This window comes from Myodes glareolus, chromosome 9, assembly GCF_982192425.1.
Source record: "Myodes glareolus chromosome 9, mMyoGla1.1, whole genome shotgun sequence".
Lineage (NCBI taxonomy): Eukaryota > Metazoa > Chordata > Mammalia > Rodentia > Cricetidae > Myodes > Myodes glareolus.
Genome location: NC_142034.1, coordinates 28,694,973 through 28,839,151, shown reverse-complemented (window position 1 = coordinate 28,839,151; position 144,179 = coordinate 28,694,973). Strand labels below are relative to the sequence as shown.

The window sequence follows — 144,179 nt, the reverse complement described above, 5'->3', positions numbered from 1 at the left end:
CAATCCCTCCTTGACGTGCAAATAACTGAATGGCTCCATCAATCCACAAACAGACAGCACAGGAAACCTGCCTACAGCGAATTCACCCCACACTGCTCTGGGCACTGTACATGCATTACCCGGTGGGATTACCAACTTTTGAGCTGGGCCCTTTCCCACCACTAGATCCAGTTTATGGTTGGCAAAGAGAAGATCTGAGAGTCTAAAGGACTTGGAGAAGACTCCACAGCTGGAACATGGCGGAGGAGGGATCTGACCCTGGTCAGTCTGGCTGGAAATCATGTGATTTCTGTACCATACTACTTTCTAAAGGAGAGACAGGAGAAAAAAAGAAGCAAATACTAATGGCTCCACACTGGATGCCCAGGGTCTGTCCTGGCTGTCTCACACGTTCAGTTCTTACAGCAATCCTTCCAGGTAGGTCTTACTATACCGCTTCACAAATGGGACCATGAGGGCTCCAAGAAGTGGAGTATATTACTAGAGTCAGCTGTGATCGAAACCCAAGCATGCCTGACTCCAGATCCCCGGGGGCCTTCCACCACACCATCTATGCATGGTGACACGGCTTCTCCCTTCACATCATCTGCCCAACCGTGCTCTGGAAACAAAGACAGGGATGTGATAGCAGGAATGGGAGCACACAGAGTGGGTGTTGGTCTCAGCCTGCAGTGGCTGATAAGTGGGTGTGGACAGATGGCCGCAAAGAAAGGCAAAGTGTGGAGCACATGTGTGCCCTGGATGGAAGATGACGCTGGGCTGGGACAGGTGTGTTATCTCTCCCTCCATATGGTGCTTACTGCACTTCCCTGGCCTCATCCATAAAGTGGGGTCTACTCTATTGCCCCTGAAGAAACCACACCCTACAGATCCACAAGTAGAGGAGAAGTTTCCAGAAAAAGCCACCAGAAGCTGGTACCATTGATTCAAAACCAGTGAAGTTCCCAGTGACCCAGAGAGGCTCTCATTCCACAGCACAGACCCATCCAGCCTGCTCGCTGTTCTCAGGGTGGCCACCCTCCTCTTTTTCTGAAAGCTCTGTAGATGTTGTAACAATCAGTTTGTTCGTTTTTGCCTGGAGTCTTAGTTGGGGTTTCTATTGCAGTGAAGAGAAACCATGACCCCAGCAACTCTTAGAAAGGAAAAGCATTTAATTAGAGTGACTTACATTTTCAGAGGTTTAGTTCTTTATCAACATGGTGTGACATAGTAGCGTGCAGGCAGAAAGTAACTGAGTGTCCAACATCTTATCTTGCAGGCAACAGGAAGAGGTCTGTCCCATTGGGCGTGGCTTGAGCATATATGAGTCCTCAAAGTCTGCCTCCACAGTGACACACTTCCTCCAACAAGAACACCCCTCCTAACAGTGCCACTCCCTTTAGGAGCCATTTTCTTTCAAACTGTCACACCTGGAGAGGAGTCAGTTTGCTTTATTGTTGTTCTTGTTTGTTTTTGTGTGGTGGGTGGAGGAGGTATCATCTCACTATGTAACCATTGCTGGCCTAGATGTCACAGAGATCCACTTGTGTTGTATGAGTCTGCTTGTGTGTTCCCAGCCACCCAGACTCCCAAAATAACCACACAGAAACTATATTAATTAAATACCTGTTTGGCCAATTACTTAAGCATATTGCTAGCTAGCTCTTACATCTAGAATTAATCCATCTCCATTATTTTATATTTTACCACAAGGCTTATGGCCTATCAGCAAGGTTACAGCATGTCTGTCTCTGGTGGCAGTCCCATGACTTCTCCCTGACTTTGCCTCCTTTTCCCAGCATTCAGTTTAGTTTTCTCCTTCCCCCTCCCCTGCCTAGCTCTACTGTACCCTATCCCAGGCCAAGACAGATGCTTTATTAACCAACGATATTCACAGCATACAGAGGGGAACCCCACATCACACTTGCCTTCCCCTAAGTGTTGTCTGGCCCCGTAGGGGGAGGTGTGGGTGTGGGGGGTGTAGGGTGTGTTCTGTGAATATCAGCTTTTGTTCACTACACATCCTTGAGGAAACATTTTAGAATAACAGAGCATAGGTAAGTGAGGAGTAGTGTGCACACATGTTAGTGTAAGAGTTCTTCAGAAGAAGCACCCTTCTTTGTTTTTTTCTGGGTGCCAGCTACTTGCTGTCAAAATGGGCAAGTTCACAAAACCTGGGAGAGTGGAGATGGTCCTAGCTGGATGCATCTCCAGATGCAAAGTCATCATTGTGAAGAACATTGATGATGGCACCTCAGACCACCCTTACAGCCATGCTCTGGTGGCTGGAATGACCGCTATCCCTGAAAAGTGACAGCTGCCATGGGCATGAGGAAAATCACCAAGAGATCAAAGATCAAGTTCTTTGTCAAAATTTTATAGCTACAATCACCTCATGCCCACATGATACTCTGTGACTATCCTCTTGAACAAAACTGCTGTCAACAAGAACATCTTTAGAGACCCAGTTATGAACTGCAAGGCCAGGCAGCAGGCCACAGTCAAGTTTAAGGGATGATATAAAACAGGGAAGGACAAGTGGTTTTCCATAAGCTTCACTTTTAGGTATATTTCTGTTTCTATCATTAAATTTTTTAAAAGAGTTCTCACACCTCTGCACACATGTGGAGGCCAAAGAAGAGTTCTCACACCTGTGCACACATGTGGAGACCAGAGAAGGGTTCTCACACCTGTGCACACATGTGGAGACCAGAGAAGGGTTCTCACACCTGTGCACACATGTGGAGGCCAGAGAAGAGTTCTCATACCTGTGCACACATGTGGAGACCAGAGAAGAGTTTTCATACCTGTGCACACATGTGGAGGCCAGAGAAGAGTTCTCACACCTGTGCACACATGTGTAGGCCAGAGAAGAGTTCTCACACTTGTGCACACATGTGGAGGCCAGAGAAGGGTTCTCACACCTGTGCACACATGTGGAGGCCAGAGAAGAATGCCAGGTATCTTCTTCCCGTACTCTCCACTCTATTCCCTTGAGACAGGGTTTCTAGATGCACCACAATCTCACCATTTCGGCTAAGGTGGACGCCATAGCTTTTGGGATCCACCTGTGTCTCTCCCTTCTGACCCAGGCTGGGGTTACAGGTACATGCAGCCATTTCCAGCCTTTTATATATGTGTACTAGAAACTCAAACCCAGGTCCTCATGCTTACAGAGCAAGTGCTCTTAGCCATGGCTGCAATAAAACACCATGACCAGAAGCAGCCTGGGGAGAAAGGGTTTATTTCACACCCTGATCACAGTTCATCTTGAAGGAAGTCAACAGGAACTCGAGGCAGGAACCTGAAAGCAGGAACTAAAGTAGAAGCCTTGGAGGAAGATGCTTACTGTCTTGCTCCTCATGTTTTGCTCATCCTTTCTTATAGTGCCCAGGACCATCAGCCCAGAGATGGCATTACCCACAATGGGCTGGGCCCTGCCACATCAATCATAAATCAAGTAAATGTCCCCAAAGACTTGCTCACAGGCCAACCTGATGAGGCATTTTCTCAACTGAAGTTCCCTCTTTGCAGATGACTCTAGTCTGTGTCAAGTTGACAAAAACTAGCCAGCACACCCCCGGGCCATCTCCCCAGCCACTAGAAGCTAATTCTCAATTAAATGATTCAAAACTGAATCTCCATGTTCTTGCGGGAGGCAAGAGACCTCAATGAGGCATTCTATCTTAATCTGCGTTTCCTTCAACACATACCCAACAGTAACTTATTATTCCTTGCCATTTATTCATTAAGTCCTCCATTCACTAAAGTGGATTTATTTATTTACTCACTTACCAGCTACCAAGTTATAGGTTGTCTTAGTTGCTTATGGAACATGGTTATGGATGAGCAAAAAATAGACACCGTCCTTTTCCTCATGGAATTTAGAACCTGATGAGCAGAAGGAAATTAACCTATTAGTCACATGCAAGAATTGCATCATTTAAACCATGATAATTGCTTGGAAGGAATAGTACATGATACTTTGAGAGCAAATAACAGAAGAGTGTGACCTGATTAGAAAAAATACATATAGTGAGAGTAAGATCTAAAGAATGGGGCAGAAGTTGGGGCTTGGAGACATACTGAATCTGCATTCTGAAAAGGTCTACGGATACAATATGGAGAGTAGGCTAGGCATGGTGGCAGTGGGAGAAAGTGTGCACTCTAGGTAATTTTGGGAGAGCAGACAGGAGGCTGTTACAGGATACCAGGGAAAGGGAGATGTGTTGGTTCAGTGTAGCGGCTGTAAAGAATGGACTAAACCCAGAGCTATTCCAGTTGACGGCATCATTGACAGCTTCAGTGACCTGAGGAAAGCAGAAGCAGGTGCCAACACCGACTCTAGGTTTGAGGTCTGGAGATGGCTGGTGATGTCATTCATTGAACTTGGTACTTGCTGTGTGCCCAGCATGGCACTTCATCCTGTAACAGCCCACAAAGGAACTCCATCCTGGTGTCCATATCCAACAAAAGTCTTCTGCAATCTCTCCTACAAACCCCATTCAATCCTTTAGGTCATGCAGATGTCATAGGTGCTCCCCTGGCTGTGCTCCAAACACTGGCTATAGTGAATGCAACACCAAGAAAACGCCACATGCCCATTCCGGATTCCGTTGTATAGAAGCAAGCTTTCTCTCTTACACAAAGGTCCAACTTGACCCACAGGTCCTCTTCCGGCCACCATCTCAGAATTCTCTTGGTATTTATTCTCTCCCTCTTTCCAGAATTTTCTCATGTCCTACACGTGGCCCCACTTCAGACACCTTGTACCTGGACCTAAGGAACCACTCTAGCCTTTCCAACCTTGCATACTCTAAGGTCAGAAATATCTATTTCCCCCATCCTGCATGGTAGATTTCTATGGTTTACATACTTAAAGAATAACTATCGAAAGTCCTGTGGGGGCCAAGGATGAAATATGAAATTCCATGTCCCTCAAATACATGCAAGGCCCTGAGTTCAACTCCCTGTACCACGAAGACTTTAAAATAAGTAAATAGGGCTGGAAAGTGAGATGACTCAGCAGGTGAAAACAATTACTGCCCAAAGGTGCAAGCCTGCTGAGTTGAGTTCAATCCCCAGAACTGACATAAAGGTAGAAGGCAAGGGCCATCTCCACAGAGCTATTGATTTCCGCATGCATATCATACATCCATACATCCACTAGCCTCCATCTAGCTTCCTAGCTACCTACCTATCTCTCCTCACACACAAGAATAATGAATAATAATAATAATTAACAGAAGCCCAACAGAAGAAAGCATGAGTATACTGGTTTCTGGGTTCCCTGAGTAAAAACAGAAAGTATGTGAGACTGTGGCAATTTCCTAGGTAGTCTGAAATTACCAAAATGCAGGAATGGAAAGTCTGTGAATTTTCTGTAAGTAGTCACCATAAAAAGCATCCTGAAAGAATGCTTGCAAGGTGAAAGAAAAAAGGCCAAATCTGAGCCCGCTGATTCAAGTGAATCAAAAAGGTTAGACAGTCTGAGTTTCGCTCCCCCTGTAGAACAGAGTACAGGTTAGACTGTCTGAGTTTCGTTTTCCTGTAGAACAGAGGTGCAGGTTAGACCATCTGAATTTTGTTCCCCCTGTAGAACAGAGCACAGGTTAGACTGTCTGAGTTTCGTTCCCCTTGTAGAACAGAGTACAGGTTAGACTGTCTGAGTTTCGTTTTCCTGTAGAACAGAGGTGCAGGTTAGACCATCTGAATTTTGTTCCCCCTGTAGAACAGAGCACAGGTTAGACTGTCTGAGTTTCGTTCCCCTTGTAGAACAGAGCACAGGTTAGACTGTCTGAGTTTCGTTCTCCTGTAGAACAGAGGTGCAGGTTAGACTTTTGTTCCCCCTGTAGAACAGAGTGCATTTTCCTCACAGGCAGTCCTTGTCACAACCAGCAGAGATGTGTCTCATTTTATCATTTGTTTGTTTGCTTTTGAGAAGAGGTCTCATATAGCTCGGGCTGGCCCTTTTTTTTTTTTTTTTTGACAGTTTCGCACATGTATGCAGTACGTAGCGAATTTTAGTCATTTTTACCCTCAGTGCCTTCTCTCTCCTCCCTCCCTCTTCCGCTGTTAACCCTTCTTCCCAAGATGTCCTCCTCCTATGTTTATGTCCATGCACGAGGCACACTGACGTTTCTTAGCTGCTTGTATGAGCCCAGATGGCCGTCATTTCCTGGAGCAAGGGCTATACCAAGGAAGGAACTGGCACTGTCTCCCCAGAAGCTTTTAACTGCTGGTAGTTCCATAGGGAGGGTTAGAGCCTCATGAACCCATCCTCTCTCCCTGATGAGTTACTGGCAGGCCTAGTCTAGTGCGAGTCTTGAACAGGTAAACACAGATGCACTGAGATCTCGAGAGCAACGGTCATGTCACATCCTGAGGATGCCTTCTTACCCTCCAGCTCTTACAGTCTGTCTGCCCCCTTTCCATGTTGCTCCCTGAGCTTAAGCGCAATGACCATCTCATGTCCAGACGATGTCCTTCTTCGTCGCGTCTCCTTAGCCTCCAGCTCGTACATCCCGTCTGCCCCCCGAGTTTTGGAAAGGCTGGTATAGAAGTCCTATCTAGCACTCAACCATCACTTATTGTTGGCACATGAACAGTTTATGAGGATCGACATTAATCACTACCACAACTGTGAGCAGCTTCTCTGACATATCCGTTTAACAGAGTACTAATAGACTCCCCTCCGAGGTCTACATGGCCGTCCCACCCATCAGATTTGGGTCAGGTTTACACCAGACATAGGTTTTTTCCTATGAAGGGGAACTCAAATTCAATCAGAAAATTACCCTCATCATAATCGGGCCACAGTTGCACAAGTGGGCACATCTTGGCAGGCTGGCTTTAAACTTAACCATCCTCATGTTTCAGTCTTCCAAATGCCATGTGTGTAGGCATTAGTCACCCTGCTCTGACTCCTTTTAAAGCTTCAACCCTTGCAGGTGGGGGTGTAACTCAGCTGTTAGAGGGCCCATCTACCATGCATGAGGCCCTGGATTTGATTTCAGCCTCATATGAGCTGTGAAAGGTAAATGACACATTCTTGTAATCCCAACATTTGGAAGGTGAAGCAGAAGGATCAGGAGATCAAGATCATCCTTGACCACATTGCAAGTATGAGACCATCCTATGCTGCAGAAGACCTAACCTCAAGAAATATAAAAGTAGGGCTGGAGAGATGGCTCAACATTTAAAAGAACCTAGGTTCAATTACCCACGTGGCAGCTCACAAACATGGGTAACCCCAGTTCCAGGAGATCAAACACCTTCTTCTGGCCTCTGCCAGCAATGAACACATGTGGTGCATAGACATACATACATGCCCAAAAAAGCAAAAATATTTAACATACATAAATATAATGATATTTCACTTGTATTTTTAATAAATAAAGCTTGCCTGAAGAGCAGAGAGCAAAACAGGCCCACTGGTCAGTCTTACAGACCAGGCAATAGTGACACACACCTTTAATCCCAGGAACCACACTAGTTTGCCACAGAAACTGGGCAGTGCATGCTTTTAATTTCAGCCCTATAGAGGAATATAAAACAGAAGGAGACAGCTCTCAGACACAGTCTCATTCTGAGATTCCAGGAGGCAGGATCACCATTTTGAACTGAGGTAGAGGTAAGAACCAGTGGCTGGTTGTTTTATTTTTCTGACATTCAGATTGAACCCCGATTTCTGTCTCTGGGTTTTTATTAATCATGCTACCCATAATCTCTCCAGCCCTCACAATCTCTCCAGCCCTCACATTAACTTCTCCTGACATGTTTCTCTGCCTATAGAGATTTGGTGTTCCTACTTCCCCAAGGGCCACCAAGATACTGCTTCTCTTCTAACTCATCCGTAAGAGAAAGGCGAGAGATGCACTCAGCTCACAGGGAGGACTGTTTTCTTTGACAGGGCCCCATAGCCTTATCCATCCATCCATTCAATAACTATTTAGAAAGAATCAGTTTGGGGATAGGCACAGTTCTGAATACAGAGGATATAGAAATGAAAAGGCAAGACAGAGCCTCTTGTGGTTGAACCTCATAAACCTAGCAGACAAGAGGGTCTGGGTTTTATCTTCAGTGTCATATAAACCATGAGTGGGAACGTCATGCGCCTGTAATACCAGCACTTGAAAAGGGAGGCAGGAGGATGCTGGGAATATAGACATTAAAAGCGAGGACAGCACTCACAGACAGAAATGGCTATGTAGACAGACGGGCGTCCTGGGTGGAGACACAACCTGAAGATTGGCTGACTGGGTAGGCACTTGAATTTGATGGGAAGACTATGAGGAGAAAGACTCGGCCATGAGTTCAAGAAGTTCACAGAACAAAACCTGATGGGAACATGGGACAAATCCACTGACCCTGTAACATCCCAGGGATTATAAACAAAAGACGCTGTTGAGGACAGGGAGCCTTTTCACCGATCAAAAAGAGAATACTGAAAAATAGAATCTTCCCCTTCTGCCGCTCTCTGAGTAGTTTCCGGTCAGGTCAGAGAATTTTCATCACAGAAAATCAAATATTCCTGAATTGGAAATTGATACAGCTTGTTTGTGTGTGTTCCATCAAAAGAACGTTTCAATAAAACCAGTGGCCTAGCCACTATCCACACAGGCTGCCTTCTTCCTTGCTTTGCTTCTGTTTATCTGAAAAGAACAAACACAATCTATTCCACAATCAAGAAGTCAAACGTCCACAGATTCTAAGCTGAGCAACCCTGGGGACAGTCAGCATCTTTTTTCTCCTTTTTACAGTAATTATGCACATGATAATCAAGGGACAAAGAAATTAGCAAGCTATTCAAGAATATCCAAAACCCTATCCTTAATGTTTACTTGAAAATATTAAGTACCTGGGAGGCAAATCATTGATGTGGCTGAACAATCTCTCCTGCAGTGCTGAGCAATGGTTATAAATGCCAGCACCCTGAGGGACCATTCCTGACTGGTGGTGGAACAGAATTTGATGTTTCTAAAATTATGCATATTAATTATATCTAACAAAGTTGTTTATCAATAAAATGTGCATCCACGTCTGAACTCAGTCCTCTTCTCCTGTCATTCAGGATAACCAGGTATTAGCTTGAATAGGCTCTTCCTCTAAAAGCCTGCAAATAAATATTTAGGTTTTCTTCCCATAGTGTCTCTGCTGCAACCATTCAGCTCCATCACAATGCAGCAAAACATAGCCCTAGATAACCTGTACATGAATGGGCATGTCTGTGTCTCTCAGTCAAACTCTACTGCTAGACAACACAAAGCTTGAGTTTCATATCGTCACACATAATGAAATCTAATTGTTACTTTAATTCTCTAAACCACTAAATCGGTGAAGAAAACAAACCCATTAAGAGGGAGTGGGCGGATTTAGCCTAGCAGCCATAATTCACTGAGCCCCGATTTTGAGTGATGTGGTTGGTAGGTGTTAGAACTGTAAGAGAACATGAAATTTACCTTCTCACAACCCTTAATCTTGGCAGCCAGGCAAGTTCCTTAACCTTAAAGGGTCTCTCTCTCTCTCTTCTTTCCCCTCAAAAATAAAGATAATCACAGAACCCACACTTAGGCTAAAATGAGGAATAAGGATACAAAACAAGGGTGATGAGTAGAACACACAGAAGTTCTGACAGAATCCAGATGGACTAAATTCAGGAAAGATCCAAGTACTCCATCAACACCATCTTTCCCTCACTTCCTTTACAGTTGTGCTGTAGGAGGTCGCTTGTTCATTTCCCAACCGTCCAGGCTCCTGAAATAATCACACAGAAACTATATTATTTGCAATATTGTTTGGCCAATAGCTTAAGCATATTGCTAGCTAGCTCTTACATCTAGAATTAACCCATTTCCATTATTTTATATTTTACCATGAGACTCGTGGCCTACCATCAAGGTTTCAGCTGCCAGCTCTGTGTCTTTCCCCTCCGGTGGCTACACAGTGTCTCCCTGACTCTGCCTCCTTTCTCTCAGCATTCAGTTTAGTTTTCCCCACCTAGCTCTATTCTACCCTATAACAGGCCCAAATCAGCTTCTTTATTCATTAACCAATAAAAGCAACACATATACAGAAGGGCTTTCCTACATCACAGTTGCCTTACCACTTCTGGGTCTTGCTTGTTTCTCTTTTTGTTTTCTCTTTCCATGTTGGAACTGATAATGGAGCATGAGAAGGGACCTGCTCCAGACAGAAGGAAAAAGTCATTCCGTCTCTCCTAATCCCCTTGTGGTGTGAACCCTCCCAGCCTGACCCTTCCCCTCCCAGTGCAGCTGATTTAAGCTGGCTTCTGGAGGGCTTGGGAGTCAGGAATTATTAATATCATGGAGAGATTAATGAAGCCACGATTGATTCTCCAAGCTGGATGCCATCTCCCTGTGAAGGTGTCCAACAAGAGACAAAGATCTCTTAATAGAGATCTTTATAGAGATCTTAATAGAGCAATAATAAATGGCAATTATATTCATCTCATCTCTCTTAGTAGAACTGCCAGCTAGTCTCCTCCTCCCGCAAGCACCCCAAGGTTTATTACACAAACTTCGGAGATCACAGCGCCTTCGCCAAGCTCAACAGGCCCCCAGGCTGATGGTGAGCAGTCAGCACACCTCTCCATCACGGGAAGAAAAGTGAGCGATGGGAACTAGGAAGAAATGAGGAGACCTGAGCTTCCTGGGAACTAAGGAATGGGCTTTGAGGGGGTCTACAGAACAACCCAGAAGAATCCTCTCCAACTTTGAAAATTCCCAGACGTTGCTGAAAAGAAGGATCTTTTTCCAACCTTCAATGATGATACATACTGTAATTTAGTGTAATATGAAGAACAGGACCTAAACTTCTCATAGTAAGTACTTGGTGTCATAGCTTTAAACAATCCAAAGAAGTTTATTCCCATTGGCTGGTATGCCAAAGCTGGCAGGTGCCATCAGAAGGAGCTGACGCACTGCACAGAGACTAAGGAGATTGGTATATAGGAACCAATGCCCAAATCTATACTTTCTGCCTTGAAACTTTTCCTCTCCCAGCCACACTATCCAAGTCTCTAAAGGTGGGGAGGACCTGTTGGGGGATCCAGTGAGATGTGTTAGGAAACAGCACCTGTGCAGCTGCTGTGCTTCTCGCAAGCCAAGAGTTTTGGCTTTTGCAGTGCTGAGGGCTGAACCTAGGGTCCTGCATGTGCTAGACAGACCCTCTACCACTGAGCTGCAAACCCAGCCCAATTCCAACCATCTGTGGTTCTCAGTAAGCATTTCTAGCACTCCTACATATATGTTTAGAACCTACTTAAGGAAAAAGACAATAGCCAGTGTGTGTGGTTTGCCAGGGCTGTTTCTGAAAATACCGGACTGGGAGGGTCAAACAACAGCATTTCCTTTTCTCATAGTTCTGGATAGTGGCTGTCAGTCAAGGTGACGGCAGGATTGATGTTTTCTGAGGTCTTCCTTCGTGACTGTGTCTCATAAGATCATCTCTGCCTGTGTGTCTGTGTCCAAATCTTTTCTTATATAGCAACAATCATTAGCACTCACCCACACAATCTCATTTAATTATCTTTTTAAAGAATTGATATCCAAACACATTCATGTTCCAAGGTTCCAGGAATTAAGGCCTTGTCCGTCTTTTTTTATTGGTCCAGTGCTAGACTCACTGCTCTTGGTGAGAACAGAAGAGGTAGAGAGCTCAGAATAAACAGGGAATAAGGGAAATCCTACAAGTCAGGTCCGACCACACACATATACGAGTCTTCATTTCTGATATCAAATCACTCTCTCTGAGTCATGGTGGACCAACTGTGTCCCACCCCCAAATTCACATGTTGAAGTCCTAACTCCCAAGGTGGTACACTAAGAGAGGGGGTCCCTGCAAGTACTGTGGATGGAGCTATCACAAATGAGATGGGTCCTTAAAGGACACTTTAAGGGGATTCTGGGGCTGTAGCTCAGTGGTAGGATGCTTGTCAAATACACATGAGACTCTGGGATTATCTCTAGCACAACAGATTTTTCTTTTTATTGAAAATCGATTCTTTTCTCATATCCTGATTACAGTTTTCCCCACACACACCCCTCCTGCTTCCTCCCTACCTCTTCCCCCTAAGGACCCACTCCCTTTTCTGTCTCTCATTAGAAAAGAACAGGCTTCTAAGAGTTAACAACCAAACATGACAAAATAAAATGTAATAAGATGAAACAAAAATTTTCATATTGAAGTTGGACACGCAACTCAACAGGAGGAAGAGCCCCAAGAACAGGTGAAAGAGTCAGAGACTCACTCATTGTCATAGTCAGAAGTCTCTTAAAAATACTAAACTAACAGCAGAGGACCTGATGTAGACCCAGGTAGGCCCTGTTGCTTTGCTTAGTTGATGCAGAGAGCCGTATTCTCCTAGAATCCTCCATCCCCTCTTGTTGTTTCTTCATTCTTCGTACCTCCTCTTGGAATTCTCTGAGCTCTGAGAGGAGGCATTTGATGGAGATCTCCAATGTAGATGCTCCATGCATAATGTCTGGCTGTGGGTCTCTGCCTCTGTTCCCATCTGCTGCCAGAGGAAGCCTCTCTTGTTGGCGGAAACTGCTCATTCATTTCCTGCTGCCCAGACCCAAATAACCATACAAAAAGTATATTAGTTATAACATTGTTTGGCCCATGACTCAGGTGTATTTTTAGCTAGCTCTTATATCTTAAATTTGTTACTTCTTGCTACTTGGGCAGCTCCGTGGCATCTGCCTCCTTTGGCAGCTACATGACATCTCTGTGACTCTGCCTTCTTTTCCTCTTTATCTGCTTAGAATTTTCACCTTATTCTATTTCGCCCTGCTGTAGACCAAAGCAGCTTTATTCATTAACCAATAAAAGCAGCACATATACATAAGGACTTCCCACACTGCTCTCTGATGATGACTGGATAAGACACTCATCTATGAGTACATCAGAACATCATTAGGAATCATTTATTGATTTTTTTAGACCAGTTGTGTTTGGTTTTACCCTAGGTCTCTAGGCTGTCTGGTCTCTTGCTCTTGGTCACCCAAGCAGTGTTGGGCATGGGCTCCTTCTCATGGAGTGGGCTTAAGTCAAATCAGACATTGGCTGGCTATTCCCATAAGTTCTATGCTGTCATTGCCCTCGGATATTTTGCAGGCAGAACAAATTGTAGGTCAGAGGTTTTGTGGCTGAGTTGGTGTCCACATTTCTCTTTCAGCAGCCTACAGAGTACCTTCCTGCACCACAGAGAACAGAACAAAGGGGTGAGGGCTACATGTAGGCACCAACTCTACTGCTCCATGTTTATTGAATTGTGTGGATATTGTTCTCAGCAATCCTCATACACACACACACACACACCTCTGTCAGTTTGCAGAGAGCAACCCTCTGTCCTAGCATCAGCCTGGGTTGTTTGGGGATCTCCACAGCCAACAACTACTCAATTGCATGTAACCCAGTCCCTCTATTGGAAGACTTGCCTATCTACAAGAGATAGTCAGTTGATACTCTATGTCTCCCATTACTAGGAGTCCTCACTGGAATCACCTTCACAGATTCCAGGAAGTTTCCACAGCACTCCCCCAAAGCTCCTTTCAGCCGTCTCTCCCAGCACTCACTCCAACCCATTCCCCCACACACACCTGATCCTTCCTGTTCCTGTCCCCACCCACCTGAAGTCCACCTTAAAATCCATTCTATTTCCTCTTCCCAGGGAGATCCATACATTCCGACTAAACCCCCTCCTCTTTACTAACCTCTCTGGCTCTACGAATTGTAGCTTGGTTATCACTTACTTAATGGCTAATATCCACTTATAAGTGAATACATATTATATTTGTCTTTCTGGGTCTGAGTTACCTCACTCAGGGTTTTTTAAAGGGAAATGTTTAATCCCAATGCTTGGGAGGCTGAAACAAAAGGATTGCCTCAAACACAAGGCCAGCCTGAGCTACACAGTAACTCTCTCTGTGTGTCTGTCTGTCTGTCTCTTTGTCTCTGTGTTATGTGTGTGTTAGCACCCACCAGTCTGTATTCACCTAACTCATGTGTTTGTCATCTTTATGCTGGATGTAGGCCTCACTTTGTATTCAGAATTCATCTCAAATCTGGCATGTTAAATGAAGAAGGAATGAAGGCAGAGATGAGCAAACAAATGAGATAACAAGATTCCTGAAGTGCAGGACTTTCTTTGTCTTAGATTTTTCTCCTTCCTCTGGCTCTCACACTCCAATAAAGGACAATTCTGAAGGGCCTTCCCAGTTCCAGCTTTACCAGGGCTGAGATTTTCATTAAGCTCCATGAGCTAGTTCCATCCCCAAGTGCAGATCCCCAGCACACTCACAGACCGGCACACTAATCTCCATCCCAGAGCCTGCTTTCAGGAACCCGCAGGATACATATATTTTGGACATTCTCAACACCCCTAATATGGATCCTTCTACTTACTCCTACCGTGACCTTGACAAAAAACCGCTCAACTTCTAGGCAGCCTCATCTGCAGTAACACTTAACTGGTTGTGCTGTGGGACATAGATGAAATGCCATCTGAAACACAGCACAGCACCTGGTATATTCATTAGTTAAGTGCTCAATAAAAGGTTATTTGCATGATCATCAACTGCATGTGACTCAAAGATTAGGGAAAGACCCTGAGGTACAATGAGGCCTTCAAATAAACTACCTGACTCCAAGAGAGGTGAGTAGATGTCTATGATGGTATGCAGGCGTGCACCACAAACAAATGCGGATAGGCCTACGAATGTGGAGTGGGGATACGCAAGCTGTGCCCACAGCTGTGACTATGAGGTAGGTCTTTGTCATCGGTGAAATTTCAAAAGGAAATCTAGGAAGTAAGTACTTCTCCAGCCCTCAAGGAAGCTCCAGGCACCAAAGAGGAAGTAGAATTTCATCAGCAACTAAAGAAAATGCACATTTTCCCAATGGCACAAATGATGCTGTCCTAGAGGGATGAGACCCTGAGCTGTCTGAGCTTGAGAAGGAGGTGCTGCTGTTCTGTCTGGGATACTGGGAACCCAAGCACGTACACAGAGAGAGGTATACTTTGAGGACATTTAACTTGGTTCAGTCTCATCTCTTAGTCTTAGAAGCTGTAACCAAAGGATTCCTTTTGTCTTTAAACTCTCAAGCATCACAGAACGGACTGTCCCTTGTTAAAGGTGTTGGCCTTTGCCAGCATTGGGCTCATCTGTGGGTCTATAGAAAGGGCTGAGGGTTGCCTCCTAGGATCTGGCCCCAGAGTGGGAAAAGACAATATATCAGAAAATTGCATTCCTAAAACAAAATACCTGTTTCAAACCAAGCTGATACATGTTCTTATAACCACAAAATCCAAAAGAATATAAATCAAAATTAGAAAAACTCAGAAGAGAGGTGACAGAACCTGGAAAAAAAATGAAACAAAGAAAATATTTCAGATATAAAAACTAAGCTAGGAAAATGTTCAAATACCTTCCTTAGGAGAAATTAAGGTTTAAAAAAACGGTGAGACACAAACAAAAATAAATGCATCAAGAGATCCAAAGATTCAGCAGACACTGACAAAGAGTGACACCAAAAAAGGCGTTGTACACATTAATGGAATCCCCAGAGAAAACCAGGCTGCGGTGTGGCTCAGAGGGAGCGTGCGGCTAGCCCAGGCAAGGACCTGTCCAAGTTTTAGCACAACAAAGAGAAACCAAAACAAGGGAAGAGAATTGTAACTCAAGAAAATCTCCCTGCTGTAAGACCCGTGCAAAATGAAAGAAGGCATGGGGGTACTATGGGGACTTAGGGGAGGAAGGAAGTTGACCAAGTAGGAGGGGCATCAGAGAGCAGAAGAGGTGAGCAATCACAGCACATTCTATACATGTGTGAAATTGTCAAAGAAAACTTCCCTGAAATTTAAAAAAAGATTTGAAACTTTGTATTGAAAGAAGAGACCTATATCTGAGACTATTGATCAACAACCAAGAGATAAATCAATGGTTCCCAACCTGTAGGTTATGACTCTTCAAGATCCCTTATCAGATATTTACAACTCATAGCAGTAGAAGAATTATAGTTATGAAGTAGCAATGAAATAATTTTTTGACTGGAGGTCATCACAACATGAGAAACTGTATTAAAGAGTTGTAGCATTAGGAAGTATAGGAGGAGGGGTCGCTTGTTTGTCCTGGCTGCCCGGCTAGCTTAGCCCCAAAATAATCACACAGAAACTGTACTAATTAAATCACTGCTTGACCCATTAGCTCTAGCTTCTTATTGGCTAAGTCTTACAGCTTAATTTAACCATTTTTATTAATCTGCATATTGCCACGTGGCAGTGGCTTACCGGCAAGATTCTAACCTCTAACCGGCAAGATTCTAACTGGCGGCTGTCTAATGGAGGAGGATCCATGGCTTCTCTGACTCCACCCTTCTTCCTCCCAGCACTCAGTTCTCTTTTCCCTGTCTACCTAAGTTCTGCCCTATCAACAGTTTCTTTATTCATTTATGGCAATCACAGTACACAGAGGGAACTCCCACATTAAGGAAGGTTGAGAACCACTGAAATAAATGGTGACATATTCCTGTAAACCCAGTACTTGAGAGGTAGAAACAAGAGAATCAGAAGTTCAAAGTCACCAATAGTGTTATAGTGAGTTTGAGGCTATCCTACACTACATGAGACCCAATTTCAAAAAAAAAAAATCCACTTCTTTTTCAAATGGGAATATTACAAAATAGTATCCTGGGATATTCATTTGGATTTTCTTAAAACTGGTTTTTGTTTGGTTGACTAGTTGGATGGGTGGGTGAGTAGCTTTTGTCTTGTTCTATTTTGTTGATTTTTTAGAAGATCTCACACTGTAGTCCAAGTTGCCCTTGAGCTTACAGCAATTCTCCTGCCTCAACCTCCCAAGTGCTGGGATTATAAGCATAAGCCACCACACCTGGCTTCCAGAAACTCTGAAAAGTAAAAAAGAGCATACAGGAAGTCAGAAGTGTAATCACTTATAGGGAAAGGAAAGGGATTGTATGTGCTCAATGCCCAATATATACTTGTATGAAAACGTCCTTATGCAACATGGTGCTGTGTACAATAAGTACATCCAATAAAATTCTTTTTTAATAGTCACTGGACTGGGACAGGGTTTGTGGCCAGTTTCAAGAGTGAGTAACAAAGTCATTTCCTCAGTTTGGGTTCAGGACAATCCAGTAACCTATACAAATGCCATATGTTGTTATACAAATGACACATTTGGTTTAATATGAGTTTTTTTTCCAATTTAAAATGGTAAGGTGTGCTTAAAAAATGCTATGAACCATTGGAGTGCTTTGCACAGAGCTGATAAGAATAGAAACTGGTAAGAGTTTATGTCAACCAAGTTAGCCATATCTATCTACATTTCAAATTATATCTGGTCCATATGTCACACAGGTTAAAGAATAGATGAAATAAGAAATATTACTATGGATGGGTAGGTATGAAGGACTCTAGGAACATGATAATTAAAAATGTTTTCTCAAGGGCTATCTAGAAACTCTTGCCAGCATATGCAAGGCAAAAGGTTCAATCCCCAGCACCTCAAAATAAATAAAGTCAGGCTTTCAAAGCATTTACCAAAGGTCAGGGGACCATATTATGCAAGGCCCTTCACATCTCAGTGAGTTCCTTACACATATGAGATAATTATCATCATATCAGATGTAGTGGCTGAGACTCAAAAGTATACCCATAACCACCCAGCCAATCAGACAAAAGAGCCCTTCACTTCAGAAACTAATATTCCAGAGAAAAGAGGATAAGAAACTAGCAACTGTTGGCCATCCACTAGACAGCAAAGAGAATGAAACTCTGTGTTTTTGTTGAACAAAATGGGCTATTCTTGGTAACATATGAAAGCAAGAAACTCGGGGGCCATGCATGAGAAGTTATCTTTTGTATTGGGCTCAATAGTGCAAAACCTTATTAATATATTTTCAAGAGTATTGTATACATTATAAAACCTTTTATAAAATTAATCATCCTTCAGTTTTCGAATGCATAAATATGACTGATTTTAGTGCAAACTGAAGGGATTTAAAGTTAATTCCACTCAATAGACAACTAAGATTACTTCCATTTGAAGGTTCGACACAACATGAACAGAATCCACCAGGTTTGCAATGACTGAGTGGCGTTCCTGAGCCTTGCTAGCAGGCCTGTTCATGTCCTGGCCTCACAGCAACAGGCAGAAGTTTCTGAAGACTAAGATGATGCAGAATTCTGACAAAAGGAGCAACAGCTAGAAGGAGAAAGAATTCACAAACATGAAAGGCAGGCAGGCAGGTCCCCAAGGGGAACAGCATTCATTTCAGAGGCAGCAGAGAGGGGGGGAAAAGATCACTGGACTCAGAGGCCACCTGGGGTCCTGACTGCCATTTGCTGGCTTGGTGACCTCAAATCAAGTCATTTAACATTTCTGGAATTTGTGCCTCCCAGGAGTATAAAAGGGTTAGTAGCATCTACCCCCGCCCACTCCCAAGGCTGCAATAATAACTGGAGGAGCAACTAATAATAGCTGACAGACATCAGATGCTTGCTATGTGACAATCAGTGGGCTGCATGATTTACAAGGTGTCTCTTAACCCTCTCCCACCTGCTGAAGTAGCCTCTATTGTTCTCCCACTCTCCAGGGGGAGAAACTCGGCTTGCAGAGATTAAATTATTTCCCCAAATTAAGGCTGATGTGAAATCCAAGTCAAATGTCTCCAGATTCTGTGTCGTTAGCTCTGGTATTCCTCCTGGAGCTCATCTCTAGAATAACCCTATTATTCTATTATTATAACCCTATTATTATTAGAATAACCCTACTAAAAATTACATATGCAGTGGGTACCAACTGATACCTGGAGAGCACAATTCTCCCATAGGCAAAGCAAATAGGATGCTACAAGAACACCTCCAAGGACTGAGAGATGTAGAAAGACCCATGGATATAGGTCTGTATTAGTCAGGGTTCTTTACAGTATCAGAATCGACAGATTGTGTGTGTGTGAGAGAGAGAGAAACAGAGAGGAGAGAGAGAGAGAGAGAGAGAGAGAGAGAGAGAGAATATATATTCTTGGTAGTCTAACAATGGCAGTTGCTCAGTTATCAAGGCTGAGTATCTCAACACTCATTCCCATTCTGGTGCTGAAGGCCTAGAGGATTCCTGGAGGGTGCTGGTCTGCAGTCTATGTTGGAAACCTGAAGAAGCTGCTTCTAATATCAGAGAAAGAATATCACAAGAACCAGATACATGAACTTGTTGGCAAGAGTTAATGCAAGCAGGCAAAGGGCAAAGTTTCTTCCTTTCTCCCTGTTTATGAGATGACATCATCATAGGCTACAGTTGAGACGCAGTGTCATACTTGGTTGGGTTTTATTGGTGGTGACGGTGGATTTTATTTGTTTGGTTTTTCACAGATAATGGTAAGAATTGTTATAATTAAACACCTAGAAAGTGCTTTTGAAAATAAATGTTTTTGAGGGCCAAGATTAGCCATCTTTCTTGAAGAGTCATTCAGAAGCCCTTAGGCCCATCAAGCTCCCTTGCTCCGTGTTCTCAAAGAGTTCTGCCCTTCACAATTCCCCAGACTCATCCAATTTATACTCTGACAGGCTCCTCCTCCCACAAGTGCTTGGGACCATGGAAAACACAGTGCCTGGCATAAAAGGTGTTCAATAGATGCTCACTGGATAGACGGGTGGGGGATGGATGAATGGATGGATGGGTGGATGGATGGACGGATGGATGGATGGAGAGATGGATGAATGGATGGGTGGATGGATGGATGGATGGATGGGTGGGTGGATGGATGGATGGATGGATGGATGGATGAATGAATGGATGGGGGTGGGTGGGTGGATGGATAGATGGGTGGGTGAATGAATGGATGGATGAGTGGATGGATGGATTGATGGATGAGTGGATGGGTGGATGGATGGATGGGTGGGTGGGTAGGTGGATGGGTGGATGGATGGATGAATGGATGGGGGTGGGTGGGTGGATGGATAGATGGGTGGGTGAATGGATGGATGGATGAGTGGATGGATGGATGGGTGGGTAGATGGATGGTCTGAAAATTCAGATGAGAGCACAAGACAGAAGGTACTGCATTAAAAAAAACACACAAGCATGTATAAAAATAACAGCAAACAACCTCAATGGAATTACTGGGAATTGGGTTTTACTATGCCAAATCCATTTAAGCTTTCTAAAAAAGAGGCAGGTCCAACAATGAGGGAACTTTATTGCTGCCTGAATGTCAATAAGAAAATTTACCAGCTGCTGGCTGACTCAGAGTTTCATAGTTTTATTTTGAACTCATCTATTTTTAAAACTGACTCGAGTTTTGCCTCTGGCTAGCTACAGCCCATCTCTTCTTAAGCCTCAACATTCCTTCTTAAGCTCCTCTCTACAGCCTAACCCCTAAACTAGTCCCAGTCCCCATCACTCCAGCCTGCTGTCTTATAAACCATCAAAACACCTCAGAGGCTGCACTGCTTCCACACTCAAGTCACATGGCCAAGAGATAGCTCTCCCATCTGCAAGTTAAACAAAACTCCTGTGTCAGCCAAGATTCTCGATTCTCAATTCAGAAAATGTGACCTTATACCTGTGTTTTGCTCTCTATATAAAAAAAATCAATTTTTGAGCTCGTAAAATTACATACTTAACATATGGAGCAAGTATATAGAGCTAGGTGCTTGAGAAACAAAGTTGAATAAAATTTTAACAAAACAGAAATATATTGAAGGGGTAAGGGATTGTGCTTGCCTAGCAAATGTAAGACCCTGGGTTCAGTCCTCAGCTCTTGCGGTAGGGGAGTAAATGCAGAGATAGATACGTTAAAACCACAACCTCAACATGAGGAGACAGGTTCCTGCTTTCCCTGGGGAACCAGTATAAACTTCTTTTATTTTAATTATGCAGTGGGAGGTTGAGATGCCTTGGAGGCCAGAGGTGTTAGATCCACAGAGCTGGTGTCATGAGAGGCCAGCCACAGGTGGTTGGAACTGAATTTGAGTCCTTTGTAAGAGCAGTAGGTACTCTTCGTCACTGAGTCATCTCTTCAATCCTGGGTATAAACTTCTTATAGACAGCATGAATCATATCTTTTGTCCTTTTTTCAATAGGAAGAATCAAAATCACAGCTAAGACAGGCAAGAACACTACATACTACTTTTTACTCTTTGAATTATGAACAATAATATCTAGTGGTAACCAATAAGTACAATAAAAGGTAGGGTACTATACAGCAAATATCCATCTGTTTATCGTTTGAACAAGATGGTGTGGGTGAGGCGCCCCTACTGAGTCTTTCTGGATGGATATTTGAGAAGTAGATGAAGAAAGTGTCAGAAGACTTGAACAACAACAAAGGCACAAGGGGAAGCTCAGCTAGGCTTCTTCCGGGGATTAAAAAGTACCCCAAGACTTGTGAAGCAGAAAGAAAGCCAGGTAGAAAGCAGAGAGAAAGACCTAAGTCGCAGGGTCTTCTCCCAAGCTAAGGAGCTGGCCTTCGCCTTGCAGTTGACTATGCCACTATAGGAGTGGTGGCTAACATTCACTGAGTGGCCCAAGCATTGGGCTAATGCTTGCACAGCACAGAATCACTGCAGGGCTTGTGAACTGTGTTTCTTTATCCTCTTTCTTGGGGGAAACTAAAGGCTATGGAAGAGATGAGCTGCTGAAGCATTCTGAGCAAGAGTACTGTGTATATATGTATAAATAATATTTTTAAAACACATCTCTGCACATACTAATTATTTAGAGATGGAATAATTTTCCCTTGGTTTCAGAATAGCCAGTCCAATTGATAAGATCTATTAATTACTGAAGCTGAGTGATGCATACATGTCCCTTATCTTTTTTTGCATGTTTCAAGTTTCCCACCGTAAACATATTTTCTTAAATCTCTGGCTGCAATGTGGAGACCTGATGGAAGAATGTGAAATAGGAAAAGATGTCACAGCAAACTGTTCAACTTGAGAGCATGAGAACTGGGAAAGTGGCAATACACAGGAGAGGATATTTTAAGAAGGAAAAAGGCTTGGTAACTAGATGTGATAGAGAGAGAAAAATCTCAAGTTCAAAGTCAGTCTTATTGCTGGGTGGTGGTGGCACATGTCTTTAATCCCAGCACTAGGGAGGCAGAGGCTGATGGATCTCTGAGGTTGAGGCTGGCCTGGCCTTCAGAGCAAGTTTTAGGAGAGTCGGGACTGTTACACAGAGAAATCCTGTCTTGGCGGGGGTGGGGGGAGTCAGTCTTACAACCTAGCTCAAGAGCCTGCAGCAATACAGCTGTTAAGGATAAAGATACTGAGAATTTGAGAGAGGAGGGCAGGGCACAGAATTGTGTTTGGAGTGGCTATACACTGTCAGCAGTTGGTTTTTAAGTAAGGCATATTAAATGCAACCCCAGTGCTAACATATGTATACAAATTATCTAGACAATTTACAGTACAAATACATTATGACACAAAATACTTTAGCAGAGCACATAAGCTCTAGTGTTTCAATAGCTCACACTGTAGCTATGCATTCCCTGCTCACTGGTCTGTGTTCACAATGGCTATGGCACTGGGTGTGCAACTGCTGGAAGCCTTCATCTACTGTCCTAAAATCAGAGCGCCACTTTCCTTACAGTACTGCGAATCGCAAGAAATCCAGTATATATATGGATGTCAGTTGGCATAGTTCCGGAGTTCTCACCACACACTCTACCTCTTCCCTACACAAGCTCAGCATCACTTCCTCCCGTTTAGAGTAGCAAGGTTTTGTTCATGTGATGAAGACATGGAGATCAGTTGAGTTGGTGACAAGTAGCCTCAGAGTTCTCTGCAGGTATGTGCAAGCATTCACACTTGCCTCTATCCCAAGCTGAAGCCACAAAGGGACAGAAATGCATGTCACAGCCCCTGCAGCTCATCCAGTCATTCTATGAAGCTTCGATGGGGTCACCTATCCTCATCAAATCACATTAAACAACCATACACTTTCTTTCACACACACAACTTTCACTTATAATTTAAGAACAGGACATTTCTTTAAAAGACCAGTCATTCTACACAACAAATCACTACTTTACAGCTAATGATGGTTGCCTCCAAAGCAAGGACTAAGTTGCCGTTATGCTAGCAATAGCAACTGCAAATCCAGACCAGTGTGAAGGAATTCTTACGTGTATCTCCAGTCTCCTTGAACAATTAACTTGGTTCTGGTGGTAAAGAAAAGCAAAGAGAGCCTGACTCAATGCCCAATGTCCACTGAAGGAAAGAAAATGTTAAAGGGAAGAAACAGGTTCAATAGTACACCTGTAGAACAAACAGTACCCTGCCTTGGAGGTTAAAACAGAGATTTTTTTTTTCACTCTCTTAGTAGAGTACAAAATCGATCCAGAGGTTTTAATGAAGTACAGTTAAAATTTAAACTCTACTTCCATCGTTACTCTATAAAAATAAATTCCTGTACATCTTGAAACTCCCGGTACCTGAAAACCACACACACAAAATAAGCACATACACAGGTACGTGCTAATTTCTAAAACAAGTCATAATTTCACAGAACAAAGTGACAGCGAAAGGCTACAAAAATGCCTTGCCTTTCAAGACGCATACAATCCACTGCTGCGCCCTGGCGGCTAAAGGAAAAATAACACAAGCCATAGGTTTCAAGAATTCGAAGTTTTAGCTTACTGTGAAGTTCTTTGCTAAACGGAGAGTGGGGAGAAGGCTCATCACAACCAGATAACAACTCATCTTCCCAGAACATGTAGTTTGAGAAAGATGCTGGAAGCCAGAGAAGATTCTAGAAAGAAAAACTGAAACTGCAGCTCAGTGGAACCATGCTTACTTAGCCTGCTTAAGGCCCCTAGTACTAGTTTCTAGATAGATAGGAACATTTAAAGTGGATTCCACGAAGCCCCCTGAGCTTACTCCCTCTTTGTCAGTAGAAACCCTAAAACACATGTCAACCAGATGTCAATCCCACAAGAAATCGTGTAACTGCTGACTCCATCAGTTGCAAAATATTCAGCAAGAGTAAAAACTTTCTGAATACATAGTGACCAAAAATAACAGTAATTGGAGGTGCTCATATCTACTGCATTACATTACTTCCCTGAAGTTTTATCTTAAACACTTATACACGTGTGCACTTCATCAAGTGTGCTACCATGCCGTCCCATGTATTGGCTCAGTCAACTGTTGTTTTTTTTACTGTATATACAAATTTTTCTGTTCTTATAGAAATGCAATGACTTAATTAGGAAAAACAGAGACCCAATACTTTCCTGTTATTTTTCAGTAAGGATTAAATTGCTTTATCTTTGGACTGTATTGCTTCCAATGAGTGTTTTTAAAATTGAATTGCTGACTCATTTCATAAAGAAACCATTAGACAATGCATTTTCCTTATGGCCAAGGATGTTGAACATTTTAAAAATATTTTCAATCATTTGGATGCTGTCTTTTGAAAACTCACCTAGTTCCATATCCTATTTTTAATAAGGTTTTTGTGACCTTTCTTTGTAGTCTAGATACTAACCGTCAAATGTATAACTAGAGCCTTTTCCCGTTCTGTAAGCTGCCCCTTGTTGCACTCAAGCTTTAGTCATTGGTCATAATGTTTGCATTGTTGGGGTCCCATTAAAAAGTCCTTTCCTTTGCCAATGAGTCCAAATGTATTCCCTAGAGTGTCAAATCTTAAGCCCTTTAGCTTTGTGCGCTTGTTGGCCTTAATGTCTATGCTGTCGAGAGTCCTGTTCAGAAAAATCCTTTCCTGTGCCAATGAATTCTAATGTATTCTCTAGGGCATTGGGTCTTACATTGAAGTTCTTGATACATCTGGAGTTGCATTTTGTGCAGGGTGAGAGACAAGATCATTTGTTTTTCTATGTGTAACTATCCGGTTTGACCTTCATTCATCAAGAGGCTCTTTTCTCCAACGTGTATTATAGTCTAAATGCATTGCATGCTAAATGAACTTTGTATTAAACTGACTCCTAATGCTACACCATCACACCCACAGATTAATGCCTCAACTCACATCAGACAAGCTTCTATTTGTGGTAGACGGTAATTAACAGAGAACACAAGTAGTCAAGGTACAGAGAACAAGAGAATGCAAAATGCTCTCTCAACATATATATATATATTTACTATACCACTTCACTGTCAACTTTTGTCGACCGAAGATCTGTCTGTGAGACCTGGGATTTGAGGACCTGAAAGGATGGGGTAGGCTAGTCTAATGCTGTAGACAACTTTACTTCAGTCTCAATGCACTTTTATACATTAGTGAATAAAATTACTCTTTCCCAGAACTTTCTCAGGACAAATTTAAACACAATTGCCAGGCTTGTACTACAGATTATATCTGACGTAGTATAAAAGGGAAACCATACCCAGATTCAGGGTACACTGACCAGATTGGGTTCTATAGCTATGTTCTGACATCCAAGAATAAACATCTTATAAAATGAATGCAAGTATTTGCCACAAAGGGCATGAAATCGCATCCAGAACAATCCAGGAGACAAAATGTACTTGAGGTTAAAAGGCTCTCTTTTTTCCTGGATCCTCTCTGGGTGTGGAAGGTCGTTTTGTCTATGTGTTGCTCTTATTGATTAATGAATAAAGAACTGGCTTGGCCTGTAACATGAGAAGTAGAAGGGCGGAGTCAGAGAGATGCCATGGAGCTCCCCCTCCCCCCGAGATAGATGCTAAAAACTTTATCCGGTAAGTCACAGCCACGTGGAGATATACAGATTAATAAAAATGGGTTAAATTAATATAACAGTTAGCCAATAAGAAGCTAGAGCTAATGGGCCACGCGGTGATTTAATTAAGTTTCTGTATGATTACTTTGGGTCTAAGCTAGCAAGGCGGAAAACCAACAACCAGTCCTCCCCCAACACTCTCACAGCTCCCCAAGACACTGTTTGCATCATTCCTTTGACCACATTCCAACACCTTCCTTCCAAGGCTTGAGGACTATTTTTGAAATGGGGGCAGAAAGTGTAGAGGCAGTGAAAACTACAAAGAAACCATGTTTTCTGGAAGCAGCAGGGCAGTATGAGTTACAAACTCACAGCAGTTATGACAGCATGCAAGCAGAACAAATCCCAACATGGAGAGGAGGAGGGCAATAACCCCACTCCTAGAGGTACTATTTGCTACTGGAAGAGGAAGAGTCCATGTTATTAAAAGTGTAGCCCCTGGTAAATCGCATACACTACAGTGAAAAGAGACACATCCAAGACTACACAGGCAGCACAACTGGATTTGATGGATTTTGTTTTTGAAAAGAGACACAAAGTTAGGTAAGAGGGCTAAATCTGGGTGAGTTGGAGAGAGGTAAACTTAATCAAAATGTGTGCAAATTTCTAATAAAAAATTTCTTTTAGTAATAGATGGTTTGGCTTGGGTTTAGGACAGAATTTCTAATAACTCCCAAATGAGTACTAAATATACTTCTAACATTTTCTATAATGTATTTATATAGAACAATAGTCTCAGCAGTAATTACAAAATCAAAATTGTCAACCCTGAAAAACACTGAAATGCATTGTGTACTGCAATATCAAATACTCAGCAAAGAGTAATTACTTGGGGGAGGGGGTTGAGACTGAGTTTCTTTGTTTAACAGTCTGGCTATTCTGGAACTTTGTAGACTAGGCTGGCCTCGAACACAGAGATCTGAGTGTCTCTGCACCCCCAATCACCCACCACCCATCCCTGAGTCCTAGGATTAAAGGTATGTGTCCAGTTCAAGAAATAATTCATCTCTTTAGTATACAACAAACTTTCTTTTACCTTTAGTAAGTGGTAAAACTATGTATACCAAATGATTATTTTAAGATAAATTTATGATTTACTATCAGCAAAAACCTGTATAGTGATTTTATATACCTATATACACAGGGTTGCATAAAATTTGAGTAAAGAATTGGTGCTGGAGCCAGGGGTGGGGTAATATACCTTTAATCTCAGTTTTCAGGTGGCCAAGAGAGGATATTTGTGAGTTCAAGGCCAGCCTGGCCCACATAGAAAGTTACAGGACAGTCAGCATGACACAGAGACCTTGTCTCAAAACAAACAAAAAAATAGGTGAAGAGGTAGTTTTAAAAGCCGTTTTGAAATCAGAACAGATCTGTGCACTGGAGAGAGGGGGGATATAAATGTATCTGCCTATATCATCTTTTATTACAGACAGATGTTCCCAATTTCTCACATTCAGTTAGTTGCTGCAGGAACTCCTTCAGCCAGCAGCCCTTAAAATACCAGTCCACTTGGGCGTGGCCACTTATACTATAAAGCACGCACTTGTTCTCTTTCCCAGCTGCTGGATTCAGTTTCTGTTTCCCATTCGTGCAGAGGACTGTGATCTGTGAGTCTACCCCTAAATAAATAATCCTCTATTATACTCAAGTCTGAGCTAGCGTGGGATCATTTTTTAACATCCATCTTCATTCAGTTTTAAAGGAAATGCATCTAAGTTGTATGTGTGTGCATGCACAGAGACTAGAAAGAATCATGCACGCTTATTTTCAAACAAAAGTTATCATACATTTATTAAGATATTGCTGCTAATTTTAAGCATGGATTCCACAATTTATTATCCATATATTGTCACACACACTGGGAAATTTCTGGGAAGATGTACTGATATGGGTTCAACTGGATCTGGAAAATAAAAAAATTAGAAAAAATAGAAATTATACAGATGATTTATAACTGCTCATCAAAAGCAATGTGTACTATCGTTACATTTTTGAGAGGCAAGATAGTTATAATGCATTCTTTGGTTACACTGCTCAAAATTCTATCCTTTTCTCTAATTAAATCTTATCTGTAGCTTCTTCAACATTCATAAAATTCTAAGAAAGCCACAGTCAACTATGGAAAAAGACAAATCGCAAATCTCAGTGTCAGGACCACCCCCATGCCAAGTCCAAGATGTAGCCATATAGGAAACATACTTTTTTAAATACTGGCCAGCAAAAATCTCTTTATGCAATAGGCCAAGCCACTTAATAATAGCCCATGTCAAAGAATTTTAAAGCTCACACAAACTGTAACTGTTCATTCTTCTCTGAGAGGCTTATTCTGTTTTGTAGGTTACATGCTAGTAGCTACAGTTTTGATGACAATTACTGAATGCACTATTAGAAACGTGACCTCAGAAGAGGAGGCAGACCACTTTGATTGGGATTAGTAAATTCCAAGGAAGGTTCAGGTCATTTGACCAGCTCCTGATCTATTTGCACCCACTCAGTTTATATCCCATAAACTGAGGATATAGAGCTGACCTAGGAGCAGAGAAACAGAGTTCAGTCATTATGGTACCTCTACCAAATGACATCAGTGGTACAAACCCATAATATTAATTTTAAAAGAGAATTTTCTTACTTCAAAAAAAAAATCTTTAGAAATCTGAGTAATGGTGCAACCTGAAAAAGAAAAGATAACTTTTTAATTACCACAGAACAGTTCAATCTGATCATGGGGAAGCACTCAGGTAAATGGGACAGGGGAGAATTCCAGTCATGCTCAACAAGCAGATGTGCTTAGATACCTACATACACAACTGCTACAATGGCTCCAGAGGATTGACAAGAAACCTCATCAGTCACACTAAATCAAAGTGTTGTCACTAGCACAGTCAGGACAGTTTCATTCTAAATGTGAAAAACAAGATGGCTTCTGGGGCTTAAAGAGCTGTTAGTTCTAAAAAACCAAAATAGCTCTCAAAGAGCTACTCTTTTTAGTAAAGTCTGTACTTGATCCGAAACTAATCTGAAATGAGACTGACAAAATTACCCTAGTACATATATATATGTGTGTGTATATATATATACATATATATACATATACATATATATACATATACATGTACATATATATATACATATATAAAAATTTCCCTTTCAAAGGAGTAGCAGTTAACCCATAGTCTACTATATACTCATTTTATTACTATCTTAAAAAGCAATTTTCATTCCTATTTTCCTTCAGCCTGCAGCATTCCCTGGAGCATGCACACACTAACACTGGGTTCTGTGCAGCACACAACCAACACAAGGAAAAGGACTGTCATGTCAGAGCACTCTCCCAGAAGATCCACCTGCCAACCTGTACCTTTTAGCAATGATGCAAATAAACTTTGCTTGTGACTATTTTAAAGACAAGTTGGGTAAAAAAAGAAACCTGAATAGATAACATACCTTTTTCTATTTTTGTGGCTCACACCCTTTTTTAATAGCTTCATTTTTCAAAAGCAGTTATTATTTACCTGACTTTTAAACATAAATAATACCTACCTATACAACAGGGCCTTGCCTCGCTCATTCCCCAAGGCAAAGTATCCACCTCTGGGAGAAAAATCCATGGTTTGAACACGAGAAATAGTACTCTTTTTAAAAACCGGAAAGTTAGAAAATACTGTACAGGAAGGAAGATGAACCTGCAGGAGAGTATAAAAATCCTTAAATTACAAAAACTAGGAACTACCTTTCTTAAATTTTTCATTTCATTCTGATATAAAACACTTTGACTGTGCCATACTTGGAAGCACTGTTCCATAAATGCAACCAAGTAGTCCATAACTAGATCTGTGTGAGCAGTGTGCATGGAGGTCAGATAATAACCTGGGGTGTCAGTGTCAGTCACTGCCTTGTACCTTCTTGGAGAATCTCTTACCCACAGATTCTCCTGCATCCACTTCCCATCTCACACTTAAGAGTCTGGAATGAACTGGGGTTGGGGAGTGGCTGTTGAATTCAGATCTTCACACTTGAATGGCAAAGACTTTATTCACCAACTCTCTAACTTTGTTCCTTGAAAAGATTTTACCCACTGAGTCGTCTAATTTTGTTTCAGTTTTTCATCATTGGGAAATTTTGGGGTTTTTTTTCATTTTTTTTTGTTTTGTTTTAAATTTAACAGTACACTACATTTTTCTGTTTTATATGGTCACTGGTAATCTATCAGTAGCCTTTAATACATTTTAAGTATATTTTTACATTTTTCATTTAGGTACAAATAAGTTTCTCCTCTCTCAGTGGTACTACATAGATTTTAAGTCCTCAAGAATAGGCTATTAAATAAAATCCCTAAATAAAACAAGAGGAGACACCCAAATAGCAACACAAAAGTATGAACATGCAAAAGGACAGAGGTGTGACTTATGCTGAAAGACTGACAACTCCTCCAGTATTCTTGAACTCAAGATACCAAAACAGGTAAGATGTTTGGAAAAAAATTCAGAAGCTTACTAAGTAAAAGATGATGAGAGAGCCAGCCAGGTATGATAGAGCATGCCTGTTAGGGTAAAAGGGCCAGTCAGATAAACACATCCTTGGTGTAGGAGGTCCTTCTGTTTATGTGTTGCTTTCAATTGTTAATTAATAAAGAAACTGCTTTGGCCTGATAGGGCAGAACTTAGGTAGGCGGAGAAGACAGAACTGAATTCTGGGAGGAAGAAAGCAGGTTCAGAGAGAGCTGCCATGGAGCTGCCAGGTCAGACATGCTGAATCTTTCCCGATAAGCCACAGTGATATACAGATTAATAGAAATGGGTTAAATCAAGATGTGAGAGTTAGCCAATAAGAGGCTAGAGCTAATGGGCCAGGCAGTAATTTAATTAACACAGTTTCTGTGTGGTTATTTCGGGTATAAGCTAGCCGGACAGCCGGGAAGGAACGAAGGGCCCTCCTTCTGTAACACATCCTGACCCAGAAACCAGAGTCAGTAGTGGAAAAAAAAAAAAAAAAAAAAAACCAACCACTTTGGCCCTCAAACCAGAGCCAAAGAAACACTTCCTGCCCCTGACCAACTGAGCATGAAACCACCTAATCCCCAAGCACGAAACCCAGCTTGTTCAAGCTCAGGGATTGAAATCTGACCAATTCCCACCCTGAACTCCACATCTAAGAAGTCCTATACAATATAAGCCCTGTGCTTATTCAGTTGGCAGCTGCCCTTTTCCACCCTGACAGAGAGGCAGCCACTCCCCTAGATTCCTTCCTCCCTCTCAATAAATCCCTTGAAACAGTTTGGGTGAAGAACTTCTTTCACCAGAGCAAAGAAGAATCATTTATGCCTAATATCTGGCTTTACTCTGGGCACCTAGAATTTAGCAAATGCTAGGCAGAGGATGTCCACATGAACCATCAACCAAACCTCTGGGTACTGAGTCTCTAATGAGTCTTTTTTTTTTTTTCAGTTTGCATCTAGTCCAAGGTTTATTCAACAGTCCTCTCACTCTACACAAGTACAAACGACCTTATCTAAAATACTACAAAGTCATAAAACTCAAAACAAAATTTACAGTACTGACTGTACAATAAAAGCAAAAAGAGGCAATGTATACACTGCCAAGGTTAACCTGCAACATCCCCGTGAATGGCAGGTGACAATGAGTGTGGTGGCAGGTTCCTTGAGGACCCTGTAGAACTGGCTCACCAATTTCAGAGAATAACAGAGACCTGGGGGCAGGGAAAGATAAAGGTGTTTAACCCTAGAAGTTGACGAGGACTCCAAAGGGGACATGGTCAGGCCTAACAGCACAGCAGCTTGGTCCCCTTTCAGCAGATGTGGTACAGCAACAGCAAGGGTACGGCCATGTTGCCCAGGTCCTAGGCCATCTGTGGAAAATGGTGTGTTGCAATATGGAGGCTTGCTCGTCCCACCTGGCTCTGCTATAAACCAGACTCTCAAGAATGGGAAGGGTGAACTTTCTAGCCAGAAAACTACAGGGCACCTTTATGGGCACAGTCCTGAATCAACAGTACCTCTGCAGCCAGAATCCTGCAGAGGAAATATCTCAACTGCTGTCTTCAAAGCCCACCCCGTTAAGGGATCCTTCCACACAGACCCTCGTTGGCTAAAGAAAGGACAAAACTGAGTTGGGGGAACATAAGTTACAGAGGTACGAACATAAGTTACAGAGGTACGAATCAACGTCCCTGTTTATTGGGAGGAGTTAGAGCTGGAGCAGCTTCTATGGCGGCGGCGGCCGGGAGATCGAGACCTCCTACGCACAGGGGACCTGCGCCTTGGAGAGCGAGACCTCCTCCTCATCCTTGGGGGTGACCTGCGCCACATGGGGGGCGGTGGAAGCATTCTCCTGGGTGGGCTGAATCGCCGTGGGGGTGGCCGAGGCCAGGGTGCCAACACAGCAGTAGCAGTGATCTCTTGGCCATCAATTTGTCCTCCATCCATGTGTTTCAGCGCCTTCTCCGCTTCATCTGGATTCTCAAACTCTACATATGCGTAGCCTTTGGATAGATGAGGATGCATCCTTTCTACAGGCATGTCAATCATTTTAATTTTCCCATAAGTAGAAAATATTTCCATGATATGATCCTTGGTCACATTCCTGGTGAGCCTCCCAATGTGCACTTTGGTGGGCTTAGGTGAAGGGCTCCGCCTTTTCCTCTCTTTTTCATCTCTTTTAGGTGGTTTGGATTTGGAGCGGGATCGCCGCCTGTTGTCATGCCTGCGCCGGGAAGGGCTGGGGGAGCCGGAGGAGCTGCTAGAGCTGGAGCTCCGGGATGTGCTGGAGCTCCCAGAGCGGCTGGACGCAGAGGAGGAGCTAGAGCCACTGCTTGAACCTGTGCTGGTGCTGGAGCCCGAGCTGGAAGTTGAGCTGGATCGAGACCTGGTGCTGCTGCTTCCACTTGAAGCACTGCGTCTCTTCCGAGTCTTATCCCTGCCACGATCCTTCTCACTCGACTCTTTAGTGGCCCCTTTATCTTTAGAGCGATCCTTGGACTTCTCGTCAGAGCGGTCCTTGCATTTGGTAGGAGAAGGAGCCATCTTCCCGAGGCCGCCACCTCCTCCTGCTCTTCTCAGACCCGGAGGTCGGCCTCTAATGAGTCTTATAAGTAGGAAATACTTGGTGTGCAGTCACAACTGCACTGCTGGAGGTATTACATGTATCCTGTACAACTCTATACTGGGAAGGAACTCGCAGGCCGCTCCATGCTTTACCTGTGTAGCTCTTCCCTTTGCTGATTCTGCTTAGTATCCTATGGCTGTAATAAATCTTAGCCATAATAAAGACATGTACTGGATACTGTGTCTTTCCATTAAATCATCAAACCTGAGGGTGGCCTAAGGCATTCTTGACACAGGTATTCATAATCCCTGTCTAGCTATCCGAACTGTAGCACTTTATGTCAACTCAACTTACTTTCAAAATCTAAGAACTGCCTCCACTCCACTGTAGCTACAGGCTTTTAGAAAATAATAAAAGGAACTATAGATAAATGAAGTGTTTTCCTTAAATATGCTCCTTAATCTATGTGCTAGACAAAATCTCTGAAAATGAGGACCATATCTTAAGAAATGTTAATGACAGACAGCTCAGAATTTCCAATAAAACAGATACTATGAAAATCTGGAAGGCTACTGTACAATAATGAAACAACCAAACCCAAAAGCTCCCAACTATTAATTCCTACAAAACAGAACTGAAATGACTTAACTTTTTAGCATTTTGTTGTTGTTGTTTTTGGCTTTTTAAGACAAGGTTTTCATGCATACCAGCTTTCAATTCGCGATGTAGCCAAGTATGACCTTGATTATAGGCATGTGTCACCACCCCGGATTTGTTTTGGTGCTGGGGATTGAACTCAGGGCCTAGTGTATTATGGGCAAGTACTCTACCAACTAAGCCCCACCTCCAGTCCAGAAATCACTCTTTAAAATAATCCAATACCACTTTCCTGTCATCATTCACTGTTTCAACATGAAATTTTAAATCATCAAGACAATGGGGAGGGGGTAAAAAGAGTTATTACCAATCTGATAGCTTCTTTCATTTTTCTTGAAGCCACTGCCAAGATTTCTGTAGTGGGATTGAAGGTCAAGGAAGTGACACCAGTGACCAGGTTCATTATAGCTTTAATTGGCTTCGGGTTTGTTTGTTGGAGGCAAGAATCTTGACTGTATATGTTTACCACTCCACTCTTAGAACTGCAAAAAGAAAAAGAAATAAAACAGATTTAAAACAAAGTCTTCTCAACCTAGATGAACAAAAACTGGTATTTGTGGAAACAAACTGCAAGAAACCCAAAGAATGGAGAGTTCAAGGAAAGACAAAAGATATTCTATCAGTGCAGTCTGAAGCTCTTAACTCTGGCAGCTTTTCAATTGTAGGTCTAGCTACAAATGTGAAAAAAAGCAAAGAATCTTCTTTTTACTTTCTGTTGATAAACCAAAAGTCTACTCCATGCCAGGTACTACTTGAGTGCTTGAGATGCAAGACAAACTAAGGAACTAAGACAACCACTCTCTACAGTTCTTACTGCCTGTTTTCGCTGTTTTGTAGTACTGGGGACTGAATCTAAGGCCTCACATACATATTAACCAAATGTTTCTCCAGTCCTTTTGATTTTATCTCCCTAGGATATTGTCTTACTATGTTGCCAGGCTAGCACTGAAGTATGGACTCTCCAGTTTCAGTGACCTGAGTTTCTATCTGGGATTAAAAGCCAGCACCAGCAGGTCTGGACATTGCCTAACATTCTAATATACAAAAGAAAACAGACATTGCCCACTGACAGCTGCTGCTTTTCAATAAACACCACCATTCCCTTCTGCCATTTCTAGCTCTTCTTTCTTTATTCTTCAAATGTATTTGTGGGAACTAAAAAACTAGAGAACAAAGGCTTTAGTAAAATCAGACACCTTAATTTGGCTTTCCTGGGAATATTCATTAGCTCATAGTCAAAGTTTAAGGTTATCTACTTAGAGTTTATATTAATGTTTACCAACAAAGAATTATTTACACTTCTCTTAAAAGGTAAATTTTAAGGGCCTACCATTAGTCTATCACTAACAGAATCATTGATAGATGAGTACTTTAAGTTAGCATGGTGGTTCATGCCTATGATTCTAGCAATCAAAAGGCTCAGACAGAAAAGCTATCATGAACTCAAGGCCCCCCTGTGCTACTTAATTTTTTGGGGGAGGGAAGAAGATTTCAAGACAGGGTTTCTCTGTGTAACAACTCTGGCTGTACTAGAACTCGCATTTGTAGACCAGACTCAAACTCAGAAATATCCACCTGCCTCTGCCTCCTGACTGCTGGGATTAAAGGCATATGCTACCACCATCTGGCTGCTACTTAGTGAATTTAAGCCAGCGTAAAACACAATGTGAGCAACTGTTGAAACACAAAACAAAATAAAACATAAAACAAATGCTGTCTCAATGATCAGGTGTTCTAAGGCTATGTGCATCGAGAATAAGACACATTTATAATCTCAACACTCAAGAAGCTGACACAGGAGTCAAAGCTAGCCAAGTGTGGTGGTCTGAATAGGAATGGCCACCATAGATTCATATGTTTGAAGGCTTGGCCCACAGCAAGTGGCACTATTAGGAGATGTAGTCTTATTGGATTAGGTGTGACCTTGTTGGAAGAAGTGTTTCACTGTAGAGGTGGGCTTTGAGGTCTCCTCTGCTGAAGCTAAGCTCAGTTTGACTTACAGTCGCTTCTGCTACCTGCAGGAAAGATGTAGAACTCTCAGCTCCTTCTTCAGTACCATGCCTACCTGCACTCTGCTATGTCCCACCATGATAATAATGGACTAAGCCAATGAAACTGTAAGCTAACTCCAAAGAAATGTTTTCCTTTCTAAGAGCTGCCATGATCATGGTATCTCTTCACAGCAAAAGAAACCGTGACTAAGACACCAGAACTATTATAAGACTCCATCTTTCTCCTCCTCCATGTCCAAAAGGTAAAACAAATTAAATATGGTACAAATAATCCACCGATAACTTAAACTGGTCCTAGTGGATTCTGGCACTAACAACAAGCAATCACAAAACTGAAGTAGGTGTGGTGTTCCATGCCTATCATTCCAGCACTTGGGAGGTAGAAGCAGAGGGAACCAGACTGCACAGTTAGTCATCTCAGCTGGCAATAGAAGTCTGAAGCTAGACTGGGATACATGAGATTCTGTCTCAAGAAAATTAAACAAAGAAACAGAACTAAAACAAAGGCAAGTGTAACAGACTAAACGTTAAAATGTCCAGAATACAACAGATAATGCCATGCCAAAACCAAGTATTTATAACCTGGATACGACAAAATATCAACTAGTACTGCTGGAAGCCTTTCTCCAGATGGGTTCAATGACGTAGGACAAATGTTTGAAGTTGGTGACAAGAAGACACCATGACCACCCGTTTGCTGAAACAACTGGCCCCTGGATACCCTGGGCTGTTAAATAAAAACAGTTTCAATGATTTGCACAGTTTTTACTTCCTAATTTCTAAAAATGATTACAATAATTACAAGTTTGTTCCTTACTTCTTCCCCCTTCTTTCCCCCAACTTTCCCATCAGTAGCTATTACCTTTTTTATCTGTATCTCTACTTTTAGAAGCATAAGAAGTCTTGTAAGCAACAAAGGAAGTTTCCTAACTAGGCACTCCTACAGGTAGAACAGTGTGCCCAGTTGGCAGCATATTGGTTACAGCATTATGAAGGGTCAGACAGTTTTGTCTCTTGTGGTTAATATTTACATCTGGTAGGGTCTGGGTCCTAACCAATCAACTCACCAAACTGCATCAACCGATTCTACATTCAGTACTACTCTATCTCCTCTGAGGATATACCAAGTTTTTCCATTTATCCTTTAGTCAACATAACTTGGCAACTTACTTTTAATAGTTGGCACTGTTCATCCCTTGTCCTTACATTCATCTAGCTTAACTTCTTATGGTATTGGTACAGTTATTAGGAATAATAATAAAACATTAGAATGATTCCGCTTCATTCCCTATTCCTAGACTGTTCCCATTAACTCCTCATATACATTTATAAATATTTCTCAAAGACTCTAGTGGTTAAAATCATTCTTTCCAAAAAGTTACGTAAATATGCAGTATTAAACTTCATAACCTGTGACCCAGTCAGGCCAGCAGTGTGAAATCAAGGAGAGCAGGTAGCACATATGTTCTTGGGATCATACCCAGAATGATGCAACAAACTGTCCACAAGTTTTTGCCAAGTGGGTCAGAGTCTTCAGGGCCTTATCACAAGGAGAGTCATTCATGCTATTCTTGGGTCTTGTTCCCCAAAGAACTCACATGGCTCCCATCATAGAACCAGTATCAAGATAAATCAGATGCTAGAAGTGTGTGACAATAATTTTAAAAAGGGCATAATGATCCAACATTTCAAAGCGCCTCTGTTGCAGTTTCCTGAGTTCTATTTCTAGAACATCTTCAAGGCTGCTGCAGCCTGAGATAAACAAGGCACAAAAATACTCCAGTCAGGACTTGACCAGAAAATGCTGTAGGATAACCCTTCTGTACACTGTGAATATATGTTACTCTCACTGGTTGATAATAAAAGCTGCTTTGGCTTATAGAAAGGTAGAACATAGCTAGGCGGGAAAGCCAAACTGAATACAGGGAAAAGGGCGGACTCAAGAGAACTGCCCAAGAAACAAGATGCCAACATTCTGGTAAAAGTCACAGCCACATGGCAATACTCAAACTAATATAAATGGGTTAATTATAATGTAGCAGCTAGTTAGTAATAAGCCTGAACTATAGGCCAAACATTCTGTAATTAATATTAAGCCTCTGAGTGATTATTTAGAAGCTGCTGCAGGAGAGGGTGAGCCAGAGAAATCAATCACAAATATAATAGTGCATGGCTGCAGTCTCAGCTACCCAGGATAGGAAGATAACATGAGCCTGAGACCAGCTTCAGCAAACAAAGAGACCCCAGAAAGTCAACTGTGGGAGCATACATCTATCCCAAATCTCAAGAACATGAGATAGGAGGCTCTCAAGCTTGAAGCCAGCCTGTATCAGACAGTAAGAACCTGTCTCTTTAAAAAAGCTAAGACACAACCAGACCCACCCTAGCTACATACGTCATACAGACCCTCAAACAAATAAACACAAACACCAAAGACTTAACTTTACCAAGTCTTCTCATACCCAGTTCTTTCAGTCACCTTTCTCTGCTGTCCCCAAGGCTGATTATCTCTAGTATCTCACATATCTTACTCCTACAGATATCAACTACCCCTTCCAAACAACCTCTGTATTCGTTATAAGCTAATCATGACTAAAGTCAACAAATCACCTGATAGAAAACTGATTAGAGGGGGCTAGAGAGATGGCTCAGAGGTTAAGCCTGCTCTTCCAAAGGTCCTGAGTTCAATTCCCAGCAATCACATGGTGGCTCACAACCATCTGTGATGAGGTCTGGTGCCCTCTTCTGACCTGCAGGCATACACACAGACAGAATATTGTATACATAATAAATAAATAAATATTTAAAAAAAAAAGAAAACTGATTAGAGAATGGAAACAAAAGAAACTTGGTGCTGTACACCAGCAATAGCAGCACTCAGGTGGTGAAGGCAAGAGGATCAAGAATTCAAGGCCAACCTCAACTAGCAAGTCTGAGACTAACCTGGGATACCCAAGAACTTATCTCAAATCACCCTTTAATCCCAGTACATGGAAGGCAGAGGTAGGTAGATCTCTGTGAGTTCAAGGCAACCTGGTCTACAGAATGAGTTCCAGGACAGCCAGGGTTACACAGAGAAACCCTGTTTTGAAAAACCAAAACCAAAACAACAAAAATCCTTTAGATTTTCCACTTCACAAATGCCGAGATTACAGGCATATGCCATATCACGCCAGTTTCCAAAGTTATTCAGATGACAATGGAAAGTAAAAGGTCTCTCTTTACAGTATCCCTAGCTATTCTATCACAGCAAAGTTGTAAACAGAAAGCATGCTCTTTATGAAAACAAGAACTAAATTGAGTTGACAGATAATAATAGGAGTTCTGAGATCAAAGGAATCAAATGCCACAGCAGAGACCAGAGAAGATAGCAGGCAGTCATGATTCCAGCTTCTCCATGCTCTACCCTGAGTCTACAACACCACCTAGCAGGTGATATCAGGAATTATAACAAGGGTTAAATTTTTTCTTAACAGATTTAACTATAATATAGAGATGATCTCTGGTTAACACCATGAGAATTCAATTACACCGAACAGGAATAAAAATGAGTTTAAATTTCTAGTGTTAGTTTTTGGTTTTTGTTTTTTCTCTTCTCAAAACCTTCAAAGGGGACTAATAAAGAGTGAAATAGAGAGAGACAAGTACCACAAAAATCCTAACTGCTCTGACTTCACCAATTTGAAACAAGGTCATTTTTGTACACTTAACCTTGCCTGATACAGAGGAAGAGCCATACTACTTAAAACTACTTGTATCAGGCACTGTCTTAATGATCTGCTAATCAGGAGCTGTGTATTACTTTGGTAAAGCTTATCTTGTGCTGAGATGCGTCTCTCTACAGGTATGGCAAGTGCTGACAGGCAACAAAGGAAAGGCAGCCTTCATCAGGCATTCAGACTCAGAGCTGCCTGTCAGTACCCTACCACCTGAGGAACACAATGGCTCCAGAGTCTCTAACTCAGTTCTACTGTCTTTCCAGCCCCAAACTTGCTGGGGACATTTATAAGCAGTTTCCAATGTTAATGCTGAAGTATAACACATTTCTGGACAGCTAGGCCCCTTAACTACCTACTTCTGGGAATACCTAACTGTAATTTCCTTACAGCTCAATTGTATTTAGTCTAAGGTCAAACAGAAAACATCTTGAACTAACAAAATTACAGATGCAAACAAGATCTAAGGTTAGAACAACCACTAACTGTGCAATTCCTCCTCCTTCCACCTACATATTTAAGATCAGATAGGGAAATAAAAGTCACTGTTTCCCAAATATAAGCCATTTTTCTACTAATAGCCCAATAACATGTTTTGTGAGCTATTAAGTGTCTACTGTGACAGTCTAAGTAAGAATGACCCACACACACACAGGTTAATATATTTGAATGCTTAGTCATAAAGGAGTGCACTACTTGAAAAGGATTAGAAGGTGTTGCCTTGTTGGAGTACTTGTGGCCTTCTTGGAGGAAGTGGATCACTGGGGGTGGCCTTTTTGACTTCAAAAGCCCAAGCCCGGTCCAATGTGTCTACCTTCCTGCTGTTGCCTGTGGATCCAGATGTAGAACTCTCAGCTATTACTCCAGTACCATGTTTGGCTGCATGCCACCATGATAATGGACTAAATTTCTGAAACTATAAGCAAGCCCCAATTTTATGCTTTCTTTTTATGAGTTACTATGGTCATAGTTTATGAGTTGCTATGGTCATGGTCTCTACACAGCAAAAGAATGGTGGCTAAAACACCTACCATACTAACAAATGATATTTCCAAGTAATATGCTTTTGACTTATACACCTAACTACAGGACTTAAGAGATTTAAGTCTAAAGTTGAATTATTGTATCTCTTCATCAATGGCAAGAAGCTAAATACACTAAGATAGATACCTGACCATGGTCTAATGAGTATTCTAAATGCAGGAAAATATAGAATGATTTAAGGTAGTCTAGTTTCTTCTTTGCTAAAAAGCTGACAAACTACCATTATTAATAATTAATGATGCATCAAAACAACTTTACAAATCAAAACGCTCAGGTGGGTTTACTGATTTCATATTTCTAAGATGTCAGTAAAGCCATGTACCATCTAGAGTATTTAACTGCTAAACATTACCTCACAAGCACAATGAGATTCTCCTCACTCACCCACAAGCCACGTACTGCCCATTCTTTGACACAGCAATGCTTAATCCACATAAACTGCCTTCATCGAGGAATCTGTTAATGCACTTCCTTGAATTCACATCCCACACATAAACTTCTCCATTCTCTGAAAGTAAAAGTCAAAGAAGGATTCGGCTAATCTTCCTTTAAAAAGCAAGCAGACTTAGTACTTTTAGTCACTCGTTAATAGCACAAGGAACCCTATTTACAGAAAACTAAAAGCATTTCAAATATATACAAAAGTTCATCAGTCATTCAAAAAGAACTGTACCCTTAGGTTTAAAGTAAAAAAAGAAAAAAAAAATCACACATTTGAGTTGAACTTTAAGTAAAAGATGCTATATTTCACTAAAATAAATTACTGGAGCAAATACATGAAAAGGAAAAAGATATCAACAAGCATTAGGGTGCCCAGTATATAAGGCTAGACAATGTAAATAAGCCAACTTTTAATGACGATGGTGGAGAGTAAATGAGCTGATGCACACCACAAACAGTTCATAATTTAACTAAGAAGTTATATACAGTTTGTTTCAAGACATTTACAAATTATGGATATTAAGGTAAGCAATAAGCACATATTAAGGCAAGATAAAAAAGATATCACATATAGAGACCACAAATATTTCCAAGATGCAAATGGCCATCTAATTTCCAAAACTGATCCAATTCTTTTTCTTGTTCCTACAGCATCTTCTATAATATTATCTCATTCACCTCAACGATGGCTCCTCACTCCCTCTCATCCTCTCCTTTTCTGTAGATACTGTTCCAAAGTTTGCCCTTCTTCAAATAACCTTATGCTCCCAAAGAGAATTCTGCAAAACTCTTAACTATCTCCTTGAAAACTGTCCCACACTGGAGTAAGGGCAATTGGAGCAAACATGTTAACACTGCATATCAGACTGTTAACCCTTCGCTGTTATTAGTTAATTGGCCTGGCAAATGACAGAAAATAAGTATTAAATATAATCCATACATCTGATTTTCTTACTAAAACAGTAAGGAAAAAACAAAGCAGGTTTTGGTATTTTTTTAAAATAAAATTTGAAACATAAATACATCCAAACTTACCAGAAGAAGTATATATCCTCTTACTATCAGAAGAGAATGTGGATGCTGCAATTCTTCCATTAATCTTCATGCTACCAATCAATTCTTTGGTCTAAGAGTAATTATTTACTAGATGTTAGAAGGCTGTTATCTATCTTTCAGGAAGTATTTGATTCTAACTTTTGTTTATTAATTTTAATCTTATGTGTATAGTTCTTTTGTCTGCATAGATGTCTGCGCACATTTGTGCCTGTTGCCCACAGAAGCCAGAAGAGGGCAACGAATGCTCTGGAATTAGAGTTACAGATGGTTGTAAACCAACATGTGAGTGCTGGGAACAGAACCCAGGACCTCTGGAAGAGCAGCCAATGCTCTTAAACCCTGAGCCATCGCTCTATCCCTGACTCTACTTTTCTCATTGTCAAAAGTTTTCCCCCAACTTCCCACAACTCCCCAATTATCCTAGTGCAAGCCTTTGATCCTATTACTCTGGAGGCACAGATAAGTGGAAAACAACAAAACGAAAAGAACACGCTGAGTTCAAGACTGTCCTTAAAATCTAACCTTAATACCCAATGGAAGAATAAGAAGCAACTAAATATTTCACCTTCATTGACAGCAAATGAGAAAACCCAGCAATGCCACTTATGAGCAGGAAGGATCCATCTTGCGAGACTTCAAATCGCTTCACTATTTTCTCTTTCAAACCTAAGAAAGAAGATGAAACAATAAATTAAATGACTTTTAAGAAGTCTACCCATATAGGCAAGACATATAAATCTGATTGCATATAACATCAAAAAGAAGCCAAACATTCATTTCAAAATGGTTGGCAAACTTTATCTTGGTTAGTTAGCATTCAACAGTTCAGCTGTGGGCCAGAGAATCAAGTCTCTAAACAGTTAACAAACCAACTCATTGCTAAATGTAAGCAGTAATACCCTAAAAGGACTACTGTAGTTTGCTATTACTCAGCTCATTAATGGGAAGGAAACCCACTGCCATTAGAGATGGCCAAACTATCTGGTTGCCACCTATGATGAATGGGAAAATAATCTTTAATTTTGTACTTTAAAAGCACAAGCTCCTTACTTTCAAGTATCTTTAAGGATTGACTAGGTCCTCATGGTGTAATTCAGAGTCTCCTAACCGATTTTAAAAAGGATATATCCTTTCACATTGATTCTACCAGAATGCTAAGAGCCAAGTTTTTCATTATAAAGTGATCTAACAGAGGGGCACATAAAGACGGTATAAATGGCTGACTAAAGGGAGGAGGTGACCAGAAGGAAAGAGCAAAACAGACTTCCCACTATCACTCATTTGTAGATACTGGGAGGAGGGAGGAGTTTCAAGTCCAGGATATCCTTTATCTCAGTAATTAGCCAAGAATGACTCTGGTATGACCCTCAAGTGCAGAAATTATAGGCATGGACCATCACACCAAGCTATATGCTGGATTTCTAGCTATACCATGCAAACATAATGCCTAGACAAAAAAGACAAAAAGAAATTGATTCAAGCAACTCAAGTTCAACTACTGATTAAAACAAAGTTTTTTTTAAATTTTTTTAATGTAGTAAAAAGCTTTTACACACAAGAAAGTGCTGGTTGAGGCTCCTTTGGACCGCTTCTAACTGATTACGTTATAAATCCTGAAAGGTTAATGGAAAATAAAATCTGAATCAATTCTGCTTTCATTTTCCAAGCAAGCATTTATGACAAGAATCTGTATACAAAAGCTTAGACATCCTAATAAGAAATTTCCCACCTTAATAAAATGTCCTAAAGTTCTTGAGTTTATTGAGTATTTTCAAAGGGCTGGGGATACAGCTCAGTGGTAAAGTGCCTGCCTGGCAGGATCAAGGTCATGGGCTAAATCCTCAGCATAGCAAATCAATTTCTCAAGTATGGTACAGTTGTTTCCTTTTGCTTTTCTCCTTCTGTCATAAAGACAGAATTCAGGCAATCAGACTTGGGCAGCAAGATGTACCTTTACCTGCTAAGCAATCTCATAGGGCCTGTTTTTCTTTCTTTTGTTTTTATTTTCAATGTGTATGAGAGTTTTGCCTACATGTATGTGTGTGCACCATGTGTGTGCAGTACCCTTACAAGCCAGAAAAAGAAGCTGGAACTGGGCTTTACAGATGGTTTTCAGCTGTGGATACTAGAAATTGCAACTATAGTAGCTTTCAAAATAGTTTTCTCTTTCAATGTAAGTTTGAAACTTACATTTCAACTTTTGAAATGTAAAAGTTTAGGCTTTTCAACAAAGAGCATCCACTGACCAAGAAATGCACCTGAGGCAGAAACAGATTCAGATCTACAAAATCCAAACCACAACTTAAAAAGACTCCTCCCTGTTGGGACTTCACAAAGAACCAACTTGGAAACGAAAAGTAAAGGTGTTAGGAAACAAGACAGAACTGACTAGAAACACTGAAGATAAACATAAATATCTCTAGTTTGCTCGTAGTCACTGCCACCCATTAACAGGAATACAGACACACAAAACATACAATAGCAAGAACTGCCAGTGGCCTATATGCTATGCCAACACTTTGGCCCAAGATGTATGTTAAGCCAGCCAACATCATTACAATGGCTTTGGTTTCCCAAAGAAATCATTAAAGTGTCACCTAGCATGAGCAGGACAATACAGAGAAAAAAATGAGTAAGAGGGTAGGTAAATAAATCACCTGATGAAAACAATCAACTTTGGTTTTGCCTTTAAAGTGCTTTACATAAGTACTTCTCAAAGTGTTTTGTATCAAGTATAAATCACCATTTAAAATAAACATTAGAATTAAAGTATCTGATGGCCTATCTATCAGAGAAGTCAAACAACTTATCCAAAAAAGTAGAAGCCAGGTCTTCCATATCCCAAGCTAATGTTCCTTCGACCACCTCACCTACTAACATTAAAACTAAGTATTGGGGGCGGGAGGGGGTGAAGAGATGATGACTCACCAGCTAAGGACACTGGCTGATCTTCCAAAGGACCCAGCTTCAGTTCCCAGCACCCATATGGCGGCTCATAACCATCTGTAACTCCAGTTTCAGGGAATCAGACACCCTATTCTAGCATCTGCAGCTACCAGGCTATACATGTGGTGTGCAGAAGAGAAAATGTCAATACACATAAAGAAAGGAAGGAAGGGCGGAGTTAATTTTAAATAGATAGACATTTTCAATAGTAGAGAGGTTGTTCAGCAGTTAAGAGCACTTGTTCTTGCAAAGATCCAAGTTCAATCCCCAGCACCTAGTGGAGGAGCACAACCATCTGTATCACTCCAGTTTCGGGAAATCCAACATCTTCTTCTGACCTCTGCGGGCATCAGGTATGTAAAAAGTGCAAGACATATAGGCAGGCAAAACTCACATATGTATAAAACAAAAACAATCTTAAAAAACGTTTAAATAGAGTATCAGGGTCTAGGGTTTAGCCCAACAATAGCCTATAAGCAAAAAATGTTTGGCCTCCAACACACAAAAAATATAAATAACAAAGAAAGAAAAGCCAATTAACAAGGACAAATAAAGCCAAGCAATAGCATCTGTGGTCTAGAACTTATAAATTATGAACCTATTCTAAGTGCTTAATTAAAGAGTCAGTTCACTAGCTTCATTGAACTGAACTATGAATTGAAATAATTCATAGTTATTTCCTCAACATAAGACAATTGTGAAATACTATTAACTGAATAAACTCTTACTTTTAAAAATACTGTGAAGAATGTGATGGCATGCTGGTGTGTTGGTACATGCCTTAATCCCAGGACTTGGGAGGAAGAGGGTAGGTGAATCTGTGAATCTGAGGGCAACCAGGGATACACAGAGAGACCCTGTGCATGCACACATTGGGATTAAAAGTAGTAGTTATAAATACTGGTAAATTCAGGCTAAGAGAAGGGGTAAAATAAGGATGATCGATGCTGTGTTCAATAAAAATCTTACCTCTCACTTGATGTACAGGAACTAACTTTCCAGCTAGCATATCATAGACATAAAGAACCTTGCTCTGCACACTTGTGGCTAAAAGCTCTTCTCCATTAGCACTGAAACAAGCCTTAAAGATTGGAAACTTTTCCAAATAGATGCTCTGGATTTTTGGGTTTGTTTTGCCATCTACCTGTAAGAAAGTACAAATGCTTTCTTTATTTCCACAGACCCTGTATTCTGGTACTGAACACTTTCCACTACAAAACTTAATTTAGAAACTCATACCTGAAATAGTGAGATAGCATTATCTACCCCAGAGACCATCACCACCTGTGCGCCAGGATGGAACTGGACTGATGAGATCCGAGCAGTGGTAGGCCGTTCAGCATTGGCAGGACGGCAGTTCTTCATCTGTGGAAATACAAAGTTGGAATTTTATCAAGTCAACTGGGTTAGCAGCGTTTATAGTAGACAGAGGTTCTCAACTTGTTAGTCATGTCCCTTTTGGAGCAAACCACTCTTTGATGGAGTTGCATACCAGATATCCTGCATATCATATATCTACATTACCATTCATAACAGTAGCACAATTACAGTTATGAAGTATCACGAAAATAATTTTAAGGTGGGGGTCACCACAACACAAGTAACTGAATTAAGGGGCCACAGCATTAGGAAGGTTGAGATCCTGTTGTATAGAAAGAAGGAAAAAAAACATTGTTTATAACGCAGAACTGAACAGTGCCCAGGACCATGGGTCTGGCACCAGTTAGCGAGTCAACTTTACTACACAAGAATTCATCTGCACCATTTCTGAAGTGAAAGATTAAGTCACTTAGGTCCTTTAGTTAAGCTCTAAACATGAAATATCCTCCACAGACTCATGCATTGAAGACTAGATCCAAAGCAGTTAGTGGGGTGATTTTGAAAGGGGCTGGAAACTTTGGAGGAGAGGCCTAACTTCAGGGAAGGTCACTGGGGGAATGTCCCTGAGAATATGCTATTCCCTGACCTCCTGGGCACTAGGAGGTAACCAACTTAACTCCTCTATGCCTTGAACATGACAGCAGACCATGGGCTCAAGTCCTGAGAGCCAAACATGGTGATGCACATCTTTGATCCCAGCAGAAGCAAGTAGATCACTGAGTCTGAGGTCAGCCTGGTCTAGAAAGGTAACTTTAGAACAGCCAGGGCTACATGGAGCAACCCTATCTTTGGAAAAAAAAAAAGGGGGGGGGGGACAAAGAAAAAAGTCTGAAACTGAATCAAAGTAAATCTTTCTTCTTTATAAGATGTTCTGTCAGATATTCTGTCACAGTACTCAATAGTCTGATCCACCTTTCTACAAGTGAAGTCTAAACTTACTAAGCATTGTTTGAGTAACTAGTATGCAGTAGTGTCCGAAAGATCTATTGATTTTGGTTTAGAGACTGGCACTTAAAGAGAAATTTTACTTAAAATGCCTGTTTTGATATAAGTGCAACAGGCTCTATGTTACTGTCTAGACAGTCAGTAGTCCATAATGACTACTATCTTCCCCTTACGACACAGGTGGCTAGTTTAAAATGATGGTGATCTACTACATCACTTGAACTATTCTAGCTGTTGCTTTTATTTTTATAGGTGTACACACACACACACACACACACACACACACACACTAAAACTTCAATTAGAAACAAAGCATTGCCTGTGTTCAGAATCACTGAAATTAAACTTTGGTTTTTTTTAATGCAGCTTTATCCATTTCTCATTTTCATTTATTATTGTTATTGTGTATGTACATCATGTGTGAGCATAGGCATGTGTGTGTACTACAGTACAAGTGTGGAGGTCAGAGACACAAAGTGTCTTTACAGTAGCAAGTGCTTCAACTTCAAGGAGCAGAACAGTGGAGAAGGGAAGACAAGCATCAATCTTGTCTAACTGTAACTTACCATACTACTAGTTATCTCTGCCCCATCTTCATAAACACACAATTTTATAGAAAGGAAAATTTGTATTAAACAGGTCCGCTATATTGGTTACTACAATTAATGAATCAGACATGGTGCAAGTAAACAAAGCAATCGTGTCTTTCCAAAGTGCAATTTGGGAAGAAACAAGAACACAGCTGGCCACTAGCAGTGCCTAAGAAAGGCACAGACAAAAGAAAGGAAGGTACAGGATTTAAAGGCAACAAAGAATCCAGTATGTTTAAGAAACACAAAGGCCTGGGTGGACCTGAATAACAAGATAAAGGAGGTCTGAGATGAAGCTAATGCTGTGGGCATAAGAAAGACCACAAAGAACACTGGAGACTATGATAAGAAACACGAGAGTTTAAAAATCAAGTAAAAGTGATATGACCAGAAACTGTTTTTAAAAGCTCCCTCTAGGGGCTGGGGAAATGGCTCAGTGGTTAAGAATACACAGTGCTCCTGCAGACAATCCAAGTTCAAATCTAAGATCCAGAACCCATATCAAACAGCTCATAACCACTTATAACTCTAGCGTCAATGATGGAATGCCCTCTTCTGGTGGTACTCCTTAGGGACCTGCACTCCCATGTACATACCCCAACATATACAGGTAAGTAAATAAAAGCTCCCTCTAGTATTACTATACCAAGAACAGTTCACAGGGTGTGGTACAGTGGATGTGGAGAGCACAGTCATGTTACCACTGAAGCAGGCTGACTGAGATGGCAGCAACAAGAGATTACTGCCAATGGAAATGAAAAGAAACCAAACAGGATCCCTAGAAGGACATACTTAAGGAGTGCTCCATTTCTGCAAAAGAAAAATCTAGCAAATATTTATTAAAGCAAAATGACAACCAAAACACTAGCCCCACATACAAGCAGCATCCATACGTGCACAACTTAGGAAGCAGGATGAATTTCACCGGTCAGTAACTGGATAGGTCCAATCTCAACAACTCTCACCTTCAAAATTCCTCTTGGAAGAGAAGTGGATGTGGATATGAAATTCCCAGTTCTTTGCAACAAATCATCTTCATCCTCTTCACTTTCACTTTCATCTAAGTTAAATAAATAAACCCACAAGGCTAATCTTTAGAATCAAGCAGAGGGCCATTTTCTAACCCAAACTTCTCTATTTCCAAATCTAACTCCCAGCCTAGCTTCACAACTTCAACTTCTTTTTAAGCTGAAAATGGTAAATTCAAAGCACAATGAAAGAAAAAAAGATGACACAGCACTTTATATATATAGTTAAAATTAAAGCTTGACTGGGAAGAAAACACACACAGATGGTTAGTAAGATGAAAGGAGATCACGTTTAAATAAAGCCAGTGTTTCACTTAAAAAGGGCGACTCACAATTATAGCAAAATTAGCAACAGGGTAGACATACATATAGCTTAACATTACACATGAAAAGGAAAAGATCAATGCCAGTCAACTGTGTATAAGCATCTCAATGAAGAATAACAGAATGGTCAAGTGGGTAAAGGCACTTGCCATCAAGCCTAACAACCAGTTCGACACCCAAGACCCACTGGTGGAATGAGAACTGGCTGCCACCAGCCATATGAGTTTAGAGCCAGCATAAGCTACATGAGACTCTGTCGTCCCCTCCCCCCAAAAAAACAAACAAAACAAAACAAAACAAAAAACCACATGGAAATTCTAGAACTAAAAACCATAGCAATTAATATTTAGCCTCTGAACAAATGTTTTTAACAGTGTCCCAATATTAACTGACAGATCCAAAAACATCCAGACTATAATACAGGATAAATACAAATGACCTGAGTCTTTAAATCCCAGTATTCCAGAGGAGGGAGGCAATATCTCTGTAAGCTCAAGACCAGCTTGCAACTATACAGCTCACTCAGAGATACCGACAAAATCCTGTCTGGAGCATGCATGAGTATCATGCTTCATTTCCAGATGAAACCAATATATTAGCAGTTTCCTAAATAAATGTGAAACTACATAACTGGTTTTAAATGTTAATTCTAAATTTAATAACCATGCACACAAACCAGATCTTGACAAAGCCACCTGTACTTACACTATCTAAACTCAGAAGGTCTAAAGTAGAAAATATTTAATAACACAAGCTAATCTTAAAACTTGCAGTTTTTTATGTTATCATCTGGGCTTGGTCTGACATCTGCTCCACTGACAGGCATCCCATTTCTGTTAAACAGCTAGATTAGTTACAGGTGTCTTCAGAAGGGGCTCTGAACCAAGTATTACTCATTTTCCTTAATCCTATGTCATAAAATACAGTCCTGCAAAGACAGAAACAATCCATTCACCCTCTATCTCCTTCACAGGAGGTAAGACACCAAGGCTGAATATCCCGGTCCGAAAAGCTTAGATCAGAGATGCTCTGGAGCAGATTCAGAGTACCTGCACGTGCATGATAAGGTGACTCAGGAATGATCCAATGCTAAACATGAACCTCATTTGTTTTATACCTTTTATATGTTGCCTGAAGATGACTTTAATAATACTTCTGATAATTGTGAGCGTGAAACCGTTTCATAGTGTAGAATTTCTCATTCCTGGCTTCAAAAAGTCAGTGCTCCAGAAGTTTCAGACTTGAAAGCTCCAAAAGTTTCAGATTCTAAAACATTTCAAGTATCAGACTAGGGACACTCAACCTGATTAAATAAGCCTATGCTTATCAAAAACAGTCTTCCCTCAGAGAATATCAGACTGGAAAGTCAACAAAAATAGGGGGAAGTTTAATGAAAACACTACATTTTAAAAAGTCTGGGGGAATGCCAATAAAAACAAAGCAAAGAAAGAGACGTACTAGCTTAGAGACATCAACACTCACCATCTGAAGATTTTCTTCGTTTGTGCCCAGGTTCTGCCCAATCAGGTACTCCTCCCATGGCATGCTGGAATCTGAGAGAAAAAAACAAAAATGTTGTGACAACTCTGCTCAGTGTTCAGACTCTACATAGATCTTAGCACCCTTTAGAGTACATAGAGAATCTGTTCCAAAATTAGTATCTTTATTCACACAGAATGGTCCCAAGCTCTCAGTACAGGAAACCCAGAAACCTCTGAACCTCTGTCCACCAAAATCAACACTGGATACGGTATACCTCAAAGTATATGACTATCCTGTTTGCTTGTATCAGTTCATCCTAAATTTTTGGAACTATGTAGTTTATTTTTGGTTATAAACCAATGCCAGAATATAGAGATACATGAAGAACATGTCTGAAAGGAATATGTCTAAAAATAACTAGAATATCCAAAATTTCATCAGTCTCATTCAGGCCCAATGACACAGGCCTGTAATCATAAATGCATAGGAGGCTAGAAGAGGATATTAAGTTTGAAGCCTGCCAGCACAACAGAAGGAATTCAAGGGGCTGGCTGTCTTGGTCAATGCAGGAAGATCCTAATCAAAATAAAGGGGAAGGAGGGCAGAAATACAGCAGTATAGTGCTTACCTAGCAAGCCCTCAAGTTTCAATCCCCATGACTTCCATAAAACACTAGTAGAGAACCTAGACAACAAAGAGGACCCTAAAAGAGACATACATGGATCTAATCTACAAGGGAAATCGCAAAAGACAAGATCTCCTGAGTAAACAGGGCGTATGGGGATCATGAGTTAGGGTAGAAGGGGAGGGGAGAGAATAGCAGAGAAAACTATATAACTCAATAAAAGTAATATAAGTAAGGAAATAAATAAATACATAAATGGATAATTAAATGCTAAGTAGGCCGGGCATGGTGGCACACATTAGTCCTAGTACTTGGGAGGCTGAAGAGCCAGCCTAGTCTACATAACGAGCTCCAGGATAGACAGGACCACACAGAAAAACCCTGTCTCACAAAGACAAAATTTAAAATGAATAAAAAGCACTATATTTAAAATTTTACTATTAAAGTTCTAATACGCACAGGGCCCTGAGCTCAATTCTCTAGCACCACACAAAACCAGGTGTAGTGCTACACACCTGCAATCCCATCACTTGGAAAACAGAGGTAGAAGGATTAAAGTTCAAGATCATCTTCAGCTATATAGTGAGTCTGAGACCAGTCTGGGCTGTGCGATCATTTGGGCTGGCTATCAGAAGTAATAGTACTCACCACCAAGCCTAACGACCTAAATGCAATCCCTGGAACCCATACGGAGGAAAGAGGGAACTGACTCAGAAAGCTATCTGCTGACCTCTCACACACAGTAAGAATTATTTTTTAGGGCTGGAGAGATGGCTCAGTGGTCAAGAGCACTGCCTGCTTTTCCAAAGGTTCTGAGTTCAATTCCCAGCAACTACATGGTGGTTGACAACCATCTGTAATGAGATCTGGGGCCCTCTTCCGGCCTGCAGGCATACACACAGACAGAATACTGAGACTACTGCAGGAATAATAAATAAATAAATCTTTAAAAAAAAAAGAATTATTTTTTTAAATAAAAAAATTAGTGAAACTAGTATCATGTTTAAAAAAAAGGAATAATAAGTATACTGGTTCAGATTATTAGTCAAGAGAATTTAATATTGACTGGCCAGCTACTAGGTTCTTAGCCATGACACTAAATACGCAGGAAAATCATCTATGATGACTGATCACACTGAGGAATCCAGGTGTTAAGTGTAGAATTATCCATATCTAACTCTCAGACAGATCCTGAAAATACAAATACTCAAATAAATAAAGCTAAATACGGTAAAAGGTGCTTCTGTTGGTTTTTTCAATTGAACCCAATGATAACAGATACTTATATTTTTGCAATTTTTCATATTCCAGAGAAAGGCAAGCATAGTAGTGCTTACCAGTAATTCCAGGACAGTAGGCAAGGGCAGGAGAAGCTAATCTTGAGGTTAGACAAGGTTACACAATGAGAGCCCTATCTTGGGGAAAAGGGTTTTGATAGAGTTGACTTACATACAAATGAATGATCCAGTAATACTGACTATATTTAAGTGGTAGCATTTCAAGATACTGGGGTTTTTCCCAATTCAAATTATCTTTGTTGTATTCCCTGCCATAAATACTTACACGAAGTCACCAAGCAAGTAATGCCTACTTTTTCATGGTATAGATGTGACTATCCAAAAAGCTGTTCTAAAGAGAAACAAATGTCTGACAATACACCTCTTGATTTATCACAGGAAAAGGGATACTTACTCCTCTTTGAGTCTCTTTTGAAGCTTATCTTTTGAGAGCTTACTTTCGCTGGCATTTTTCATTATATCTTTCCGAAACCGATTGTTCACCATGTCAACTCTATGAAGCACAGAACAAGCATATTGTTAATGATTTGCAAAGAACCATTAATAAAATGATTCTGCCTTTAGTATTCTGAAGAAACATTTACTAAACTGTGAAGTTAAAGACTGCAAGACGTGGTTTGTTTCAAATACCTCCATTTGGTGTGTTGTCCATTCTTCCTCCTGAGTTTCTCAAATGCTCTGGAGAGCTAATATTTAAGTAAACTCATCCTGAATTATCTAGACACACTTCAGATCACTCTCCAAAATATCCCAGGCAAGTCAAATACACTAAGAGCAAACCATCAAATATTGCCTGTACTTTATAGGCAAACAACAGTCTTTCTAATAAAGGACATTTTACTGTTAAAAAACAAAAAAAGACTCAAAGATCTGACTATCTGAAACTTGAAAATCTCTGTATATGCTTAGCATGCACAGACCCTGGGTTCAACCTCTACCAAATAAAAATTTGAAATTCTTAGTTTGTAAGAAATTTGAGACACTAAGATCTCTAAAAAACAAAAATAATAAAGAACATATATAATACACACAACTATATCAATTTCCCTCAACACAATTTCAGTACGGTTATTTTCCTATCATCAAACTAAGAAAGTGTGCAAAACAACACTCACTTGATCATTAAAATAAAACAAACAAAAAGACTCTGAAATCCACACTTTACATGAGGAAGGTGATCCTTTATGCAGTCTGGCAGTATTTACCGATAACCTGAAAATGCAACGTAGTCTCTGCTCAAAGAGTACTGCCCTCAAAAAAATCTTTAAGAAATTAATTAGAAACACAAAAGTTTTTTCATGAAGATGTTTATTTCAGCATTCTTACAGTGAAAAATAGAAAATTCATTTATTTGATTCATACACAGGCACTTAAAGCTGTTCATAAAGGTCTTTTTCAAAAGTGTGGTGCATTGCTTCAAATAGCACTTTAGATAGTAAAAAGTAAAACTACTAAACTGAGTAGGCAGTAGGCGCTCATAGAACAGTGTGCTAGCTTTATGTGAAGTCTTCACTGAGTTTCAGGCACCAAGCTAAAAATTCTATATGCATAATTTAATCCAAATGGCCTTCTGTTTCAGTCACTATTCTGACACCCATTTTACAAATGGAGCAGTAGATAACAAACTTGTCTGCGGTAGTCCGGAACCATCCCATTCCATTACCAAGGCAAGCTAAGCTCTAACTCCACTGACTATCTAGCACACAGAGGTAGGGAGAGACTATCAAAGTAAAAGCGCCTTTCTCTCAGATGCAGAATTACCAACCACTTTTTTCCTGTGCTTCCATATGTTCTTTCATTCTTCATATAATCATACTTTTCAGGACAGAGCTTTGAAAAATCTACAAGTTAACTCTTAAAGTGTCCAGAAAGAAATGGGTAACTTACATTTCCTCATCTTCATCATCTTCGTCCACCCAAACTGGTTTCTTCTGAGGAGGAAGAATATCTTTTGCTTCATCTTCCACTTCAGAGTCATCCGAGCTTCGTTGCAGTTGACCCTACAGAGACACACCATCTTCAAGTCACTGCGATTTTCCTACGTGGTGGTGGCAGACACCCCACCTTAGACTTAAGATGGCTTGTAGAATGTCTGCTCTCCTGGTCTGCTGATGAAATAATGCGATGGAATAGGACCATAGCACACGCTGAAGAAGAAGGCAGGAAGGGAGATCACAACCACCAGGGGGTCAAGAGAGACAGGATGGAACCGCCATGGAGAGACAAGCACACTGGAAGGAAAAGACCACAATAGACCAGGGAAAAAGGTAAGTGGACAGGGAAAGAATAAACATCTCAACTTCAACTGTTGCAGAACCCAGGGCCATCTGGAATCCATCTCTCCCATCCTAAGGAGGATCTCTTGTTCTGTGTGCTGGGTCTCAACCTCCTCAGAACTTTATACCACACTAAACCCTAATCTAACCCCCCCAACCTCCCCCCCCCAAAAAAAATCCCCTGGAAATGAGCTGAGCTCATTCCAGTGTCCAAGAAGTCAACTACAGTATCCACCTGCACTAAAATCCACCAAGGACTCCTTTCTGATACAGGCCTGTCACACAACTCAGAAAGTAACTATTCTCCATCCTCCCAAAGGAGCCTGCTACATCCTCCCATTGAAGCTCCCACACAAAAGGTCAGCTTAATTCAACAAATGCTGAAATTGAGGCATGTTGCCACCCTATCTAAAAGACGCCTCTACATAAATTTAATTCCCTTTCCCAAATATTTTAGTTTTCCTCTCCACTAACATACTTTAACTAGTGGGCTCCTTCATCTTGTTTTTCTACCACTAACACAAGCTCTAAAAGAGCAGGGGTTTTAGTTGGATTTCTCCATTGCTGTATCTCCTCCCTCCAGTGCCTAATACCTTAGACGAAGAGTCAGGTATAGAACATTAATGATGACAGTGCAAAATTTATCAATCACGAAGGATTTGTAATTGCTACGAAGAGTAAGCATCCAAAAAAAATAATAAGAAGACACGAATACACCGATCATTCCCAAAAGTTGGGCGGTTTGCATCACACAGAGAAATTATTAAAACGCAGCTTTACGCCTTCTGCCCACGTATTGGTTCCATCCACGAAATGGAATCGCGACAGGTGATTCAACGGGCACCCGTGCGGTTCCAGCAGACGGTGTGAGAACGCGAAGCTCCCGACTCCGGCGTGCAGGCGGCCTTCCCGCAGACCAAGCCAGCGGTTCAGTGCAGGCTGGCTGCGGAGCGCCGCGGCCCCTTTGGGGCGGAGAAAGGAGGCGTCTCCGCCCTCGCCAGCCCGCGGCCCAGCCGGAGGCGCCGCGGTGGCCCTCGGCGCCCGCGGTCGCCGGTCCCTCCCACCTGGGCGCCCGCCGCCGCAGGTCCCCCAGGCTCCGCCCCCGGGGCCTCGCCTCCCGCCGCGCGCCCGGCCCGGAGCGTGTGCCCGCTCAGCGAGCGGGCCTCCCTCACCCGCGAGCTCCGCAGCCGCCGCAACAGCGCATCCTCGTCGTCCTCGACGTCGCCGAAGACCAGCTGCTCCAGACACCGCTCGGCGGCCGGCTTGTCGTCCTCGAGCACCAGGCGGTTCCGCTGCCGAAGCCGGCTCTCCTCCGCCGCCGCAGCCGCAGTGACCGCGCTAGGGGCCGCCCTCTGCCCGGCCTGCGGTGCCCGTTGGGATGAACGGGCGGCCTCTCGGGGCGTGCCGCCGCTCCCGGGTCGGGCTTGCCTCACCGGCATCGTGCCGGCTCTCCGCTCTGCTTTCGTCCGGCTCCGGCGTTCCGGCGGCATCCCCAGGGCTGAGGAGAAACGCAGACGTTCACGTGGAGCACCACTGCGCATGTGCCAGGGCGTCTGGCTCACCGCCGCGGCCCAGCCCCGGGGAGCCGGAAGGAACCTGCGCCGCCTCGAGCCACGTGACCGCCACTCACGCGCTACGTCACTCGCACTCCTCCCGGCAGCCCCTCCCCGTGTGGGAGTTCCTCTGGGAAGGCCGATCTTCCGGGTGTAGGGGGAAGCAGCGTGACTGGAGTGGAAAATTTTCCCAACACAACTACTCAGAGACAACATATTGGAAGGGACTCAAGAAGGCCAGGGTAGAAATGAAAGCGACTGACAGAAACTCCTCTGCCTGCTGACTCTGGGCCCCGCGCCTTGCCGCGAGCCCTCATTACCTCATCGCCTTCTGGTTTTGGTACGGTCCTTAGAGTACGGAGCCTGCAGAGGGTCCCACGCTGGAGGGGAGAGAGGAGGGTACGTGGGGAAGTGGGCCAATCGGGGCGCGGGTCACGGCGCAGGCGCGCTGCGGAGGGAGGGCTATGCTAATGTTGTTGATATCCTGGGGCCACCCGAGTTAAAGGGGGGGAAATCCGGGGGCTGCCACTGCCGCCACTGGCCCGGGCCCAGCCGGGGGGTCCCCCCCTGTAGTCGCCACAGTCCCGGGGAGAGGCGCCCGCCCCCTGCTCGGGGGGGAAGGGGGCGCCGCGGGCTCGGGGAGCACGGACGGCCCCTACCCATGAGGCCCTGATGGAAAACACAAAGGATCTGGTGAGAGCTGAGTGCAGCAGCCGCTTTGTGTGCCAGGTTGGGGGGGGACGCCTGCCACTCCGGGACCCCGCTCGCGGGGCTGTTTCTTCTTCCCACGCCCCCTCCATCTCCAGAGCTCCCCTCCCCCTACTGGCCGTTAAACGTTCAAGGGGTTCCCCTCCCCCCTCAACCTCTGACTTGGGGGTCTCTCGAGTCTCTGGGAAAGGAAAAAAAAAAATGAGAAGAAAGTTTTTCTCTGCCCGTCCCCAGTCCCGTTCTGGCTGAGGAGAATGTCTAGATGGGAGACTTTTCCTTTTTTAGCTGCCAAGGGTGGGAGAGTGGTGTCCTCACTTCTCTGGGGTGTGGGGGGCAAGCGCATACGGAGTTTCAGGGCTTTGCAGGGGAAGGAGCCCACTAGAGTGGGGCCAGTGCCGGGAGGCATTTGCACGTGGAGGTGCTGCTATTGAAAGGGGGCGGGGTGGGCACGTGTGGGAGGGAGACGTAGGAGTGGTGTTGGGGAGTCAGCCGCCAAGGCTGCTGCTTCGGAAGAGTTCCAAGTCGGTGGACTTCCATCATCTTCACGGTCTCCTTTGTGAACTAGAAATCCTAACATTTCAGAGTCGGAAGAGACACTAGAAGTCACCCAAGGCAGCCGCCCCTGTCCAGCTTCCGACAAGTGGTAGGTAGTCTGACCTCTACTTCGACTACACACACAGAACACGCTCTGCAACCGAGGAAGGCACCTTCCGTTATTTCCAGTCTTTCTGGTACTTGTTCGTCTGCCCTTATTAGACCCTTCAGTCTCATTCATGTCCTGGTTAAGTTGCTCCCTTTTTTACTTCTCAAATTTGTTCTCACATCCTCCTCACCCACCCACTGCTCATTGGCCTATATTTTGTGTGCCAGGAAAGAAGAGCAGGGAAGTGGAGGAGGGGGCGGGGAGAGTTCAGAGATAGTGAAGGCCAACTGAAAACTTTGCTGGGTCACTTGTAAGCGTGCTACTTACATGGCTAAAGATGGTTGGTACTTTTCTCCCGGAAGCCAGACTACTGCTGTGTGGGGACTTCATGACTGTCTCACTAGTATTCCTTTTTTGAGAGTAGGGATTTTAACCCCATTTCTTTCCTTCGTACTGTCATTGTACATTTGCCTGCTGCCTGAATCACTTTTCCTAAAAAGGTCTAAAATCGGGCCTGGGGAAGGAATAGTATTGACGCTGATAAAGGCAATACCTGGAAGACAAATGATCAAAACTAATTACTCCTTCCCATCAGTTTGACTTGTGGTCTTTGCAAACCCATGTCCCCTCCAAAAAGCGTCAAAAATGCTCTTTTTTAACATTTATTTATGGGGTAGGGCATACTACCATTGTGTGTGTATAGGCCAGAAGACAGGTTGAGGTCATCACCTCATCTTCTGCCATGTGGGACCCAGGAATCAGACCCAGGTCATCAAGGTTGGCAGAAAACGCCTTTACCTACTGAGCCATCTTTTTTTTTCCCCCTTACAATTAGATCTTATATGAGACTAAAAATGTTTATAGCACTTTAATGTTTACTTTTGAGTTTTAAGTATTTTTACTCCTCCCAGCATTAATATGCACCAGAATTTGCCCTTTCACAGTTCACTTGCAGATACAGATTGGCACCCACTGATGTGCCTAACTTCTAGTAGCTCCTGATACTCTTAAAGCAAATTTGTTTCTGTTCTCCAACCTATGATAGAGACTGTAGCTTTGCTCTTCTGTTTCAGACTGTTTACCTCAGCACCAAAGAGTGTTTAGAAAGAAAATAGCTGTTTTTGCACCACCTCCTCTGAATACCAAGTAGCTTCTATTTATATAGAACCCCATATTCAAGGATTGCAAATGCATAGAAGATTAGGGCAAAAGCTGTCTTGAATAAGTGTCTGTTGATAATGTCTTCTGGTGAGCCAAGGTTTTTAGCCATTTTGTAACTCTCTGTGAACTTCAGCATACAGTGTCCTCTCGCAGGGCTAGTCACTAAAGTTTAATGTGGCTTTGAATCCTAGCTGTGAAAATTTGCGGAGCTCTTTACTCACATCTTCGAAATTTGAGTCACTGTAGAGTTCTAAGTTGTTGCTTTTTTTCTGCTAACTTTAAACATGAGCTGTCATGACGTAATATGACTGACTTTGAAAGCATTTGCATTCTAAACATACTAGACAGGAACAACTGGTTTTGTTTTTAAAGAGGGCATCACTGTATTTTTATGACTGGCTATATACACAGATCTTACTATCTTGGTCTTTTCCCAATAGCTAGGTGCTCCTTCTCGTCCCTTAGTTACTTTTTTTAAATAAAAGTAAAGCAGATTATTTTAAATTGTGTTAAAACACAGAATTCAAACTAAAGCATAATTGTAGTTTATGAATAAAAAAGTGTGTTAATGTCATATCCATTAAAGTACTAAATTACTGAAAGCCAGGAGTGATCTGAATAAACACATTCTAAAATTAGAGAAATCGACTGTTTTGTATTGCTCCTTATTTCTCACCTTTTCATCTTTAAAATTGTTTTCATATCTGTCTAGGCCAGAGATAGTGGTGTTTGCCTCTAATCCCACCACCCAAGGGGCAGAGTATGCAGGGCTGTAGAGTAAACCCCCCATTTCACTAAAGCAACAGAAGAATTAGCCTTCCACTTAAAATTCAAAGACCATAAGTTGTCCTTTGTCTCAGGGTTTCAAATACATGACAGTAAAAATCATAAAGACAGAAAAGATTGTATTTATCTTCTAATAGGTCCTAACAGGGTATTCTTAGTACCTTAATAATCCCAGGAAACTTTTGTTTTTACTTCTAGATTGTCATGGAATTTTTGGTTTTTGTTTTGAGGTAGGGTCTCAAATATCCCTTCCTGGCCTGCAGCTCACTGTGATTCATAAACGTGGGCCAACATATCCAGTTTATGTAGTGATGATGAGTGAACCTGGAACTTCATGTGTGCCGAGCACTGTTACACTACATTGCCAGCCAAGAACTTAATATTTCTTAAGCTTTTTTATTAAGGACACCCCCCCCACACGCCACGAATTTATAGTTTCTCTGCTGGCTTTGCTAAAAAGCATAATGAAAAGTTAAAGGCTATAAATCTGCTTGAATAAACCCTGAATGTAAGAAACAGGTGAAGTGATAGTCAGGGGAACACTGTTAGAAGAGGCTTGAGTTGCAATTTTGCCACTGTCAAGCCCTGTGGCCTTGTGGGACGGCATCAGATGCCTTGATTTTTTTCTCCTCATAGTTGAAGGGTTGGTATAGAATCATTCATTGATATCTAATGGAACTTTCTGCAGTGATGGGAATATCAGTTATTTGTGCTAGCCAGTATGGAAACCACCAGCCACAGTGGCTGTTGAGCACTTAAAATGTAGCTAACGGACAGAAACATTTGGGATTTTATCATATTGCTTTTACTTGATGTCAATTTAAACAGCCATCTCTCTCCAAATTGAATGTACAAGTATTAGAACAATGTAATCACTGGGCTCATCTATTTAAGACACTACTTACAAACACTCCTTTGCTGGAGGTGGTGGTTGATAGTTCTACTGTAACATCTGAAAACTTGGTGGTGGTCTGGTGTGTGTGTGTGTGTGTGTGTGTGTGTGTGTGTGTGTGTGTGTGTTACAAAGGCATACATTTATTTGGAAGCCAAAGATTGGCTTCCAAAATAATTATTATTAATTATTTCTTAATTATTATTCTCCACTTACTTTCTGAGACAGGGTCTCTAAAGTACTCTGGGATCTGCCTGTCTCCATTTCACTGTTGTGACCTCTTTTATGTGGTGCAGGAGAATCTGAACGTGGATCCTAGTGCTGGGGCAGCAAATACTCTACCATCTTCCCGGCCCAGTTTAGACAAAGTCTCTCGTTTCATAGCCCAGGCTGGCTTTGAACCTGTGTTTGCCTCTGCTTCCAAATTGCTAGGGTTTTAGGTGTATGCACCAAGCCCTGCCAAGAATTTGTTTAAAGTGTGTCCCAGAAAGTTTTTCTTACCAAATTAGTTAGGGAAACGCTAAGTTTGGTTTTGAACTCCTCTGGTGTAGTAGAAGTAAGATCTGAACAAAGTGGGTGGGCAAGCTGTCTGGGTTCTGGCTCTGACTTTGTTTGCTTCTTATTTTATTCTTAAGGCAAGTTGCCTTAAGTGTTATTCTCTTCATCTGAAATATGGGGTGAGAATCAAGTCTTAATCTTTTCATAGAGTTTCTGTAAGCCTCCATCCAGAGATGTGATGATCACTTGAAGCACAATCCTAATTAGTCTTAACAATAAAAACCCTAAGTCAAGTCAGATATTGAGGGTGAAAGCTCAAAGGATCAAAGAAGCAGAGCAGTCAGCCCCTTCCCACTAAGAAGTCTCAGACTAAATTGGGGAAATCCTGTCTCTAGGAATCCTCAGACTGAATGGGTGAGATCCTGTTTTTACCCGCTTTATATTCCTGTTTCCACTTCCGTAGTGCTAGGATTAAAGGCAGGAGCCACCACCTCCTGGTTCAATCTTGTGTCCCCCGAGTTGGCCTTGAACTCTCGCAAGTGCTGAGATTCTGGTGCAAGTACTAAGATTAATGGTGCAAACCACCACTGCCTGGCCTCTATGATTAACTAGTGGCTAGCTCCACCCTCTGATCTCCAAGCAAGCTTTATTTGTCTAAACACAAAATATCATACAGTTACTGCACTTAAAAATCTAGTACCTCTGTCACTATCTTCCCAGATCTCCTTTTCACTGTACAATTGCCACCCCTATTATAAAGCTGCTTGTATATAATTTATTGAAAGCATTGTACCTCAATTATTTGCACCTACTTCGTAGTCTAGTTTAAGAGCAGACATACTAAATCTAGTAGATTTTTATATTTCTGGTGTTTGGCATTGTAATTTCTTTACTTTTAGACTTTAAATTTTTTAATCTGTTAAATTTTGTTATGCAGGGGCGAATAAACCCTTGTATACATGTATGTATCTAACTCAGTATTGGATAGCTTCTATTCAGTGATTATATGACTTTTCAATTTTTATTTATTGCATGTTTGTATTGGGGAGGGCGTGTGCATGCCACAACATGTGTGGAGGTCAGAAAATGGCTTACAACCTTTCACTATCCTTGGATCAGACTCAGGCCATCAAGCTTGGTGACAAGTTTCTCTTCACACATCTCACCAATCATGCCTACTCCAAATACATTTTTAAAATGCACCAGGGATGTAGCTAAAGGCCTGTGCTTGTAACATTTGCAAGGCCTGAGTTTAATTCCTAACATGTATACACACACAAAAGTTAAACAGTGGTAATGATCTTTAAGACCCTCTAGGCCACTGTGTTTCCTAATTAATTTTTATAAAGCTATGTTATTTTTAGCATTTCAGGTTCATACTTAGTTTCATAAGTTTTGTCCTGAAGAACTAACAACCTATTTGTAAGATGTTTTATCACACATTCTTCCTTTGTAATGAGTTATATTTTCTTTAAAAAAAGAAAAAAGAAAAAAAGTAAAGTGAGACCCAAGTGATTGTGCCATCCAGATATGTAATACTGATAGAACAATAAATTGGACTCAAAGGTGTAGAAATTTGGACCTGATCACTAACCAGATTATGCATTTTTCCTAGTGGTGTAATGAAACAGGCCAGCAAAGCTAAGTAGCTTTCTAGCTTCTAAATCTCTTAAATTCTCATCTCAGCTTAATCACACAAATTTAAGATTTGAGAAAATGGCCAGCCGGTGGTGTCATGTTCCTTTAATCTTAGCACTTGGGAAGACTGATGGATGGATCTCTGTGAGTTTGAAGCCAGCCTGGTCTACAGAGGTCCAGTACAGCCAGTGCTAAGCAGAGAAACCCTCTCTCAAAAACAAAGCAAAACAAAAAAGATTTGAGAAAACATCTCATATCTCATACCCTCTCAGATAGTTCTGTCTAGGTCTTGAATTATTCTTTGTTTAACTTACCCATGCTTTGCACACTTCATATCCAACCATTACTTCTTATCCATCTTGATTATCAGGTTGACTGTCAAGGTGTCACAGGCTGTATATATAAATACCTTTATGTATATAACAACCTGAATCTCTGTCATCCTCACTGTATAGGCATTGTGTCGTCACTAGAAGAGGGAGCTCAGTAAGATTCTGTGAAGTACATTCACATAACTCTTCTTACACTATATGGCTGTGATGTTTTATTAATGATACATAATGTGTACCTAGTGTATAAATTAAAGGTTTTTTTAGGTACTTATTGTATGGGAGTACATGTTGTCTACATAGGGTTCAGAACTATCCTCTCAGTTTCTGCCATTCTTGGGGCGAGGTGGGGTGTCTTAGAAGAACTCCCATAAAGAGACGCAACATGTTTGTTCCTTATACAAAAATTTAATGACAGTGTTATTCATAGTGAAAGCTGGATGGAGAAAAGATAAACTAATACATAGATAAAGTGGAATTCTGCTTGGTAATAAAAGGCAATGGACCATTACCATTTATAGATGTAGTAACAGATGGGTCTCAAATATGCCATGCTGATTGAAAGAAGTTAAGCACAGAAACATTCATATTTTCTTGAGACAGAATTTCTGTGTCACCTAAAATGACCTTGTATCTGCAGTCTCCTGCCTTAGTCTCTGGAATGGTGGGCTTACAGGTAGGAATGCACTGCCAGTGGCCAGCTCCTAATCTTAAATTTTGGTTGACCTTCCCTGACCCAAAAAATCTGAAGTCTGAAGTGTCCCAAAACTCAAAACATTTTGAATACCATATAATACCACACAGACAGAAAATTTGACCTAACCTGAAGTGATAGTACATAGTCAAAACATAAGTGTAGTAACTGGAGAGTAGATGGCTTACCAGTGTTAGCTGTTTGGTGGTGGCACACGCATTTCATCCCAGTCCTCAGGAGGCAAAGGTAGGTGGATCCCTGAGTTTAAGCCTGGTCTACAAGAGCTAGTTCCAGGACAACCAGGTCCAATCTGAGAAACCCTTTCTTGAAAAACAAAAACCAAATTTAAAAAAAATCACTGGCTGCTCCTCTAGAGACCCAAGTTTTTTCCCAGCACCTACATGGTTACTCACAGCCCCTCTGTCACCTAATTCCAAGGGATCCAGCACCGTCTTTTGAACTCTACAGGCACCAGAGACACAAGTAGTAGACAGACATTCATGCAAACAAAACACTCATAAAATAAAAATAAATTTTTAAAAGGGGGGTACAGAAAAGTTGCCGTACCTTTAATCCCAGCACTCAGAAGGCAGAGGCTGGAGGATGATTGGGAGTTCAAGGCCAACTTGGTTTACTAGTGACTAGCCAACTTGTCACTACTAGACAAGACTACGTAGTGAGACCCTGTCTCAAAAAAAGAAAAAAATAGATGTAATGAAAATAAGAATACTTATTATATTTTTGGTTGTGAACCTAGCCTTTAACCTCTGAGCCATCTCTCCAGGACAAAAATAAGAATACTTCTATGTAAAGACTGGTGCACGGTGATACTCACCTGTAACACCAACACTCCGAAGGAAAAGGCTGAGATTTCAAGGTAAAGTCCAGCTTTACCTATCTAATCTGACTTTGTCTTTCAGGAAGAAGGGGTAAATAATCTAGGTGTGGTATTCACACCCAAAGTCTAGGAAGATTAACCCAAGGTCAAGGCCAGCCTAGGCTACCAAGTGTGACCGTGTGACCTCTGTTGAAACAGAACAGGCCTGTAACCCCAACTGTTTTAGAAACTGTAGCCAGGCAAATGAGATCAATGCCTGCTTTTGTATTTAAAATTCTTATACTCCCAAACATTTTTTCCTCTCTCTCTCTTTTTATTGATATTTATTGAGCTCTACATTTTTCTCTGCTCCCCTCCCTTCTTCAGCCCTCTCCCAAGGTCCCCATGCTCCCAATTTACTCAGGAGATCTTGTCTTTTTCTACTTTCTACTTCCCATATAGATTAGATCTATGTAAGTCTCTTAGTGTCCTCATTGTTGTGTAAATTCTCTGGGATTGTGGTTTGTAGGCTGGCTTTTTTTGCTTTATGTTTAAAAACCATCTATGAGTGACTATATGTGATAATTGTCTTTCTGTGTCTGGGTTACCTCACTCAAAATAATGTTTTCTAGCTCCATCCCTTTTCCTGCAAAATTCAAGCTGTCGTTATTTTTTTTCTGCTGTGTAGTATTCCATTGTGTAAATGTACCACATTTTCCTTATTGATTCTTCGGTCAAGGGGCATTTAGGTTGTTTCCAGGTTCTGGCTATGACAAACAGAGCTGCTTTGAACATAAGTTAGCACATGTCCTTGTACGATTGAGCATCCTTTGGATATATACCCAAAAGTGGTCTTACTGGGTCTTGAGGAAGGTTGTTTCCTAATTTTCTGAGAAATCACCACACTGACATCCAAAGGGGTTGTACCAGCTTGTTTTCCCACCAGCAATGCAGGAGTGTTCCCTTTTCCCCACAACCTCTCCAGCATAAGTTGTCATCAGTGTTTTTGGTCTTGGCCATTCTTACAGGTGTAAGATGGAATCTCAAAGTTGTTTTGATTTGCTCCCAAGCATTTTAAATAAATATTTTTAACCTATACCATATGATATATTCCCTTTTGTGAATTAAACTCTTCCTCTCTGAAGCATCTAAGACAAAGAATACCCTCTGGACAAGGTGATAATAAACACCTTTAATCTCAGCAGGCAAATCTCTGAATTTGAGGCAAGCCTGGTTTACAGAGCAAGTTCCAGGATGACCAGGGTTACACACAAAAAAAATTAAAATAAAATAATTCTCAGCCTGCATTTATAAAAACAGAGCTCTAGAACAAAAGTAGAATTTGATAGGAAAGGTACATGAGAGCTTTTCAAACTAGACAGGAAATCTTGAACTCTTATTACACATTCAAAAGTTGTCTTTCATTAGTAAAAGGCTTCATGGGGGTTTAGAGGAAAATACGATTATAAATATTGTTGTTTGGGGGGTTGGATTTTTTTTGTTTGGTTTTGGTTTCTTGAGACAGGGTTTCTCTGTGTAATAGCCCTGACTGCCCTGGAACTCACTTTGTACAGAGATCCGCCTGACTCTGCCTCCCAAGGGCTGGGATTAAAGGCCTGTGCCACCAAGCCCAGCTTCAAATTACAATTTTTAAAATTCAGTTAGTTGTATGTTTGTGTACATACATATTCACAAATGTGTGCCTTATGTGGGGGTCAGAGAACAATTTTGTGAAGTCAGTTCCCTTCTACATTATGGCAGGCTCAGGTCCTCAGGCTTGCATTGTAAATACTTTGACCCACCAAGATTTTTGCTGGCTCCATACTTAAATTTCTAAAAAGTGCTAAATTATCGTAATCCTAATCTGTAGGTTGCAGATCAGAGCAGGGAGAAGAGGAACATTGTTAACCCTAAACACATCAATAAAAATAAACTACTAGCTCAAATAAGAACGAAATAAATACAAAGGTAGAAAATAGAAGTATTCCCAATGCTACATTAGTATGCAAAATGAAGAAAAACATTGTTTTTATAATGCAGGAATAACACATGACTTCTAAATTGATAAAGATAGCACAAAGAAATAAAAAGTGCTGATAAGGCAAGAATATTATTGTAAACCTTGAATATGTAGTCTCGGGTTTTTAAGGAAATAACAATCTTATACTACACGTACAAAGATGTTTCCATATTTAGAATATGTGTAACTTAACATATTACTTGCTCTAAAGGCCTATAAACACCTTTTCTAATAAAATTGTTGAAAAAGCAAGAATGGATCCATAGGTGATTTATTTAGCATTTTGTCTTAATAAATAGGCACCTTACACAGTATTAAATGACTAACTAGGTTTGACTGTAGACAGTTATGAAGTAGTCTCTAAATGGTAGTGAAATAGCCAGACTCATGAAAATACATACCTGTTAATCCAGTACTTGGTTGGAAGATTGAGAGTTAAAAGCCAGCCTCAACTAGTTAGAGACACTACCTGAAACAAATAAATATGCACCTTAATCTTAAAGCCAGCATTTTAATAAGAATGATACAGAGCAAAGTAAGTGTTCTCACTGTCTCTTTTGTTTAATAGTATGCTGGAAGTATAAGCCCATAAACAGAAAAGGAGAAATAAAGGGGTAATAATGGAGAAAGAAGAAGTAAAAGTTTCTTTCGTGGTAATGTGATTGTTTAATATGAAATGCCCTAGAAAATTAATAGCAAAACTGTCTTAAAAATAATTGGACAAGATAGAATATAAAATACTAAATATCCGTGCACTGCCAAAACATGCAGTTACTGGCAGTAGAACTGTGCCAGGCATGGTATACACTTGTTATCCAAAGGCAGAGATAGGAGGACTAGGAGGTCAATTTCAACCTCCTGGTAATTCAAAGCCAGCCTGGATTTACAAGACAAAACCCCTTGTCTAAAACAAAGAAAGGGCAGGCAGTGGTTGTGCCCTGCAGTCAAAGGCAGGAAGAAGCATGAAAGACTGATGAAACACAGTCATGTGCACCATAACAGTATCCCATTCAATCAGCTCCGAGTATGACATGATATTTATGCTGCTGAAGAATTCCTCTTGCCTGGTGACAACATAGCTGTAGCTGAAACAGTATAGTGCAGCACTGTGTGCCTCTGGTAATGTTGGTATCAACAAACCTATGCTGCTAGTCCTAGCAAATTAGCACATGTCAGTATATATAGTACATAGTGCTTGCTATTTGATTAAGGGTTTCGGGTTCGTGTGTTTGTACTCTTTGCAGACTGGGGATTGCTAATTAGATTCTTTGCAGTATGGGACTGTTAGACCATTTCTGTCTGTTTTTATATGAATGTTTTGATACCATTTCTCGTGTGTTAAATATCTAGGAGTGTGGGGATAGCATGTATAGAGTCAACTTTTTAGGAAAATGTTTTTGCAATGGGTCATTTTATATTCCTCATAATTTTCTCCTCCACCACACCCACATAATAAATTTGTCCACTGGCAAAGTAAGCCAGATCAAGCTGAATTGAAAAAAAAAATGTTAACAGGTATATTGAGCAGTAAGTCCTATCATTCTTTAACTATCATTTTTCATTATTAGTTTGAATTAACTTCTGCTCATCTCTGTCATTGTCTTTATTCATTTTGGGTTCAAATGATCTCCGATTTGGGTGCTAAGGTCTTCTTGAGCTGGTTCCCACACCCGTTTCACATGCTGTCTATACTTTTTGGGTAATTCCTTACTTTCTAGCATATATCCCAGGTTTACTTTACACTGTACTTCACAGCTCTGAAATTCATTGTTTTTTTCCAAAACAGGGTTTCTCTGTAGCTTTGGAGCCTGTCCTGGAAACTAGCTCTTATAGACCAGGCTGGCCTCAAAGTCAGAGAGATCTACCTGCCTCTGCCTCCCGAGTGCTGGGATTGCTTGGCTTGAAATTCATTTCTTTAGGGAATTCTAAAAACCCAGCATCTCAGATCTCAGCATAGGATAGTTTTACTGGTTACTCCCTCCCCCCACCATTTTTGGAAACAGGATCTCCCTATGTAGACTTGGGAATTTACTATGCAGATCCAGGCTGGCCTTGAACCCAAAGATTTGCCTTCCTCCCTAGAGCTGGTATCAAAGGCACTCACAGGTCAACCAGACCTTCATACTTCCTTTTGCTTGTGTACCTTTTGACCTTTCTCTTTTGAATTTTTAGTCAAAACCCGTGGTTGTTTGTAGTTAATATGGGTTTATATGCAAATTTTGCTTGTTTATGAAACTTTTTAGCATGAAATTAAAAAAATATTTAATTAACACCGGAACTAAGCAGACAGAAATAGATTTTATGAGTTCAAGGCCAACTTGGTCTACAAAGTGAGTTTAGACCAGTCAGAGTTGCATAGTGAGACCCTTTCTTGGTGGGTAGTGTGATAAAATGTACCACGTTATTTATTTTTTTAATATTGGAGATCAAACTCAGGGTCTTGGGCATGTTGAGTATATACTCACTGGACCAGCATTTCCTTCCCTTTATCTCTATGAGTCAACATCAGAAAATTTTCCCTAAATTGTAATGTGGAAAAACTCACCTCCATTTTCTCCTAGTGTTTGTACAGTTTCTCTCTATCTTTAAGTCTCTGAGTCCTTTAGACTTGTAACATCATTATGAAATCTTACCTCTGATTTGAAATACTACTTGTAAGTACTAGGTTTCTTTCATGTACTTCTATGTTTCTGAACTTTACCCTCTAGTCATTTGTCATTTATGACAGGGCTATGCTCTGAAAATTTCAACATGGATCTGTTTACTCCCTCAGAGTTTGCAGTTAATTCAGCTCTGGGCAAATCCTGCCTTTTCAACATTTAAAAGTACGAGAATTGAGAAATAATTTTTAATTTTGTTTGTCAAAAATGATCAAATACTAAACTAGATGTGAGATTACTATTAAAAACGGTATTAGTTGGCATGGTGGTCTACACCTTTAATCCCAGCACTCGGAGGGCAGAGACAGGCAAATCTCTGTGAGTTCAATGCTAACCTGATCTACATAGTAAGATCCAGGACAGTCAGAGCTACACAGAGAAACCCTGTCTCGGGGCTGGAGAGATGGCTCAGCGGTTAAAAGCATTGCCTGCTCTTCCAAAGGTCCTGAGTTCAATTCCCAGCAACCTCATGATGGCTCAAAACCATCTGTAATGAGGTCTGGTGCCCTCTTCTGGCCTGCAGAAAGAATACTGTATACATAATAAACAAATAAGTAAATATTTTAAAAACAAAACAAAAAAAACCTGTCTCAAAGAAACCAAACAAACCTTTAAAAAATATCTGCATGTTAGTGTCCTAGGGAAAGGATGAGAAAACTAGACTAGACCTTTACCAACTATTCAGAGTTAATCCCACCAGTGAGGTGCCATTAGGTGCCATCCTGTGCCTCAAGATGCAATATTTTGTAAACAGGTCATCACTATTATGGCAGTGTATAACTTAATGAAGAAATATCAGCTAAACCTCAAACTGGAAAGAAAATTCTATTAAAAAATGAAAGAACCTGTGTTCTCAAAAATAAATAAATAAACTTCCAAAGACATTATTAATTAAGTCGGTCAGAATATGGATGATGAATTAGCAATTAGTTCCCTAATTGCTAGGTTTGTTTTTGGAGGTGGTGATAAAGTTGTTTATTTGAGTTATTTAAATTTTTTTGCATAACTCAAGTCAGCATGGAACTTGCTATGTATGTAACCCATGTTGACTTCAAACTCAGATTCTTCCTGCCTCAGCTTTCCAAATGCTAGATTAGGCCTGACAGAAAAGTACAGTATTATTAATAGAGTATTAATATAAGTTATTAATAAAATTCCTAAAGCTGAAAACCATCGTGTAAGTATGAAAGAATATTCTTATTCTTAGGGGTAGTGTATGTGGTTTAAACTATGTATTCAGAGAGAACAACAAATAAATGGGCCAAAATGTTACTAGTAAATTTGAGCGCAAAGGCATTTGTTGTGCAGTTCTTCCAGTCTTCCTGAAAGTTTGACATTATTTCTTTCCAAAGAAGTGTAAAGGACTATACTGACAGATTATTTTCATCCATCTGTTTAACAAAAATGAGAATATATCCCCCTGGGTAGGCTTGGGGAAAATAGTGTTCTAGATATTGCTGGAACAAAACCAGATCTGGTCAAATTTCTTTTGAAGGGACTTTAACTATGTATAACATGATTGCATGTACTAATGTTTTCTTTCCAAGTTTTTGTCTTTTGCAACTGTATTATATACTAGCTGTTTACTTTCCATAATATAAAACACACACATATATATAAGTTTATTGGAGCATGCAAAATTTCAAAAACTAGATATTTTTACAAAGAAAGGAATGATATATTCTATGTAGATTACCGTTTATGAAATTTTGATATAAGAAAGACAGGAGGGGCTGGAGAGATGCCCCTATTGATAAAGAGCTTGCATTGCAAAAGAAGGCCTGAGTTTGGATCCCCACCTCTATGTAAAAAGCCAAGCATGGTAATGGACGCCTGTAGCGCGAATTCTAATTGGTCTTAATAATAAAAAACCTGGAGTCAGATCTCAGGGTAAATGCTGAAAGATCAGAGAAGTAAAGGTGACTTTTTACCTCTACGGAGACCTCAGACCGAAGGAGGCAAGATCCTGTCTCTTCCCACCTTACATTCTTCTCTTTGCCTAGACATATCACTTCCTGTCTCTACCTTCCTAGTGCTGGGATTAAAATGTGAGCCACCACTGCTTGCCTCTTTCTGTTTTAGACTGATTGAATTTCGTGTAGCCAAGGGTGGCCTTGAACTCACAGAGATCCCCTGCTTCTGTCTTGGGAGTATTAAGATTAAAGGTGTGTACAACCACTGCCTGGTCTCTAAGGCTAACTAGTGGCTAACTCCGCACTCTTATTTTCAGGCAAGCTTTATTTGTTACCACCACAGACTCATGTAATCTCAGCACTAGGGAAGGTAAAGAACAATAGATTCCTAGAGCTCTTTGGGCAGCCATTTTACCTTTTTACATTTTCAGTTAGTGAGAGATACCATCTCAACAAATAGGGTGGAGAGGGATTGAGAAGGACACCTCTTCACAAGCTGACCTTGTGATTCATGCATGTTCACGTACATAAACAAAAACATATGGATATACCACACACATACCAAATAAAAGGCTTGAATAAGTTGGTTTTTATCTCAAGACAACATTCTCTCTTTGGAAAAAAAATGCATATAGACTGGGAAGAGAAGGAAAAGTCTTTTGGAGTGTAAATTAAGAATTGGAAGTAAAAGTATAAATTCACGATTACCTTAAATGTGCGTTTATATATACTTCTATGTTATATGTATGTGTATATAGATTTCTACTTTCTTCAGAAGTGAAGGTGGTGGTGGTAGTGGTGTTTGAGAGACAGAGTCTAGGATTCATCCTTAAGAATGATAGTGAACAATTTTTTTAATATTTACTTATTGTGTGTACAATATTCTGTCTGTGTGTATGCCTGCAGGCCAGAAGAGGGCACCAGACCACATTACAGATGGTTGTGAGCCACCATGTGGTTGCTGGGAATTGAACTCAGAACCTTTGGAAGAACAGACAATGAATGCTCTTAACCTCTGAGCCATCTCTCCAGCCCCCGATAGTGAACATTTTTTTCCTCCCAAATGCTAGGATTACAGATATGTGACACAACACCCAGTTTGTGCTTTGCTAAGGATCAGTCAAACCAGGGCTTCAGTCTTCCTAAGCAAGCACTCTACCAGCTAGGCTACAACTTCTATCCATTTTTTGATTTTTGTCTTTTCAAGACACGGTTTCTTTGTGTAGCCACAGCTGTCCTGCAACTCATACTCAGAGATCCACCTACCTCTGCAGGAATTAAAGTCAGTTTGTTCATTTTATGTGTGCTGCATATATAAATGCACCATGTATATATATATCCTTGGTGCCTGTGGAGGTCAGAAGGTGGCACTAGATCCCCTACAGCTGGAGTTACAGATGGCTATGAACCACTTGGTGGGTTCTAAGAATCAAACCCAGATCCATCTTCAAGAGTCGCCCGTGCTCTTAACCACTGAGCCCTATCTCTAGCTGCTTTTACACAGAAGTTTGCTGTATAACCCGAAGTAGCCTCAAGCATTGGTCTTCCTCTGCCTTGTACGGGTTGGTCTTAGAGGCATAAATGCTGGGATTACAGGCTTTGCAATTCAGTCAGTCTGTCTCATGGTTTTAATTTACATTTTACAATAGCTAAGAATATTAAGCTGCTTTTTATGTTTTTATTTGCCATCTGAGTAACTTTGAAATGTCTGTTAAGTATTTTGCCTCATTTTTAAAATAGATTGTTTTAGTCAGTAAAGTGATTTTGTTTTGTTTCATTGTTTTGGTTGTGTGTTTTGTTCTGTCTGTAGGTTTGTTTTGTTTTGTTTTAGATAATGTTTCTTGTACACTAAGCTGTCTGACCCAGAACTCATTTTGTAGAAGAGGGATGACCTTGAACTCCTACTGCCTCTAGCCTAAGTGCTGGGAGTGGCCCCACACTGTTCTGTTTTGGTTTATATTTTTGTTTGCTTGCTTGTTCTTTCAGTACTTGGTAGGGCCTTGTGCACAGTCCAGTTATATTATCAGTCCTTATTTTTTCTTTTAATTCTTTTATGTAAGGTAAGGTCTTGGTAAATTGCCCAAGCTGTCTTCAGATTTGGAGTTCTCTGCCTTAGCTTTTCAAGTAGCTGGGATGACAAGTTTATGTCACCAGCCATTCATTAAGGAGATTGGGGGGGTTTTGTTTTGTTTTGTTTTGTTTTTGAGATAGGGTCTTATTTAGTCCAGGTTGGCCTCAAATTGGATTGTGGTCCAGGATGACCTTGAACTAGCCATCCTCCTGACTTCACCTCCAAACTCAGGGCTTGTGCAACCTCAAAACTCAGGGCGTGCTAGGTAAGCTCTCCACCGACTGAGCTCTCTGAGTTTCAATACTTGTTGCTGTTCTTATCTAAGTACAAATCCTTGGCAAATACTTCCTCCCAGTCTCTGATTGCCTTATTCTTATTCTCTTAACTTTATTTTTTTATATTATGTGTATGGGCAACTTCCAACATATAGTTGGATGTGGAATGTGGATAAAAGTATCTCATTTTCATTTGAGTGTATGTCAATTTCTGGGTTAGTCTACTTTATTTATTGATCTCTCAGTCTGTGGTCGTGACAAAATCCCACTGTCCAGATAGCATAATAATTAATCAGGTTGTCAGTTTCTATCAAGTATGGTAAGGTTATGATTAGACTGGGTTAAATCTGTAAATCAGTTTTGAAAGAACTGAGCTAGTTCAAGATATGGGGACTTAGCCTGTAGTTCCAGCACTCGAAGACTGAGGCAGAAAGATTGTCATGAGCTCCTGGTCTACCAAGTATGACCGTGTCTCAAAAATCCAAAAGAAAAACAGTTGGCCTTTTAGTGATACTAATTCTAGTTCAAGAACATGATCCTCCTCTCCATTTAGATCTTTATTTTGTTGACACTATTTTCTCATTTCTCTTTTGCCACATTTATTATTTCTAAGTATTTCATAACTTTTGATAATATTGTAAGTTGTATTTTTGCGTTTCAATTTCCAGTTTTCTACCAGTCTTTTTATGTGGTATATATTAGGCTGGAGTTACATGCCCTTTTAGAGTACAGAAATGGTATTTCATCCATCTGTTTTACTTTGTTTTCTGAATGTGTTTGTTAATTGAATTTTGGATTCTCTGTCTTGAACTCTTTTTTGAGAGGAAGAGCATAGGACATGCATGCCTCTGATTGTGTAGAAATAAGAGGACAGTATACAGGAGTTGATCTCCTTCCACTGCTCAGTCCTGAGAATCTATTTCAGGTGCCAGGCTTCGTGACCTTAACATGCTAAATTGTCTCACTGGCCCTGACTGAACTCGTTGTTGTCCACTCTGGGGTTAAGAGCACTGTTTTTGCAGAAGTCCAGTTGCAATTAACTCGCACTTTTATAGCTGCCTGTAATTCCAGTTTCAGGGGATTCAACAACCTCTTCTGACCTGCATTCTGTTTCTACTGATAGTTGGTGGTTGCATGTCTGATAATTGATTACTTGGTAATATTTGACAAATCTGAAAATTACAACTGCCTGAATTATAGATCACTGTCACCTGATAAAACTTAAAGTAGTTTCAGCTTTGGAAGTACTGGTAGACTGCAGCCACTTCTTGCCGTGGGGGATCTTCATACAATATAGAGTAATTGCTCAGACTTACTCAACAGGATAGGACTATCTATAGTTATTTTTAAAAAAGAAAAGGAATTCTGTGGGTAGAGTTGTGGCTTAGTGGTTAAGAGCACTGGCTGCTTTTCCAGGTTTAATTCCCAGCATCTACCCATCTGTAACTCTAGTTACAGGGGACCCAGTACCCTCTTCTGTACTCTGCAGGCACTTGGCATAAATGTGGTGCAAAACACCCATATATACATAACAATAATGAAATAATACCATATATACCAAAAAAACCAAGTTCATGTCACAACCACCTGCAGTTCAACTCCAGTAGGTATGAGCTCTTCTGTCCTCCATGGGCACTACCCTCACACGCTATACTTAATAACTAAAAATAATAATAAAAAAACCTTTTTTAACGTTTACAAATATGTCAAATACTCATGATATGTTGGCATAGCCAGATTTCTCAGCCTAGGTTTGTCCAGGGAATTGTTCTCTCACTTGTTTATAAGATCTTTTCTGTGTGTGGTAGGACCTTAGAAAAGGTCAGAAAGCATTCCTCTAAAACTTTAGCCCTTCAGAATAAACTAGATGTTTACTGAATACTGTATATCCTCTTTAATAATGTCTATAATTATATTAAAGGCTCTAAAACACCTTGAAAGCACAAAAAAAATTCTAAATGATCATGCTACTTTATGTAACAGATGCTAACCTTAAACTTGTGATCCTCCTGCCTCAGCCCTCAGTGTTGGAATAACAGATGGTTAGCTGGTTAGCTTTATTGTCAACTTGACAAGCCTAGAATGACCTTGGGAAAACGAACCTCAGAATTGCTCAAGTCAGACTGACCTGTTGTAAGTCTGTGGAACACTTATTGTTATAGGAGGACCCAGCCCACTGTGGGAGGACGGGAGGGGAGCACAGGAGGTACCATCCCTAAGCAGGTGTACACGAACTCTGTAAGAAAGAAGACCATACAGTAAGGAGTGTTCCTCCATTGCCTCTGCTTCAGTTCTAACTTTGAGTTCCTGTCCTCACTTCTGTCAGTGATGGGCTCAAATGTAAGCAGGGTAAACCTTTCCTCTCCAAGTTGCTTTTAGTCGTAGTATTTACCACAGCAACAGAAGGCAAATTAGAAAGCATATCTGGCATTAACTCTTTTAAAAATATTAACGGTCTGTAATTATTAAAACTGTCATTTGGAATCTTAATCCCTTGAAATTTCAAGATAATAATTTCTCAAAGTAGGGTTAGAATAAACTATTGAGTTGACGCGTATTACTTGCTAAATGAACTGAATGTGTAGTGGGCATATATGAAAACTTGGAGGATCTTTATTTGGGAGAAGTTTTTTTGTTTTGGGGACTTGGGTTTTTTTTTTGTTTACGGGGATTTTTTTGTTGTTGTTTCATTTTGGTTTTTTTTTTTTGTCGTTGTTTGAGACAAGGCCCTTCTGTTTTTTGTTTGTTTGTTTGTTTTGTTTTTTAATATTCTGTGTGTGCCTGCAGGCCAGAAGAGGGCACCAGACCTCATTACAGATGGTTGTGAGCCACCATGTGGTTGCTGTGAATTGAACTCAGGACCTTTGGAAGAGCATGCAATGGTCTTAACCTCTGAGCCATCTCTCCAGCCCTGACAAGGTCCTTCTGTATAGCCCTATCTATCCTGAAGCTCAGGCTGGCCCCCAAATTACAGATCTGCTAGTGCTGGGCTTATTATTGGTCTATTTGTGTGTGTGTGTGTGTGTGTGTGTGTGTGTGTGTGTGTGTGTGTGTGTGCGCGCGCGCGCGCGCGCGCGCATGTGTGTACATAGCACCAGTGCACACATGCCATGGCACTTGTGGAGATCACAGATCAATTTTCCAGTAGTTGGTTCTCTCCTTCCACTGTGGTGTCCATGGACTGAAGTCAGGTTATTAGGCTTGTGCTACAAGCACTGAGCTATCTCACTGGCCTCCGTGAAGTCTTTATGGATATTTCTGCATGAATTTATTTGAGATTCAGAGTCTAGTCTAGCTGGTATTAACACTGTAAATCATATACTGTCATAAATCGTTCTTATACGGTCTTCTCTTGGCTCTGTGGGGAAAAGAATCCTGACCTGAGTTAACCTAAAAGGACTATTATGACCTCACTGCAAAGCATCCTGTATATCACCTCCATTCCTCTCATGATAGGCATAGCTGCACTATTAATGTATCTAGGTTATTATAGCCCCAAATCCTTTATCTTCTGGTTTTGGTTTTAGTTTTAGACAGAGTTCTCTATTATGTAACCCTGGCTGCCCTAGAATTCACAATGGAGACCAGGCTGACCTCAAACTCACAGAGATCCATTTACCTCTTCAGTCACATATTTACACTCTCACACCACACTATACCCCAACCTACTCCTAATGCTGAGATTAAAGCATGAGCCACTATGCCCAACTCATCATCCTTTATCTTGATCCTTCTGCCTGTTTCAACAGAAGATATTCAAGGGTCACCCTTTGTTTCTTACCTCATGTTGTATGACACTATTTCTGGGGAGACATGAGCAAATGCCTACTTACCTCAGATAGGCACTAATGACAAATCAAAGTAAGGATACCACCAAATTCCAACTTGGTGAGTCAGTTAGTTTTATTGGGGTTACTTGCAGGGCTATGGGTAAGGAGTTACTTAGAAGGAACAGAAATGACTCAATAACAGCTATGCATCACCAAATAATATGCACCACCAAAGCATACCCCAGCATGGGTAACAGCTCACAAAAGCTAGAAACCTGGAGACTACTACACAAACTACATGTAGCTCTGCTGCTCTCTTGCCTCTTCCAGACAGTGTCTCTCAGCAATTCTTAGTACTTATATGTTTAGGAAGGGGGCATCTAGCTATCTGGTCAGTTTCAGGGACTTCCTGCAGCCTTGAGTTGCTTACTTCCTGAGCTTAAGGAGTTTCCTTAAAAGATGACATTTACCCCCATTTAGAACATCCTGTGTCTTAACAAGCTTCCTTCCAAAAGAAAGGCCTTATCTCCAGAAGAACGTACTATGCAACACTTCACTGAGGATGGTATCACCATTGAATATGCTCCATCTTAGTTATTCTGTTGCCCATAACTGTTCCATTTCTCAGTCCATGACACCATTTATGAGAACCATGTCTGCTGTATGCACAGTTACAATGAGGTACACGTGTGTTTGATGAGTAGTTGCTGGTAACTAAGAAGAAACTTGAGTCTCAAGTAAAATTGGCAAGTGGGTCAGAATTCTGTGTTCATAGCACCACACTATCAAATAAAGATTAGCCTGTTCCCTACCACCTACGTCATCAGGGTCAATTAACAAAAATTTTCTTTTGGAATTGCCTTTACAGTCTGATTTCTCCTTTTTAAATATTCCAGTAGTATCAAATTTTAACTCTTCGAAGATAGATTTGATTTATAAAACTATCCAAAAGTTGCTCAGAACAACAGACAAGTGCTATAAAGGAGCTGGGAGTTACTTTTATTGGTGCATGCAAAAATTTCCAAGGGAAGCACCTAAGTCAGTGTTTTTGAGGTTACATTATGTGATCTGAGAAACCAAATTGGGCACCAAAGACACACTTGTGTAATCTCAGCCACTCGGACTGTCAGGAGGATTGAGGCCAGCCTTACAAACAAACTTTGTCTCAAAATAAGATGACTCAGTGGTTGACACTCTTCCAGAGAACACAGGTTCGGGTCCCATCACCCATATGACCGCTCATAACTGTCTATATAACTTCAGTTCCAGGGGATCTATCAACCTCTTCTGGCCTTTATGGATACCAGGCACACAATTGGTATGCAGACAAAAACATCCACGTGCATTTTTTGAAATTTTTTTAAGAAATTTAGAATTTAGGGGAAAAAAGGAAAATTAAGAAATAATGTTTGTATCTCTTTTGTTGTTTTGTTTTTCAAGACAGAATTTCTCTGTGTAACTGCCATAACTGTCCTGGAACTCTCTTTGTAGACCAGGCTGGTCTCAAACTCAGAGGTTCACCTGCCTCTGCATCTGTGCTCCACAACCACCCAACTGTATCTCGTTTTTTTTAAAAGAATGGATCTGGTGTAATTTTTTTGAGGGGAAGTGGGACATGCCTCATTAAATACACAAATCATTATATCAGTCTCAGTTCTCTGATTATTATTAAATTTGCAAACTAGTTTGTGTCTCATAGTAGAGAAGTTCATTTTGCCACAGTGTTTAATGTTTCATTAAAAGATAATGTTGTCTGCTAGGCCTGCACCTATATTCCCAGCAGCTTGAGAAACTGAAGTTGGAGAATCACCTGAGTTTGAGGCCAACCCGAGCTGTAACAGAGACCCTATACCAATAAGCAAACAAAAATTTCTATTCTCAGTTCTAGATTTCATTTGTCAAATCTCACTTAACAGTTTGTATTAAGGGCTTGTAAAGAGCTATATGTTAGCACTGTGTCATATGTCACTGGTTTCTTTACAAAGACAGAACATTCTTCACAATCGAAAAGAAAAAGAAGACTCGTTCGGGATGTTTGACGGCTATGATAGCTGCAGTGAGGACACAAGTAGCAGCTCCAGCTCCGAAGAGAGTGAAGAAGAAGTTGCTCCTTTACCTTCCAATCTCCCAATTATCAAAAATAATGGACAAGTCTACACATACCCAGATGGTAAATCTGGCATGGGTGAGTGTCTACACATCTACCGGCTGCTTGACTTTGTGTTTGAGGGTGTTTTCATTTCATGTTTGGGTTTTTTGTTTGTTTGTTTGTTTTAGGTTGGTTTAGTTATTTTATTTTTAGGTAGTGTCTTGCTATGTAAGGCAGACTGGTGGAGAACTCACTATCATTCTGTCTTTGTCTCCATTAGTGCTGGGATTATAAACAGTGGCACCATGTCTGGCCTCTCCTTTAGGATATTATAAGACATAAATTCAGTTAATGACTATCCCTATAGAGCTGAAAGTGAGAAGGATCATAGTGTTTTTAAAAACACTGAGATAGGATAGGGCTTCTCTGTGATGGTTCATCAAGATTGGAGGGGAGCGGCGGAGCAGTTGAGGATTGGCTGTTGATTTTCAGAACAGGTTGCACTGTGAATCACAAGCTGGCCTGGAACTTGAGATCCTATTCCTGCCTCACTTGCCTCGCCATGCCCAGTTGATAAGTTATCACCTCCAGTGATGAGGTGCTGCCTGTCTTACACAGAAAGTGGTCTCATTTTTAGTGGTCCTCAGTACTAGAATATGCTTTTTATTGAATCAGAATTGCCCTGTTGTGACTTTTTTCATTTTGTTTTAATGTTACTTTTAAGGCTAAACTAGGAGCCAAATACAAATACAGCTAGCATACAAATGTCCTGGATTCCATCATTGAGACCACAAATAAAAAAGCATGTGTACATGTGTATTGAGAATTAACCTTATGAAGAAAGTGACCTGCTTTTGTTTTATTTATTTTACTTTTTGAAATCAAGCTGCCAAAATAATTCTAATTTTTTTATAACAACATCTCTTCACACTAGACCAGTTACTTTGATGTGTCTCTGATGTATATCAAATAACCACAGTCGTTTCCTCCATTTCTTTTAGTATCAAAGTAATTCCATTCATCAGTATCCTGGCCACTTTTTCCTAGCAATACTCAGATTATTTGCTAATAGGAACAGCTCCTCCTGATTTGCCTAGTGCTGTCATTAGTCCCACTGAAAGCACCCCATCCTCCAAACACTTCCAGCAGCCAGGAGGTAGTAGCACATGCCTTTAATCCTAGTACCCGGGAGGCAGAGGCAGGAGGATCTCTGTCAGTTTGAGGCCAGCCTGGTCTACAGAGAGAGTTCCAAGACAGCCCTGTCTCGAAAAGGAAAGGAAAGGAGAGAGGAGAGAAGAGAAAAGAAAAGGAAATAAAAGAATCACCTCCAACAAATGGCTGGCTACACTGTGATGGAGCCAAAAGGTAGTTCAGCCTTGCTGTCTTCTTCAGGACACTGTGGTTAAGTCACTGGCTTTTTCTGAAATAATACTGAATTTCAGTTCATAGATACTTAGCATTTTTTCTTTCTTTCTTTTTTTTTTTAATTGAGAGGTGGGGATACAAAGGTAGAGGTGCATATGTTGGTGCACATGCCATAGTGCACTAGGAGAGATCAGAAAGACAACTTTGTGTAGTCAATTCTCTTCCACCGTTATGTGCATGCGAGGTCCAATTCAGGTTGCCACACTTGGCTTGACAAGTGCCTTTACCTACAGAGCCAGCTCACTGGTTGCTGTTGCCTTTGTTTTTATTTAAACAAAGGTTTATTTAAAACCTTTGGGTTTTATTTTTGTTTTTTGATACAGGGTTTCACTGTGTAATCCTGGAACTCACTGTGTAGACCAGGCTGGCCTTGAACTCAGAGGTCCACCTACCTCTGCCTGTCAAGTGCTAGGCTTAAAGGCATGCAACACCACTGCCTGGCCGTTGTTTTATGGCATATGTAAACCAACCTAAACCAATCTTGGGTCTTTGAATCTCTCTTCTTGAAAGCCTCTTTCTTACTAACCTTTGATTGTAGAAATTTTTAATTCTGTCATCTATGTTGGATGCTATGTCATTAATTTTTCAGCTGTGTATGATTTACAGATGTGATACTCCTATTTTATACATCCTACTGTCTTTCAGCTAAGAAGCCGAAAATGAATGGTAGAGCCTGGTACAGGGTTCTACAAACCATATAAAAAAGTGTACTTAGCTAAAAGTGGCTGCAGTGGTAACACTTGAAGAGACAAAGGCAGAAAGATCGACGTGAACTACACAGGGAGTCTATCTCAGAAACAAATTTTTTATAAAAATCAACTTCACTGTTTAAGACAATGGCTCAGTCAGTAAAGTGCATGCTATATAACCACGAGGACCTTGTTTGATCTCCAGATGACATGTAAAAAAGCAAATCTGATCGTGTTCACCCATAATCTCAGCCATCACTAGGGTGGTGGAGACAGGTGAATCCATGAAGCTCACTGGCAAGTCAGCCTAACCTACTTGACAAGCTTTGAGCCAGACTTGGCTCAAAGAAACAAGGTAGATGGCATCTAAGGAACAACAGCCGACGTTGACCCCTGGCTTACACACACACACACACAGGCCATAGGCATGCACGCGCACACACACACACAAGCATGCATCATGTTTACACTAGCACAAAATTTCATTTATCAACACCCACTAGGATCATCTGTGGTAATTCGTTCAATAATCCCAGCTCTTGATAGGCTGCAGCAGGCAAATTGAGAAGTTGAGGCCAGCCTGGTCTATTGGCCAGTCAGTTAAAATGTAATGTGCCTAGAACCAGGGATGATGGTGCACTCCTTTAATCCCAGCACTCTGGAGACAGCCAGGAGGATCTCTGTGAGGTCTATCTAGACCAACCTGGCCTACATAATATGTCAGTCATGACTTGATCTGTCTCAAAAACAAAAAAAAGAAACAAACAAAAAAAATGTACCTAGGGAAAAATAGATGTGTGGCTCAGCAGTAAAGTTCTTTCCTTGCATGGAAAGATACTATGTTAAATCTATTAAATCTAGCACCACAAACCAGAAAAGAAGGATTTCCTAGGTGTATTCTACTCTGTCTGACATTTCTCAGTTATGATCAACAAAGCTATATGAAAACTTTTGTCAGAAATACTGAACTTGATATGGTGGTGTACATCTTTACTCCGAGCACTTGGAAAGCAGAGGGAGGCAGATCTCTGTGAGTTTAAGGCCAACCTAGAATACATAGTGAATTCCAAGCCAACCAGGGCTACATAGTGAGACCTTGTCTCAAGGGGGGGAAAAAAAGCTTAATTCTATTTCTACATATTCTTGCTGTGGCTTGATGATATCATACCAGTGTGGAAATCTTACCACAAAAGAGCACTGTAGTTGACGTTGTATAATTCTTGTCAAGGATTCATTATCCACTTGACTAGTTTGGTTTTGTTGAGAGACAGGGTCTCACTGTAAACCAGGCTGGCCTGGAACTCATTGTGGAGACAGGGCCTGCTTTTGCCTTCTAAGTATTAGGAACAAAACAATGTACCACTGCAGCAGACTTTTTTTAATGTAGGTAATTGCAAATCTTTTAATGACATATAATTTGTACAAACCATTCTTTTTTTTTTCTCGTAAGAGACACCCCATATTCATTGCCAGTTCCTTGTATTTTTAGTGTTTTGTCTTGTTTCCATTTCTCAAAGATGTATAAGTGCTCGTTAAACTTTAACCATTTGGGTGGAACATTAACCTGTGGATTTTTTTGGTTTTCTCTCTCTCTTAGGCAGTACTAAGGACTAAACCTAGGGCCTCATGCATGCTAGTGTTCTTCCACTGAACTATATCCAAGCCCACTTTTTACTGAGACAGGATTTTACTTACCCACACTGGCCTTGAGTTTTCTCTATAGCCTAGGCAGACCTTGAACTCTTAACCCTTCTGCCTCAGCCTGATTGCATAGCCAATCCCAGTTATGGCCATTATGTAATACCCATCAGAGGCCGAGTTGTCTCTTGCCCTGACCTCACGCATCTCATCTGCTCCATACTTCTGTGTCCCTGGACGTAATTGAAAGAATACTCTTCATTTTTCTAAATGCTTGCTCTTTTTTGGTTTCAACCTTTGCAATATTTTAAAGGCCTTTGCATTCCTTTTAATCTTTTTTCTCCTTTTAATCTTCTGCACATAATCCTTTTAAAAACTGAAATTCATAATAAATATTATATGTGTATCATATATGAAAATGCCTATAACATAATAAGCATTAGGAAAATGATAGTTGAAAATAAGATTTCTGTCCTCACACACACACACGCACAATGACATATGTCACCATACCTCTTGACCTTTTTAATGCCTTTAGGACTTGAGGACATTTTCAGATTTTATACACCACTACCACCACCACAGCTTCATACAGGTCCTGTCTATAACTTTTCTTTATCATTTCTAAGAGAGAGGGAAAGGGTTCTTTGCAGATTTTTAGATAAATACATCTAAGCATGTGGAGAGATTAGAATTTATTCTGTGATCTTTCATACTGATGTTTTTATTTTATTAATTAGCTACCTGTGAGATGTGTGGGATGGTCGGTGTACGAGACGCTTTTTACTCTAAAACAAAACGTTTCTGCAGTGTTTCTTGTTCAAGAAGTTACTCGTCGAACTCTAAGAAGGCAAGCATTCTGGCCAGACTTCAGGTAACGGTACAGAAACCTTCTTATTCTTCCTGTTTCCCATGGTTTTTACTTGTCATCTGACTGTGGTTCGCAAAACTTTGCCTCTGCCCAACTGGCCAGTGATTTACAGCGTGCACTTTTAGGAAATGTATAAACCACGAGTAATATAAACTGGGTTATCTTACATGGTGAAGACAGGCTATCCAAAATAAGCTATAAATTATCTTTATAAATGAAATAAAAAGACATTTTTCCACATAAGTGCAATTAAACACCTTGTTATATGTAGATAATATAGCCATTTTCTCTTTTGCTCCCTCCCTAATGTTTCCTTGAGTTAATATCAAGGTAGAATTGCCATTTTGGTTAAAATGATTTATTCTTTGAGTTTTTGTTTTTCCTTTTCTTCTCCTCTCCACCCCCATCTTGCTCTGTACTTTGGTTTTTGTTCATGGAATTTTTGTTGCTGGTGATGAACCCCAGCCTTATGCATGACAGGCAAATTCAACTTTGTACTTTTGAGTACAACCAGTTTGATACCTTAGCCAAATATGCTTGCTAATATAACTCACCTTTTTTAAAACATCCATGAAATGAAAAGAAAAATTATCTTTTTTTAATATGTATATAAATGCCTATAGAATCCTGGAGTATTGACTACTTGACTAAGTTGTTACCATACCAACTTAAAATTTCTTAAGGCATTAGAGTACTGATTTTCGTGATTATCTTCTGTATGGTCACAAGTTTGCCTTTCTTAACTGATGGTGATCATTGCATAGCACTGAAAAGGTTATCTAAAGCCCCAGATGAAGGAAATACATCACTTAGATGTATTTCTATATTTCAGATAGACAGTTCCCAAAGATCCTGAGCAGTGGTCTGTACCCAAATGGATGGCAGTTTGTCACACTGAATTGGCCATGATCATTATGTCATTGACCTTTTGCATTAGCACTAAAGGTATAAACCTCAGTCACTTGCTCTTTGAACATTCAGTTGTCTTCTCTTACCATATCAGTAGCAATGCTTCGCAGCTGCATGAGTGAATAACACTGATTCTTTCTACTCTAAGAAGAGGTCAAGTATCCACCACAACCTATATTTTAACATCTTACGGGATATAATTTTTATTAACATATTAATTCGCATATTGCTGTTTTAGTCTGTGCCAGCTCTGCAGCCCGTATTAGATAACTACATTGTAGCAGAACAAAAAGAAAAAACTCTCATGTTAAAATTCCTTGGATGTTTCCTCTGCTTTAATAATTATCTAAACCCTCAATATTTAAGCAGAATGAGTAGTATACAGTCATGTTAAATTTCAGTTGTGGAGGGGGTGAAGATTTCTATTTACTTAACTTTTCTTGTTTTAGGGTAAGCCTCCAACAAAGAAAGCAAAAGTCCTTCAGAAACAACCTTTAGTTGCTAAATTAGCTGCCTATGCTCAGTATCAAGCTACCTTGCAAAATCAAGCAAAGACAAAAGCAGGTAATTCTGGTGAATGTAATAAAAGAGAAATATTATTCATCTGACCTTGGATTGTGTTTGAACTATGTTTTTTCTGATAGCACTATGTGCTTCCTGGTGTCAGATGGTTTGTTGGTGACTGTTGTAGGAGGGAGTAATTGACACTCAAAGGTGTTGTAGTAGTGGTAGTAATGTATTTGTAAATAAAAGTGGGACATCCCTAATTAGAAACACAAAATATGATCTGAGGAAGGCATTTGTTTACTGGTAGTGTACTCACCCAGTACATAAGGCCCTCATTCAGTTCCTAGCACTACCAAAAGAGAAAATCTGAAATACAAAATGTTTTGAAATATGTGCTGTTTAAGTATCAGTAAAGTTCATGCTGAAAGTCCATGAAACTCTGAAATCTAATATACTTTTGTTAATAAGTAGTTAGAAAGGGTGCTTAACCAGTAAAAGTTCACATTCTTTAGTCAAGTTCTTTAATCATTATGGAAAAACAAAAGCTTTTGATGAGAGTGGGTTTGAAAAAAGGGTCTTATTCTGTAGAACTGATTAACTCTGGTCCCCGTCATCATCTCTCAAGTGCTTTAAGTGCAGGCTTTTGTCATCACATTGCCTCGAAAACTTTCTTATAGAGATTTTGGTTTTAGTTAGTTTTTTATTTGGTGTTTTTTGTTGTTGTTGTTTGTTTGTTTGTATGTTTGGGTTTGTTTTGTGTGTGTGGCTGTTGTGTTTTTGGGGGGGGGTGGTGTTTTGTTTTGTTTTGTTTTTTGATTTGTTTTCTGAGACAGGGTTTCTCTGTATAGCATTGACTGGCCTGAAACTCACTCTGTAGACCACGCTGTCCTCAAACTCAGAGATCCACCTGCGTCTGTCTCCTGAGTCTCCCAGGTGCTGGGATTAAAGGTATAGGCCACCACAGCCCAACTGGTGGCCCATACCTTTAATCCCAGCACTCAGGAGGCAACGACTGGTGGATCTCTTTGAGTTTGAGGTCAGCCTGGACTACAGAGTGAGTTCCAGGACAGCCAGACCTACACAGAAAAACCCTGTCTTGAAAAGAAAAAAAATAAACAAATAAAATAGTAATAACTTTCAGGCTAACAGGATGTGGCTTAGCATGTTTAAGTCTAGAAATAAGAAAAATTGTTTTGGAAATAAAATGTTGGAGAGTTAGTTATATCTAAGTTTACTTTATTTCAGCAGTCTCCGTGGAAGGCTTCAGCTGGGGTAACTACATCAACAGCAATAGCTTCATAGCCGCTCCAGTTGCTTGTTTTAAGCATGTGAGTATGGAATTTCTCCCTTACCATGAAATGTGTGATCTTTAAATCTGAAGATACAATAACAGCTCATCATCTTATCCTTAGAAACTTTTTGTTTATACCATAAAATAAAAAAGTCTTTTATTATTATTCTTAATAGCTAAGAGTAATTTCTTATGTTTTTACAAGTAATGTTAGCCTAACAAAAGAGCTCTTATTGAGGGCTTCTTAAGTATTGTAGCTCAGTGACAAGGTGATTGCCTAGAACATTGAAGATCCTGTGTTTTGCCTTCAACATTAAAAAAAAAAGAGTTTTAGTTGCAGGCTGGTGAGATGGCTCAGTAGTTAAGAGCATTTGCTGCCCTTCCAGAGGACCTAAGTTCAATTCCCAGCACCCCAAGGATAGGTCACACTTGTCTGTAACTCTAGTTACAGGGCTTCTGATATACATGCAGGCAAAATACCAATCATAAAATTTGAAAAAAGGTTTCTTAGTTGCATTATGAATGATTTTGAACAATAAAAATTACTATCTCAGCCAGGCGGTGGTGGTGCATGCCTTTAATCCCAGCATTTGGGAGGCAGAGGCAGTTAGATTATCTGTAAGTTTGAGGCCAGCCTGGTCTACAAGAGCTAGTTCCAGGACAGGCTTCAAAACTACAGAAATACCCTGTCTTGAAAACACAGGGGAAAAAAATTTAAAAACAATTTACTGTCTCATCCAGTTTCCATGTTAAACCATATAAAACATGAAATGCATGGGAGGAGTTCTGTAATAGAGCTGGTTGGCTGCTAGCAGTATCCTGTGGCTCAGCCTAACACATCTAAGAACTTTGTGATTTGAACTGGTCATTTCTAAGAGCTAGTTTTGCTCCAGTTCTGTTTTTGCCTCCAAATGTAAAATCACACACAAAGCAGCGGGAATGTTTTCTTGTGAGCTGGAGGAAGTAATCTGTGTCATTAAAAACAGTTAGTTACTTTCAAAAAAAAAAAAAAACAGTTAGAAAGATGTCATTTTCCCAGCATCTGTTGTAAAAACAGTGTGTCAGATGTTGTGTTGTTTCAGTTTGATTTATCTTTGGTAATTTGACCTAATATTTCTTAACCTGATTATGATTAATTTATATTTAACAACTGTCTACTTCTGTGCATACATAAGCAGAAAAGTTAGAAATTAATGCAGTTTTGTTCACACTTTTTGCTAAGGGCTTTAGTAAATAATAGGTTATGAACAAACTGCACATACTTTGTTACCATGAAATCCAAAGGAGTTCTCACTCATCCTGTAAGTGAAGGATTTTTACCAAAAGCATACTAATTACTTCACTAGAATAAATGTATATTAAAGCCTGATGCATTAATTTGTTGGTTTTCTTCCCTTAGTGTACAAATGTTAAGCCCTTTGTCTGTGACATGCTAAGAAAACTAAAATGCAACCTTTAGGTGCTTATCTGAGAGTCGAATGGATGATTTATGCTGTACTGTTGGTAATACTGACATACTAGGAAACAACTGTGTAATTATATGGTTGTATTATGTATAACAGCTAGAAAGAGAACTCCAGAACTTGGGTGTCACTCACTGGTAGTACACCTACCCAGCCACACACTAAAAGTCCTATACTTAGCCCTGCAGAACATGAAGCACAAACTTCACAGTGTTGCTCTGTGGTGCTGAGGTGTTCAGAATTCCATAGTAAGTCTTCATCCCAGATTCCTGGCACATTTGTCTGTTGTCTCTTTTTAAATGACTTTCATCTTTCTCTAGATCGTCTTTTTAATGTTTTATATCATAAACTAGGTCAAACCTTTTTATATAAGCAGCCAGAATATTTTAAAAATAGCATTTCAAGGTGTTGAAAGTGTCCTGTCCGTATCTTTGAACAATTATGCTGACTAAAGTTCTTCGAGTACATCTCTTCCATTAATTACATTGGTTGATTTTGCTCAAAGCTTTGCTGTTTTTAGCATTGAAATGGTCATAGAGCAGTTAATTCTACCTTGGAAATAAGTTCAATTCCAGAAAGGACTGGAAAAATAAATACTAAACTGAGAGTTGTGGTTATGTCAAGAGAACTGCTTGAATTGGGTTGGAGATAGTAATAAAGGATCTTTAGACTTGTAACATCTTGCTTTTTTTTTTAACAATGAGAATATGTATTTTATTTTTTTTTCAAATATTTTTCATGGTTTATTTAACTTTTTATTTTATGTACGTTGGTGTGAAGGTGTCAGATGTCCTGGAACTGGATTTTCAGACAGTTGTGAGCTGCCATGTGGGTGCTGGGAATTGAACCCGGGTCATCTGGAAGAGCAGTCAGTGTTCTTAACCGCTGAGCCAACTCTCCACCCCTGAGAATATGTATTTTATAATTTAAATTCAGTCAGGATCTGGGTATGGTACCATATACCTATAATCTCAGCACTTGAGAGGTGGAAGCAGGAGGATCCAAGAGTTTAAGGCTAGCCTCAGCTACATAGTGAGTTCAAGACTAGCAATAATTCTATGGCATAGAATGGAGCAGCTAACTTATTAATGTAATGTGGCACCTTCCCTTTCTCACTCAGAATGAAGCATATGTCGGATATGTGAAACCCATCATTCCTGTCCCACTCACCTTTCTTTACTGCCTCCTGCTTATCAGAGAGGAACAGCTTTGTCTTACTTAGTACAGTGAATTTGCTCTGCTGCTTCAGTCAACGTTTTCAGTTGAAGCCATTTGATTTAAGAGGTAGAACTCATGCTAACCTTTATTTTCTTCAGAGCTGGCTCTCCAGTCTTTCCCTGGAGACCATTTTCTTTCTTGTCTCTAAGAGAAGTTTCTGGTTTGGACTGTGGGAAGTCTTTTACCAGGAATTACTGGGCGCAGAAGACCCTATCTCATAACATCATATCTCTAAGACGTAATGCATTCTCTGGCAGGGTTTTCTTCTTAGAGACCCACGTCTGTCCTCTTGCCCACTTGGGTATCAAATAGGAGCCTTCTTGCTGGTAGAGGTTCTTTTTCAAACCTAATTTACAAACACTCAACCTGTAATGTATAATACAGAAGCAAAGGCTGTTTGGGTTGAAACAGGAGTTGTTATAAGGGTGTTGTCAGAATCCTGACTGCCTGGATTCTCCAGTTTACCTATTTTTTTCTCAAGTAAAGGTCCAAATACACTATTCTCAGCACTTAAAACAGTCATATATTTTCAAGTGTGAAACTATAATTTCTGGAAATGAAGTTCCATAACACACGTAATACTAGAGAAATGACTCAGCAGTTAAGCTCATACACTGCTCTGGCAGGACTCAAGTTCTGTTCGTAGCACCCATGTTGAGTGGTTCAGAACTGCCTTTAAATCCAGCTCCACAGAGATATGATGCCTATGACCTCCATGAACAGCTACATAGACATACACAAAGCCACAGACACACATACATAAGCATAATTTAAAATAAAAATAAAATTTAGAAAAATTAAAGGTATCTATCTTAGAGTCAAACATTGGTGGTATATACCTGCAACCCAGCACTCAGAAGAATAAGCCAAATGGTGTGTGGCCATTGTGTCTGCAGCCAGCCTAAGATGTGTACTCAGTATCAGGCCAATGAGGTGACATTAGCATGACTTTGTCTCATAAATAAACTAACAAGCAAAACTTCTTTGGAACCAACCATAGTGCTGTAGCCCTGTAATCTCAGCTACAAAAGGACCACAAGTTTAAGGCCAGCCTGGGCTAATGTGTAGTCACAAAGCTGGCTGCTTCTTCAGAATCCTTTAGCTCGACCTAGACCATTTGTTAAAGCTTTACTACATTTTTGAGAAATTGGGTTATAATTTTAAACTTTTTTTCAGAATTTTAAGTTTTTAGTTCTTTTTCAGAATTTTAAGTTTTTAGTTCTTTTTCAGATTACTTTTGTTATTTTGTATATGTCTGTATGTGATGTGGTATGCGCACATGAGTACAGATGCCTATAGAGGTCAAAGATGTCAGGGTCACCTGAAGCTGGAATTACAAGTGGGTGTGAAACACTTGATAGGGATGTCGAGAAACAAAACTAAAGTCCCACAAAAGCAGAATGCACCGAGCCATTTCTCCAGCCCTTTCTTAGTTCTTAGCTAGTAGTATCCACACAAGGCAAAAACAAACAAGCAAATACTAATCATATTACCATAAACCGCTTATATATACTGTATAGGTTCATCAAATTCACAGATACTTATCTGAGAATGGAGGGGTCTATACTATATAGCCCAGGCTGGCTTGGAACTCAGTCGTCCTCAGATTCCTCAAAGGGGATAACAGTGTGCCATCATGAGTAGCTATACTGTGACTTGGAATTGGGAGGGCAGTGCTGGGTTTTGTGGTTGGGGAGATGATTTGTTGATTGGTTAGTTTTCAAAGCAGGATTTCTATAGACAAGACTACTCTAGAAATCATGGCAATCCTCCTGTCTCAGCTTCTTATTTGTTGGGATAAGACATGATCTGCAACACTTAGCTTATACTATGACTTTAAAGCTGTTTGACCTTTTCATTCTGCCTCCGTGAATACACCCGGTATCTGTCACATAATACAGTCTTTCTGTTTTTATCCCTGACCTAAGTGCAGCTTTTCTGAAGAAATAAGTTTTTATTTATTTGTAGCATGTATCATACATTTTTGCTTTGTTTTAATGGAGAGATGACTCCGCGATTAAGAGCGCTCTCTGCTCTTCCAGAGGACCAGAGTTCAATTCCCAGCACCAACATTGCAGTTCACATGGTCTACAACTACAGATCCAAGACATCCAACACCCTCACACAGACATGAATGCAGACAAAACACCAATGCACAGAAAATAAAATTTCAGAAAAAGAAAAAGAGAAGCCCTCTTGTTTGTTTATGAGCTATAACAATAGTTTGGCTTTTTAGTAAATTCATGATATGATATCTCGGTTATATATGTTTATTAAGAATGTTATTAAAATTACCTTTTAGGGTGTTTCTTCCTCTGTCCTTGACCTACAGAAAGAGGATTCTGCAAAATGCATAATATAACTCATCTCTTTTATAATTAAAGCTAGAACCTCCATGTGTCATCTTAGATTATAAAATTTATTTCTAATGTAAATAAAACTTGGGACTACAGAGATACCTCTGTGGTTAAGAGCACTGGCTGCCCTTGCAGAGATCTTGAGTTCAATATCCAGCAATCACATGGTGGTTCACAACCACCTGTAGTGAGATCTGATGACCTTTTCTGGCATAAAGTCATATATGTAGATAGAGTGTTCTATGCACAAAATAAATCTTTAAGAAAGGAAAACTTAAGTTGATTTCTGACACTTGGTCCTCCACCCACACTAACACTAATACGCAATGTATTCTCTCTACAAAGGCAGGGAAGCCCCCATTATGAAAACCACCTGCAATAGGTTTTTCAGGAAAACCTAATTTAAAAGGAAATCTAAACGAATGTCTTATCTTCGGACTCTCTTCCCGAGTGGATTTTGTTTTTCTTTTGGTATCTCCTAATGATTAAAATATGTTTTGCATATTTTACCTGTCATCAAGTAGCTGCATACCTGTATTCACATAGAAGGCTTCCTTGTTTGGGAAGCTGAGGCAGGAGGATCACAGCATGTATGAGGCTAGTTTGGTCTACATTGTGCGTTCTCGAACAGCCTGGGCCACAGGGTAAGGCCTTGTCTAACTCCCCCCCCCCAAAAAAAAAAGCCTTCAAATTAGTGACTTCTTTTTTTTTTACACATCTGTAGCATTTTTCTCGAGTGCTCTCAAATATTCCATTTTCCTTTTCTATTTTCCTTGCACTCCCCATCTCTGTGCTATCATCACCCCCACCCTCCTCCCTAATAGATTCTGGTATCAGATCGAAAGGTGAGTACGCTTTCTGGAGAGAATAGGTTGGAGGGTTTTTGTTTTGTTTTGTTGGGTCAAGGCAGAAATTGAGATATAGGTCCTTGCTGTATATCCCAAGCTAGCTTTCAGTTCCTGCCTCAGCCTCCCAAGTGCTGCGATTACAGACGTGCAGCACTGTGCCTGGCTTCTTCCCTTGTCTTTTTTGACCAAACATATTTCATCTTTCTCTAATAGGAACACTTTAGTGTTCTGAGGTATAGTAATGGTGGATTTTGCTTTATTGTGGGGATAAATTCTTTCTTGGTTTCCTACCTGCAACTTCAGGTCTAACCTCTGCCCCTTTACACTCTCTAAAAGTTGGTTGCGGTTATCAAAAGTTTGAGGTTAGTAGTGCTATAGAAGGAGATCTTTATTTCTGTGTGCATCATGTGTGCCCTCATAGCATCTGATTGCCAGACATCTGGGCTATTAAACTATCTGGGAATGTTCTCAGAATGAAGGATGTATGACTTCCTGCCAGGTTATTTTCTTTCAGATAGGTAGGTGGAGGTTATAATACATTTGTGTTGGGGACCCCTCAGCATTTGGATTTGGCCATCTCTACAGGACCTGATGACAGCTTACTTTGCAGGGAAGGAGAGTCGCTCCCAGATAGCTCTCACGAGTGGCCCTGGAGCAGGAAGTGGTGGAGCAGATCTTCCTTGTTTGGGAGGAGCCTGAGGTAGACCTCGCATCCTGAGTCTGGAAGGTAAATTTGTTGTTACCTGTAAATGATGGTTCTGCTAGTTCATGCTATACCAATCCAGACTTCAAAGGTATCCCTCCTGCCAGCAAGAGAAGACAGATGACTTGGATGAAGATGGCTGTCAAGCCCTGGGTCATTCCGTCTTCCACACTTAAAACAATATTTATTTTTTAAAAAAAGGGCAGATTTATCTATGAAATCACTATTATTTCAACACATTGAGCACATACTCTGTTATAACTGTAGTGCTCTATCTTGTTGATGTTTATTCCTTCATTTTTTTTTCATAGAGTGAACCATATGGATTGGTTTAAGAGGGCCTAGCAGAACCACAACCTTACAGGCAAGAACAAATGTCACTTTCTGCTACTTTCTCCTATACCAATCCAGACTATAGGGATCAAACCAAAGATCTCCCACTCAAGTGAGCATTACCTTTTTTGTTTGAGTAAATATTGACACTCCTTTTCTTTAATAAATAGCACTAAAAAGTAAAAAGATCAGCAGTTTGTCAAGTCTACCTCAGAAAGAAGTCCTGTATGCAAATTTCATTTAGCATTGTGCCCACCTAACCTTGTATTTAGCTTGTCAGTATATATCCATGGCTCTTCTCAATAAAAACTGAATTCACAGATTTGGCAGTCAAGCAAAGAGTAGCTACCCTTCTTGAGTTTAATGCAGCTTTATGCATGCATTTACCTGCACCTATCTTCTCTGATGGCTAAACTTTACAAGAAATGAATATATATGGTCTTTGTATTAATTTATGTTAGCTTAGTTTGTATTACCTGTCTTCCTTCTGGCCTCTCCTTTTCTGATCATATCTGCTGGCAATAGGGATGGCCCTACAGTCTTGAATGATGTAGGGGAGGTAGCAGAACCTGAAGGGTCCAATCTTCCTGTTTACAAAGGAAAACCAGGCATCGTGGCACACGCACCTATAACCCTAGCACTTGAGGGGGAGGGGGACTGTGGCAGGAGCATTGCAAATTTGAGGCCAGTGTGCTATACATGGCAAATTCCAGGCCAGCCTGAACTACATAGCAAAACCCTGTGTCAAAACGGGAGGAAGTAGTTTTGTTTTTTCCCTTCCCTCTTGGGAAGATGTATATGTGTTCCTTCCCCATAATCACAAATAATTGAGATTGGGCGTGTCTCTAAGTTAATGAGGTGTATTTGTTGCTGCTACTCAAAGAGTTAGCCATTAATTGATTCTGTCTTTGGTTTCTAGATCTTAGTTCGCCATTATTTGACACTGTTTCCTTCAGAAATTTATATACTGTTTAGAGGACAGGAGTGAAATGCTGCTTTAGACTGACTCTGTTCTGGATTACATCCAACTATGGTGGGGCACTTTTTCTATGGAATACATTTTCCCAATGTCCATATTTGCTAGTTCATTCTATGCTTGCTTATCTTTTAATTTTGAAGCTGTTTTGTTTTCACCTGATTTATTCACCTTACCAGGCCTTCTAGACCCTCACCTTATCCTTTTATTTATGTCCAGTGTACTACATTTCATGGAAACCTGATTGTCCAGGGCCACAGAGACTGGAATTACCAGCACTAATGAATAATTATAAATTCGTGTACTTGATTTAATTTACTATTTCATAAGGTCAAAGTAATTGTGTATTGCCTTGCAGTTTAGGGAGTCATAGAAGTGAGACCATTACCTTTTGGGGATGTGATTGTTATACTTTCAGGTAGTTTTCTCAGTTGCCATCTTAATCAGTAGTATGGATGGATGCCAGTGATCAGCAGCTCCAACATTGGAAGTTTTCTTTTCATAGTAATTGTTGCACGAGAAATTTAAGTTATTTAACAATTTACTGCAGGCCTCATTTCCTAAATCTCTTCAATTCCCCCCCCTTTAATGACTTTCCCACTGCTTTTTCCTGTCCGTCTTAATAGACTTTTTACGTTCTGTGAATTTAGCTTATATTTGAAATACCTGTTTTATTTCTGCGGATCATGTTGAAACCTTATAATTGGAATTTTTTTTTCTACTCTTGGGCAAGATCTTTAAAAGTTAAGGGTTAAAGTATTTTCATTCAGTACACATTAAAAACACTGAATTTCTTCAAGTCACCTTGATTTAGGATGTTGACCATGTTTATCATTCAGGTTTTAGAATAAATGTTACTTAAATGTCACATTTGGTCTTGAATTTCAAAGTCAACGTGGATCTAATAGATGCACATTCTGTCTTCTATCTTGAATTTGATCCTGACTCTGGCTGTCTCCGTACAGAATTCTTTTTATCAAGGAATAGAAACTGTACTTCAAGAAAATATGAATGAATTAAAATGACATTTTTATTTGAATATTCCATTATTGATGATATTTAATTTTGAATGATATTCCGTTTTTATGTTATAAGATAATAATTTAATAATTTTTGTATGACAGGCACCTATGGGGACCTGCTGGGGTGATATCTCAGAAAATGTAAGAATAGAAGTTCCCAATACAGACTGCAGTCTACCTACCAAAGTCTTCTGGATTGCTGGAATTATAAAATTAGCAGGTGAAAACCATACATGATGATTTACTAGAAAATGCCAGTGACAAAAACTTGTGTAAAAAAAAAATTTTTTAGAGTTTAAATTCTTTTATAACTAGCCAAACAATAAATATTCTTGGATTTGTGGGGTTTGAAGTCTATTACACTACCCCATCTCCCCCATTTTAACAGTGAACAACTATAGCAACATAGAAACAAATGAATTTAACTGTAGAATTTTATTCATGAAATTTGAGTCTCATAAAGCTATCACATCTTTATCTGAAGGAAATATTGTTCCTTCAGTTCTTTCTAGCCATTAAAAAAAGTCAAGCAGTAGGTCAGGCCAGCTGTGTGGGCTTATCTCCTGCTTGTCTCCCTATAACTCTGAGGATTGCTTTACTATACACCTTCCCCAGAGTTACCCAAAAGTGGCCTTGGTGCCAGATGTGGTGGGCCCACACCTTTAATCCCAGCTCTTAGGAGGCAGAGGCAGGTGGATCTCTGAGTTAGAGGCCAACCTGATCTATGTAGCATGTTGCAGATCAGCCAGGCCTATGTAACAGAAAGACCTTGTTTCAGAAAAAAAAAAAAACAAACAAAGTGTCCTGGGGGGGTGAGAGAATCCAAGGCCTTATGTGCTGCTGGGCAAGACCTCTCCCAATAAGCTACATCCCTACCCACAAAAAAAAAATCTAATTACACTTTTCTCTTCACGCATCACCAGTAGCCTCTTTATCCTTTAAGGGAGTCACAGTTTGCAACTTCACTCTGAAGTGTTGAACAGATTTTTTTTTGTTGTTGGGGGTTTTTTTGTTGTTGTTGTTGTTGTTTTTGTCTTATCCATGCATTTAATCACTGACAAGCAAGAGTCACAGGCTCTGTTTTCTTCTATCCACTTCAATCCCATATCTTTTCCTTGAGACAACTGTCTACATAAGCATTCTTTAAATGCTTCATCACAGGTTTTATGTCCCAGATGTTTGAGTCACTTGCATATGTTTTTTTTTCTGTTTACTTCATATATCTTTGTTGTAGGAGGCTGCTTCTTTGTTTTCAGTTACTCAGCCCCAAAATAATCACACAGAAACCATACTATTTGCAATATTGATTGGGCAATAGCTTAAGCACATTTAGGCTAACTCATATCCTAAACTAACTCATCTCCATTAATCTGTGTATTGCCACAAGGCTGTGGCTTACTGGGTAAAGTTCAGCATCTGTCTCTGATGGGGCTACATGTCTTCTCCCTGACTCTGCCCTTCTTTCTCCCAGCATTCAGTTTAGTTTTCCCTGCCTAACTCTACTCTGCCCTATCAGGTCAAGCCAGTTTCTTTATTCATTAACCAGTAAAAGCCACACATATACAGAAGGACCTCCCACGCCATTTCCCCTTTTTTATTTAAATTAAAAGGTAGGTTTTAACTTTAATATAGTAAAATTACATATAGCAAAACAGTTATCAAGCAAGAATTATAGTGAACAATATTTATATCTACTTTATCTTTTATTATAACTAAAAAAAACTGTTATTGTAACAATTTATTCTTTGATTCCATCAAAGACTCCAGACGGATATGTTACCTAAATTAACAGAAAGTGCATTGTAAGCAACTTCCAAAACTAGAATTGACAGAGATAATCTGGCTACCTGAGCAGTCACCCAAAGTTCTTCTGTAACATTGGGGCATCCATCTTCAGCCTACAGGCCCATAGTTTCTAGCAGACTTTCCCATGAAGCAGGAAATTTTAAAGACAGTTTCATCTATATTGGCAGTTTGTCAGTCACTTTCTTCTGTATCCTGTACAATGTCTGGCAGTCTCTTTCATGAAGCAGGAACCCTGAAGTACTGTCTCACCTTTAGGCAGTCATTTCTCTGTGGGTCCTGCATATCTAGTTCATATAGCATAACATAAAGCAGTCCAGGCAGGAGCAGTTTCTAGCCCAAGCAGCTAACAAACTCCATAAGGAGCTTCTTCCATGCCTGTTACCCTCTTGAAGTAGAATGGTGATGCCAGGAGCAGATGTGTCTCATGTCATGAAAAGGCCTAAGTTATTAAAACATTTTAAATGTCATATTCTGAAGGTCTCTGAAAGAATTGAAGAATATCTGTGTAACTGAAATATATCTCTGCATATCTAGAAAACCTAACTAACATGATGTTATGTTATTGACTAGATGACTATCTATTAACCTATATTTCTTATCTGTACATTACATTTTTAAATGAGCTAGACAAGCACAATGCCTTAATCAAGATCAGAAATACATATCCACAATATAACAAAATTGACCTTAAATTGTATCAATAAACCAAGATCCATACGAATGCAAATCTCTGTAGCATATCCCCCTTTAAATGTATACAAACATTTATAGGCAATATTTGGGAATATAGGTGTAGTTCTTTCCAAACTGCTTCCTGCTTTTTGTTAGGCGAAGTAATTTTTGGGAGTGTTCATGTTGACCTTTCAAGGAGGTCTTGGTCCATCAGACCACATTAGTCTGGAAGAAATCCACAGGTTCTCATGTTCTGTGGAAACAAAAGAACAACCTCTTTTCCAAAGCAACAATTCCTTACACCCAAATATTGGAATCAAGATACCTTTTAGCAGCTCGTACAATGAAATGTTTCTCTGTACTTAACTCCTTCACAGTCAAAAAATTCAAAGAAGACACAATAATATACATAACTCAGGCTCTGTATTTTCCATCTTTACATGGCTTATTTTTCCTATTCTATTACTTTTTCTACAATAATATTTTATTATCTTTACTCCTTTTGCCTGTGACTTCTGTACTCTTTTCTATTACATTCACTGTCTCTTTACTCTTTTTCTTCTCTGTCCCAAACCTATGTACATTGACCCAACACTGTGACCCATCTAGAAGTCTTTTTTATCTGAATCTGTACTTATTTCGTATCTGTAATTATTTTCTATCCAGAAGCAACCCCCCCCTTTTTTTAATGCTAAGTGGACGTGGCTAAAGACAACGCTGCTGCTCTGCCTGTTTGCTCTGTTCAGTCCAACGTGACAGAAGCATGTTTCCTGCCTCTGAGAGCCACGTGCATTGCCCCATTTTTAGGTCCACAGAAAGTCTATGTAGCAGTCTGCTCACAGCACCCATTTAAATGCTCTAGCCTTTTGTGCTGGCAAACCAGGAAGCTGCCGCTTTTTTTCTTTCTTTTTTTTAAGAAGCCACACAGTTATTACTGCACCTCCCTTGCAAACAGAGCCTATCTGAAAACTTGTTGTTACCACGAAGCTGCACTTGGCTCTTGTTTTTTGTGTGTTTAGAAGCCTTTTTTAAAAACAAAACGACACAAAAAAAGCTTTCTTAGACTTTACGTGAAAATTCTTGCCCAACGCTGGCACGCCAATATGAACATATCTTCTAAGTCACTCTGCTATTTTGGTAGTAAACCTTAGATAAACAGGGCCTACTACTTCTACAACAAGTTGAAGTAAAGGCAAGAAGAGCTGCCATAAACTTGTAGCCCAACTTGCCTAGTTTACTGTAGCAGACAGCCAAAGACCCTATCTCAAATGGGGCAGAAGGGAAGGACCAACACCAGAGATTGTCCTCTGACCTGCACATGCATGTACACACATACACACACACATCCCAGAAACAAAACTTTAAGAACTGTTTCAGACTTATTGATCACACTTAACATTCTAGCACTTGGTAAGTGGAGGGAAGAGCAGAAGGTTGTCTCCAGCTGTATAGTCCATTTGGTGCCAGCTTCATCTACATGAGATTCGATCTCTAAAGAAAAAGAAAACTGCATGCTCTCATGAAACTATCGCACCACTTGTTTTCGCTAAGGTGTTTCCCCCTTCCGAGAGTTGAGAAATTATATTAATTGAAATACAAAGGGAAAGGCCATGCACTGAAAAATTATCTTTGTATTAACAAGGGATTCTCAAAGTTGGATCATAGTCCAACAGGTTCATTATTGCCCCAGGACTTAGGAGTGTAGATTGTCCATACCACCCCATGTCTAAATCCTAACCCCTGGCATGGGCGAGAGTCCCTGGAAGGGACTACCCTCTGCTTGTAAACAACAGCAAGTGGTTCTGCTACAGAGGGAAAGCAGAATTTGACAGCCATCACCCTAGGGGTTGAATCATTTTAGTTTTATTATCTTACTATGTAATGATCAATTTGTTGGTTTTAGGTTATAATGCCCTTTTGAGATATGAAGGATTTGAAAATGATTCTTCTCTGGACTTCTGGTGCAATATATGTGGGTCTGATATTCATCCAGTTGGTTGGTGTGCAGCCAGTGGAAAACCTCTCGTTCCTCCTAGAAGTGAGTAGCCTCCCTGTCATTTTATTATTTTATTTTAAACTTCACATTCACTATTTTATAGGTATGAGTATTTTGCTTGCATGTATATATACTTGCATGCATGCCTGACCCCACAGAGGGCAGTAGAGCCCCCCAGAGCTGTAGTTCTAGGCAGTTGTGAGCCATTTTGTAGGTACTGGGATTCAAACTCCAGTACCCCATGAGAGTAGCAACAAGTTCTCTAAACCACTGGGTCAACTCTGCAGCTCCTCTGTCATTTTCAATGTATATATCTTAGTGCTTTCTTAAATCTTAAATATAATATCCTAATGTGATATAGTAATTAAAATATTTTTATGTTGGCAAGATATACTTATTTTCTCCGTTCTTGCTACTTTTCGGTACTTTAATTCATAGTCATGACTTCCAGAGAAACTTGTTAACCTTGTTTTTGTTGTATTTTGTTTTAATTATTTTGTGACATTCTCTTTGCTAACTAGTTAGTTCTTTTCTTTTAGCTGTTCAGCACAAATACACAAACTGGAAAGCTTTTCTAGTAAAGAGACTCACTGGTGCCAAAACGCTTCCTCCTGATTTCTCACAAAAGGTAAAAATAGAATCCTAAAAGAATTACTTAGAGGGATTTTTAAGGAATTACAATTTCTGATCTGTTAAATATCAAAATGCATGTTCAGAAAGGGTGACTCATACTGTAATCTTAGTACTCAGGAGACTAAGGCAGAAAGATGGCCATTTGTGTAAACTTAACTTCTAGACTACAAAGTGAAACTCCAGTCCCCAAAACACTGAGAGCCAGGGCATGGTGGGTGCACTTATTTAATCACTGCACTTGGGACATAGAGACCAGTGGATCTCTTGAGTTCAAGGTCAGCTTCCACTACTATCAGGGTAAAAGACAGCCAGGGCTACGTACAGATAGGGCTACTGTGTCAAAAAAAAAAAAAAAACAAAGCAAATACATAAATATATACAGTATTGACAGGGCAATATTGAAACTACTTGTAGACCTTTGTCGTGAGTTTCATATAGGATCTTTCTGCTTTTGTTTGAAGGTTTCAGAGAGTATGCAGTACCCTTTCAAGCCTTGCATGAGAGTAGAAGTAGTCGACAAGAGACACTTATGTCGAACAAGAGTAGCAGTGGTGGAAAGTGTAATTGGAGGAAGATTAAGGTTAGTGTATGAAGAGAGTGAAGATAGAACGGATGACTTCTGGTGCCACATGCACAGCCCCTTAATCCATCATATCGGATGGTCTCGAAGCATAGGCCATCGATTCAAAAGATCTGGTAAGCAACTGTCACAAAAACTTAAAAGCATCAGTGAGGTTGAATAAACTACTTGGTTGTTTCTCTCTACAAGCATAGATCAAAGAAAGCATTCTACTTTGACTATTCTCCTGTAATTAGAATACTGATTCTGTGGGGACCCAAAAATGGGAGCCCATGTCCTCGTTGACCAAAGGTCAGAAAGTTGGAATTTACCTCTAGTTTTTTAAAGTTATAGTGCTTCTACTTCACAAAGGCCCCACCTAGATGTAGATCAGAAAGTTTTCCCTAGGTTATTGTCAACAGGATAGCTAATAGCCTTGTATTTCAGGAATAGAGAAATAGATATGTTTCAAACAAAAGTCTATGGATCCAACTAAGTTCCAGTTCCCTTAAGGAGATAACTTTGTATTCCACCCAGGGACTGGTTTACCTCCAGAATGTTTTGGTCTTGGGTGACTTGTTTTGTTCTAGCAATAGAATAGAATGTTTAACTGTGGTTGTAGCCTGCAACCTTCAATTGGTCTGTTCATTTCCTTGTATCATGTTAATGCAATTTTTTTGTCTTACTCCTACCTTTTGGAGTCGAGGGTATTTAAAGAAATTGGAAATTAAATGTGAGCAAATTTCAGTACTCATTGGAATTCTCTTCCGATACTATTTTGCGTTTCTCCATTTTATTTTCACTTGTGTCTTTATATTCTTTACTATATCCCTAAATCCCCACACCTATATTCCTAAATTCCCACACTTCTAACCTGGCAAGAGGTATTTTTGTCAAGGCTGGTCCCCGATATAATTCCATGTGTTCCTTCCTCTTCCTCCCCATTTAAAATGATGTACTTTTTATACATGAGGGTTTGATTTCTAGCACCAAAATAAATTCTTTTAAAATCTTTTTTTTCCTCACAGTTGTCTCATTATCCAGACATTTGAAAGATGGGAAGGGATTTCCTTTACACTTACTTATCATCTAGATGGCAAGATTAAATTTAACTAGACCTGACTAAACACACAAAAACATTCTTCTAGACAGGCCTACTGACTGGTGCAGGCTGTGCAGAATGGTCAGGCATGATCATCACCAGTTCAAGGACACCCTCAGCAGCTTAGTGAGCCTGCTGCATCAAAATAAAAAGTGAAAAGAGCTGGGGAGTTAGTTCAGTATTGAGAGTATTTGGCATATGTGAGGCTCTCTGTTCAATCACTAGCACAACACCAAAAGGGAAAAAAAGCTTCTGATGTTCTCAGAATTACCACCATCGTAATTAACTGAAATTTGATAGCATATTTTCATGTGCTCTGAAGACAGAAAAAGCTATTAATATTATTCGCCATCATAAATGTAGAAGACATGTTTTTGTTTTTTGCCATGTTTTAGATTAGAGTATTACATGCCTTGTAAGTTTGAACCCTTCAATGAAGCTTTTTTTTTTTTTGTCTTCTCAAAAATGCTGACAGATTAGTATGTAACTTTTCCTTGTAGATATTACAAAGAAACAGGATGGACATTTTGATACACCACCACATTTATTTGCTAAGGTAAGAAGTTTCTATAAGATCCCTCATATATTAGTTTGAAAGAGGGTTGTGGAGTTTTTCCTAAAGTTGTGATTATCACATATGCTCACTAAAATCTATAATCCTTAGATGTCACAAATCATTATTATACTCATTCCTAAATTATGTGTACATGTATAAGTTCTTTATCTTACCTAAATAAAGGGAGTTATAACATTAGGTAGATAGGATTGGTGGTTTGGTTTTAGGTTTTGTTTGTTTGTTTGTTTGTTTGTTTGTTTGTTTTTTCGTGTGTGTTATATGTGTTTCAAGACAGGGTTTCTGTACCTGGTTTCCTGAAACTCACTTTGTAGACCAGGCTGGCCTTTAGCCATCTACCTCTGCCTCCCAAGTACTGCTATTAAATTCATGCTCCACCTTTACCCGGCCAGAAATATTTTCATTATTAAAATGGAAACATTTAGGAGGCTGAAGGAGAAGGATTACCACAAGTTTTTTTAGGCCAGCCTGTGCTACAGAGAAAGACCCTGCAGGGGAGAGGGAGTGCGGGTGGGTTATGGACCAGGAAAAGATACCTTAGCGGGTTTGGGTACCATTGCACATGCTGATGCTCTGAACATTTGTGAAAGGCCTGGTGCAGTTACCAGAGAGCGCATGTGTAGTGCAAACACTCCTACAGCAAAATGAGAAGTACAGATAGGAGAATTGCCTGGAAGCTTACAGCTCATACAGCCTACAGTACACAGTGCAGGAGACACAAGAGAGAGACCCTACACCTCAACAGGGTGGGAAGGAAGAACTGACTCCCAAAAAGTTCTCCTCTGACCTACACATACTTATGGCACCTGCACACACACACAAACACACACACACTGAATTTAAAAAATTTTAGAATTTAAAAAAATACTAAAGGACATGTATAATGTATATGCTTTCTCCAGGTAAAAGAAGTAGACCAGAGTGGAGAATGGTTCAAAGAAGGAATGAAATTGGAAGCTATAGACCCATTAAATCTTTCGACAATATGTGTTGCAACCATTAGAAAGGTAAGAGAATGTATTCTAAATTGAAGAAGTTCAATCTGAAGAACCAGGTTTAAGAACAGAAGGGAACCTAAGTATGTCTGTGTCTTTATTGGGAAAAAAGCTACTAAAACTTTTTAAATAAATTTTGAAATCTATTGTCAGATCTGTTTTAATTGTTAATGTGTTTTGGTCAAGATCAGGACTTCTCAACCCCTTTTCACCCAGAACTTCAATGCAACCCATGACACATAGGTTTATGAAATACTTGTTCACGTTAGACACCTACAGACAGATTCAAAATTACATACTAATGTGATGGATATGCTTGTTGTCTAATAGAACAATCCAAATATATGTTAATTTGATACATGCTGAAGAATGAGGTACAAAATAGTCTCAAATTCAGGTGTGAACTAGGATATTTCGGGAAGCTTCCATTATAACAGTATACATAATATAAGATGAGGAAGAAAGAGTTTCTTTAGCTTACTCTGTAGCCCATCATTTAAAGAAAACAAGGCAGGAACTTTGTTAAACAGAGACCACAGAACAATTCTGATCACTGGCTTGCTCAGCTTTTTTTTATTAATTGGTGACAGGGTCTTATTGTCTAGCCTTGGCTATTCTGTAGACCAGGCTGTCCTGGAACTCAGAGATCCACCTACCTCTACCTCCTGAGCATAAGCTTAAAAGTGTGTGCTTCCATGGCCTAACCATCAGCTACTTTTCTTAAACTTGGTGGGATCTCCCTGCCTAGGGATAGTACCACCCACTGTGTGCTGAGCCTTGCTGCACCATTTAACAATCAAGAAAATGTCCTATTGACATGCCCACAGGCCAATCTGATAGAGGCAGGTCCTCAATTGAGGTTCCTGTACAAACGAAAAGATGACAACAGGGCAGGTCCATGGTCGGGCGAGAATCAGGGTTAGTTTGCTCTTGCAAAAGGACCTAAGTTTGGTTCCCAGCATCCATATGTTGACTCATGATCATCTATAATTCTAGTTCCAGGCCATCTGATGCTATTTTCTGGCCTGCATGAACATCAAGGACACACATGCTGCACAGGTATACATACAGGCAAAAACATCCATATACATAACATTTTTTAAAACTGTAATAACTACATTAAGATTTTTTTTAAGAAAAAGTGAGTAAAATGTTTGAGATAAGAGTTGTAAACTAAGTGATTAATTACTTCGGAAGGACTAAAGGAAGGAGCTGTCAGCTTGAGGCAAAACTAACTTGCAAGAACACTTTCCGAGTAGAAATAGAATACTCACACTCTGGAAGGGAAGCAGACTCCTGTTGGTTGTGAAGTTGATAGTGTCTGAGGTCATCGAAACAAAGCAAAGAGCTAAAATCAGAACTGTATAGGTTGGACGTAAAAAGGTAACGACCAAAAGAGTTATAGAAGGAATAATGGAGGCGTGAATATTAATCAATAGACCAGCGTTCAGAGACATAGGCCAGCCAGAGGTGCATTGTGAGACCTTTTCTCACTAATAAATAAGAGTTACATTTGAAGTGGTAAGTTCTGTGGAAAGTAGACCACTGAGTTGGGAAAAGGGTTGTCAGTGAATTTTACAGTCTAGCTAATGATGGAAATGGAAGAGCAGCAGATTGCATAGTATGTACCCTTACCTAGGTCTCAGAGTGCAGCCTGCTGAATTCACCGCAGTAACCTTGTGCCTTTTGTGTTTGAACCTGTGGTGGTTATGCAGGATATAAAATGTATTTAATGATGGAAATTAGGAAATGTTAGACTATAAAACGTGATGTGTTTGGACAAGGTCTTCTTGTCATAGTTGAGCAAGATGTAGAAGTTCGATGTGTTTTAAAAAAATGCACTGGCTGCTCTTGCAGAGGTCCTGAGTTCAATGCTCAGCAACCACATGGTGGCTCACAACCATTTCTAATGATGTATAGTGCCCTCTTCTGGCATGCAGGAATACATGCAGGCAGAACACTGTAGACTGAATGAATGAATGAATGAATGAATGAATGAATGAAATCCTTTTTTTTAATGTGGGAGGAGCTAGATGAGGTGCTACAACCCTATAATTAGTCCAGACTTGAGAAGTTGGAATGAAAGCATCTCACGTTCAAGGTCTGCTATCAGGTGGCAGACATGCTGTTTATTAACAGCAGTCTGAATAAAGTGTAGTTAACAGTTTTAATGTTGTAGAAGAGTGTGGTAAAAGAAGGCAATTTGAAGAAGATAGAGGTTTAGCAGGGGTATTCTCTATACAAAGTCAGAAGAGAAGGAAAGCTTTATCATGTTAGAACTGAAAACACGACACTTAACACTAGATGGTGTTTGTGGAGAGTATTATTGTTGGTTTGGGGTGGGTTTTGTTTGTTTGTTGGCTTGGTGGTGGGGAGATGATGTTGTTTTTTAAGATAGGGCTCCTCTGTAGCTTTAGCTATCCTGGTGCTCACTCTGAAGACCAGGCTAGCCTAGAAGTCACAGAGATCTGCCTCCGGAGAGCTAGAATTAAAAAGGCATTTGCCACTATTGCCTAGCTTGGGGGTTGGGGGTGCTGTGTAGAGATCAGAGGCAACTTGAGGAAGTTGAATCTCTTCTCCCACCATGTGGGTCCTGGGGATTGAACTCTGATCATTAGACTTGGTAACCAAACATTTCACACACTGGACACTAGATGATCTAATTATGAAAAGAGTATTTCAATTCATTATTAGTCAAAGACATTGGTTTTTCAAGCATCTGAAATCATCTCTGTGGTAAACTTGCTTTTCTGAAACCCCTTCTGTATGGTTTTTGTATCTGGTACACATTAGCCATCAGTTTCTTACTATTTATATCTATTTAACATCCAATAAGAAAGTGGTTTTTAGTAATAAATTTTCCTTTCAGAATATTTAAAATACCATTTTTTTTTGTAATAGTAATTTTCATGTTTAAGTACTTGGGATTCTCTTGATTTCAAAGGTGCTGGCTGATGGGTTCCTGATGATTGGGATCGATGGCTCAGAAGCAGCAGACGGATCTGACTGGTTCTGTTATCATGCAACCTCTCCTTCTATTTTCCCTGTGGGTTTCTGTGAAATTAATATGATAGAACTGACTCCACCCAGAGGTACTTCATCCCAGTATAAGCACTCATTTTTTTGTCTTGCTTTGTTTCTGTGTGGTACCTGCTTCCATTTAACACAGACCTAATTTTCTTTTTGTGTTTGTATTTATACACAATATATGTGGGTGTGTATAGATATTCTTAAAACATGCAAGAGCTTTGGGACACTCTGAAGTTATGCATGGTGGTACATGTCTGACATCCCAGCACTTGGGAGCAAAGACAGGAGGATCACCCACAAGTTGGAGACCTGCCTGCTCTACATTTATATAGTTTATGTATATAGTGAGTTTATATAGTGAGTCCAGACTAGCCAGGACTACACAAGACCCTGCTCAAGGTTGGTTAATACGTTAATTAAAATAAAACACAAACTTTGTATTTTAGCTCATTTTAATAAATTGCAGTATTTGTTCTGAACCTGCTCATATTACAATGTGTTATCAATATTTACAAACCCTCTAACATAGTGATCTTAATATGTTACAGTACCATAGCCTTTTTAAAAATATTTTTTATTATTTTATATGTATGGGTGTTTTGCCTGCATGTGTGCACCACTTGGGTGCTGTGTGCCAGGTACCTGAGGAGGAAAGAAGAGGGCATCAGATCCCCTGGAACTGTAGTTACAGACAGGACCTGTGGGTGCTAGGAACTGAGCCTAGTCTTCTGGGAGAGCAGCCCTTGTCTGACCTGCTCAGCCATCTCTCCAGCTCCCACATGAGCACTTTTTAAATGAATGCTTAGCCTTCGTAGAAATAAGGGCGCTCTCTTTAGATTGTCACGTGACTTCTATTTTTGTTTTGTTGGGACATGGTCCCTGCATTCTTAGCTGGTCTGGAGCTCACTATATAAACCACAGACATTCTCCTGCCTCTGCCTCCAGAATGCTGGAATTAAAGGTGTGAATGAGCACGCCGAGCTGTCTATCTCAGAAGAGAGTAGCAACTCTCATTTAACCAGACTTTGTAGCTTCAGTACCTTTGGCTTTTTTCTCTACGTGGAGTTAAGGCAAAAATTTGTTGACATTATCTCAGACAGTTTAATTTCCTTCACAAAAAAGAAATAATTCAGAGTGTGAAATGTTAGACTGTTGTCAAGCCTAGTATTTCAGGAAAGGGTTGTAGTTTTTGGTGGTAGGAGCACCTTGTCCAGTATGCTTAGGCCCTGGACTAGATCTCCAGTGCCACCAAGGGGTAAAAAGGGCAAAAGTCTGTCCTTGTAGTAAAGAATCTTTTCTGCATGAGGGTAAGGAAGTATACACATGTGACTGCAAAGGAGGACAACTCATACTATGGAGCCAGTATGCTCAGTAATCTTAGAGCATGAGGTAGGAGTTCTTTGTATCACTAAGTGAAGTGTACAAACCCTCAATCCGATATTTGGAAATGGAGAAGCAAAGAGTATAAGGTTAACCTTCTACTACATGTAACATGAGGGCCAGCTTGTTGGGGTTTCTGTCCCGCCCAGTACCCCAACAAGTCCCAAGGAAAATCACACGGAGTCTACATCAGGTTATAAACTGATTGGCCCATTAGGTCAGGCTTCTTGTTAACTCTTATAACTTATATTAACCCATTATTCTCATCTATGTTAGCCATAATGGCTCCGTACCTTTCTCAGCTGGGCAAGTTACATGCTGTCTCTTCAGTGATCTGCGCAGGAGTGGCTGAGGAACTTCTCTCCTCCCTAGCCTTATCCTATTCTCATTACTCTGCCTCTACTTCCTGTCTGGTTGACCCGCCTATACTTCCTGCCTGGCCAATCAGCGTTTTATTAAAATACATGATTGACAGAATACAGATAATTTTCCCGCACCAACTACATAACATGTTTGAGGCTAGCCTGAGCTATTTGGGACTGCAATCTCAAAAGTATAATTTTTAAGACAGAATAAAAAGAAATTATCATATCATCTAAATTCTGAGATTTCATGTACTAAGTAAGTTATTATCTGCATTTTAAAATGATGCTAAATTTTAAATGAACTGTTAACCTAAACCAGTTGTATTTTTTAGGTTACACAAAACTTCCTTTTAAATGGTTTGACTACCTCAGGGAAACCGGCTCCATTGCAGCACCAGTAAAACTATTTAATAAGGTAAATTTGAATTGTGGCATGATTATGACATAAGAATGGAAGGAATTCTTGAGCCAAAGTTCTTTGTCTTATATTAGAATTTCTTAATGAAAGCCAGGCAGTGGTGGCACACGTCTTTAATCCCAGCACTCAGAGGCCAGCGTGGTCTACAGAGAGAGTTCCAGGGCGGGCACAAAAACCCTGTGTCAACCAGAAAGAAAAAGAATTTCTTAATGAAAATTAAGAAAACATTATATAAGTGTTTTCTTTCAGGAAAAAAAGCATGTTTATAATTTTTTTTATTTTAATTAGCATAGGGAGATTCTTTGTGCCAGGACTTACATGTAGAGGTCAAAGAGCAAACTTGTAGAGTCAGATCTCCTTCTACCTTTACATGGATTCTGGGTTCAATTCCGATCACCAGACTTGCACTTTGCACACTGAACCATTTTTGTCAGCCCTAAGCTATTTGATCTTTAACCAGAGGGAAATGAAAATGAATATTTTTTCTGACTAGTTAAATGTGTCCCTGTTGCAATATGGTGACATAACTAAAGCTGTAAACTTTGGGAAATGGTTTTAGATGGATCATTTGCTGTCCTGGGTGGTAGCCAACTGCACTTTCCTGAGCAATGTTGTTCATACTTTGTTTCTCTATGTCAGGATGTTCCAAATCACGGATTTCGTGTAGGAATGAAATTAGAAGCTGTAGATCTCATGGAGCCACGTTTAATATGTGTAGCTACAGTTACTCGAATTATTCACCGTCTCTTGAGGATACATTTTGATGGATGGGAAGAAGAGTATGATCAGTGGGTAGACTGTGAGTCCCCTGACCTCTATCCTGTAGGGTGGTGTCAATTAACTGGATATCAACTACAGCCTCCAGCATCACAGTGTAAGTTGCTAATACAGAAAATATGTCTTTTTACAAAAGCAAGCTAATTCTCCAGAGAGCTCTCTCATGTAAATTATCTTGTAGCTCACAGGACAAGAATATATCGATGTCTGATGAGTTGCCAGGTAGGTTACTCAACAATATCACAGAATTAGACCATGAATGTCATGGCAATATGAAGCTAGTATCAGTTTTATAGTAAATAGAGAAAACCTCAAGTCACCAAGTTAAACTACACTGTTGTCAAGTTGAACATTACAGGTTAAAAATGTATCATTTATAAATGTTGTTGAGTAAATAGTAGAGTCTGTCTATGGTGAGGGGAATGATTTTGTTAGACAAATATGTCCTCTAAAAGCAGTGTGTACTTCTGAAAGCATAATGATCTTCATAAAGATAATTCGTCCAATTTGTGTCTAGAATCGTAAGCCTTTCTCCATTACCAATTCTTCCCTTTTATTTTTCAGCATCAAGAGAAAGCCAGTCAGCCTCTTCAAAACAGAAGAAAAAGGCTAAGTCCCAGCAATACAAAGGACATAAAAAAAGTGGGTCACGATGTGTTTGTATATGTTTTCTAGTTGTGAAGCTGTTGAGGTCACAGTATTCTTGCACAGAAAATTACATCCCTGTGAGAACTGATGCTTGTTCCTTATGTATTATGCTTAAAGGTGCAGTATAACATAAAAGGCAAACCTTTTTGATACTGAGAAACACTTTTAATTGACAGGAGAAATGATATTCTTTATCTGTGTGTTTAAAGCACAGAGATAAAGAATAGAGCCTGAGAGTGATTCTTGAAATAATTATAGACCTACTCAAGGTTAATCACTTTTTTTAAACGTTTTTTATTGAAACAAAAAAAATACTGCTTGATGCTTATAATAGCCATCATTCCTACAATGTATGCTCTGTCTCGAATGATAATCCTGAGAAATCAGCATTGAAGGGCTGGGGAGACAGCTCGGTGGGTACAATGCAGAGGTGAGAACCTGAGGTGGTGGCACACACCTTTTTTCCTAGCACTCAGGCAGAAACCAGGCCGATCTCTTTTGAATTTGAGGCTAGCCTGGACTATAGAGCAGGTTCCAGGACAACCAGATCTAAACAAAGAAACCCTGTCTGGAAAAAAACCACTGAGGTGCAAAGTGATAAACCTCCACAGGAAGAACAGACTCCCTCGTACATGGTTATATCACATGTCACAGACACACATCAAAATAAGGGGGAAAGCATCTAATCTAAGTTGATATCTATCTAACAAAAATGCTTCCTGTAATGTATTTTTTTCTTACAATAAATTGTGGTTGTCATTATTAGCTACAATAACATAAAACGTTTTTCAACTACCATAGAAAAGCACGAGTTTTTCTGTTCATGAAGCTTGTTATAGAATATCTTATTCTAAAGTTTAAAAAAAAAATGTTTAAGATACTTTTTATAGTAAAGTATGCCTACAGATTAATCAAATATTCTCTGTTCTTCCTGATTAACAGTTATTTATAACGTTTTAAAGTGACAAACCTAATTACTATGCTGGTGCTTTGAAAAGCAAGTTTCCACGTCGGGTGGTGGTGGCGCACTCCTTTAATCCTAGCACTCGGGAGGCAGAATTCAAGATCAGCCTCGTCTAGAGATCAAGTTCCAGGATAGCCAACCCTTTGCAGAGAAACCCTTTCTCAAAAAAGAAAATGAAGTTTCCTCCCATCATAAAACATTATCTATGCCAGGTGTTGGTGGCACGCATCTTATATTCCAACACTCAGGAGAGTTCAAGGCCAGCCTGGTCTACATGTAGACTGAGTTTCAGGACAGGCTTCAAAGCTACAGGTTAATTCTGTCTCAGAGAAAAAAGCAAAAAAAAAAAAAAAAAAAAAATCGTTATCTACCCTCAACTAGTGATGACTTGTATGACATCATTATAAAGCAGGCTTATCATTTGCCCTTTCCTCTGTGGGCAAAACCTCGCACACACCCAGAATTTTAGTTTTCTATAAAGTGAATTTAACAGACTCTTTTAATCTGTCTTATGATTTTTTTGGACAAGATTTTGAGAATGATTTCAGAAGATTTTAAGATGCTGAAGTTAACTGGTTTTAGCCAGGCGTGGAGACGAGTGACTATAATCCCAGCACTCAACAAGCAGAGGCAGGAGTTCATGGTCATTCTCGGAGGCAGGAAGAATACACACACACATAAGTATGTGGTGTATAGGTGTGTAATTTATGTGTGTGTGTGTGTGTGTGTGTGTGTGTGTGTGTGTGTGTGTTCCCAATGACTTATGGAAAGCCTTTTTTAAAACTAGCTGGGTATGGTGACTCATACTTGTAATCCCAGCTCTCGGGAAGCTGAGGCAGAAAGGATTGCCTGGGCTATAGAATAAGGCTGACTTCAAGAACAGCAAGGAAGCTAGAGAGGTGGCTCAGTCATTAGCAGTACTTGGGCTCAGTCATTAGCAGTACTTGCTGCCCTTGCAGATGACCAGGTTCATGCCCCAGGACCTACATCAGGCAGTTCACAATGCTTATAACTCGAATTCCAAGGGATCCTGGTTCTTTTCTGAATCAGAGGTCACACATGGAGTTTATACACACACACACACACACACACACACACACTCACGTGCACATAAGTGTATATTAAATCTTTTTTTTTAAGGAAACAATTCTTTTTACTAACTATTAAGCATTATATGCACAGTTTTCTTGCCTCTTTATGATCCTTGCAAGGTTTGTTTCTGGCTTAAATGTTTAAATCTTTGAAATGAGTGAATTGACAAAGTAAGAATATTAGTTATCCAAATTATAGTGCTATTTAACATTCTCAGGTTTCTGAATTAGAGATTAACTTTAGCTATAGATGGAACATACCCCTTAGCTCTGACATTTTGTTCTTAATACTATGATATCATGACTAGTGCCTTACAGTTATTTAGATATAGAAAGTAAAATAAGTGATGATTCCTTATTAGAAACCCTTGGAATCAGATATGTTTTGTTTTGGAATTGAGAATTTTTTCCCATTTCAGAAAAATATAAATAAATATTGTGGAATGTAACTATCTAACACTCTGCAAACTCTGGAGTGTTTTCTGAAGCAAAATACAAATGTTGCAGTAAGTGGACCAAGTAAAGATAATAAGTGTATCATCAAGTGAGTATGGTTTTATTGCCAAAATCTTAGAAAAATGCTTTTTTTAGTTGGAATTGAAGAAATATAGTAAGCAATCGTTTTATAAAAGTACTATTTGCTTCCTATTCCATAGGAATTTTTTTGAGTGGATGAATTGAGCCAGAGTTTCTCTGTATATCCCTGACTGTCCTAGAACTACTCTGTAAACCAGACTAGCCAGGAGTTCAGAGATCCACCTATCTCTGCCTCCAGAGTGCGTGCTTCAATTAAAGACACTAACCACCACTGCTGGCAGAATTTTTATTTTTCCCCTATTATGCAAACTTTTATTAGAAATATTTTCCCCAAGGCTAGGTGTGGTATCTTAGGCTCGTAATTCCAGTAGGGAGAGGGGGGGCAGAGACAGGGGGATTGCTGCAAATTCAAGGCCAGCGTGGACTGCATAGTGAGTTCTAAATTAACCTAAATTACAGAATGATACCGTGTCCCAAAGGTAGATTGGGAAGCAGAGTGGTGCTGGATGGCTAGTTCAGTTGGTAATGTACTTACAACACAATCATGAAGGCCAGAATTTGGTTCCCTGAACCTACATAAAAAGCAACGTGGCACATACTTATGTAAGTGCTAGAAGACAAAACAGCAGGACCAAGTTGTTGCTGGGCAGTGATAGCACACACCTTTAATCCCAGAGCCTTTAATGCACTCATGAGGTAGAGGCAAGCAGATAAGTTTGAGACAAGCCTCATCTATAAAGCAAGTTCCTGGAGAACCAAGGCTACACAGAGAAACTGTGTCTTGGGGGGTGGGGGGGATCTTAATTTGTTTGGGAGCTGGAGAGAGCACTTGCTGCTCTGGAGGAGGACCCAAGTTAGAATTGACCATCCACATTGGTTGGTTCGTTACTGTGTGGAACTTTAGCAAGAGGCAACAGCCTCTTGCCTCTGATGGCACCTACATGTATGTGCATACTGACACACACATACATGTAAATACAAATGAAAATCTAGGTTATTCACTGCAGGCAGACTTATCCATAGCAGATGAGCTTCAGAACCTGGTGTCTGTCTTTAGTTCACTGGTGGATTGTTATGTTCTGACTCTGTTGTTTCTTGGTGCTTGGTGCTCTTCTGTACTAAAGTGGCTGTGGTAGTCTTTATTGTCCACCAGGATAGTTGATTGTCTTCATTGTCTGGAATTGTGAACAGTGAGCCTGGTTTGTGCTATAATTGTGTTACATAGGGAGAGTTGTTAACTAGCCCTTTGGAAAATAAGAGTGCAGTTTTACCAGGAGGGTCTTATAAGCTGTTCAGACTCAAAGAACTTTTTCTCAAACCATAGTAATCTGGAGCAGTTTAAATCTCCCTGTTTTCATGAGGTATTGTGTGTAGAACTTGGTGGTTTTGTCTGGTGTTTTACTCAGAATGTGTTAGAAAAAAAATCAGATAGTCACTGCACATGACAGTGTTCTGGTATGGAGAGCTGAGTGTGAACTCACTTCACTTTCAGATTAATTTTTTTATGGGAATGCTGCTGACTTAAAATTATGCATTTCATTCTGATTATCTAAAGTTTAGCTGGCTACTGGGTCATTATACACATAGGAGGAAAACAGATAAATTGTACATTTATAAAAATATGAATATCTTTCAGTTTTCACCCTTATTGCACCATGCCTAGTGATTCAATGTTTGCAAAGTTTAAAGCATATTTTAGTTTGGTAGAAACATTTTGTGAGTCTAGAATGTTTATGTTTACTTATGAACCTGTAACTAAAAATGGTATAGGCCTTTAGGTCTAGCACATAGGAGGCAAAAACAGGAAGATCAGAACCTCAAGGTTTTTTTTAGCTACCTAATTAGTTTAAGGACAGCACAGTCTATGTGAGACCTCGCCTTGAAACAAATTAATTAAGAAAGCTGAGCGCAGTGCTGCACACTTGTGATTCCAACACTTGGGAGATGGAGGCAGGAAGTTGACGTTCAGCCATGTCTACATAGTAAGTTCAAAACCAGCCTGGGCTGTCTGAGATCCTGTCCAAATATGTTAGATTAAATATTTGTAAGCAATATGTAATAAGCTTTGAGTTTTAGAAGTACTTTTCTGGGTCAGAATTACAAATGCTGTCTGAATGCACTGCTGACAAAAACTTAGGGGAGCACACTATATAGCAATGTAATTGTGCCATCCAGTCGAGACTTACGAAGCTATTTTTGTTTGATTTCTCCCCCAAAGGGCCTTAATTGGACTTCTGTCACCAGGGAAATGCTGCCTTAAAAGTTACGCTCAGGCCAGGCAGTGGTGGCGCACGCTTTTAATCCCAGCACTCGGGAGGCATATACAGGCAGATCTCTGAGTTCAAGGCCAGCCTGGTCTACAAGAGCTAGTTCCAGGACAGGCTCCAAAGCCACAGAGAAACCCTGTCTCGGAAAAAAAAAACAAAAACAAAAAAAGTTATGCTCAGAAACTTTCTCTTGGGATCAGTGTGTAGATCACTGTAGCATTTGCCCAGCGTGCATGAGAGCCTGCTGGTCTCCAGCACTACTACAAGAAAGTAAATAAAGACCCTCTTCTTTATTGGCTTTTCACCCAGTATTCCATTTTCTTGAGTGAAATTCACCTAGCAGTTGTCCTCACTAACTACTCTATAGTTTGTTTTGCCTTCTTTAGTCATTTTAAGCTTGAGCGTCAAGACCAGGATTATCAAACCAGAGAGATTGGAACCAACCTGCCCCCAGCATGTGCATTGCTGTGCATGGACACATATGCACGCACATGCATATATGCATAAGTTAAGCCTTCTACAATCAGCTGACTGCAGTGTCCTGTACAACCCAGCCTCCCTAGTAATACGATGCACTTTTCTTATCACACACCTAAGTCAAAGCTTACTTCAGTCTGACTTGATGTTTAGAGAGGAAGATGCCAGTTGGGAAGAAGCCTGTCAGTTTGTCGAGCCTGCCCATGACAGGCGGGGTGCGGAGGAGTTTCTCTGGGGACGAAGAGTTGACTCCTCCTCCATATCGAACCCTGCCAGCACAGACAGCCCTGGAGGCCTTCCCACCTCCCAGCACTAGCCGAGAGTTCAGGCCCAGCCTCAAAACAGGTAACTAGTCACGGCAGCACCACAGGTACTACAGAGGGTCAGGTGCTGGGCAGGGTGGTGGGAGACAAAGCATGGTCTGGCGTGGCAGTGCTGACTCATCAAAGCTTTTCTTTTTTTTTTTTTCTTTTCCTCTTTGTTTTTTTTTTTTAACTAAAATATCCATTTTCACTGGTAGGCATTTCACTAAGATGAGTCATCAGGAAAAGGAGTTTTTGATGTCCTTACATCTTGTGAAAGCTATCATTTTAGGAATTATGAGGCAACTCGTGATATTTCATTCTTTAATTAAAGTGGCTAATATTACATTGTAGACATCCATGTGACTTAACTTGGGGGAGAGAGACATCCTGAAGAACTCATCTAATTAATCAGACCAAAAAGTGAGACATTTTTCATAACATTTCTTAGTGTTCATTCTTAGAAAATGTGTGTTGAGTTCAAGTAGTTTTAGTTTTGGTAGTAAATCCTAGCTGAGCATCATCACAGACTTGAAACACATTAACTGTATATCATGATATTGAATTAGATTGAAATTTATTTCCATAATTCCATGTTTCTGTGTGCACAGTGATTAAGTGAGTGATCTTTTTTGGTATTTAGTTGGTTAGACCAGGGTTGTAGAGCCAAGGAAGACTGTTCAAGGTTGTTTTACCCCTTGTAATTGCTAAAACCAAAGCTTTCTTTAGATTAAAGATCTTGGAGCTTCAAAACCAGAATGTATGTTTGATTAGCATGTATCCTTCCACAACTTAAGGATTGCTTTTCAACTGACTTGCTTTAGCTGATCAGCATTTCCTAAATGGCTTTGTAGTTAGAAGGTCTACATGGAACTTAGTACCTTGTTCCCTTCTCTTCTGTTTGCCAGAATGTTTGTGCCTGGCATTATTAGCCATTATTTCACTTCTGTCTAAGATGTACTCCTTAGCTCTCACAGCTCTGACAGTGTGTGTGGCCAGTTTTCCACCAGTCAGTTTTTCTGATGATCACTGTGGTAGCCTTGGTCAAGGGAAATGTCCATGCTCTGTTTTACATGAAGAGCAGATTTGGATTACAAATTTCAGATTTTGTCTGCTGTGGCCAGGCATGACGTTAAGACCTGTAAACCCAGAAGGAAGATGGGAATTCCAGGCAGCCTCCTGAGAGACCCTTTCTCAACAAATGCCAACATGTTGGCTATTCTTTTAATGTATCACCCTTCAAGAACTAACTTTTCTCTTTTCATATGTGCTATTTATGAAATAGTATTTTAAACAGAATAATTTTGGAAGAGTATGTCATGTTTTGATAGAGGCTCTGATTCACAAGCTGAACTTGACTTGTGAGATGCTACAAGAAAAACCTTGTGGCTTCTGACTTCCTCATTCCTTTAGTGTCTGTCTTCTGAGCTCTGGGCTGTGTCTGATGGGCTGTGGTGTAATCTGCTCCGTGAAACACTATAGAAACTGTACTGTTGCCTTCATGTTTGAGAGCCATCGTTGGGTTGGCTGTTGAGAGAATTTATGATTATTCGCTTTTGAAATGTCACTTCCATTTCTCTTGTGAAATGTTCGTGATTAGTGTGACTAAAATGAATTCCTTTTAAAAGCATGGTTTAGAAATCACTTTGGTGTAGAATGTGACATTGAGCCACTAGATCATCCATCATTAGTTGAGAATAAAGGCTAGGAAGAAAGGATGATACCAGGCGGGCTTTATTTTAGATTTCATGAAAAGTGAAAGTTTGCATTTAAAACATTCCATATCTGACTGAATGTTTCACCTTTATCTTCAGTGATTTTAAAGTGCATCATTTCCATATTTTAGCATGATTCTACTCCAGATACCTGTTTTGAGTATAAATGCATACAGCTTTAGGGTGTGCTTTAGAACCTCAGCTTTATCTTTCTTACATAAAAACACATCGTTTGAGTGAAACATCTTTGATCTTGAAGCATGGTGATTTCCATTCATTTAGCCATCTAATCATCGTATAACAAGATAACATTCAACCTTTTATTGTGGGTACTGCACCTTTAATGAAATGTGGGTTGTTTCAGTGTTTATCCTTGTGATAGTACTAAAATGTCCGTAATACTTACTGCATGTTGGTTAGATCTGAAATATAGCTATTGCATATTTGCTAACGTTCATTAGAACATATTTTTATTAAGCAAAGGAAGAACTATACAGTTGCACATGCTTTGCCTTTCAACAGTGTGTTGTTTCTTTTACTCTTACTATACACAATATATTCACTTTTTTGTCTTTGGACTATTAAATTTTCAACATCGATATCAAAATAGGAACCAAAGTAAGATGAATTGTCAACTCTCCAAACATTATTCCTTACAGTGGGTAAATGAGACATCAGAAGTGCTAGCTGATGACGCATGCCTTTAATCTAAGCTTCAGGAGTTAGATCTGTGTGAGTTCAAGGCTGGTCTATACCATCAGCATAGCAAGTTTCAGGCCAGCCAGAGCTACATAGTGAAGCCTCATCTCAAAAATACAGATAAATATATAAAAATTTAATAAGATGTCCTAAGACTGGGTTTTGTATATCTTTGTTAATCTTATTATACAGTATATAGTCGATCCTGGCCTCAAACTCAAGATCCACTTGCTTCAGCCTCCAGACTGCTGGGACTACTGGTGTGAGCCAAAACACTGGGACTGGGAGAGAGGTCGTTAATCTTTAAAGAAATCTTCAAAACTAAAATCAGTACACAGTCTGGAAGTGTAGCCCAGAAGTAGAGTGCTGACCTAGCATACACAAAACTAAATTCAGTCCCAGCACCATAAGAAATAAAATAAAATAATGCTGGGCAAAATGATGTCACACACCTGTAATCTAGCACTTGTAAGGAAGTGCTAGGCAGGAAGATCACAAATTCTAAGCCAATCTGAGCAACCTAGCCAAGACCCTGTCTCAAACTTCTAAAGGGGGCCTGGTGGGGCTGAAGCTCTTGAGTAGAGCACTTGTTTAATGTGCCCAAGGCCCTAGGGCCAATTTCCAGCACAAGGAGTGAGCACAGAAGGAAGGAAGGAAATTAAGTGGCTGTGTTCAGGGGTTTTTGGTATAAGCAAGTTTTTATTTCACATGCAGCCTCCCTTCATTCAGTTATCTGTTCTAATATAGTACTAAACACGTGCATAATACATGTGTGCATTTACAGAGAAAAAGATCATATGTACTGTACGCTGTATTTTTTACATTGCATACATACATATTATATTAATAAAGCTAATTTGAAAATTAGGTATATTTAAAGAAGTTTACTGTGCTGGCTTATACCTGTAATTTCAGCACTTGTAGTAGTCTGAGACAGGAAGCCAGCCTGGACTACATGAGCCCTTGTCTCAATAAAAAGAAAGAAAAGAAAAAAATCATAGGGCCCAGGTAAGGGGAGGGAGGCATAGCTGGTGACCTCAGATTTCTCAAAACTGAGATGGCTAAAGAAATGTTTGCTAGCTGTGGTAGTGTATACCTAGAATACCAACCCTCTGGAGGTGGAGGCAGGAAGATCACAAATTCAAGGCCATCTTGGGCTACATAGGCAGACACTATCTTGTTGAGTATTATACCTCCAAATGTACAAGAAATATGTAGGTTTCTATAGGCATTGACATAAAAGTGAATATTTAATTTTAAGAATTTTTAATTATTTTAAACACTGTTACTTGAGCATTCTGTTGGAGATCATCCACTGTGTAGCGTCCATTGTGCATCATTGTTCCTTTCCTAAACATTTATTAATTGACAGTAGACTTTAAAATTGGAATTTGAGAGGTGTAGCCCAATGGTAGAGTATTTGCCTAACATACGCATATGCATTGCCCTAGAGACATACACACAAAAAAGTTAATATTTTTTAGGCCTTTATTATCTTTGTTGTCTGTTTGTAGTACTGAGGTCAAGTCCATCACCTCGTGTTTGCTAGGCAACCATTCTACCCTTGAGTTCTACCTAGCCTTCCATGGTTTCATCTTTATAAGTATTGAAGAAATGACGTCTTCTTAGCTGTAAAATTGATAGAATATGAAGATGAAGAGCCAGGGCAGTCGAGAAGACTTGGTAACATCCCATGCATTTCTGTCTCATACAGTGACCACATCACAGCTGAAGGAGGAGCTGCTAGATGGAGAGGATTATAGCTTCCTCCAAGGAGCATCTGACCAAGAAAGCAATGGCTCTGCCACCTTCTACATCAAACAAGAGCCATGAGGTGGCTCAGAAACGAGGAGTGGGAGGGACTGTCTTACAGGACAGATTTGTCGTCATTCAGCTGTACAGCAGGCTCTTCTACTGGGACATTTTGCTAAATACAGAAAAGTTCAGTTCCAGATTTTTCAGGTGGGGGGGAAACTATTTTGGTGGGGAGGGAATTTTTCAATTTATAAAGATGGACGATTTTTGTGTTGTATTTGAAGCTTTTGAAAGAATTTTGTAATATTTTCCAAGTTTGGATTTATGTGCATTGTTAACAAGAACTGAAATTCTAACTTTTTTGGTAAGATTAAAGTTTAGGTAGCAGGATTGAAGGAAATGATTAAGAAGGATATAGTTGTAAATGCGAATGAACTGTCATTACAAATGAACCTTCTTGGTACCTGTTGGGAGATTTTTGAATTTTAGAGTTAGGCCAGTCACATCTCCAGCTTCCTTTGCTGCAGAAATATGCAACTGAACCCCTCACAGAGGGCTCATCACCATGTAGATCACGGAAGGGGTCATTAACTGTGCTCGCTGACATTTTATTGCAGCCCATTTAAATGTTTGTACAGAAATTTTTTCATTATGCTAAAATTTATTTGGAGTCGTATTTGAAACTAGAACTCTGGATACTTTTATATGCTCTCCTTCAAGTAAAAATGATAAAGTTTTCTAACACTAGAGTGTTAAACTGGAATGGTTGACAGATACCAGGATCTCAGTCTACATAAGAGGTCAGGGAAAATAAATATTTTCCCAAGTTTATTCTGTTTTCCTTGCTAAAGAATAAAGAACTTCCCATGAAAGGGATATTCTTATCAAACCTCTGCCATTTCCCTCCATCTGAGAGAGAGCAACTTGATGTAACCACCCCTGAAAACAGACGTTCTGTATTACCAATAGAATCAGATAAAAAAAAAAAATGTTTAGATTTCAGATCATTCCAGCTCCACTTTTAACTGTCCTGGATTTGTTAGAAACTTAATGAAAAAAAAAAAAACTTAATTTTCTTCAAATTCCACACACATACTGACATACCTTTAATTGTAGGCAGAATTTATTTTAACAATAACTGATTTGGACCATTTTAAACATTCCCTATTTTAAAATTCATATGACTTCCTTTAAAAGATAGGATAAAAGGGTAAATTGGTGAAAGGTTTGCTCTCTGCATTTTTCTACCCTTCTACCGAGTTGTGACTGAATGAGCGCTCTAGAGTTTACCAGTGAGGTTCATAAACTAAACTCTCAGGAATTCATTGCATCTGTTCTAGAAGTGCTTCTGGGTCTGAGCCTGGCCTCTTCAGAGTGGTAATACTGCCCATCTCCTCTGGAAAATAGGCAGGGCTAATGAGAAATTAATCAAAATGATTAACTTCTGCAGCCCCATAGCCTATGGAATGCTTTAAAAAACGCTAATGGAAAACCCCAGGAGACATTTTAGGTAAGATTTTTGTTTGACTTTTAAATGCATAGAACGTTAAAAACCAGCAATTTATTTTCTAAAATATTGCTCTACTTTTGGGAATAATAGCATTGGTAATATGCACAGGTTTACCTCATTCTATGCAAGAGGGGTTAATAACGTAAGGTTTTGTAGTAGCTACTGGAAGTAAAATGTGTTACTTTATAGTATAAAAATGTATGGAATCGCATGTCACCATTTCTTAATACTGACTCTGGGGGCTAAATGCAGATCACATCAATGCAAATTGAATCTCGTGTCAAATATATGTGAATTCAGCTGTAAAATTACTGGATATTTATCTTAAACAACATTGCTGAGGGGGACCTACTGTAAATGTGACATCCTCGCACTTCCCAAATCTTTGAAGGATCTTCCTAGGAACTTAAAGCCTAGAAGAGGTCCAAAGCAAATGTTACAGTCTTTATTCTCAGGCTCAGTGGATTAAATCCAGGACTGTGCTTCCATGGTACCAGCACAAGAAGCCTGTTGTATGGGGTGCACTCCTCATAGCTTAGGTGTAGGAGTTCTCCAAGGAACGAATTGTAAGCCAGGAAAGATGTGATTTCATGCCAGCCAGTCCTGGTAATTAGTTCTGTGAAATGCTTATTTGTAGCCAGGTTCTACAAGCTTCCAATTCTACACCAAAACCAGGCTTGGCGTGTTTAGAATTCCCCACCTACATTCATTAAGTGTTTATGTTCACCAAGAGTGAGGGGTTGTTCGGACTTATTAGATAGAGTCTAAACACAACCCAGAGCCCTCTTCTTTGTTAAGACCCTCACTCCTGCTGCTAACAAAGAAAGTTAACCAGAGGAGACTTCCATTGTAGCCATAATTACTGTACCCCTATTCTCTTTCAAAGTTTAAAATGTACTGCTGACCTTGGGTTTGTTTTTGTTTTCCTGTTAGGAGCCTGGGAACTTTTAGTACTTTAAACTTTTTAACCTTTTCCTTGCTGTGTATGAGGAAAGCTAAAGCTGTTATCAACTTTTTATTCTGCGGATACTAACACGGGTTTTCAGTGTTTGTTTGTTTTTATTATTATTAATTTTGTGTGATGTGAATACCCTCACCCATCAATATTTGTATTATGGTGCTATATATTTGGTAATGATCCTTTAATATTGGGGAGGGATTTTAAAAATACTGTGATTAAACTGGGTATCTTCCTTTGATTTTCATATTTTAAATAAAGCCACAGTCATTTATACAAAATAAAATAAAATAAAATAAAAATGCATCTGTCCCTGGGCAACTTTTCAAGGACAGAGGCCAAAGTAAAGTACATAAGGTTTTTACATCATTTCTGTGTGCGTTTGATATATAGATCAATATCTGGACAAATTTAATCTTTTATTTTCTGGTAACTTGTGATCATTGAGGAAGTGTTTGAAGCTTTCTCATGAAATGTACATAGCGTGAAAAATCCCTTCAGAGAAATTTATGTTCCTTTCATTTTTACCAAAATGCAAATTTTCAGCATGGATGTGAAAAGCATTAAAATTATAACTTTGTGTACAAGATGAAAATAATTCACTAAATTTGCCCTTTTTTACACAAAATAAAATGTTAAAGTTAAGCATTATTTATCAGTTTTTTTCAACATTTGTTTATCAAGGAGTGTGGGTGGATGTGCTGTGGTGCACATGTGGAGACAACTTGCAAAGGTCAGTTCTTCCATATGTGAGTCTTAGAGTGGGCCTGAGGTTGTCAAGACTCAGCAGCAAGCCCCTTTCATTGAGTGTGTGTTTCAAAGCTGATTCCTTTCACTGTGAGATCCGAGAATTAACTAGTTGGGCTTACCATATATATATACTCTGACCTCTCCCTGAGACCATATGCAATTAGGCAGTTATATAGCAAGTGGTAGAGTGGCTGTGTAGTCAGGTTAATCTATCAAATGACCCTACCTACCTACCTTTCCATGACAAAATATAAACAATCCTTTAGCTGAGCTCCCCAAGATGGCCATTACTTGCCTCAAGAGAGAGTCAGAATATAAAGTAAAGCAGAAGAGTACTATGAGGAATTTCCCACCGTCCAACAGGCGATAAAACACTTCTGACCTCTGTACACCAGACCACACGTGTAGTCTTTAAGAGGGAATAAAGCTTCAGGCTGGGAACTACATTAATTGCTCGCTCTTTAGCCCTTTACCTGTGTCTCTAGACTTTCTGCTCAGCAACAGAAACATAAATCTGACCTGCTTGACTTTGTTTACTGTCGCTACATTTTCACACACCCATCTTGCAGAAATATACATTTCTCTATTAGCTAATGCAGTTTGGTTGTTTATTTTCTTAAAGAGCCAATGTGACACTTTGACTCTCTCATAAGTATCTCGATCTCTAGCTTATTCTTCACAGTAAATAAGACTACTTTGTCGAATGCCATTATAATCATAGGACAAAATCACTTTTAGTTCTAGCAAATGACCACAGGACACTGCATCCAGTTCCAAAGTCTTTATTGTTTTAGAAAAGATGATCCATTCTGTGGAATGAAGAGTTGTGCCCAGGGGTCCATCAGAAATGCTGAAAAGTACCCAGAGCTCTCCATCTCTACTCATACACCCAGTCATGAGCACAAGACTTGTAGTCAATCAGTTCTTCAGGCTTAAACCATAGACTGATCTCTTTCTCTGCACTTTGCACTGAATCACTGCCGTGAATGATGTTCCTAAGAAAGAAAGCTCATTTATTATGGTGCATTACAGTGCCAGAGTTCATGTAATAGGTAGCAGCAAAGGGCAGACTCTGCGGGCCTTTTCAGTCAAAGGCCCGCCTGACACTGAATGATTACATTCCCCCAAGTATCCCAAAACCAACTGTAGGACTGAGTGCCATGAAGTCCATCAGATAGGACTGAAGAGACTGACAAATGGTTAAGAGCAGTTGCAGAGGACCCAGGTTTCAGTTCACATGGTGGCTCGCAACAATGCATAACTCAGTTCCAAAGCATCTCATACATGTAAGCAAAACACTCAGAAAAACCTTTAAATGTCACACCAAAAACAAAAGAAAGCTATAAAAGTGCCCAAATAAAAAGAGCTGAAGTTCAATTTAAAACTTCCAAGTTTTCCATTCAAGAGTATTTATAACCCAAGATTGCTACGAGTGCCAAAGAAAAGTTCCTTCTGAAAAATAGAAGCAGGCAAGCCTCCAAATCAAAAGCCAGTCCTGATTTTTTTTTCCTTGGGGGGGAGCTAGTCTCAAATTTCCTATGCAGCTAAAAATGACTGAACTTTCTGATTTTCCTGTCTCCACCTCCCAAATGTGCCAGCTTATCTAATTTACATAGGCTGGAAATTAAACTCATGGCCTCCTTCATGCCAGGCAGGCAGTCTACCAACTGAGCTACAGCCTCAGCCCTCTGCATTGTCTTTGGTTGGTTAGCTGGCTGACTGGCTAGTTAGTTGGGTTTCTGAGACAGTTTCTCTGTGTAGCCCTGGCAGTCATGGAACTCTACTTACAGACCAGACTGGCCTGGACCTCCGTGATCTGCCTGCTTCTGCCTCCCAAGTGTGGATTAAAATCATGCATTTTCTTAATTAAAGTGATTTGCAAACCAAACCATGCAATCCATGCTTATTAGTAACAATCCTTTTATTACATCTGAATCTACAAAGTTTGGGTACAAATTATGACTTAGGAAAACTCAGAGGGTTAGGTTCCACATCCATACATAAAGTACCAAATCTGGTGAGGTTAAACCCTGTTTCCCACATAGAAACTATCACATGCAACTCTCTGTACAGTGTCTCAATTACAATTTTTAAGCAGTCATTCATGAAAGTGTTTAGTGATTTTCAGGTTTTCGTGAACTTGGGGTATGCCCAAAATGTTGTATGCTCCACTTCGAGTTAAAAGTGTATTCCTCTCTCCCTCTCTCCACACACACTTACCTGCCAACTTGAATGCAAAAATCCCCTCGAATGGTGCCTGGCTTAGAATCAGCTGGATTGGTCTCTCCCAGCATCATTCGACCTGTCTTCACCACATTGAGCCCCTCCCAGACCTTGACAGAAGAAAAAAGTTACTGAGACAGACCCATTAAGGACACTGGCTTATGACATTGTGGTCGGATAACCTCAACAGAGCAAGAATTTGTGTTTTAAACTCATTTCACAAGTAGGGCATAGGAAAAGACTACTCAACTTGAGGATAAACAAGTCAGAGAGTCTGGGGAAAAGATCAATAATCAGTGAGCAGGGCCTCCCTGGGAAAGCAAGATGGCAAGTATTGCAGGGAAGAGAAGGAAAGGGCTAGCCTAGGAACTGGAAGTACTCTTAAACAATTTCAGTGTCTTTTCTTACACTCTGTGATCATCCCCAGAGGACACCAAACCACCCAGGAGACACTACAACCGCAGTGCAGGGCCAGAGAACTTTTTCACTACAGATTACATACTTTTGAAATACTTGTCTAGGGAGCTGGGCAGTGGTGGTGCACGCCTTTAATCCCAGCACTTGGGAGGCAGAGGCAGGCGAATCTTTGTGAGTTGCGAGGCCAACCTGGTCTACAAGACAGGCTCCAAAGCTACAGAGAAACCCTGTCTCGAAAAAAAAAAAAATACTTGTCTAGGTCTAGGAAACATTGCAACATTGCAGTCAAAAGTACTTGGCAGACATAGCACTTCCTTGAAAGCCTACAGAGATTGCCTAAAGCTCTTTTCATATTACTTATTTGTTTGAGACAGGGTTTCTCTGTAGTCTTGGCTGTTCTGGGACTCTCTCTGTAGACCAGGCTGCCCTCCATCTCAGACCCACCTGCCTCTGCCTCCCAAGTGCTAGGATTAAAGGCCATTACCACACACCGCCATTAGCTAAGTGCATACACACATGCACATGCAAATACTGGTGCCTATGGAGGCCAGAGGCGTGAGTTACAGGTGGTGTGAGCCAGCTTGTGTGGGTGCTGGTAACCTAACTCCAGTCCTTTTCAAGAGCAGCATGAGCTTTACCACTGAACTATACAGCCCAGAGTCTTTCACAAGTCTGATTTTACCCCCTCCTCCTAACTAACTCCTGACTATGTATAACCCCAGTACTCTAGGCAGAGTTCTAGGTGAGTCTGGGCCACACAGAGGACAGAGTAATCCCGTTAGTCCCTCACACTCACCATGGCCACCACAGGCCCCGAGTTCATGTACTTCACCAGCCCTGGGAAGAAAGGACGGTCTTTCAGGTCAATGTAATGCTGCTTCAGGTGTTCCTCAGAAGCCTGGCAGATAAAGGGTTTCATCAGGGAACAAACTGGAAAGACTTAAATATGACTATCCCACCCAGTGGGTAGGGGTGGGCACTCCCATGGCAAGTTCTTAATTTCAGGTTTGGTTGGTATTTTAGTACATTCAGAAGGATCCATGCTATGAAACTGACACCATTATGGCAGAAAAAAAAAACTATTCTGACCATAAAGATACCCTTGAGCTGGAAATGCAGCTCAGTGATAGAGTGCTTGCCTAGCATGTGAAAGACTTTGTGTTCACTCTTCCACACCAGTTTTTAAAAGGAGGATGACTCTATGGGAACGCATGTGAGGAAAAAGTGCAGGCTAGTAGACCTGAGTCTGAATTTCCCAGAGACAAGAGATAAAGACAGGAGTTGCCCTGGAAGCTCATTGGCCATCTCACTGGAATATGCAGCAATGAGCAAGAGCCAACAAGATGGTCCAACACACCATGCACAAGACAAAAAAAGGTGTTTACATGAGCTGTGCATGATAGCTCATGCCTATCTGTAATCCTAGACTGTGGCAGGGGAATCATAAGTTCAAAGCCAGCCTGAGACAGAGATCTTGTCTTAAAAAATTAAAAGACTTAGCCAGGCGGTGGTGGTGCACACCTTTAATCCCAGCACTTGGGAGATAGAGGCAGGCAGATCTGTGAGTTCCAGGAAAGCCAGGACTACACAGACGCTCTTGTATTGTCAGTGATGTTAAGGATATAGAACACTAACAAGTGGTTTGAGGCAAGATTTAGAATGTGAAGTGTTTGCTCAATGTGCCAGATAACAGATAACTTCAGGTTCCCCTCCTCAAGTGATTCTAAACATTTCAGATAAGAACAAACTTTTAAGGTTTTGCCTGCATTTTTGCCTGTCCTAGAAGGCCAGAAGATACCGGGTCCCCTGGAACTGGTTAGAAATGTTTGTGAGCCACCATGCAGTGCTGGGAACAGCTCTCCAACCCCAAGCAATCTTTGTTTTGTTTTTGGAGACAGGTTCTGTGTAGTCCTGATTAGCCTAGAACTTGCTGTATAGTTTAGGCTGTCCTCAAACTCAGAGATCTGCCTGCCTATGCTCCTGAGAGGTTTTCCTAATTATGTGTATGGGTGTTTTGCCTGAATGAGTATCTTTCCATCGTTTGCATGCCTCATGCCCACTGAGGCCAGAAGAGGGTGTCAGATCCCTTGAAACTGAAGTTTCAGTTCTTAGCTGCCGTGTGCGTGATGGAAATTAAACCCGTCCTCCAGAAGAATAAAGTATTTTAACCTCTGAGCCTTCTCCCCAGTCCCAAGAACTAAATTGATGTCCTTTATTAAATTTCAGTAGATATTTATTAAAAGTAATCTTTTAGCTGAGCGCTTCCTTTATCCCAGCATTTGGGAGGCATAGATGGGGGGGGGGGATCTCTGAGTTCAAGGTCAACCTGGTGTACAGAGTTAGTCCCAGAATAGCTAGGACTATATAGAGAAACCTTGCCCCATGGAGGAAAAAAAAGTGACTATTTTTTTCTTTTTTAGACCAAGTCTCAGGTCCTTAAACTCCAGATGTTAGACAAGGGTGACCGTGAACAACTGAACCTCTTGTCTCCACTTTTCGAGTGCCGAGATTACGTAGTGCCACCACACCCTACTGTTTATGCGGGACTGGGGATGCATCTCATACTAGGCACTATACCAAATGTGAACTACACCTTCAGCTGGTGGCCACATACATGAAAAATAGTTACTATCCCACTCCAAGGAGGGATGCAGCCTTAACACCTCCGTGATCCCTAAGTTTCCGCTAAAGCACCAAAGGATTGAAGAACCCCACCCACCCATTCCATATATTGTGGACCCCAGGCTGACTCCACCCCTTGACGCCCCAAGAGTGGAGGCCCTTTGCAAGGCAGCTAGGACCTGGGCAGGACCAGGACACACAGCGGGAGTAAAGCCAAGCCAGAGTCACGTTACCTCCGCTTAACCTTCCCAAGGGCGTCTGTCCTCCCCAGCCTCGGAAAGGGCTAGCGGGTCACTACCGACTACTAGGGGGCGAAGGTGAAGCGAAATCAGCCACGAAGCCTGAGTCCAATTCCAAAAGGCAACGGGGATAAACCACTGGAGGGAGGGCAAAACACACGGGACCCAACAACAAAGGGGTAGGGAGTGAGGGGTGCGTTACCCGAAGGAACTTCATGGCCACCAGGCGGAACCCCTTCTGCTCGAAGCGCTTGATGATCTCGCCCACCAGGCCGCGCTGCACGCCATCTGGCTTGATGGCAATGAAGGTACGCTCGAGGTTGGCCATGGTCCTGCCAGGGCAAGAAATGCAGTCGATGAGACCGGGCCGAAGCAAGCCGGCCCGGGAGGCCACGTGGGCTCCCGGCACCTCCGCCGCTGAGGACACGTGGCTTTCCGGGTACTTCTTCCCCACCCGAGAGGCCCAGGAAGGGGACCGTGGTAGCCAAAGTTGGGGCGATGTTAGGGTGGAGAGTGTATCCTAGCCTTACCGAAAGTTAGTTGGCTGGACGGCCGGTGTGGGCGATGAGCGATGGGAGGAAAGAGCAGAGGGGACCACCAGGCCGGCGCGGGGCAAGGAAGGAGGGGTGCAGGGCGGGACGAGGAACGTCACACCCCGGAGGACCGGCTGCCCAACCCGGGAAGTCCTGCCGGTCCGATCTGCCAGTCGTCTCTGTCCCCGCCCAGCGGCCCGCGGTGCATTCCCTCGCCTTGCAAGGCTAGTGAGGACTGAGAGGCAGGAAGTGATTTGTTCCCCCACTCAGGTCGACCTGCACTTTGCTTACTACAGGCTCCAACACCAGGGACCTGCTACTGGTCCTAAATTCTGTCTTCCTGGGGACGTTTGCTTTCAGCCTTCCCTGCGGCACCAACGCCCAGCTAAACCCTCCCTGCCCTAGGGGGGCAAATTCTTTCCACCTTTGATTCAGTCCTCTCTCTCTCTCTCTCTCTCTCTCTCTCTCTCTCTCTCTCTCTCTCTCTCTCTCTCTCTCTCGGCTTGAGTTTTTAGTCTTTCTCATCCAAAATAACATCTTCCCTAGGAGCCAAGTCTGTCCTCAGTCCCCTCGTCAGAAGGCCGTCTGTTCAAGCCTCTGTCTCAGAATGACTTTCCAGTTCCTAAGACAACCCATTTTGACACCAGGATCTGCTGTCTGTCTCCCCACCTACCTTTCCAGCTTCCATCAGCCACCCTGTTCCCAACCAGAGGACTGGGATCGCTGCCCACCCAGCTCTTCTGGCAAGTGTCTAGAGTTTCCAAAAGTTGACAGCCTACCGGTACTTCAGAGACAATTCAAGGCCAGCCTGGTAAGTTTAGTACACTGTACTCATCTCAAAATAAAAGAAGCAAAGCCAGGTGTGATAACTGACAGATGCCTGTAACGCTAGCAGTTGCAGGAGGGAGGCAGGAGGATCAGGAGTTCAAAGTCAGCCTGGTCTATGTTTCAAAATATACAATATGAGGTGTTGGAGGGAGAGCTCAGCAGTTAAGAGCACTTGCTGCTCTTTCAGAGGACCAGAGTTCAGTTCCCAACTTGGACACACTTAGGTAACTCAATACTGTAACTCCAGTTTCAGGGGATCTGATGCCTCTCATCTCAGGAACAAGTGCCCCCGTGCACATACCCAAATGCAACACACACACCTGCACATAATTAAGAAAACAAAAAAGCCAGACATGGTGCCAAATGCTTTCATGGTCTGGTCTACAAAGTGAGTTCCATGCCAACTAGAACTGTTACACAGAGAAACCTTGCCTTGAAAAACCAAAAAATAAGAAATAATTTTTTTAGCTAGGCAGTAGTGTCATACGCCTTTAATACCAGCACTTGGGGGGCAGAGGAAAGTGGATCTCTGAGTTTGAGCCCAGCCTGGTCTTCTGAGTGAGTTCCAAAACAGCCTGGGCTACACAGAGAAACCCTGCCTTGGAAAACCAAAATAACAAATGGACAAATCTTTGAGAAATACATACGTAATGAGGGGCTAGAGGCGGAGTTCCTTTATTGTTTACCTAGCATACACAGGTCCTGGGTTGACCCTTGGCACCACATAAACTGGGTATGGTGCTACTTCCTTGGCTACTTTGGTATTAGAGACCAGGTGGACTACACGAGGATGAGGAGGCCTGAAGATTGAGCTCTGTGGTAGGCCCAGTTGTGTGGCATGCACACAGCCTTAGGACCAACCTCCAGTATTCCGAACAGAGTCTATATTCTGAGAAGCCAGGCCAATCGACTTGCAGACATTCCTTACCTCCTGTTTTCTTTGCAAACTACCAGTACTCTAAATGTCCCCACCCCAATGTCCTGTCCCCATCTGCTTCATTTCTGTGCCCAGACCTAAAAAAATAAATCAATAAATAATTTTTTTAAAAAGATACAGTGCCTTGAGCACTCTATGAACCATCTGCCTCTTCTCCCAGAGGCTTAGAGCTTGAGTTGGGGCCATGAACATCTGCGGTAAAAGGCTTAGGTTGTTGCCCCAAACACTGAGACTGGCCTCCAGATGACTCAAAATGTCTAAAACCTTCCTCCAGCTCCATCCCATCACCTCTGGCTAAAGACCTGCTCAGATTGCATATCTCTTTGCTCTCTGTCCATTAAGATGAGCAATTATACTCTAAATTCCCTTCATACAGGCTTTGCACTGGGCACCTCGCCTACATTTTCCTTTTTTTATTCCCGTCAAGCACTATGGTTTGGAATGACTTCAGCCCTGGTTTAATATAGAGGATATACCCTGCTTTAATGGTGCCCCGCTTCTCGGAAGGAACCAGCTAGCCCTTCTCTCATGTTCTCTATAGCATCAATACAACAGCGCTCACTACCTGAGATGGGATGTGAGGAGTCTGCTGGCCTCAAGGCTGATCACCTGCAACTAATCAGGTGGCTAACTGAACATCCTACCTCATCACCATCCCAAACCTCAGTTAACACTGGTGATGACTGGCACCAGCCCTCATTCTAGAGCTATTTCCTTCATTCTTAGTCTGAAGCACACTCTAGTTTGTTCATTAAAAAAACAAACAAACAAAAATAAACCACTCTATCTGCCTGGTTGGTCTGCTAGTTAGTTTTCTGAGATAGTCTCACTGCATAGTCCTGGCTGAACTACACTTGTCTGACCTCAGACTCGCTGCAATCTTCCTGCCTCTTTCTCCTAAATGCTAGGATTACAAGCATGTACCACCATACTCTGGTTTTAGAGTTACCAAATGTCAACAGTTCTGACAATCTGGAAATTTCACTGGATGTTATCTGTTATGGAATGTTATTGTTAAGATGTGTTGCCAAGCAGTAGTTTAATCCCACCTTTAATCCCAGCACTGAGAAGGCAGAGACAGGCAGATCTCTGTGAATTCAAGGACAGCCTGGTCTACACAGATAAATCATGTCTAGAAAAAAATATATATGTTACATTCATTTATACTATGGAACATTTGTTGCATTCTTTTCTGTTACATTTCAACTCTGTGAAGCTGTGTTACTTTGCCTGCCTAGAACACCTGATTGGTTTGATTAAGAGCTGAATGGCCAATAGCTAGGCAGAAGAGGAAGGGCAGGGTTGCCAGGCAGAGAGATTAGGAGGAGAAATAGAAATGTAGTAGATCTAGGAGCAAGAGAAGGAAGAGGACTGGAAAGGCCAGGCACCCAGCTACACAGCAAAACAAGGAGTAAGAAGTAAAGAAAGGCATATAGGAATGGAGAAGGTAAAAGCCCAGAGGCAAAAGAAAGATAGCATAATTTAAGAAAAGCTGGCAAGAAACAAGCCAAGCAAAGGCCAGAGATTTTTAAGAATAAGCCTCTGTGTGACTTATTTGGGTGCTTGGTGGTGCCCCGCCCCCAAAAGAGCCAAAGAATAAAAAACAATCAACTTTAAGATCTGTCCAGTAAAGAGCCATTTACCCCAATTCAGGACACATACCTCCCCTACCCTACAGTAATAGTCACTACCACTTCCTATGACAACTGATGGTCCTAGGTCTACAAAAGACAAGGCTTTTCTTTTTTATTGATATTTATTGAGCTCTACATTTTTCTCTGCTCCCCTTCCTGCCTCTCCCCTCCCCCCTTTAATCTTTCCCCAAGGTCCCCATGCTCCCAATTTACTCAAGAGATCTTGTCTTTTTCTACTTTCTACTTCCCATGTAGATTATATCTATGTGAGTCTTAGTGTCCACATTGTCTAAATTCTCTGGGATTGTGGTTTGTAGGCTGGCTTTCCTTGCTTTATGTTTAAAAACCACCTATGAATGAGTACATGTGATAAGTGTCTTTCTGTCTGGGTTGCCTCACTCAAAATGTTTTCTAGCTCCATCCATTTTCCTGCAAAATTCAAGCTGTCATTATTTTTTTCGGTTGTGTAGTACTCCGTTGTGTAAATGTACCACATTTTTCTTATCCATTCTTCGGTCGAGGGGCATTTAGGTTGCTTTCAGGTTCCGGTTATGAAAAACAAAGTTGCTATGAACATAGGTGAGCACATGTCCTTGTGGCACGACTGAGCATCCTTTGGATATATACCCAAAAGTAGTATTACTGGGTCTTGAGGAAGGTTGTTTCCTAATTTTCTGAGAAATCGCCACACTGACATTCAAAGGGGTTGTACCAGCTTGCATTCCCCACAACCTCTCCAGCATAAGTTGTCATCAGTGTTTTTGATTTTGGCCACTGACAAGGCTTTTCTTCTTGTGGGTGGCTACAACTTCCCACAGTTTCTTTTGTTGTTGTTTTTGTTTGTTTTTTTCAAGACCAGGTTTCTCTGTAGCTTTGGAGCCTGTCCTAAAACTTCCTCTGTAGACCAGGTTGGCCTTGAACTCACAGAGATCTGCCTGCCTCTACCTCTCAAATACTGGTACTAAAGGCCTGGGCCACCACCACACCCAGCTACAATTCCCCATTTCTTCTGAGAGCTCTTGAACAAGATGGGCATCTTTCACTTTTTTTTTTTTTTAGATAAGTTCTTATATAGCCCAAGCTGGCCTCAAACTATAAAGCTGAGGATGACTTTGAACTTCCAATCTCATCTCCTGAGTGCTGGGATTACAGTGTCACCATGTCCAGTTATGTAGTGATGGATAGAACCCAAGGCTTCATTAATGTCAGGCAATCACTCTACCAACCAAGCTATATCCCAGTCTGGGGAGGGAGTGGTTCCCGTTTTTGTTTTGTTTTGTTTTTTGTTTTGTTTTTCAAGAGAGGGTTTCTCTGTAGACCAGGCTGGCCTCGAACTCACAGAGATCTGCCTGCCTCTGCCTCCCAAGTGCTGGGATTAAAGGCATGCGCTACCACCGCCTGGCCCGTTTTGATTTTTTTAAGACAGGGTCTCCACTGTGTAGAGGAGGCTGACCTTGAACTCAAAGATCCAAGTGCCTCTTCCTCCTGGAGTGCTGGATTTATAAGGCCTGCTCCACCATACTAAGCTGTTTGGTTTTGTTTTGACAAAGTTTCACTATGTAGTCCAGACTGGTCTATAACTCATAATCCTCCTGCCTCTGTTCCTGAGTAATGAATGGGATTACAGGTCTGAGTCAACATGCTTGAGTTTGCATTTTTTTCTTTTTATTTGTTTTGTTTGTTGGTTTTTTGGGGGGACAGGTGTTAAGTTGGGAGTGTAGCCCCCAGCCCCTGGCATCCACCCCAGCCAACCTGGCCTGGAAGTTGCATTGCTCTGGACTCCAAATCCCAGCATGCCAAGTCTTGACCCCTCCCCAGGAGAGGGTCAGGACCACTCCCATAGGGTATTTAAGTGGGCTCCCAGAGGAGAAGCATATGGTTTTTGGGTCTGTATGAGCTCCCTGCTTTCCTGTCTCCTGTCAGGCACTCGGCCAAGTGTCTTACTTGATAAAATGATGGGCATTTTGATTTGGTTTGATTTGACCTAATTGGATTTCTTGTGCCAACAGAGCTGCCCTCTTTTTATTATTTTTTTCTTAATGACAGGGTTTCTCTGTGTAGCTCTGGCTGTCCTGGAATTAGCCCTGTAGACCAGGCTGACCTTGAACTCAGAGATCCAGCTGCCTCTGTCTCCCAAATGTTGGGATTACAGGCCTGAGCCAACATGTTTGAGTTGGCATCTTTATTTCTCATGCATCCTCTGTTCCCAGCAGTTTAACAACCTTGCCCATCCTCCACAGATCTTGCTGACTGGCTCATTGCCAAGAGTGAATAAGAATGCAGGGCATGAGAAGAAAGATAGGCAAAGAAATGCCTGTGTATCCCAGGGTGGTGGCTCAAACCTCAAGGACAACCACAAGAGTCTCTGTGTTTATGTGAGGCCAATATAAGTAATTTGCATACCATTTACATTCTGTCAGTTCAGGTTATCCAGGATCCTGAGGAGGAAGGAAGGCGTGCAAAGTAACTAGCTGACCCAATACTGGAGATGAAACACTTTAATCTACCAGTGGCACGTAACACTGCACAGGGAGTCACAGCTCCCAAAGGTTCCTTCCAGGTCAAAGGAAGTTCCAGAAATATTTGACCTGGTCCCTTGCCTGTGAGATCAGGGTAAGTAGAGGAGAAGGGCAGGTGCCCTCCTGTCACTCATAGATCCAGTTTTGTGCACAGCTCTTGTAATCCACCAGCTCCTCAGGCTGAAACCACAAGCTGATCTCCTTCTCTGCGCTCTCCACAGAATCGCTGCCGTGAATGATGTTCCTGGGTGGAGAGAGAGATAGCATCATTACCAAAACCAAAAGGACGACCCTGCCCACAGCCCCCTGCTGAGAACCGAAAGCTAACAGAAGTCAGAGTCCCTAGTACTTCATCCAAAGAATGCCCTCCCCCAGAAGCACTGCCAGATGCAAACTTCAGGAAAACTCTGACCAGGTTCTACAATCAAGAAAGGCATAGGAGGCCAGGCAGTGGTGGCACACGTCTTTAATCCCAGCACTTGGGAAGCAGAAACATGAGGATCTCTTGAGTTCAAGGCCAGCCTGTTCTACAGATAAAGTTTCAAGACAAAACAGCCAGGACTACACAGAGAAATCTTGGGGGGACGAAGAAGATGATCAGAAAGACGAAGGAAGGAAGGAAGGAAGGAAGGAAGGAAGGAAGGAAGGAAGGGAGGAAGGGAGGAAGGGAGGAAGGTAGGTCAGGAATTCAAGAACAGCAATTTTGAGGCTAGCTAGCATACTTGAGACATTGTTTCAAAATACAACTAAACTTGCCTGGCATGGTGGTTCACGCCTTTAATCCTAGTACTTGGGAGGCAGAAGCAGGCAGATCTCTGTGAGTTCAAGGCTAGCATGGTCTACAAAGCGAGTTCTTGGACAGCCAAGGCTACACAGAGAAACCCTGTCTCAAAAAAAATAAAATAAAATAAAAGCAAAAAAAAAAAAAAAAAGAAAACCTAAGCTAGGGGTGGAAGAGAGGAAGAGATGGCTCAGTTGATAAAAGCACTGGCTAGTCCTCCAGAGGACCTGGGTTTAGTTCCTACCATCCACATGGGGCTCAAAGCTATCTGTAACTCCAGTTCCAGAGGGTCCAATGCCCTCTTCTAGCCTCCTCGGGCACCAAGAAATGAAAGCAGTACACAGACATACAGGCAGGAAAACTATCCATATACATAAAGAAAAAGTAAAGAGTAAAAATGAACTTTAAAAGATAAAATAAATAGGAGGCTGGAGAGATGGCTCTGTGGTTAGGAGCACTGGCTGCTCTTCCAGTGGTCCCGAATTCATTTCCCAGCAACAATATGGTGGTTCACAACCATCTGTAGTGAGATCTGGTGCCCTCTTCTGGCATGCAGGTGTACATGTAAGCAGAACACTGTTTATGTAATAAATAAATCTTTAAAATAAAAGAAGATGACCCACAGATGGTATTATGTTCATTTCTAGCCTTAGAGGCCCAAACACTTGTGGCAACTAACATGGACTTTGGAAAGGGTAAAAAACACCAATTCTTACCTGCCAACTTGGATGCAAAAGTCTCCTCGAATGGTTCCGGGTTTAGAGTCCGCAGGGTTGGTCTCTCCAAGCATCACTCGGCCTGTCTTCACAACATTCAGCCCCTCCCAGACCTCCAAGGAGAAAACAATACATGGTCAAGGAAGAAAAAAAAACACTCAGTAGAAAACCCAGCATCTGATGACTCAAAATAAAAGAAAAAGACTCCAGAATAGGGCCCTCTCATTCACTAACAGAATGCCTGTATGTTCCAGTACTAGGGATGCTTGCCACCCTTCATCTGGACTCTTATCCTCCCCAGATCCATTCACAGGGCAGTCAGTGGCCTTTTTAAATGCTAAATATTGCCACTCCAGAGGTAGAGGAAGGTAGATGGATCTCTGTAAAGTCAGCCTGTTGTTCTACATAAAGAGTTCCAGGATACAGTCATGGCTACATAGAAAGACTCTGTGCTGGAGACCCCAAGATGTTGGAGATGCCAGAGTCTCCAAAGGCCCAGAGTTCAATTTCTAGCAACCACATGGTGGCTCACAACCATTTATAGTGAGATTTGGTGCCCTTTTTTGGCCTACAGACATACATGCAGACAGAATACTACATACACTGAAATTATAAGCAAGGCCCCAATTAAATGCTTTCCTTTATTAGAGTTGCTGTGGTCAGTGTCTCTTCACAGCCATAAAACACTGACAGATCCTGTCCCAAAAAAACAAAATAAGTAAATAAAATGCTAAATATGGTGCCTCCCATAACTTCCCAGTACTGGTGAGACCTAACAGCATCGCTGTGACGTGGTGTGCACTTCTCATCCTATCTTCCTTCTTACCACCATCCATCCCAACCTCCTTTCTGTACTTTGAAAAGTAATGTTGTATCTGGTGTGGTGATGCATGCCTGTAATCCCAGTACACTGAGTAGGAGACTCAAAAGCTCCAAGACAGCCTGGACTATTTGAGGCTAGCCTGAGCTATACAGTGAAATATAGGTCACAAGTCTGGGTTACAGGGGCTGGAGAGATGGCTCAAAGGTTAAGAGCATTGCCTGTTCTTCCAGAGGCCCTGAGTTCAATTCCCAGCAACCACATAGTGGCTCAAACCATCTGTAAAGTGGTCTGGTGCCCTCTTCTGGCCTGCAGGCATACACACAGGCAGAATATTGTACATATAATAAATAAATAAATATTTAAAAAAAAAAAAAAACAAGTCTGGGTTACAGATTAAAACCCTGTCTCAATAAGTCATTTTCAGAAAGAAAGAATGAAAACATACTATTTTGTCTTGCAGCTGTATCTAAAGTGTTTAGGAAGGTGCTTGGCATAACTATAGCAAGCTCATTCCTGAAACTATTTGTGGTACTGTTAATAAACTAAGCTCTCTCTGTTCCATGGGAATGCAGTCAAGCAGATCTCTCCTGATTTCTTCCAGTCTTGTGTCATGGAAAGCAAATGTACACTTTCTTTGGTGGGTCAGAGAGTCAACTTTCATCCCACTAGCCTGTTTCTTCTGCAACAAAGAGGGTCTGGTGCCCAACACAGGAAATGCAACACTCACTCTGCTCTACACCCAAATGAGTCACTCCCATCAACATCCCACACGGACACACTCACCATAGCAACCACTGGTCCTGAGTGCATGTATTTCACGAGGCCAGTAAAGAAGGGACGGTCCTTCAGGTCGATGTAGTGCTCCTTGAGAAGGTCCTCTGAAGCCTGTCACAGGACAGACAGTGAGAACTAGCCCCAGGCCCTTAAGAATCAGTAGGTTAGTCGCTTCCCTCATTCCTCCTGATGGTGGAAACATGAGCTCAAAGCTAGAGGATCAGTTATAACAAGATTTCATCCTCTACCTCAGTAACGGGGAGAAGCGACAAAGCTGCACAGAGAAACCCTGTCTTGAAAAAACCAAAAAAAAAAGAAAAAAAGAAAAAAGGGAAAAAAAGAACCCACTATTAAAAGTAACAGTACAATGACTTTCTGTTCCCAGAAAACACTTCAAGTAAAATGTTAGATGGAAACATGAAAGGTAGTCTCTGTATTAGATGAGCTTTAAACTGACCATGGCCATCTCCAGAGGCACCTGACATTTATTCAAGGGATAAAAGTCCAATGCAGTGACCATGTAATTAATTTCCAGAGGGACCTAAACTATCTAAAAGTACATGACATATAGCAATAAATAATTTTGCTAATAGAGAGATGGCTCCGTAGTTAAAAGCATTGGCTATTCATCATGAGGCCGGCCCAGGTTCAACTCCCAGCATCCACATGGCAGTTTACAACCATCTTCAACCAGTTCTGAGGGTTCAATGCCTTCTGACCTCACAGGCACCAGGGACAAAAGTGGTGCACAAACATACGTGCAAGCAAAACACCCATATACATTAAAGGGTTTACATTTAAAACAAACAACAACAACAACAACAAAACCACATAGAATGAATTAGAGTAGGGTATGGTATCGCCCATCTATAATTCTACCACTCAGAAGTCAGAGGCAGGAAGATCAAAGAATTCAAAGCCATCCTTAGCTGCAGAGTGAATTTGAGGCCAGCCTTGGAAACCTAAGACCCTATCTCAGCAAGGAGGGTTGAGGGAATGGGACGGAACAAAAGAGAGGAGAAAAGCAAAGAGAAAGAAGAGAATTAGAGTCCGGTGGTGGTGGTGCACTCCTTTAATCCCAGAATTCAGGAGGCAGAGGCAAGGTGGATCTCTGTGAATTCGAGGCCAGCCTTATCTACAGAGCTAGTTCCAGGACAGGTTCCAACGCTACAAAGAAACCCTGTGTCAAAAAAATCAAAGAGAGACAGACAGACAGAGAGAGAGAGAGAGAGAGAGAGAGAGAGAGAGAGAGAGAGCGCTAGAACACACACATGCAAGACTGATATGTGGGAACAAATCAAGTTAGCTACAGAGCAAACCATCTTCACGTACCCTAGCTGGGCACTCTGTTTGCAGCTACGCAGCCTTGCAATGGTACAGCAGTTCCCTTGATTTTCACATTTCTGCACAACTACATACGTCATACAAAGCATATTGGCACTTTAGGGGTACACAGGATTAGCTGCCAAAAAGTACATTCAGAATGTCCTATCCTTCAGCCCCTGGTTGGTCATCACTTGCCAAAGCCAAGCTTTATCAAACAGGGATGCAGTCTGAGCCTGCCCATTCTAATGGCACGCTGGTAGAAGTACCAGCAGACTGGGCTTTCCTCCTTTCCCACCACACTCCATTCTGTTCACTGATTCCAATCATCTTTACCCTGGAAAACTGACCATAAATCTCAGCACTCAGGAGGCAGAGGCAAGTGGATCTCTATGAGTTCAAGGCCAGCCTCATCTACAGAGTGAACTAGTGAGTGCCAAGACAGCCAGGACTACACAGAGAAACCCTGTCTTGGAAAAAAGGACAAAATTAGTGGCTGGAGAGACGGCTCAGTGGTTAAGAACACTTGCTGCTTTTGCAGAGGACCTGAGTTTGGTTCTTGCACCATTCAGGTGGGCCATAAGAATTTATAACTCCAGTTCCAGGGCTATACAGTCTCAGAAACAACAGCAAAATAATAGTAATAAAACAAAAACTCAACATTGAAAACTCAAACTCAAAATACACTAGGAGCCAAAATTTGGAATTCACATCTTATAGATTTGTTTGAAGAGTTCTTGGGCGATCAATCCTTGGTATTAATTAAAATATTGTTATCTGGGTGATTCATGCACATAATCCCAGGACTCAGGATGCTGAGAAAGGAGGATCACCAAGAGTTCCAGAACAGTTATGGAAAATATATATATATATATATATATATATATATATATATATATATATATAGAGAGAGAGAGAGAGAGAGAGAGAGAGAGAGAGAGCGCAAATACATATATGTGTCATGGGAGTTTTAGAATTATTTCTTTTCTCTGTTTTATCAGGAGTGCCTCTCGAGCAAGACTGCAGTTTTCCCCCACAAAGCCCCATGCACCATGTCTGACTCATATTCAGTATCTATCAGGTATAATTAGTGAAGCAAAGATTCTTCCTGACAACCTACCTCAAGGAGGGTAAGGGCTGAAGAATAGTCTCTAAAATTACTGGCTTAGGAAGCTAGAGACCAAAAGCTCCAAAATATCTAGAGCTGAGTCAGAAATTATAGCTCTGCAGAAATATGTGGGATTCTACATTGCTAGGGGGAAAAGACAGACTGTTTTTGAAAGCCCCAAATGACTTGGTTTGTTCCAAGATTCAACTAACATGCTTAATCACTGAGAGGTTTTCGGATTCTAAGACACCCTACCATGGAGATGTCTAGACAGAAAACAAGGCAAACACAGAAGCTATTCTGCAGCATTCTGCTTGTGCTCCAAAGAATCAAAATAGGAAGTGTGAGATCCACTCACCTGCATGAATTTCAGACCAACAAGGCGGAACCCCTTCTGTTCAAAACGTTTGATGATCTCTCCCACAAGCCCCCGCTGGACCCCATCAGGCTTGATGGCAATGAAGGTGCGTTCACTGTTGGCCATGGTCCTGAAGAGAGGCAAGCAGGGTAATGAAACAGGACTGACTCTCTACCCTCATCATGATCCTTCTCAAGCGGATTACTCTCCCATAAAACTGGCTTTACTATATTATGTCTACCCCAAGTCTCTCTAGTAAAATCCCAGTCCCTGCCCAGTTCACTCAGCAATGAATTATGATCCTGAAGTAGCAAAGGGCTCAAAGGCTGGAACTATAATCTTAATTCCACTTGATTTCATAAACTCCAATTGACCTTCTACTGAGTAATTAATACTGCAATGGAACTAAAAAAGGAGATGCAAACCTAAGACCCACACATTAAAAAGACACCACTTTTTTTCAGTAACACCAGTTAGGGGAAACCGCATAGATATGGTTTTCCTAGTGAAAGTTACAGCTGGTACAAGACAGTGCGAGCTACAGCATTAGAACGCTATGTCATGGCAACCATCTTTGTTTCACAAAGAATGAGCTTGCCCAGCCCTATGCAATTTGGGATACACCTTAGGATGTAATGAGAAAAACCAAGTCTGAAAATGCATGCCAGTAAACCCACCACCAGGAAGGCTAAAGCAAAAAGGACAGAGGATTCCAGGCTCTCCTGGGGGGAGAGGGGGGAAGGAGGAGGAGAAGGAAGGAAAAGAGAAAGAGGAAGAAGAAGATGATGATAGAGCTGATAGTGAGCTAGATGTGGTTCATGTCAGTGGTCCCAACCTGAACTAAGCTACATAAGAAATGCAATGACTATGCTCCATCATGGATGGGGAGGCACGCATGAGGCCCACAGCCTTACCCCTGCCTGGGGAGCTACTGCTGATTAATGGTTGTGGGTGTGTGGGTATCATTTTCTTCATTGGTGCAGCCAAGAGCAAACTGTCCATGGTTCAGCAAATAATTCCTCCATCCACAAAGCAAGTAGCTCTAACTCACTCTCTCTCACTCTTACACACATACACACACAAGAAAAAGGAGTTCAGCAGGAGAGCTGAAGAGTATAATGGGGGGACGGCTAGTACACACATGCACAAAGTTGTCAGAGAATAAAAGAACAAAAAAATTGAAAGTCCATTATGTAAGAATAGCAATTAGCATTTATTAAACCATGCATTAGGGGAAAAGTGTGACAAGTATTGTGACTAGCCACAGCACAATACCTGACACGGGACATTGTCACTGGAGGAAGACACCTGGAGAGCATCCGTTCCAGAACTTTCCTTTTCCAGGGAACACAATCACATAAGATGAAAGGAGACTCACCTTGAAAGACAATACCTAAGAGGACAGCAACACTAGCTCCTGGCTCTGCCTTGGTGAACTTGAGTTAACCTTTAATTTTATACCTTAAGAATGGGGCCTGAGCCAGCTAGATGGTTCAGAGAGTGAAGGTTTTTGTATCACAAGCCTGAGTCTGGGCCCAAACCCACTCCACAAAGTTGTCTTCTGGTGTCCACATGGATGCTAAGGCATGCATGCACAAGAACACACAAATAATAAATACATGATCTTTTAATGATCACCGCTTTTGATGCTGTCCTCCCCTCTCCCGCCTCCACGGTCTGGGATCTGCACAAAGAGTTGATCTATTCCAGCCCCTATCTTTGATACCAAACCATAGGGCGTTGCAGTCAACAGGAGCAAAGAGAATGTCTCAAATATTCAGTTATGTCTTCCAAAGAAGAGACAGAATCCAAAGACTAGCTGGAGAATCCCTGAAGGAAATGTGGAGCAAGCACAGATTCCTCAGAAATGGCCTACCGTGTCAGAAACAGCCCCTATGAAAGGCTCTGCACACCGACTGATCACACACACACACACACACACACACACACACACACACACTCTCACTCATTCATTCGGCAAGCACTGTGGGAGCTCCAGCTCTGTGCTCAACACCGGACTGGAAGGAGAATAAGACACAGTCCTGCTGGCGCAGTCTGACAGGAACTGCGGCCACAGACAAAGGGGAGCACACACGTGGTATGTCAGGCTGACAGGTCTGCACCTGCCCACAGCCTAGCCCGCGATCTTCTTCTTCAGCGCCTCGCAGAGAATGCACCCTTCCCTTTATTTAACACCCACCTCGCTCTCCGCCCTCCTAGGCCCTCGACCCGTCCCCCTTCTCTCAGCACCCGAATCACTCTCACCCCTTCAGAAGTCAGGTCTCTCACTCCTGCTGAGACTGCCCGCACCGGAAACGCTCCCCGAACTCACGTGGTTCCCAGCAGCTGCTCGCGCGGAACTTTTCGGTGCAGTTTCGATTCCGGAGAACCCTTTTGGCAGAACACCGCCAAGCCCCGCTTCCTCTGGTGAGTAGGACGTCATCCTAGGGAGCACTCTTCCAGTGTTTAACTTCCTTCCGACACTGGGTGTGGTTTTTGTTTTTGTTACCCTCCCACCCCCCACCGCTGGCGGCCATGTTTTGTTCCTGTCCTGCTGTCGTGTGACTCACTTCCTCCCGAGAAAATTTGGTTTCCCGGGAGGTGGCGCTCACACTGCATGAAGTCCAAACTCTAGCCCCCGTAGGACGGTCACTCTAGCTCCTCTTCGACCTGTCAAGCAACAAATATACTAAATATTATGTGCCCATTCTAGAACCTAAAGATAAAGCAGTGAGCTCACTTGAGGCTTCTGGTAGGGTTGAGAATTGGGACAAACAATAAAAAGAAATTGATAGTGAATACACGGTGTTACGTAAGAACTGTGAAGAAAGAACAGGGCAGAGGGGAAAAAGGCTGAGCAATCTCTGCAGAATGATAATCAGATAGAGCTACATGACGTTTACTTATAAAGGAACAAACCTATTATTACCAGAGAGCTGAGAATTACAGTGAGTACTGAGT

General features: G+C 40.9%; 4 protein-coding genes, 1 long non-coding RNA gene and 1 pseudogene across 21 annotated transcripts; 3 read left to right on the top strand and 3 right to left on the bottom strand.

Moving 5' to 3' along the window:
- Positions 1–2,134: 2,134 nt before the first annotated feature.
- Positions 2,135–2,497, top strand: LOC125408418 (large ribosomal subunit protein eL27 pseudogene; annotated as a pseudogene).
- Positions 2,498–27,516: 25,019 nt separating this feature from the next.
- On the bottom strand, positions 27,517–56,214 carry Utp18 (UTP18 small subunit processome component). Of its 2 annotated transcripts, XM_085695666.2 has the most exons (14): positions 55,809–56,213; positions 54,248–54,360; positions 52,755–52,853; positions 50,438–50,508; positions 48,569–48,663; positions 45,928–46,053; positions 45,658–45,832; positions 42,308–42,408; positions 41,722–41,812; positions 40,630–40,753; positions 33,781–33,955; positions 29,296–29,438; positions 28,385–28,425; positions 27,517–27,658 (listed from the first exon to the last, which is right to left on the bottom strand). In XM_085695666.2, the coding sequence occupies exons 1-13, from the start codon at positions 56,175–56,177 to the stop codon at positions 28,401–28,403; spliced, it is 1,707 nt and encodes a 568-aa protein (XP_085551792.2). In that variant the 5' UTR covers positions 56,178–56,213; the 3' UTR covers positions 27,517–27,658; positions 28,385–28,400. The 2 variants fall into 2 exon arrangements, with proteins under 2 accessions (XP_085551792.2, XP_085551793.2); XM_085695667.2 differs by lacking the exon at positions 28,385–28,425 and having other exon boundaries at positions 55,809–56,214.
- On the bottom strand, positions 31,151–32,866 carry LOC148120810 (uncharacterized). Its single transcript, XM_087910109.1, has one exon. It carries the CDS (start codon positions 32,792–32,794, stop codon positions 31,946–31,948), a length of 849 nt encoding a protein of 282 aa, XP_087766235.1. The 5' UTR covers positions 32,795–32,866; the 3' UTR covers positions 31,151–31,945.
- Positions 54,537–123,284, top strand: Mbtd1 (mbt domain containing 1). 13 transcript variants are annotated; one of them, XM_087910103.1, is made up of 18 exons: positions 56,342–56,529; positions 57,480–57,540; positions 79,050–79,249; positions 83,646–83,785; positions 85,135–85,249; positions 86,438–86,520; positions 95,506–95,623; positions 99,785–99,919; positions 100,417–100,505; positions 100,972–101,206; positions 102,672–102,727; positions 103,648–103,752; positions 106,685–106,832; positions 108,848–108,930; positions 109,573–109,807; positions 110,275–110,352; positions 115,848–116,039; positions 120,125–123,284. In XM_087910103.1, exons 3-18 carry the CDS (start codon positions 79,096–79,098, stop codon positions 120,241–120,243), a joined length of 2,085 nt encoding a protein of 694 aa, XP_087766229.1. In that variant the 5' UTR covers positions 56,342–56,529; positions 57,480–57,540; positions 79,050–79,095; the 3' UTR covers positions 120,244–123,284. The 13 variants fall into 13 exon arrangements, with proteins under 13 accessions (XP_087766225.1, XP_087766223.1, XP_087766224.1 ...); XM_087910101.1 differs by having other exon boundaries at positions 56,342–56,588; XM_087910102.1 differs by lacking the exon at positions 56,342–56,529 and adding an exon at positions 56,618–56,882.
- An 865-nt stretch (positions 123,285–124,149) lies between these two features.
- On the bottom strand, positions 124,150–143,678 carry Nme1 (NME/NM23 nucleoside diphosphate kinase 1). 4 transcript variants are annotated; one of them, XM_085695672.2, is made up of 8 exons: positions 143,484–143,638; positions 141,219–141,348; positions 138,439–138,540; positions 136,833–136,945; positions 129,087–129,216; positions 126,820–126,921; positions 125,604–125,716; positions 124,150–124,378 (listed from the first exon to the last, which is right to left on the bottom strand). In XM_085695672.2, the coding sequence occupies exons 2-8, from the start codon at positions 141,342–141,344 to the stop codon at positions 124,261–124,263; spliced, it is 804 nt and encodes a 267-aa protein (XP_085551798.1). In that variant the 5' UTR covers positions 141,345–141,348; positions 143,484–143,638; the 3' UTR covers positions 124,150–124,260. The 4 variants fall into 4 exon arrangements, with proteins under 4 accessions (XP_085551798.1, XP_048302855.1, XP_048302857.1 ...); XM_048446898.3 differs by lacking the exons at positions 136,833–136,945; positions 138,439–138,540; positions 141,219–141,348; positions 143,484–143,638 and adding an exon at positions 129,415–129,558; XM_048446900.3 differs by lacking the exons at positions 124,150–124,378; positions 125,604–125,716; positions 126,820–126,921; positions 129,087–129,216 and adding an exon at positions 135,300–135,579 and having other exon boundaries at positions 143,551–143,678.
- On the top strand, positions 129,698–136,740 carry LOC148120809 (uncharacterized). Its single transcript, XR_015738769.1, has 2 exons — positions 129,698–130,228; positions 135,237–136,740. It is a non-coding gene; the product is annotated as an uncharacterized LOC148120809 (long non-coding RNA).
- Positions 143,679–144,179: the final 501 nt, after the last annotated feature.

Excerpts from the sequence above, each read along its gene's own strand:
- LOC148120810 (XM_087910109.1), bottom strand. The coding sequence starts at position 32,794 with ATGGCTCCTTCTCCTACCAAATGCAAGGACCGCTCTGACGAGAAGTCC.
- Mbtd1 (XM_087910096.1), top strand. The coding sequence starts at position 54,575 with ATGGAGAGACAAGCACACTGGAAGGAAAAGACCACAATAGACCAGGGA. Across the intron at positions 54,628-79,049 it reads ACAATAGACCAGGGAAAAAG|ACAGAACATTCTTCACAATC; the intron begins GTAAGTGGACAG and ends TTCTTTACAAAG. Across the intron at positions 102,728-103,647 it reads CACCACATTTATTTGCTAAG|GTAAAAGAAGTAGACCAGAG; the intron begins GTAAGAAGTTTC and ends TGCTTTCTCCAG.
- Utp18 (XM_085695666.2), bottom strand. The coding sequence starts at position 56,177 with ATGCGCAGTGGTGCTCCACGTGAACGTCTGCGTTTCTCCTCAGCCCTG. Across the intron at positions 45,833-45,927 it reads ATGCTATCTCACTATTTCAG|GTAGATGGCAAAACAAACCC; the intron begins GTATGAGTTTCT and ends ACTTTCTTACAG. Across the intron at positions 33,956-40,629 it reads GGGCAGTACGTGGCTTGTGG|TTCTAAGAGTGGAGTGGTAA; the intron begins GTGAGTGAGGAG and ends TTCTTTTTGCAG.
- Nme1 (XM_085695672.2), bottom strand. The coding sequence starts at position 141,344 with ATGGCCAACAGTGAACGCACCTTCATTGCCATCAAGCCTGATGGGGTC. Across the intron at positions 125,717-126,819 it reads CGGGGCCTGTGGTGGCCATG|GTCTGGGAGGGGCTCAATGT; the intron begins GTGAGTGTGAGG and ends TCTTCTGTCAAG. Across the intron at positions 124,379-125,603 it reads TTTTGCATTCAAGTTGGCAG|GAACATCATTCACGGCAGTG; the intron begins GTAAGTGTGTGT and ends TTTCTTTCTTAG.